Here is a 144179-nt window from a genome sequence, read left to right as displayed (position 1 = left end):
AAGGCAGCAGCTACTCTTCCTGGGGTTTGTTATGGATCCCCGTTAGTTCCTGCCAAGGCAGCAGCTACTCTTCCTGGGGTTTATTATGGACCACCATTAGTTCCTGCCAAGGCAGCAGCTACTCTTCCTGGGGTTTATTATGGATCCCCATTAGTTCCTGCCAAGGCAGCAGCTACTCTTCCTGGGGTTTATTATGGATCCCCATTAGTTCCTGCCAAGGCAGCAGCTACTCTTCCTGGGGTTTATTATGGATCCCCATTAGTTCCTGCCAAGGCAGCAGCTACTCTTCCTGGGGTTTATTATGGATCCCCGTTAGTTCCTGCCAAGGCAGCAATTACTCTTCCTGGGGTTTATTATGGATCCTCGTTAGTTCCTGCCAAGGCAGCGGCTACTCTTCCTGGGGTTTATCATGGATCCCCATTAGTTCCTGCCAAGGCAGCAGCTACTCTTCCTGGGGTTTATTATGGATCCCCATTAGTTCCTGCCAAGGCAGCAGCTACTCTTCCTGAGGTTTATTATGGATCCCCATTAGTTCCTGCCGAGGCAGCAGCTACTCTTCCTGGGGTTTATTATGGATCCCCATTAGTTCCTGTCAAGGCAGCAGCTACTCTTCCTGGGGTTTATTATGGATCCCCATTAGTTCTTGCCAAGGCAGCAGCTACTCTTCCTGGGGTTTATTATGGATCCCCATTAGTTCCTGTCAAGGCAGTAGCTACTCTTCCTGGGGTTTATTATGGATCCCCGTTAGTTCCTGCCAAGGCAGCAGCTACTCTTCCTGGGGTTTATTATGGATCCCCATTAGTTCCTGCCAAGGCAGCAGCTACTCTTCCTGGGGTTTATTATGGATCCCCATTAGTTCCTGTCAAGGCAGTAGCTACTCTTCCTGGGGTTTATTATGCATCCTCATTAGTTCCTGCCAAGGCAGCAGCTCTTCTTCCTGGGGTTTACATGGGTGTCTGAGCTGTGTGCCAGTAGTTTAGACAGACAGCTCGGTGCATTCAGCTTGTCAATACTTCTTACAAATACAAGTAGTGATGAAGTCAATCTCTCCTCTACTTTGAGCCATGAGAGATATGTACACTGCTCAAAAAAATAAAGGGAACACTTAAACAACACAATGTAACACCAAGTCAATCACACTTCTGTGAAATCAAACTCTCCACTTAGGAAGCAACACTGATTGACAATAAATTTCACATGCTGTTGTGCAAATGGAATAGACAAAAGGTGGAAATGATAGGCAATTAGCAAGACACCCCCAATAAAGGAGTGATTCTGCAGGTGTTGACCACAGACCACTTCTCAGTTCCTATGCTTCCTGGCTGATGTTTTGGTCACTTTTGAATGCTGGCGGTGCTTTCACTCTAGTGGTAGCATGAGACGGAGTCTACAACCCACACAAGTGGCTCAGGTAGTGCAGCTCATCCAGGATGGCACATCAATGCGAGCTGTGGCAAGAAGGTTTGCTGTGTCTGTCAGCGTAGTGTCCAGAGCATGGAGGCGCTACCAGGAGACAGGCCAGTACATCAGGAGACGTGGAGGAGGCCGTAGGAGGGCAACAACCCAGCAGCAGGACCGCTACCTCCGCCTTTGTGCAAGGAGGAGCACTACCAGAGCCCTGCAAAATGACCTCCAGCAGGCCACAAATGTGCATGTGTCTGCTCAAACGGTCAGAAACAGACTCCATGAGGGTGGTATGAGGGCCCGACATCCACAGGTGGGGGTTGTGCTTACAGCCCAACACCGTGCAGGACGTTTGGCATTTGCCAGAGAACACCAAGATTGGCAAATTCGCCACTGGCGCCCTGTGCTCTTCACAGATGACAGCAGGTTCACACTGAGCACATGAGCACATTGATGTGCCATCCTGGATGAGCTGCACTACCTGAGCCACTTGTGTGGGTTGTAGACTCCATCTCATGCTACCACTAGAGTGAGAGCACCGCCAGCATTCAAAAGTGACCAAAACATCAGCCAGGAAGCATAGGAACTGAGAAGTGGTCTGTGGTCACCACCTGCAGAATCACTCCTTTATTGGGGGTGTCTTGCTAATTGCCTATCATTTCCACCTTTTGTCTATTCCATTTGCACAACAGCATGTGAAATTTATTGTCAATCAGTGTTGCTTCCTAAGTGGACAGTTTGATTTCACAGAAGTGTGATTGACTTGGAGTTACATTGTGTTGTTTAAGTGTTCCCTTTATTTTTTTGAGCAGTGTATATTGTAAATGTCCTAAGTCCTTCTTGTGGCACCTGACCACACGACTGAACAGTAGTCCAGGTGCGACAAAACTAGGGTCTGTAGGACCTGCCTTGTTGATAGTGTTGTTGAGAAGGTAGAAACTAGGGCCTGTAGGACCTGCCTTGTTGATAGTGCTGTTAAGGTAGAAACTAGGGCCTGTAGGACCTGCCTTGTTGATAGTGTTGTTAAGAAGGTAGAAACTAGGGCCTGTAGGACCTGCCTTGTTGATAGTGTTGTTAAGAAGGTAGAAACTAGGGCCTGTAGGACCTGCCTTGTTGATAGTGTTGTTAAGAAGGTAGAAACTAGGGCCTGTATGACCTGCCTTGTTGATAGTGTTGTTAAGAAGGTAGAAACTAGGGCTTGTAGGACCTGCCTTGTTGATAGTGTTGTTAAGAAGGTAGAAACTAGGGCCTGTAGGACCTGCCTTGTTGATAGTGTTGTTAAGAAGGTAGAAACTAGGGCCTGTAGGACCTGCCTTGTTGATAGTGTTGTTAAGAAGGTAGAAACTAGGGCCTGTAGGACCTGCCTTGTTGATAGTGTTGTTAAGGTAGAAACCTGTAGGGCCTGCCTTGTTGATAGTGCTGTTAAGGTAGAAACTAGGGCCTGTAGGACCTGCCTTGTTGATAGTGTTGTTAAGAAGGTTGATAGTGTTGTTAAGAAGGTAGAAACTAGGGCCTGTAGGACCTGCCTTGTTGATAGTGTTGTTAAGAAGGTAGAAACTAGGGCCTGTATGACCTGCCTTGTTGATAGTGTTGTTAAGAAGGTAGAAACTAGGGCTTGTAGGACCTGCCTTGTTGATAGTGTTGTTAAGAAGGTAGAAACTAGGGCCTGTAGGACCTGCCTTGTTGATAGTGTTGTTAAGAAGGTAGAAACTAGGGCCTGTAGGACCTGCCTTGTTGATAGTGTTGTTAAGAAGGTAGAAACTAGGGCCTGTAGGACCTGCCTTGTTGATAGTGTTGTTAAGAAGGTAGAAACCTGTAGGGCCTGCCTTGTTGATAGTGCTGTTAAGGTAGAAACTAGGGCCTGTAGGACCTGCCTTGTTGATAGTGTTGTTAAGAAGGTAGAAACTAGGGCCTGTAGGACCTGCCTTGTTGATAGTGTTGTTAAGAAGGTAGAAACTAGGGCCTGTAGGACCTGCCTTGTTGATAGTGTTGTTAAGAAGGTAGAAACTAGGGCCTGTAGGACCTGCCTTGTTGATAGTGTTGTTAAGAAGGTAGAAACTAGGGCTTGTAGGACCTGCCTTGTTGATAGTGTTGTTAAGAAGGTAGAAACTAGGGCTTGTAGGACCTGCCTTGTTGATAGTGTTGTTAAGAAGGTAGAAACTAGGGCCTGTAGGACCTGCCTTGTTGATAGTGTTGTTAAGAAGGTAGAAACTAGGGCCTGTAGGACCTGCCTTGTTGATAGTGTTGTTAAGAAGGTAGAAACTAGGGCCTGTAGGACCTGCCTTGTTGATAGTGTTGTTAAGAAGGTAGAAACTAGGGCCTGTATGACCTGCCTTGTTGATAGTGTTGTTAAGAAGGTAGAAACTAGGGCTTGTAGGACCTGCCTTGTTGATAGTGTTGTTAAGAAGGTAGAAACTAGGGCCTGTAGGACCTGCCTTGTTGATAGTGTTGTTAAGAAGGTAGAAACTAGGGTCTGTAGGACCTGCCTTGTTGATAGTGTTGTTAAGAAGGTAGAAACTAGGGCCTGTAGGACCTGCCTTGTTGATAGTGTTGTTAAGAAGGTAGAAACTAGGGCCTGTAGGACCTGCCTTGTTGATAGTGTTGTTAAGAAGGTAGAAACTAGGGCCTGTAGGACCTGCCTTGTTGATAGTGTTGTTAAGAAGGTAGAAACTAGGGCCTGTATGACCTGCCTTGTTGATAGTGTTGTTAAGAAGGTAGAAACTAGGGCTTGTAGGACCTGCCTTGTTGATAGTGTTGTTAAGAAGGTAGAAACTAGGGCCTGTAGGACCTGCCTTGTTGATAGTGTTGTTAAGAAGGTAGAAACTAGGGCCTGTAGGACCTGCCTTGTTGATAGTGTTGTTAAGAAGGTAGAAACTAGGGCCTGTAGGACCTGCCTTGTTGATAGTGTTGTTAAGGTAGAAACCTGTAGGGCCTGCCTTGTTGATAGTGCTGTTAAGGTAGAAACTAGGGCCTGTAGGACCTGCCTTGTTGATAGTGTTGTTAAGAAGGTAGAAACTAGGGCCTGTAGGACCTGCCTTGTTGATAGTGTTGTTAAGAAGGTAGAAACTAGGGCCTGTAGGACCTGCCTTGTTGATAGTGTTGTTAAGAAGGTAGAAACTAGGGCCTGTATGACCTGCCTTGTTGATAGTGTTGTTAAGAAGGTAGAAACTAGGGCTTGTAGGACCTGCCTTGTTGATAGTGTTGTTAAGAAGGTAGAAACTAGGGCCTGTAGGACCTGCCTTGTTGATAGTGTTGTTAAGAAGGTAGAAACTAGGGCCTGTAGGACCTGCCTTGTTGATAGTGTTGTTAAGAAGGTAGAAACTAGGGCCTGTAGGACCTGCCTTGTTGATAGTGTTGTTAAGAAGGTAGAAACCTGTAGGGCCTGCCTTGTTGATAGTGCTGTTAAGGTAGAAACTAGGGCCTGTAGGACCTGCCTTGTTGATAGTGTTGTTAAGAAGGTAGAAACTAGGGCCTGTAGGACCTGCCTTGTTGATAGTGTTGTTAAGAAGGTAGAAACTAGGGCCTGTAGGACCTGCCTTGTTGATAGTGTTGTTAAGAAGGTAGAAACTAGGGCCTGTAGGACCTGCCTTGTTGATAGTGTTGTTAAGAAGGTAGAAACTAGGGCTTGTAGGACCTGCCTTGTTGATAGTGTTGTTAAGAAGGTAGAAACTAGGGCTTGTAGGACCTGCCTTGTTGATAGTGTTGTTAAGAAGGTAGAAACTAGGGCCTGTAGGACCTGCCTTGTTGATAGTGTTGTTAAGAAGGTAGAAACTAGGGCCTGTAGGACCTGCCTTGTTGATAGTGTTGTTAAGAAGGTAGAAACTAGGGCCTGTAGGACCTGCCTTGTTGATAGTGTTGTTAAGAAGGTAGAAACTAGGGCCTGTATGACCTGCCTTGTTGATAGTGTTGTTAAGAAGGTAGAAACTAGGGCTTGTAGGACCTGCCTTGTTGATAGTGTTGTTAAGAAGGTAGAAACTAGGGCCTGTAGGACCTGCCTTGTTGATAGTGTTGTTAAGAAGGTAGAAACTAGGGTCTGTAGGACCTGCCTTGTTGATAGTGTTGTTAAGAAGGTAGAAACTAGGGCCTGTAGGACCTGCCTTGTTGATAGTGTTGTTAAGAAGGTAGAAACCTGTAGGGCCTGCCTTGTTGATAGTGCTGTTAAGAAGGTAGAAACTAGGGCCTGTAGGACCTGCCTTGTTGATAGTGTTGTTAAGAAGGTAGAATCTAGGGCCTGTAGGACCTGCCTTGTTGATAGTGCTGTTAAGAAGGTAGAAACTAGGGCCTGTAGGACCTGCCTTGTTGATAGTGTTGTTAAGAAGGCAGAGCAGCACTTTATTATGGACAGACCTCTCCACCATCTTAGTTACTGTTGTACCAAGGATGATCATTACAAAATGACGTTCCGTTCAAAAGGGCAACTAATATATAGAATCAATCAAAACATTTGTTTTGTCATCAGAGTTCTAAATTCACATTCTGAGACCAAATAATCAAGTTTTAGAAAGACCTGTATGTCATTCCAGGATTGCCCTCATTCCTGAGGCTGCAGACCCTAACATCTTATAAACTGTCAGGATAATACTAGCAAGTAAACACGTGTGTGGACTACAGTGAGAGAATGAGATGTGTACCTGTTCTTGTGCCAGAGGTCTGACACCAGCTTCTGGTAGCTCTTACTCAGAGCAGGCTTCTTGTCTGTCCTCACCAGGCCTCCACACTCCACAAAGAACTGGGTCAGCGGAGGACTGGAGAGAAGAGAAGAACTGGGTTAGAGGAGGACTGGAGAGAGAGAGGAGAACTGGGTTAGAGGAGGACTGGAGAGAGAGAGGAGAACTGGGTTAGAGGAGGACTGGAGAGAGAGAGGAGAACTGGGTTAGAGGAGGACTGGAGAGAGAGAGGAGAACTGGGTTAGAGGAGGACTGGAGAGAGAGAGGAGAACTGGGTTAGAGGAGGACTGGAGAGAGAGAGGAGAACTGGGTTAGAGGAGGACTGGAGAGAGAGAGGAGAACTGGGTTAGAGGAGGACTGGAGAGAGAGAGGAGAACTGGGTTAGAGGAGGACTGGAGAGAGAGAGGAGAACTGGGTTAGAGGAGGACTGGAGAGAGAAGAGGAGAACTGGGTTAGAGGAGGACTGGAGAGAGAGAGGAGAACTGGGTTAGAGGAGGACTGGAGAGAGAGAGGAGAACTGGGTTAGAGGAGGACTGGAGAGAGAGAGGAGAACTGGGTTAGAGGAGGACTGGAGAGAGAGAGGAGAACTGGGTTAGAGGAGGACTGGAGAGAGAGAGGAGAACTGGGTTAGAGGAGGACTGGAGAGAGAGAGGAGAACTGGGTTAGAGGAGGACTGGAGAGAGAGAGGAGAACTGGGTTAGAGGAGGACTGGAGAGAGAGAGGAGAACTGGGTTAGAGGAGGACTGGAGAGAGAGAGGAGAACTGGGTTAGAGGAGGACTGGAGAGAGAGAGGAGAACTGGGTTAGAGGAGGACTGGAGAGAGAGAGGAGAACTGGGTTAGAGGAGGACTGGAGAGAGAGAGGAGAACTGGGTTAGAGGAGGACTGGAGAGAGAGAGGAGAACTGGGTTAGAGGAGGACTGGAGAGAGAGAGGAGAACTGGGTTAGAGGAGGACTGGAGAGAGAGAGGAGAACTGGGTTAGAGGAGGACTGGAGAGAGAGAGGAGAACTGGGGTAGAGGAGGACTGGAGAGAGAGAGGAGAACTGGGGTAGAGGAGGACTGTAGAGAGAGAGGAGAACTGGGTTAGAGGAGGACTGTAGAGAGAGAGGAGAACTGGGTTAGAGGAGGACTGTAGAGAGAAGAGAAGAACTGGGTTAGAGGAGGACTGTAGAGAGAGGAGAACTGGGTTAGAGGGGGACTGGAGAGAGAGGAGGAGAACTGGGTAAGAGGAGGACTGGAGAGAGAGAGGAGAACTGGGTTAGAGGAGGACTGGAGAGAGAGAGGAGAACTGGGTTAGAGGAGGACTGGAGAGAGAGAGGAGAACTGGGTTAGAGGAGGACTGGAGAGAGAGGAGAACTGGGTTAGAGGAGGACTGGAGAGAGAGAGGAGAACTGGGTTAGAGGAGGACTGGAGAGAGAGAGGAGAACTGGGTTAGAGGAGGACTGGAGAGAGAGAGGAGAACTGGGTTAGAGGAGGACTGGAGAGAGAGAGGAGAACTGGGTTAGAGGAGGACTGGAGAGAGAGAGGAGAACTGGGTTAGAGGAGGACTGTAGAGAGAGAGGAGAACTGGGTTAGAGGAGGACTGTAGAGAGAGAGGAGAACTGGGTTAGAGGAGGACTGTAGAGAGAAGAGAAGAACTGGGTTAGAGGAGGACTGGAGAGAGAGAGGAGAACTGGGTTAGAGGAGGACTGGAGAGAGAGGAGAACTGGGTTAGAGGAGGACTGGAGAGAGAGAGGAGAACTGGGTTAGAGGAGGACTGTAGAGAGAGAGGAGAACTGGGTTAGAGGAGGACTGTAGAGAGAGAGGAGAACTGGGTTAGAGGAGGACTGTAGAGAGAAGAGAAGAACTGGGTTAGAGGAGGACTGGAGAGAGAGGAGAACTGGGTTAGAGGGGGACTGGAGAGAGAGGAGGAGAACTGGGTAAGAGGAGGACTGGAGAGAGAGAGGAGAACTGGGTTAGAGGAGGACTGGAGAGAGAGAGGAGAACTGGGTTAGAGGAGGACTGGAGAGAGAGAGGAGAACTGGGTTAGAGGAGGACTGGAGAGAGAGGAGAACTGGGTTAGAGGAGGACTGTAGAGAGAGAGGAGAACTGGGTTAGAGGAGGACTGGAGAGAGAGAGAGAGAGGAGAACTGGGTTAGAGGAGGACTGGAGAGAGAGAGAGAGAGAGGAGAACTGGGTTAGAGGAGGACTGGAGAGAGAGAGGAGAACTGGGTTAGAGGAGGACTGGAGAGAGAGAGGAGAACTGGGTTAGAGGAGGACTGGAGAGAGAGAGGAGAACTGGGTTAGAGGAGGACTGGAGAGAGAGGAGAACTGGGTTAGAGGAGGACTGTAGAGAGAGAGGAGAACTGGGTTAGAGGAGGACTGGAGAGAGAGAGAGAGAGGAGAACTGGGTTAGAGGAGGACTGGAGAGAGAGAGAGAGAGAGGAGAACTGGGTTAGAGGAGGACTGGAGAGAGAGAGGAGAACTGGGTTAGAGGAGGACTGGAGAGAGAGAGGAGAACTGGGTAGAGGAGGATTGTAGAGAGAAGAGAAGAACTGGGTTAGAGGGGGACTGGAGAGAGAAGAGGAGAACTGGGTTAGAGGAGGACTGGAGAGAGAGAGAGAGAGGAGAACTGGGTTAGAGGAGGACTGGAGAGAGAGGAGAACTGGGTTAGAGGAGGACTGGAGAGAGAGGAGAACTGGGTTAGAGGAGGACTGGAGAGAGAGGAGAACTGGGTTAGAGGAGGACTGGAGAGAGAGGAGAACTGGGTTAGAGGAGGACTGGAGAGAGAGGAGAACTGGGTTAGAGGAGGACTGGAGAGAGAGGAGAACTGGGTTAGAGGAGGACTGGAGAGAGAGGAGAACTGGGTTAGAGGAGGACTGGAGAGAGAGAGGAGAATTGGGTTAGAGGAGGACTGGAGAGAGAGAGGAGAACTGGGTTAGAGGAGGACTGGAGAGAGAGAGGAGAACTGGGTTAGAGGAGGACTGGAGAGAGAGAGGAGAACTGGGTTAGAGGAGGACTGGAGAGAGAGAGGAGAACTGGGTTAGAGGAGGACTGGAGAGAGAGAGGAGAACTGGGTTAGAGGAGGACTGGAGAGAGAAGAGGAGAACTGGGTTAGAGGGGGACTGGAGAGAGAGAGGAGAACTGGGTTAGAGGGGGACTGGAGAGAGAGAGGAGAACTGGGTTAGAGGAGGACTGGAGAGAGAGAGGAGAACTGGGTTAGAGGAGGACTGGAGAGAGAGAGGAGAACTGGGTTAGAGGAGGACTGGAGAGAGAGGAGAACTGGGTTAGAGGAGGACTGGAGAGAGAGAGAACTGGGTTAGAGGAGGACTGGAAAGAGAGAGGAGAACTGGGTTAGAGGAGGACTGGAGAGAGAGGAGAACTGGGTTAGAGGAGGACTGGAGAGAGAGAGGAGAACTGGGTTAGAGGAGGACTGGAAAGAGAGAGGAGAACTGGGTTAGAGGAGGACTGGAGAGAGAGAGGAGAACTGGGTTAGAGGAGGACTGGAGAGAGAGAGGAGTGGCTTCTTCCTTGCTGAGCGGCCTTTCAGGTGGTCGATATAGAACTCGTTTTACTGTGGATATAGATACTTTTGTACCTGTTTCCTCCAGCTACTTCCCAAGGTCCTTTGCTGTTCTTCTGGGATTGATTTGCACTTTTCGCACCAAAGTACATTAATCTCTAGGAGACAGAACGTGTCTCCTTCCTGAGCGGTATGACGGCTGCGTGGTCCCATGGTTTTTATACTTGCGTACTATTGTTTGTACAGATGAACGTGGTACCTTCAGGCGTTTGGAATTTGCTCCCAAGGATGAACCAGACTTGTGAAGGTCTACAATTTTTTCTGGGGTCTTGGCTGATTTCTGATTTTCCCATGATGTCAAGCAAAGAGGCACTGAGTTTGAAGATAGGCCTTGAAATACATCCACAGGTACACCTCCAATTGACTCAAATTATGTCATTTAGCCTATCAGAAGCTTCTAAAGCCATGACATAATTTTCTGGAATTTTCCAAGCTGTTTAAAGGCACAGTCAACTTAGTGGATGTAAACTTCTGACCCACTGGAATTGTGACAGTGAATTATAAGTGAAATAATCTGTTTACAATTGTTGGAAAAATGACTTGTGTCATGCACAAAGTAGATGTCCTAACTGACTTGCCAAAACTATAGTTTGTTAACAAGAAATTTGTGGAGTGGTTGAAAAATGTGTTTTCATGACTCCAACCTAAGTGTATGTAAACCTCTGACTTCAACTGTACCTCTAATAGCACCATACGGACATGTTGTGACGTTGTAGGCCCTCAGTCAAGAGATCCCCTCGCCAGTCGAGACTCTTTCTAGAACAAAACCATTCGTATTAATGAATTTTGGGTCGGGACCTAAAGTTCATCCAGGTAGAGGAGGTAACTATGACAACAAACGACTCCAAAGAGAAGTAGATATATAGATTACATTCTGTATCTCCACACGGTTTAAACTAAGAATTAGAATTTCACCTCCTTCCTATAAGCCGCATTTAGTCTGTTACACAAGAACACTGTCCATATCAGTTTTGTATATCGTTTATGAGTCGACCCAACTTATTTATGAAAGGCTGTGCCTGATGGCCTTTGTGGTAGGCCATCTCATGAATTGACGTGATGTATTTATGTGAGCGGACACCTGGGGACGATTGATTTGTGAGTTGCCCTTCGTGCCCGGTCCCATCCCCTATAATCCTGTATCTCTTTGAGACTAATTTATATACAAAGTAGAACCAGAGGGGCCACGTCCCTGATTGGCAGATGAGTGGTAACCCTGATTAGAACCACCTGCTGCTCATCTGTTGTTATGGTAACCCTGATTAGAAGCACCTGCTGCTCATCTGTTATGGTAACCCTGATTAGAAGCACCTGCTGCTCATCTGTTGTTATGGTAACCCTGATTAGAAGCACCTGCTGCTCATCTGTTGTTATGGTAACCCTGATTAGAAGCACCTGCTGCTCATCTGTTATGGTAACCCTGATTAGAAGCACCTGCTGCTCATCTGTTGTTATGGTAACCCTGATTAGAAGCACCTGCTGCTCATCTGTTGTTATGGTAACCCTGATTAGAAGCACCTGCTGCTCATCTGTAGTTCTTTATAAATGCTATTTTGAATTAAAGTAAGTTGTACCTAGACACTGAAGGCTGGTAAAGACGAAACGTCTGTGGCCACGATCCCTGACGCAGTAAAACATTGAATAATGAAGCTTTATGCAACATTCCATGAGTGTGAACCCATTCCACCTCTTTCTTTGTGTGTCTCTCCCTCTCCATCTTAATAGGCTGGAGGGCAAGAGGTTAGGAAGATGGTTGACATCAACCAGGTTCTCACCAGTTAGAGAGGGCCTGCAGGGCTGGGGTCAGGGTGAAAGGTTAGATAGGGGTTTGGTAGAGGTTCTCACCAGTTAGAGAGGGCTGGGGTCAGGGTGACAGGTTAGATAGGGGTTTGGTAGAGGTTCTCACCAGTTAGAGAGGGCTGGGGTCAGGGTGAAAGGTTAGATAGGGGTTTGGTAGAGGTTCTCACCAGTTAGAGAGGGCTGGGGTCAGGGTGAAAGGTTAGATAGGGGTTTGGTAGAGGTTCTCACCAGTTAGAGAGGGCTGGGGTCAGGGTGAAAGGTTAGATAGGGGTTTGGTAGAGGTTCTCACCAGTTAGAGAGGGCTGGGGTCAGGGTGAAAGGTTAGATAGGGGTTTGGCAAAGGTTCTCACCAGTTAGAGAGGGCTGGGGTCAGGGTGAAAGGTTAGATAGGGGTTTGGTAGAGGTTCTCACCAGTTAGAGAGGGCTGGGGTCAGGGTGAAAGGTTAGATAGGGGTTTGGTAGAGGTTCTCACCAGTTAGAGGGCTGGGGTCAGGGTGAAAGGTTAGATAGGGGTTTGGTAGAGGTTCTCACCAGTTAGAGAGGGCCTGCGGGGCTGGGGTCAGGGTGAAAGGTTAGATAGGGGTTTGGTAGAGGTTCTCACCAGTTAGAGAGGGCTGGGGTCAGGGTGAAAGGTCAGATAGGGGTTTGGTAGAGGTTATCACCAGTTAGAGGGGGCCTGCAGGGCTGGGGTCAGGGTGAAAGGTTAGATAGGGGTTTGGTAGAGGTTCTCACCAGTTAGAGAGGGCTGGGGTCAGGGTGAAAGGTCAGATAGGGGTTTGGTAGAGGTTCTCACCAGTTAGAGAGGGCCTGCAGGGCTGGGGTCAGGGTGAAAGGTTAGATAGGGGTTTGGTAGAGGTTCTCACCAGTTAGAGAGGGCTGGGGTCAGGGTGAAAGGTTAGATAAGGGTTTGGTAGAGGTTCTCACCAGATAGAGAGGGCTGGGGTCAGGGTGAAAGGTTAGATAGGGGTTTGGTAGAGGTTCTCACCAGTTAGAGGGCTGGGGTCAGGGTGAAAGGTTAGATAAGGGTTTGGTAGAGGTTCTCACCAGTTAGAGAGGGCTGGGGTCAGGGTGAAAGGTTAGATAGGGGTTTGGTAGAGGTTCTTACCAGTTAGAGAGGGCTGGGGTCAGGGTGAAAGGTTAGATAGGGGTTTGGTAGAGGTTCTCACCAGTTAGAGAGGGTTGGGGTCAGGGTGAAAGGTTAGATAGGGGTTTGGTAGAGGTTCTCACCAGTTAGAGAGGGCTGGGGTCAGGGTGAAAGGTTAGATAGGGGTTTGGTAGAGGTTCTCACCAGTTAGAGGGCTGGGGTCAGGGTGAAAGGTTAGATAAGGGTTTGGTAGAGGTTCTCACCAGTTAGAGAGGGCTGGGGTCAGGGTGAAAGGTTAGATAGGGGTTTGGTAGAGGTTCTCACCAGTTAGAGAGGGCCTGCAGGGCTGCGTTCATAAAGCAGGTGTTTCCTATGTTCTTCAGTCCCGTCAGACCTAGTGGAGAGACACACACATCAATCCTGAGATACACACTAACCATGCACACATCTATCCTGAGATACACACACACATCTATCCTGAATGCCACCCAGCTACTAGCCCCGATTCATTAGTCAATGTTTAACTACTAGGAGTTTGATTTGGCACTAGGTCGAAGAGATCAGCTGAGAGACTTGAGAACTATGGTCCAGGAGGAGGAGATCAGCTGAGAGACTTGGGAACTATGGTCCAGGAGGAGGAGATCAGCTGAGAGACTTGGGAACTATGGTCAAGGAGGAGGAGATCAGCTGAGAGACTTGGGAACTATGGTCCAGAGGAAGAGATCAGCTGAGAGACTTGGGAACTATGGTCCAGAGGAAGAGATCAGCTGAGAGACTTGGGAATTATGGTCCAGAGGAAGAGATCAGCTGAGAGACTTGGGAACTATGGTCCAGAGGAAGAGATCAGCTGAGAGACTTGGGAACTATGGTCCAGAGGAAGAGATCAGCTGAGAGACTTGGGAAATATGGTCCAGGAGGAAGAGATCAGCTGAGAGACTTGGGAACTATGGTCCAGAGGAAGAGATCAGCTGAGAGACTTGGGAACTATGGTCCAGAGGAAGAGATCAGCTGAGAGATTTGGGAACTATGGTCCAGAGGAAGAGATCAGCTGAGAGACTTGGGAACTATGGTCCAGAGGAAGAGATCAGCTGAGAGACTTGGGAACTATGGTCCAGAGGTAGAGATCAGCTGAGAGACTTGGGAACTATGGTCCAGAGGAGATGATCAGCTGAGAGACTTGGGAACTATGGTCCAGAGGAAGAGATCAGCTGAGAGACTTGGGAACTATGGTCCAGAGGAAGAGATCAGCTGAGAGACTTGGGAACTATGGTCCAGAGGAAGAGATCAGCTGAGAGACTTGGGAACTATGGTCCAGAGGAAGAGATCAGCTGAGAGACTTGGGAACTATGGTCCAGAGGAAGAGATCAGCTGAGAGACTTGGGAACTATGGTCCAGAGGTAGAGATCAGCTGAGAGACTTGGGAACTATGGTCCAGAGGTAGAGATCAGCTGAGAGACTTGGGAACTATGGTCCAGAGGAGGAGATCAGCTGAGAGACTTGGGAACTATGGTCCAGAGGAAGAGATCAGCTGAGAGACTTGGGAACTATGGTCCAGAGGAGGAGATCAGCTGAGAGACTTGGGAACTATGGTCCAGAGGAAGAGATCAGCTGAGAGACTTGGGAACTATGGTCCAGGAGGAGGAGATCAGCTGAGAGACTTGGGAACTATGGTCCAGAGGTAGAGATCAGCTGAGAGACTTGGGAACTATGGTCCAGAGGAAGAGATCAGCTGAGAGACTTGGGAACTATGGTCCAGAGGAGGAGATCAGCTGAGAGACTTGGGAACTATGGTCCAGAGGAAGAGATCAGCTGAGAGACTTGGGAACTATGGTCCAGGAGGAGGAGATCAGCTGAGAGACTTGGGAACTATGGTCAAGGAGGAGGAGATCAGCTGAGAGACTTGGGAACTATGGTCCAGAGGAAGAGATCAGCTGAGAGACTTGGGAACTATGGTCCAGAGGAAGAGATCAGCTGAGAGACTTGGGAATTATGGTCCAGAGGAAGAGATCAGCTGAGAGACTTGGGAACTATGGTCCAGAGGAAGAGATCAGCTGAGAGACTTGGGAACTATGGTCCAGAGGAAGAGATCAGCTGAGAGACTTGGGAAATATGGTCCAGGAGGAAGAGATCAGCTGAGAGACTTGGGAACTATGGTCCAGAGGAAGAGATCAGCTGAGAGACTTGGGAACTATGGTCCAGAGGAAGAGATCAGCTGAGAGATTTGGGAACTATGGTCCAGAGGAAGAGATCAGCTGAGAGACTTGGGAACTATGGTCCAGAGGAAGAGATCAGCTGAGAGACTTGGGAACTATGGTCCAGAGGTAGAGATCAGCTGAGAGACTTGGGAACTATGGTCCAGAGGAGATGATCAGCTGAGAGACTTGGGAACTATGGTCCAGAGGAAGAGATCAGCTGAGAGACTTGGGAACTATGGTCCAGAGGAAGAGATCAGCTGAGAGACTTGGGAACTATGGTCCAGAGGAAGAGATCAGCTGAGAGACTTGGGAACTATGGTCCAGAGGAAGAGATCAGCTGAGAGACTTGGGAACTATGGTCCAGAGGAAGAGATCAGCTGAGAGACTTGGGAACTATGGTCCAGAGGTAGAGATCAGCTGAGAGACTTGGGAACTATGGTCCAGAGGTAGAGATCAGCTGAGAGACTTGGGAACTATGGTCCAGAGGAGGAGATCAGCTGAGAGACTTGGGAACTATGGTCCAGAGGAAGAGATCAGCTGAGAGACTTGGGAACTATGGTCCAGAGGAGGAGATCAGCTGAGAGACTTGGGAACTATGGTCCAGAGGAAGAGATCAGCTGAGAGACTTGGGAACTATGGTCCAGGAGGAGGAGATCAGCTGAGAGACTTGGGAACTATGGTCCAGAGGTAGAGATCAGCTGAGAGACTTGGGAACTATGGTCCAGAGGAAGAGATCAGCTGAGAGACTTGGGAACTATGGTCCAGAGGAGGAGATCAGCTGAGAGACTTGGGAACTATGGTCCAGAGGAAGAGATCAGCTGAGAGACTTGGGAACTATGGTCCAGGAGGAGGAGATCAGCTGAGAGACTTGGGAATTATGGTCCAGAGGAATTCAGTCAGTTTAACATTATCAACATATTAGTCATATCATGTGATCCTGTATTTTAAGCCCTGGTCAGAAATGTGCTTCTACACCTGCATTGCTTGCTGTTTGGGGTTTTAGGCTGGGTTTCTGTACAGCACTTTGAGATATCAACTGATGTAAGAAGGGCTTAATAAATACGATTGATTGATTGATTGATTGATTGATTGATTGAAATTAAGATGATGTTGTACAGTTTAATAAAAACGTTTTAAAGCTGCACTATGCTGACATCGCGCCGCCATTTCCTGGTTGTTAAAATTCTAATAGTTCGCCTAATTTCAGTTTATGTGACAACAACAAGCAAGTCTAGTGTAGATAATCATTGTACCATCTAAACCGTTGAGAAATACATTTTCCAGAACCAAAAGTATTGTATTTTCAGCTGTTTGAAGCTGGTGTAAAAAAGATAAAGATAAAAGACTCGTAAATGAAACTTAAGAACGGGAAGCATAGAAATAGCACACATAGAACAGATCTACCGCTTCTTAGACAGGCTTTAATTGCGAATGACAGATCTATAACACACACTTCTATGTGAATTTGGTCAGGGTCACCCAAAAATTGACATATTGCAGCTTTAAATAAAAAAAGGTAAAAATCCAGGCATGTCACATTGCGTAAACACATGATGCTCTACGGAATATGCTACTACCTCTGGGGCGGAGCTCCTCCTCCTCCTCAGTCTCCATGCCCAGGTCTTCACAGCCACCAGTAGGGGGCAGTCTCAGAGAGGTGGAGCGGCCCAGCACCCTGCTACCCTCCTGGGGGACAGAAGAGCCAATTAGAAACATAAAAAACACAGTGACCTATCAGCAGCGCGAGGAGACAACAGTGGAACAGCATTTTACGTAAAGACAGAAAACAACGTTACATAACTGATAACTGAAAGATTATGGACTTTAAACGTGGTCTCAAAGGATGTGAAATAATCATTAACAATATGATTGAATCTGTACAGTGTTCATGGTATAGGTTGATTTGGTCGGGGTTGAGGCTTTAGCTATAGACAACAGTTTTAATAATGAGGGAACATAATGATTTGAGATTCAGTCGTTAATTAGTCAATCAACCAACCAATCAAGGTATCAGTCAATCAACCAATCAAGGTATCAGTCAATCAACCAATCAAGGTATCAGTCAATCTATCAATTCAGGTATCAATCAATTAGTTATCAACCTAGGTATAAATCAATCTAGGCATCAATTCAGGTATTAATCAATTCAGGTATCAATCACTCAATCGCAATGAATTCAGGGATCAATCTATCAATTACTCAATGAATGTATGAATCAATCAACCGACCAATAAATAAAATCGACCAACCAATCAGCATGTCAATCAACCAACCAAGCAATGTTGGTTTCAGAGCGTAACATCACCTGTGTGTTGTTGGTGAGCGTTGATGTGAGGGTCTTGGAGCTGGGCACAGGGCAGTGAGGGCCCGGGTTACGCTCCAGGAACACCTCTTTCCCACAGGCATAACACCACACCCTCAGAGTGGTCAGGTTCACTGTCAGGTTGTGCCCCGTCTCCTGTTATAGAGGGGTTATAAACACGTTACGAAGGGGGTTATAAACACCTTATAAACATGTTCATGTTTCTAGGGTTATTCTCACTGGTTATTTGGACCTATCAGGATTGGGAGAAGGCGGTGCTTAAACTTCTTCGCCAGGAGTGCCTAACGTGTGTCTGTGACCACACGGATCGGGGAGGGACTTCTGCGAGGGTAGAGACTAGACCGGAAAATCCTTCTGCGAGGGTAGAGACTAGACCGGAAAATCCTTCTGCGAGGGTAGAGACTAGACCGGAAAATCCTTCTGCGAGGGTAGAGACTAGACCGGAAAATCCTTCTGCGAGGGTAGAGACTAGACCGGAAAATCCTTATGCGAGGGTAGAGACCGGAAAATCCTCCTTCTGCGACTAGACAGGAAATCCTCATTTCTAACACGTCTGTTGAGCGTGAAAAACCCAGCAGTGTTGCAGTTCTTGACACAAACCGGTGCAACTGTCACGTACTACCATATCCCCTTCAAAAGGTTCTAAAATATTTTGTCTTGCCCTCAATGAAACACATACACAATCCATGTCTCAATTATAAAAAATCCTAATGTTATTCATGTTTTGTACACTCATGTGATGCAATTGGAACTGGGACTCTCGTCTCCGCCAACATCCCTTTCACCTCTCTAGGAACTGGGACTCTCGTCTCCTCCAACATCCCTTTCACCTCTCTAGGAACTGGGACTCTCGTCTCCTCCAACATCCCTTTCACCTCTCTAGGAACTGGGACTCTCGTCTCCTCCAACATCCCTTTCACCTCTCTAGGAACTGGGACTCTCGTCTCCTCCAACATCCCTTTCACCTCTCTAGGAACTGGGACTCTGGTCTCCTCCAACATCCCTTTCACCTCTCTAGGAACTGGGACTCTGGTCTCCTCCAACATCCCTTTCACCTCTCTAGGAACTGGGACTCTCGTCTCCTCCAACATCCCTTTCACCTCTCTAGGAACTGGGACTCTCGTCTCCAACATCCCTTTCACCTCTCTAGGAACTGGGACTCTCGTCTCCTCCAACATCCCTTTCACCTCTCTAGGAACTGGGACTCTCGTCTCCAACATCCCTTTCACCTCTCTAGGAACTGGGACTCTCGTCTCCTCCAACATCCCTTTCACCTCTCTAGGAACTGGGACTCTCGTCTCCGCCAACATCCCTTTCACCTCTCTAGGAACTGGGACTCTCGTCTCCGCCAACATCCCTTTCACCTCTCTAGGAACTGAGACTCTCGTCTCCGCCAACATCCCTTTCACCTCTCTAGGAACTGGGACTCTCGTCTCCTCCAACATCCCTTTCACCTCTCTAGGAACTGAGACTCTCGTCTCCGCCAACATCCCTTTCACCTCTCTAGGAACTGGGACTCTCGTCTCCTCCAACATCCTTTTCACCTCTCCAGGAACTGGGACTCTCGTCTCCTCCAACATCCCTTTCACCTCTCTAGGAACTGAGACTCTCGTCTCCTCCAACATCCCTTTCACCTCTCTAGGAACTGGGACTCACGTCTCCTCCAACATCCCTTTCACCTCTCCAGGAACTGGGACTCTCGTCTCCTCCAACATCCCTTTCACCTCTCTAGGAACTGGGACTCTCGTCTCCTCCAACATCCCTTTCACCTCTCTAGGAACTGGGACTCTCGTCTCCTCCAACATCCCTTTCACCTCTCTAGGAACTGGGACTCTCGTCTCCTCCAACATCCCTTTCACCTCTCCAGGAACTGAGACTCTCGTCTCCAACATCCCTTTCACCTCTCTAGGAACTGGGACTCTCGTCTCCGCCAACATCCCTTTCACCTCTCTAGGAACTGAGACTCTCGTCTCCAACATCCCTTTCACCTCTCTAGGAACAGGGACTCGTCTCCGCCAACATCCCTTTCACCTCTCTAGGAACTGGGACTCTCGTCTCTGCCAACATCCCTTTCACCTCTCTAGGAACTGGGACTCTCGTCTCCAACATCCCTTTCACCTCTCTAGGAACTGGGACTCTCGTCTCCTCCAACATCCCTTTCACCTCTCTAGGAACTGGGACTCTCGTCTCCAACATCCCTTTCACCTCTCTAGGAACTGGGACTCTCGTCTCCTCCAACATCCCTTTCACCTCTCTAGGAACTGGGACTCGTCTCCGCCAACATCCCTTTCACCTCTCTAGGAACTGAGACTCTCGTCTCCTCCAACATCCCTTTCACCCCTCTAGGAACTGAGACTCTCGTCTCCTCCAACATCCCTTTCACCTCTCTAGGAACTGGGACTCTCGTCTCCAACATCCCTTTCACCTCTCCAGGAACTGGGACTCTCGTCTCCTCCAACATCCCTTTCACCTCTCTAGGAACTGGGACTCTCGTCTCCTCCAACATCCCTTTCACCTCTCTAGGAACTGGGACTCGTCTCCTCCAACATCCCTTTCACCTCTCTAGGAACTGAGACTCTCGTCTCCGCCAACATCCCTTTCACCTCTCTAGGAACTGGGACTCTCGTCTCCTCCAACATCCCTTTCACCTCTCTAGGAACTGGGACTCTCGTCTCCGCCAACATCCCTTTCACCTCTCTAGGAACTGGGACTCTCGTCTCCGCCAACATCCCTTTCACCTCTCTAGGAACTGAGACTCTCGTCTCCGCCAACATCCCTTTCACCTCTCTAGGAACTGGGACTCTCGTCTCCGCCAACATCCCTTTCACCTCTCTAGGAACTGGGACTCTCGTCTCTGCCAACATCCCTTTCACCTCTCTAGGAACTGGGACTCTCGTCTCCAACATCCCTTTCACCTCTCTAGGAACTGGGACTCTCGTCTCCTCCAACATCCCTTTCACCTCTCTAGGAACTGGGACTCTCGTCTCTTCCAACATCCCTTTCACCTCTCTAGGAACTGGGACTCTCGTCTCCTCCAACATCCCTTTCACCTCTCTAGGAACTGGGACTCTCGTCTCCAACATCCCTTTCACCTCTCTAGGAACTGGAACTCTCGTCTCCGCCAACATCCCTTTCACCTCTCATCGTTTCTTCCCTAATCACTCTCTCTCTCCAACACTTCCCACTTTTGCCGCTTCACACTTCATTCTTTCTCCCTCCATCACACATCTTTACTCATTATCTCCTGAACCATCCTGAATATTGATCTAGTCCTGTAGGCGTCTCCTGAACCATCCTGAATATTGATCTAGTCCTGTAGGTGTCTCCTGAACCATCCTGAATATTGATCTAGTCCTGTAGGTGTCTCCTGAACCATCCTGAATATTGATCTAGTCCTGTAGGTGTGTGTGGGAGGTGTAGAGGTCAAGGGTCACTCACCTGTGAGTGGATGGTGCTGTGGTCAGTGTGAGATTCTCCACAGCCCACATACACACAGCCATTCTACAAACACAGAAAACAATGGATTTATACAACAGTCAATTTGCATGAGGCCAAATGGTAACCACACAACTTTCTAAATAAAGGTCACAATGAGTTACAAAACATTACAAATAAGTCTTAAAATTGTGACAACTTTTCCCAAACTCAGACTTTTCACTCACCTCCAGACACGCCCACAGATTTGGTCCTCCAACTTTGCAGTCTTGGCACTGGCCCTTGAAACACACACCAACACAACCAACTAGCTCCAGTGACCAGACCATTGAGACGACATAATAATCCCAGACAGACAGCAGCTACAAAACGGTAACATGATAGAGCAAGGCCTTCTCCAATGACAACATCCTCATTTCTTGTAAAACATTCAGGCCTTGGCCATTTAATTATTGTTTCTATTCCAGCTAAGGACTACGGGGGGGGGGGGGGGGGGGGGGACTTAGCAGCACAGGACTACGGGGGGGGACTTAGTAGCACAGGACTACGGGGGGGGGGGACTTAGTAGCACAGGACTACGGGGGGGGGACTTAGTAGCACAGGACTACGGGGGGGGGACTTAGTAGCACAGGACTACGGGGGGGGGGGGGGACTTAGCAGCACAGGACTACGGATAGGACTCACATGTGACTTGTGGATGAGTTCTTCCTTGGTGATCTCTCCTACACACTGTAGATGGGGACAGTCACTGCTGGAACACACAGGCATCACTCACCTGAACCTGTACCTCACCTGTCTGAGGGGGGAGAAAGAGGGGGGAGAAAGAGAGAGGGAGGGGGGCAGAAAGAGAGAGAGGGAGATGGGGGGGGAAGAGAGCGAGGGAGAGAAAGAGGGAGGGGGGCAGAAAGAGAGAGAGGTAAAAACACAGTCATGGGCATTCAAGTGACCACAGAGAGTCAGGACACCCATTTAACATCCTAGCCAAAAGACAGCACCCTACACAGGGCAATGTCCCCAATCACTGCCCTGGGGCATTTTTTAGACCAGAGGAAAGAGTGCCTCCTACTGGCCCTCCAACACCATCTGGTCTTCCATCCAGGACCAACCCTGCTTAGCTTCAGCAGCAAGCCAGTAGTGGTATGCAGGGTGGTATGCTGCTGCCTAACACAGTGGTATGCAGGGTGGTAGGCTGCTGTCAACAATAAAAGGAAGTTAAGAAACTATTTGGCACTATGTTAAGTTTTAGGCAACTCAGTCTGCCAACATTTGTTAAACACTTAAAATTCATATAAAAATACCTTTCAGAAAACAATGAACAATTATGTCCAAGTCTTTATCCACAATAGACAGCATAGATAAAACATTAATGGAATATGGTACAAAATAATCAGTATCTCTCTTACAATAAACATATTGTACAGATGAACAGTCAAATGCACAAATGGCCATCTGTAAAAATCACACAGAACTTGTTCCTACACCAGCTGGTACCACAACAGGGACAGTCTGTCTGAGCCGGGTCAGAGAGAGTTGTAATACTGTCTGTCTGCCTGTCAAACACCAAGCTGTCTGTCTGGGCCGGGTCAGAGAGAGTTGTAATACTGTCTGTCTGCCTGTCAAACACCAAGCTGTCTGTCTGGGCCGGGTCAGAGAGAGTTGTAATACTGTCTGTCTGCCTGTCAAACACCAAGCTGTCTGTCTGGGCCGGGTCAGGGAGAGTTGTAATACTGTCTGTCTGCCTGTCAAACACCAAGCTGTCTGTCTGGGCCGGGTCAGGGAGAGTTGTAATACTGTCTGTCTGCCTGTCAAACACCAAGCTGTCTGTCTGCCTGCCTGTCAAACACCAAGCTGTCTGTCTGCCTGCCTGTCAAACACCAAGCTGTCTGTGCCTGCCTGTCAAACACCAAGCTGTCTGTCTGCCTGCCTGTCAAACACCAAGCTGTCTGTGCCTGCCTGTCAAACACCAAGCTGTCTGTCTGCCTGCCTGTCAAACACCAAGCTGTCTGTCTGCCTGCCTGTCAAACACCAAGCTGTCTGTCTGCCTGCCTGTCAAACACCAAGCTGTCTGTCTGCCTGCCTGTCAAACACCAAGCTGTCTGTCTGCCTGCCTGTCAAACACCAAGCTGTCTGTCTGCCTGCTTGTCACCGTTGGAACCGGAGGCTCCAGACAGCAGAACTGGTTTTTCCAGGTCTGCTCTGTGTACGTCCTACCGTATAGTAATCAACCCAAAACAACTTTCTCTTCTCATCTCTGAGAGAGAGATATTATCCATGGCCCGATGATCTCCCATCAGTACTAATGGGGCGAGAGGCCTGACAACCTTCATCTCTGACTAGTTGTGAGGACGAAAGAGGCAGACCAAAATACACACATCAACATGAGCAAATTAGTTTTGATCAATCATGGAAATTTAAAAAAAGTGCAGAAAACATTTTGGCTCAACAGTTAAAAAGAACCTTGAAGCCAAGGTATAGAAGCAGCTGAATCGATGTGCACCTACGGTATAACATATCCTTAGACTAGGGGGTGACTGTCATACGGGGTGCTGCTCCTCTCTCTCTCTCTGCAGGCGTTCATACTGCACTTGCCTTCTCACAGACAGAACCTAACAAAGCAAACACAACTAATTCCTTACTGGTTCAGATCTTGCATGGAGCCCCAGACCGAGGGGGATTGACCGTCATCTTGAACTTCTTCCATTTACTAATAATTGCGCCAACAGTTGTTGCCTTCTCACCAAGCTGCTTGCCTATTGTCCTGTAGCCCATCCCAGTCTTGTGCAGGTCTACAATTTTATCCCTGATGTCCTTACACAGCTCTCTGGTATTGTGCCATTGTGGAGAGGTTGGAGTCTGTTTGATTGAATGTGTGGACAGGTGTCTTTTATACAGGTAACAAGTTCAAACAGGTGCAGTTAATACAGGTAATGAGTGGAGAACAGGAGGGCTTCTTAAAGAAAAACTAACAGGTCTGTGAGAGCCGGAATTCTTACTGGTTGGTAGGTGATCAAATACTTATGTCATGCAATAAAATGCAAATTAATTACTTAAAAATCATACAATGTGATTTTCTGGATTTTTGTTTTAGATTCCGTCTCTCACAGTTGAAGTGTACCTATGATAAAAATGACAGACCTCTACATACTTTGTAAGTAGGAAAACCTGCAAAATCGGCAGTGTATCAAATACTTGTTCTCCCCACTGTAGAGGAGATGGACCCACTGGTTGCCCTCTAGGTTACAGAGAGCTGGTAGTCCCATCCACCACACTACCAGATGGGTGGTATAGAGGAGACGGACCCACTGGTTGTCCTCTAGGTTACAGAGAGCTGGTAGTCCCATCCACCACACTACCAGATGGGTGGTATAGAGGAGATGGACCCACTGGTTGCCCTCTAGGTTACAGAGAGCTGGTAGTCCCATCCACCACACTACCAGGTGGGTGGTATAGAGGAGATGGACCCACTGGTTGCCCTCTAGGTTACAGAGAGCTGGTAGTCCCATCCACCAAACTACCAGGTGGGTGGTGTAGAGGAGACGGACCCACTGGTTGCCCTCTAGATTACAGAGAGCTGGTAGTCCCATCCACCACACTACCAGGTGGGTGGTATAGAGGAGATGGACCCACTGGTTGCCCTCTAGGTTACAGAGAGCTGGTAGTCCCATCCACCACACTACCAGGTGGGTGGTATAGAGGAGACGGACCCACTGGTTGTCCTCTAGGTTACAGAGAGCTGGTAGTCCCATCCACCACACTACCAGGTGGGTGGTATAGAGGAGACGGACCCACTGGTTGCCCTCTAGGTTACAGAGAGCTGGTAGTCCCATCCACCACACTACCAGGTGGGTGGTATAGAGGAGACGGACCCACTGGTTGTCCTCTAGGTTACAGAGAGCTGGTAGTCCCATCCACCACACTACCAGGTGGGTGGTATAGAGGAGACGGACCCACTGGTTGCCCTCTAGGTTACAGAGAGCTGGTAGTCCCATCCACCACACTACCAGGTGGGTGGTATAGAGGAGATGGACCCACTGGTTGCCCTCTAGGTTACAGAGAGCTGGTAGTCCCATCCACCACACTACCAGGTGGGTGGTATAGAGGAGATGGACCCACTGGTTGCCCTCTAGGTTACAGAGAGCTGGTAGTCCCATCCACCAAACTACCAGGTGGGTGGTATAGAGGAGACGGACCCACTGGTTGCCCTCTAGATTACAGAGAGCTGGTAGTCCCATCCACCACACTACCAGGTGGGTGGTATAGAGGAGATGGACCCACTGGTTGCCCTCTAGGTTACAGAGAGCTGGTAGTCCCATCCACCACACTACCAGGTGGGTGGTATAGAGGAGACGGACCCACTGGTTGACCTCTAGGTTACAGAGAGCTGGTAGTCCCATCCACCACACTACCAGGTGGGTGGTATAGAGGAGACGGACCCACTGGTTGTCCTCTAGGTTACAGAGAGCTGGTAGTCCCATCCACCACACTACCAGGTGGGTGGTATAGAGGAGATGGACCCACTGGTTGCCCTCTAGGTTACAGAGAGCTGGTAGTCCCATCCACCACACTACCAGGTGGGTGGTATAGAGTAGACGGACCCACTGGTTGCCCTCTAGGTTACAGAGAGCTGGTAGTCCCATCCACCACACTACCAGGTGGGTGGTATAGAGGAGACGGACCCACTGGTTGTCCTCTAGGTTACAGAGAGCTGGTAGTCCCATCCACCACACTACCAGGTGGGTGGTATAGAGGAGATGGACCCACTGGTTGCCCTCTAGGTTACAGAGAGCTGGTAGTCCCATCCACCACACTACCAGGTGGGTGGTATAGAGTAGACGGACCCACTGGTTGCCCTCTAGGTTACAGAGAGCTGGTAGTCCCATCCACCACACTACCAGGTGGGTGGTATAGAGGAGACGGACCCACTTGTTGCCCTCTAGGTTACAGAGAGCTGGTAGTCCCATCCACCACACTACCAGGTGGGTGGTATAGAGGAGACGGACCCACTGGTTGCCCTCTAGGTTACAGAGAGCTGGTAGTCCCATCCACCACACTACCAGGTGGGTGGTATAGAGGAGATTTACATTTACATTTACATTTAAGTCATTTAGCAGACGCTCTTATCCAGAGCGACTTACAAATTGGAAAGTTCATACATATTCATCCTGGTCCCCCCGTGGGAATTGAACCCTGGTCCCCCCGTGGGAATTGAACCCACAACCCTGGCGTTGCAAGCGCCATGCTCTACCAACTGAGCCACACGGGACCACGTGAGCCAGATGGACCCACTGGTTGCCCTCAAGGTTACAGATACAGTTAAAGTCAGAAGTTTACATACACTTAGGTTGGAGTCATTAAAACTCGTTTTTCAACCACTCCACACATTTATTGTTAACAAACTATAGTTTTGGCAAGTCAGTTAAGACATCTACTTAGTGCATGACACAAGTCATTTTTCCAACAATTGTTTACAGACAGATTATTTCACTGTATCACAATTCCAGTGGGTCAGAAGTTTACATCCACTAAGTTGACTGTGCCTTTAAACAGCTTGGAAAATTCCAGAAAATGAAGATTCTGATAGGCTAATTGATATCATTTGAGTCAATTGGAGGTGTACCTGAGATGTATTTCTGAGATTTCTGAGATGGAATCTGCAGACGTGTTGCTGTGCGTTTTGCTGCCAACTTTACTTTACTTTGCTAGCTGACAACTTTACGTTTTTTGTTTTGTTTCTGTTTTTAATTACCGTTTATATTTTTAGTTTTTCCATCGCAACTTTTTTCCCTCATTCAACTTTTTCACTCCGGACGCTTTATCTGGACATGGTTCGTCAACACCTTCAACAGCCGAAGCTAAGTAGTAACATTAACATGATGTCTTCTAATTGCAGTCGCTGTACTCATAATATACAGGAGAACGATCGCCTTACGGCGAAAATAGCTGTGCTGCAAGCCCAGCTTCAGACGCAATCGTTAGGCAAGGGTAATTTCAGTGTAGGAAAGGAAGAAACAGCGTCTGTGCCACCAGTAAGTACAGATAGTAACGTTAGTATAAATCCCCCCGCACAGTCCCCGCAGCCGGACAACTTTCTCATGGCTTCTGGAGGGAAATGCTGTTGGAATGCTCAACCGGTGTCGCTCATTCAGCCGACAGAAACTTTCAACCGGTTTTCCCCATTATGTAGCGAGTCGGAGTCTGAGTCTGAGTCTTCTCTTGTCTCTACTCCCGTTACGGGGTCTGAGACGCCGAAGGCTCCCACCGTTAGCTCTGACAAATTGAAAACCCTAGTCATTGGCGACTCCATTACCCGCAGTATTAGACTTAAAACGAATCACCCAGCGATCATACACTGTTTACCAGGGGGCAGGGCTACCGACGTTAAGGCTAATCTTAAGATGGTGCTGGCTAAAGCTAAATCTGGCGAGTGTAGAGAGTATAGAGATATTGTTATCCACGTCGGCACCAACGATGTTAGGATGAAACAGTCAGAGGTCACCAAGTGCAACATAGCTTCAGCGTGTAAATCAGCTAGAAAGATGTGTCGGCATCGAGTAATTGTCTCTGGCCCCCTCCCAGTTAGGGGGAGTGATGAGCTCTACAGCAGAGTCTCTGGCCCCCTCCCAGTTAGGGGGAGTGATGAGCTCTACAGCAGAGTCTCTGGCCCCTCCCAGTTAGGGGGAGTGATGAGCTCTACAGCAGAGTCTCTGGCCCCCTCCCAGTTAGGGGGAGTGACGAGCTCTACAGCAGAGTCTCTGGCCCCTCCCAGTTAGGGGGAGTGATGAGCTCTACAGCAGAGTCTCTGGCCCCTCCCAGTTAGGGGGAGTGATGAGCTCTACAGCAGAGTCTCTGGCCCCTCCCAGTTAGGGGGAGTGACGAGCTCTACAGCAGAGTCTCTGGCCCCTCCCAGTTAGGGGGAGTGATGAGCTCTACAGCAGAGTCTCTGGCCCCTCCCAGTTAGGGGGAGTGATGAGCTCTACAGCAGAGTCTCTGGCCCCTCCCAGTTAGGGGGAGTGATGAGCTCTACAGCAGAGTCTCTGGCCCCTCCCAGTTAGGGGGAGTGATGAGCTCTACAGCAGAGTCTCTGGCCCCTCCCAGTTAGGGGGAGTGATGAGCTCTACAGCAGAGTCTCTGGCCCCTCCCAGTTAGGGGGAGTGATGAGCTCTACAGCAGAGTCTCTGGCCCCCTCCCAGTTAGGGGGAGTGACGAGCTCTACAGCAGAGTCTCTGGCCCCTCCCAGTTAGGGGGAGTGACGAGCTCTACAGCAGAGTCTCTGGCCCCCTCCCAGTTAGGGGGAGTGACGAGCTCTACAGCAGAGTCTCTGGCCTCCTCCCAGTTAGGGGGAGTGATGAGCTCTACAGCAGAGTCTCAGCACTCAATCGCTGGTTGAAAACTGTTTTCTGCCCCTCCCAAAAGATAGAATTTGTAGATAATATGCCCTCTTTCTGGGACTCACCCACAAACAGGACCAAGCCTGACCTGCTAAGGAGTGACGGACTCCATCCTACCTGGAGGGGTGCTCTCATCTTATCTACAAACATAGACAGGGCTCTAACTCCTCTAGCCCCACAATGAAATAGGGTGCAGGCCAGGCAGCAGGCTGTTAGCCAACCTGCCAGCTTAGTGGAGTCTGCCAATAGCACAGTCAGTGTAGTCAGCTCAGCCATACCCATTGAGACTGTGTCTGTGCCTCGACCTAGGTTGGGCAAAACTAAACATGGCGGTGTTCGCCTTAGCAATCTCACTAGGATAAAGACCTCCTCCATTCCTGCCATTATTGAAAGAGATCGTGATACCTCACATCTCAAAATAGGGTTACTTAATGTTAGATCCCTCACTTCAAAGGCAGTCATAGTCAATGAACTAATCACTGATCATAATCTTGATGTGATTGGCCTGACTGAAACATGGCTTAAGCCTGATGAATTTACTGTGTTAAATGAGGCCTCACCTCCTGGTTACACTAGTGACCATATCCCCCGTGCATCCCGCAAAGGCGGAGGTGTTGCTAACATCTACGATAGCAAATTTCAATTTACAAAAAAAAAAATGGCGTTTTCGTCTTTTGAGCTTCTAGTCATGAAATCTATGCAGCCTACTCAATCACTTTTTATAGCTACTGTTTACAGGCTTCCTGGGCCATATACAGCGTTCCTCTCTGAGTTTCCTGAATTCCTATCAGACCTTGTAGTCATAGCAGATCATATTCTAATTTTTGGTGATTTTAATATTCACATGGAGAAGTCCACAGACCCACAAAGTCTTTCGGAGCCATCATCGACTCAGTGGGTTTTGTCCAACATGTCTCTGGACCTACTCACTGCCACAGTCATACTCTGGACCTAGTTTTGTCCCATGGAATAAATGTTGTAGATCTTAATGTTTTTCCACATAATCCTGGACTATCGGACCACCATTTTATTACGTTTGCAATCGCAACAAATAATCTGCTCAGACCCCAACCAAGGAGCATCAAAAGTCGTGCTATAAATTCTCAGACAACACAAAAATTCCTTGATGCCCTTCCAGACTCCTTCTGCCTACCCAAGGACGTCAGAGGACAAAAATCAGTTAACCACTTAACTGAGGAACTCAATTTAACCTTGCGCAATACCCTAGATGCAGTTGCACCCCTAAAAACGAAAAACATTTGTCATAAGAAACTAGCTCCCTGGTATACAGAAAATACCCGAGCTTTGAAGCAAGCTTCCAGGAAATTGGAACGGAAATGGCGCCACACAAAACTGGAAGTCTTCCGACTAGCTTGGAAAGACAGTACCGTGCAGTACCGAAGAGCCCTCACTGCTGCTCGATCATCCTACTTTTCCAACTTAATCGAGGAAAATAAGAACAATCCAAAATTTCTTTTTGATACTGTTGCAAAGCTAACTAAAAAGCAGCATTCCCAAAGAGAGGATGGCTTTCACTTCAGCAGTAATAAATTCATGAACTTCTTTGAGGAAAAGATCATGACCATTAGAAAGCAAATTACGGACTCCTCTTTGAATCTGCGTATTCCTCCAGGGCTTAGCTGTCCTGGATCTGCACAGCTCTGCGAGGGCCTGGGATCGGGAGAGACACTTAAGTGTTTTAGTACTATATCTCTTGACACAATGATGAAAATAATCATGGCCTCTAAACCTTCAAGCTGCATACTGGATCCTATTCCTACTAAACTGCTGAAGGAGCTGCTTCCTGTGCTTGGCCCTCCTATGTTGAACATAATAAACAGCTCTCTATCCACCGGATGTGTACCAAACTCACTAAAAGTGGCAGTGATAAAGCCTCTCTTGAAAAAGCCAAACCTTGACCCGGAAAATATAAAAAACTATCGGCCTATATCAAATCTTCCATTCCTCTCAAAAATTTTAGAAAAAGCTGCTGCGCAGCAACTCACTGCCTTTCTGAAGACAAACAATGTATACGAAATGCTTCAGTCTGGTTTTAGACCCCATCATAGCACTGAGACTGCACTTGTGAAGGTGGTAAATGACCTTTTAATGGCGTCAGACCGAGGCTCTGCATCTGTCCTCGTGCTACTAGACCTTAGTGCTGCCTTTGACACCATCGATCACCACATTCTTTTGGAGAGACTGGAAACCCAAATTGGTCTACACGGACAAGTTCTGGCCTGGTTTAGATCTTACCTGTCGGAAAGATATCAGTTTGTCTCTGTGAATGGTCTGTCCTCTGACAAATCAACTGTACATTTCGGTGTTCCTCAAGGTTCCGTTTTAGGACCACTATTGTTTTCACTATATATTTTACCTCTTGGGGATGTTATTCGAAAACATAATGTTAACTTTCACTGCTATGCAGATGACACACAGCTGTACATTTCAATGAAACATGGTGAAGCCCCAAAATTGCCCTCGCTAGAAGCCTGTGTTTCAGACATAAGGAAGTGGATGGCTAAAAACTTTCTACTTTTAAGCTCGGAAAAACCAGAGATGCTTGTTCCAGGTCCCAAGAAACAGAGATCTTCTGTTAAATCTGACAATTCATCTTGATGGTTGTAAAGTCGTCTCAAATAAAACTGTGAAGGACCTCGGCGTTACTCTTGACCCTGATCTCTCTTTTGACGAACATATCAAGACTGTTTCAAGGACAGCTTTTTTCCATCTACGTAACATTGCAAAAAATCAGACATTTTCTGTCCAAAAATGATGCAGAAAAATTAATCCATGCATTTGTCACTTCTAGGTTAGACTACTGCAATGCTCTACTTTCCAGCTACCCGGATAAAGCACTAAATAAACTTCAGTTAGTGCTAAATACGGCTGCTAGAATCCTGACTAGAACCAAGAAATTTGATCATATTACTCCAGTGCTAGCTTCCCTACACTGGCTTCCCGTTAAGGCAAGGGCTGATTTCAAGGTTTTACTGTTAACCTATAAAGCGTTACATGGGCTTGCTCCTACCTATCTTTCCGAGTTGGTCCTGCCGTACATACCTACACGTACGCTACGGTCACAAGACGCAGGCCTCCTAATTGTCCCTAAAATTTCTAAGCAAACAGCTGGAGGCAGGGCTTTCTCCTATAGATCTCCATTTTTATGGAACAGTCTGCCTACCCATGTGAGAGACGCAGACTCGGTCTCAACCTTTAAGTCTTTACTGAAGACTTATCTCTTCAGTAGGTCATATGATTGAGTGTAGTCTGGCCCAGGAGTGTGAAGGTGAACGGAAAGGCTCTGGAGCAACGAACCGCCCTTGCTGTCTCTCCAGGGCCGGTTCCCCTCTCTCCACTGGGATTCTCTGCCTCTAACCCTGTTACTGGGGCTGAGTCACTGGCTTGCTGGTGCTCTTTCATGCCGTCCCTAGGAGGGGTGCGTCACTTGAGTGGGTTGAGTTACTGACGTGAACTTCCTGTCTGGGTTGGCGCCCCCCTTTGGTTGTGCTGTGGTGGAGACCTTTGTGGGCTATACTCGGCCTTGTCTCAGGATTGTAAGTTGGTGGTTGAGGATATCCCTCTAGTGGTGTGGGGGCTGTGCTTTGGCAGAGTGGGTGGGGTTATATCCTTCCTGTTTGGCCCTGTCCGGGGGTTTCTTCGGATGGGGCCACAGTGTCTCCTGACCGCTCCTGTCTCAGCCTCCAGTATTTATGCTGCAGTAGTTTATGTGTCGGGGGGCTAGGGTCAGTTGGTTATACCTGGAGTACTTCTCCTGTCTTATCCAGTGTCCTGTGTGAATTTAAGTATGCTCTCTCTAATTCTCTCGTTCTCTCTTTCTCTCGGAGGACCTGAGCCCTAGGACCATACGTCGGGACTACCGGCCGTGGTGACTCCTTGCTGCCCTCAGTCCGCCTGGCCTTGCTGCTATTCCAGTTTCAACTCTTCTGCCTGCGGTTATGGAACCCCTACCTGTCCCAGACCTGCTGTTTTCAACTCTTAATGATCGGCTATGAAAAGCCAACTGAGATTTATTCCTGATTATTATTTGACCACGCTTGTCATTTATGAACAGTTTGAAAATCTTGGCTCTCTCTAATTTTCTCCTTCTCTCTTTCTTTCTCTCGGAGGACCTGGGCCCTAGGACCATGCGTCGGGACTGCCGCCCGTGGTGACTCCTTGCTGTCCCCAGTCCGCCTGGCCTTGCTGCTATTCCAGTTTCAGCTGTTCTGCCTGCGGTTATGGAACCGCCACCTGTCCCAGACCTGTTGTTTTTCAACTCTTAATGATCAGCTATGAAAAGCCAACTGAAAATTATTCATGATTATTATTTGACCATGCTTGTCACTTATGAACATTTTTGAGCATCTTGGCATAGTTCTGTTATAATCTCCACCCGGCACAGCCAGAAGAGTACTGGCCACCCCTCATAGCCTGGTTCCTCTCTAGGTTTCTTCCTAGGTTTTGGCCTTTCTAGGGAGTTTTTCCTAGCCACCATGCTTCTACACCTGCATTCTAGCTGTTTGGGGTTTTAGGCTGGGTTTCTGTACAGCACTTCGAGATATTATCTGATGTACGAAGGGCTATATAAAATAAAATTTATTGATTGATTGATATTTCAAGGCCTACCTTCAAACTCAGTGCCTCTTTGCTTGACATTATGGGAAAATCAAAAGAAATCAGCCCAGACCTCAGAAAAAAAATTGGAGACCTCCACAAGACTGGTTCACCCTTGGGAGCAATTTCCAAACGCCTGAAGGTACCACGTTCATCTGTACAAATAATAATACGCAAGTATAAACACCATGGGACCAGGCAGCCGTCATACCGCTCAGGAAGGAGACACGTTCTGTCTCCTAGAGATTAATGTACTTTGGTCTGAGAAGTGCAAATCAATCCCAGAACAACAGCAAAGGACCTTGTGAAGATGCTGGAGGAAACAGGTACAAAAGTATCTATATCGACATAACCTGAAAGGTCTCTCAGCAAGGAAGAAGCCCCTACTCCAAAACCGCCATAAAAAAGACAGACTACGATTTGCAACTGCACATGGGGACAAAGATCGTACTTTTTGGAGAAATGTCCTCTGGTCTGATGAAACAAAAATAGAACTGTTTGGCCATAATGACCATCGTTATGTTTGGAGGAAAAAGGGGGAGGCTTGCAAGCTGAAGAACACCATCCCAACCGTGAAGCACGGGGGTGGCAGCATCATGTTGTGGGGGTGCTTTGCTACAGGAGGGACTGGTGCACTTCCCAAAATAGATGGCATCATGAGGACGGAAAATGATGTGGATATATTGAAGCAGCATCTCAAGACATCAGTCAGGAAGTTAAAGCTTGTTCGCAAATGGGTCTTCCAATGGACAAAGACCCCAAGCATACTTCCAAAGTTGTGGCAAAATGGCTTAAGGACAACAAAGTCAAGGTATTGGAGTGGCCATCACAAAGCCCTGACCTCAATCCTATAGAAAATGTGTGGGCAGAACTGAATAAGCGTGTGCGAGCAAGGAGGCCTACAGACCTGACTCAGTTACACCAGCTCTGTCAGGAGGATTGAGCCAAAATTCAACCAACTTATTGTGGGAAGCTTGTGGAAGGCTACCAGAAATGTTTGACCCAAGTTAAACAATTTAAAGGCAATGCTACCAAATACTAATTGAGTGTATGTACATTTCTGACCCCCTGGGAATGTGATGAAAGAAATAAAAGCTGAAATAAATCACTCTACTATTATTCTGACATTTCACATTCTTAAAATAAAGTGGTGACCCTAACTGACCTAAGACAATTATTTTTTACACTGATTAAATGTCAGGAATTGTGAAAAACTGAGTTTAAATGTATTTGGCTAAGGTATATGTAAACTTCAGACTTCAACTGTAGCTGGTAGTCCCATCCAGCTGGTAGTCCCATCCAGCTGGTAGTCCCATCCAGCTGGTAGTCCCATCCAGCTGGTAGTCCCATCCACCTGGTAGTCCCATCCACCTGGTAGTCCCATCCACCTGGTAGTCCCATCCACCTGGTAGTCCCATCCACCTGGTAGTCCCATCCACCTGGTAGTCCCATCCACCTGGTAGTCCCATCCACCTGGTAGTCCCATCCACCTGGTAGTCCCATCCAGCTGGTAGTCCCATCCACCTGGTAGTCCCATCCACCTGGTAGTCCCATCCACCTGGTAGTCCCATCCACCTGGTAGTCCCATCCACCTGGTAGTCCCATCCAGCTGGTAGTCCCATCCAGCTGGTAGTCCCATCCAGCTGGTAGTCCCATCCAGCTGGTAGTCCCATCCACCTGGTAGTCCCATCCAGCTGGTAGTCCCATCCAGCTGGTAGTCCCATCCACCAAACTACCAGGTGTGAAACAGAGCAGACAAACACCCCTGTCACTGACGATCCAACAGGTGAAGAAGCTGGATGTGGAGGTCCTGGGCTGGTGTGGTTACACGTGGTCTGCGGTCTAAAACGATGTAGGCAGGCGGCTTATGGTAGAGAAATGAACATTAACTTGTCTGGAAACAGCTCTGGGACCAACGCTTTACATGCCTTTACATTTGTGTTCAATGCAACTGTCTAGAAATTAAGAAGGAAATTATCTCAACAGAGAAAAATGTCCTCCTGTGTGCTACCTATATCCCCCCACTAGATTTGCCATACTTTAATGAAGACAGCTTCTCCATCCTAGAGGGGAGATCAATCATTTCCAGGCCCAGGTACATGTACTAGTCTGTGGCGACCTAAATGCTAGAAATGGACAAGAACCTGACACTCTCAGCACACAGGGGGACAAACACCTACCTGGAGGGTACAGCATTCCCTACCAAATATCCCCCCTAGACACAACTATGACAACATAACCAACAAAAGTGGGTCAGCTCTGCAGCTCTGTCGCACGCTGGGTCTATACATAGTCAATAGTAGGCTTTGAGGAGACTCCTATGGTAGGTACACCTACAGCTCATCTCTTGGCAGTAGCACTGTAGACTACTTTATCACGGACCTCAACCCAGAGTCTCTCAGAGCGTTCACAGTCAGTCCACTGACACCCCTATCAGATCACAGCAAAATCTGTCAACTTGAACAGAGATATACTCAATCATGAGGCAAAGCCAAAAGAAACTGCATAGCATTAAAAAAAAACGCTATAGATGGAAGGAAAGTAGTGCGGAAACCAACCAAAAAACAATAAGGCAACAACAAATTCACCCCTTCTAGACAACATCCTGGACAAAACATTCCACTGCAATAGTGTAAACTTGGCAGTAGAAAGCCTAAACAGTATATTTCAGCTTCCTTATAAAATCCCCAAAATTTCAAGCAGACAAACTAAGAAAATTAACAACAAAATTATGAATTGTTTGATAAAGAATGCAAAAACAGTACTTCAGAAACCAGCTCATTGTAATAGAAGAACCCATAGACTTTAACCACTTCTGGGGGGAAATAAACAACAACACGAAGAGTTATCTAAACAAAATGGAGCTCCATAGTGCGCCTTCAGAAAGTATTCCTTAACTTGATCTACCTTTTGTTGCACTACAAGGTGGGATTTAAATTTGATGTTATTATTCGTATCCCAGAGCCGTTTGCTTGGCTAGTTAGAACCTAATGTTAGCTCGCAAACATTGAACCTGGTTGGTTAGCTAGCTAACATTGAACCTGGTTGGTTAGCTAGCTAACATTGAACCTGGTTGGTTAGCTAGCTAACATTGAACCTGGTTGGTTAGCTAGTTAACATTGAACCTGGTTGGTTTAGCTAGTTAACATTGAACCTGGTTGGTTTAGCTAGTTAACATTGAACCTGGTTGGTTTAGCTAGTTAACATTGAACCTGGTTGGTTTAGCTAGTTAACATTGAACCTGGTTGGTTAGCTAGTTAACATTGAACCTGGTTGGTTAGCTAGCAAACATTGAACCTGGTTGGTTAGCTAGCAAACATTGAACCTGGTTGGTTTAGCTAGCTAACATTGAACCTGGTTGGTTTAGCTAGCAAACATTGAACCTGGTTGGTTAGCTAGCTAACATTGAACCTGGTTGGTTAGCTAGCAAACATTGAACCTGGTTGGTTAGCTAGCAAACATTGAACCTGGTTGGTTAGCTAGCAAACATTGAACCTGGTTGGTTAGCTAGCTAACATTGAACCTGGTTGGTTAGCTAGCTAACATTGAACCTGGTTGGTTAGCTAGCAAACATTGAACCTGGTTGGTTAGCTAGCTAACATTGAACCTGGTTGGTTAGCTAGCTAACATTGAACCTGGTTGGTTAGCTAGCAAACATTGAACCTGGTTGGTTAGCTAGCTAACATTGAACCTGGTTGGTTAGCTAGTTAACATTGAACCTGGTTGGTTAGCTAGCTAACATTGAACCTGGTTGGTTAGCTAGCTAACATTGAACCTGGTTAGTTAGCTAGCTAACATTGAACCTGGTTGGTTAGCTAGCTAACATTGAACCTGGTTGGTTTAGCTAGCTAACATTGAACCTGGTTGGTTAGCTAGCTAACATTGAACCTGGTTGGTTAGCTAGCTAACATTGAACCTGGTTGGTTAGCTAGCTAACATTGAACCTGGTTGGTTAGCTCCCAGCAGATTCATGCCGGGTAGTAACGACATGATTTGGCACTATGTTCATTGTTGTTTAACTAGATAATGTTAGCTGGCTGGCTCGTTAGCTAACATTACGTGACGTGTATGATCTTACATGTTGTTTACCTAGCTAGGTTCATTGTTTAGCTAGCTAGCTACGTGTCTTAACAAAAGGCAAGTAACCATTTCGGGTGTGTTGGTAAATTCAGTCTGAGTATGCCAAAGTGCAGAATAACTGATGAATTTACGAACGGTGTCCCTACCTAGACAAGTTCTGCAGCCACGCCACGGAGCGCAGCGAGCCACTGCGACAGCTAACACAAGGACTCACTGTGGGAGTGGTCAGAGAGACATGAGCTGCCTGTCAATAAAATCAGGGATACCATTACACAGACCTCTGTGCTGAAATACTACAACCCAACAGAGCAGCTTGTACTACAGTGTGATGCTTCAGAGAGTGGGTTAGGAGCAGCCTTGATGCAGGGAGGACAACCAATAGCATACGCCAGCAGAGCCCTGTCAGAGACTGAAAAAGGGTACGCACAGATAGAGAAGGAGCTGCCAGCAGAGCCCTGACAGAGACTGAAAAAGGGTATGCACAGATAGAGAAGGAGCTGCCAGCAGAGCCCTGACAGAGACTGAAAAAGGGTATGCACAGATAGAGAAGGAGCTGCTTGCAGAGCCCTGACAGACTGAAAAAGGGTACGCACAGATAGAGAAGGAGCTGCTTGCAGAGCCCTGACAGACTGAAAAAGGGTATGCACAGATAGAGAAGGAGCTGCTTGCAGAGCCTTGACAGACTGAAAAAGGGTATGCACAGATAGAGAAGGAGCTGCTTGCAGAGCCCTGACAGACTGAAAAAGGGTATGCACAGATAGAGAAGGAGCTGCTTGCAGAGCCCTGACAGACTGAAAAAGGGTATGCACAGATAGAGAAGGAGCTGCTTGCAGAGCCCTGACAGACTGAAAAAGGGTATGCACAGATAGAGAAGGAGCTGCTTGCAGAGCCCTGACAGACTGAAAAAGGGTATGCACAGATAGAGAAGGAGCTGCTTGCAGAGCCCTGACAGACTGAAAAAGGGTATGCACAGATAGAGAAGGAGCTGCTTGCAGAGCCCTGACAGACTGAAAAAGGGTATGCACAGATAGAGAAGGAGCTGCTTGCAGAGCCCTGACAGACTGAAAAAGGGTATGCACAGATAGAGAAACAAAGCCTCTCCTCAGGGCACCAAAAAGACTACAACACAAGCCTCATGAGACTCCAAAACTACGAGGTCAGTCTCCGATACGTTCTGGGAAAACATGTGGTGCTGGCCGACACCCTGAGCAGGGCAAACCTCACAGAACAAGACAACAGAGGCTCTGTAGAGGTCGAAGTTGAATCAATCATTATGATACACTACCTCCCTGTGTCAAGCGAGAGACTAAAGCACATCGAGAGAGCCGCTGAGCTGGACCGGGGAGCTCCAGACACTGGAAAAATGTGATCCTGCTGGGATGGCCTGAAGAGTAATGACATGTAGCCTTGGAAGTAGCCATGTGTTTTCACAACAGAGATGAGCTGAGTCATTGTGCCTGCCGCCCTCAGGTCAGAGATAAGAGAATCTATTTCTCACACATAGGAACAGAGGGATGTCTGAGAAGAGCTGGTGAGTGTCTACTGGCCTGGAGTGAATGCACAGCTGAGAACATACATGGCACAATGTGGCGCCTGCACTGCATGCGGGTGTGAAACAGACGAGACACTGAGGCCACACGAAGCACCAACAGGGACTCATCTATCAGGCCCATCTCTATATGTCTACCTACTGAAGACCTCATCTCTCAGGCCCATCTCTATATCGCTACCTACTGAAGACCTCATCTCTCAGCCCCATCTCTACCTACTGAAGACCTCATCTCTCAGGCCCATCTCTATATCTCTACCTACTGAAGACCTCATCTATCAGGCCCATCTCTATATCGCTACCTACTGAAGACCTCATCTCTCAGGCCCATCTCTATATCTCTACCTACTGAAGACCTCATCTCTCAGGCCCATCTCTATATCGCTACCTACTGAAGACCTCATCTCTCAGGCCCATCTCTATATCGCTACCTACTGAAGACCTCATCTCTCAGGCCCATCTCTATATCGCTACCTACTGAAGACCTCATCTCTCAGGCCCATCTCTATATCGCTACCTACTGAAGACCTCATCTCTCAGGCCCATCTCTATATCGCTACCTACTGAAGACCTCATCTCTCAGGCCCATCTCTATATCGCTACCTACTGAATACCTCATCTATCAGGCCCATCTCTATATCGCTACCTACTGAAGACCTCATCTCTCAGACCCATCTCTATATCACTACCTACTGAAGACCTCATCTCTCAGACCCATCTCTATATCGCTACCTACTGAAGACCTCATCTCTCAGACCCATCTCTATATCACTACCTACTGAAGACCTCATCTCTCAGACCCATCTCTATATCGCTACCTACTGAAGACCTCATCTCTCAGACCCATCTCTATATCTCTACCTACTGAAGACGTCATCTATCAGGCCCATCTCTATATCGCTACAACACAAAGTATATTGAAACAATATCTGTTTGGGCTCGTTGAGGTCTACAAAATGATTTGTAATAATGTTCTGTTAGACACCCACACATCTAACCACAGTCCCAAGACAACTCACGTTCAGTCATGTCCGCTAGCATTTCTTAATGAGCATTGATGAAAAACGAGGCCACGTCAGGTAATTATCCTCCAACAAAACCCCCGCAATTAGACACCTTCATCAACAGGCGCTAAGAACAGAGTTTCTAAACCTCCCGTACTGTCTTCCGGTGATAGTTTATCTTCTATAAATGGACTAGCTACCAACAACACAGCTACTAAACCTCCCGTACTGTCTTCCGGTGATAGTTTATCTTCTATAAATGGGCTAGCTACCAACAACACAGCTACTAAACCTCCCGTACTGTCTTCCGGTGATAGTTTATCTTCTATAAATGGACTAGCTACCAACAACACAGCTACTAAACCTCCCGTACTGTCTTCCGGTGATAGTTTATCTTCTATAAATGGGCTAGCTACCAACAACACAGCTACTAAACCTCCCGTACTGTCTTCCGGTGATAGTTTATCTTCTATAAATGGACTAGCTACCAACAACACAGCTACTAAACCTCCCGTACTGTCTTCCGGTGATAGTTTATCTTCTATAAATGGACTAGCTACCAACAACACAGCTACTAAACCTCCCGTACTGTCTTCTGGTGATAGTTTATCTTCTATAAATGGACTAGCTACCAACAACACAGCTACTAAACCTCCCGTACTGTCTTCCGGTGATAGTTTATCTTCTATAAATGGACTAGCTACCAACAACACAGCTACTAAACCTCCCGTACTGTCTTCCGGTGATAGTTTATCTTCTATAAATGGACTAGCTACCAACAACACAGCTACTAAACCTCCCGTACTGTCTTCCGGTGATAGTTTATCTTCTATAAATGGGCTAGCTACCAACAACACAGCTACTAAACCTCCCGTACTGTCTTCCGGTGATAGTTTATCTTCTATAAATGGACTAGCTACCAACAACACAGCTACTAAACCTCCCGTACTGTCTTCCGGTGATAGTTTATCTTCTATAAATGGACTAGCTACCAACAACACAGCTACTAAACCTCCCGTACTGTCTTCCGGTGATAGTTTATCTTCTATAAATGGACTAGCTACCAACAACACAGCTACTAAACCTCCCGTACTGTCTTCCGGTGATAGTTTATCTTCTATAAATGGGCTAGCTACCAACAACACAGCTACTAAACCTCCCGTACTGTCTTCCGGTGATAGTTTATCTTCTATAAATGGGCTAGCTACCAACAACACAGCTACTAAACCTCCCGTACTGTCTTCCGGTGATAGTTTATGTAATATAAATGGGCTAGCTACCAACAACCCAGCATGTCAACACAGCTACTAAACCTCCCGTACTGTCTTCCGGTGATAGTTTATGTAATATAAATGGGCTAGCTACCAACAACCCAGCATGTCAACACAGTTACTAAACCTCCCGTACTGTCTTCCGGTGATAGTTTATGTAATATAAATGGACTAGCTACCAACAACCCAGCATGTCAACACAGTTACTAAACCTCCCGTACTGTCTTCCGGTGATAGTTTATGTAATATAAATGGACTAGCTACCAACAACCCAGCATGTCAACACAGCTACTAAACCTCCCGTACTGTCTTCCGGTGATAGTTTATGTAATATAAATGGACTAGCTACCAACAACCCAGCATGTCAACACAGTTACTAAACCTCCCGTACTGTCTTCTGGTGATAGTTTATCTTCTATAAATGGGCTAGCTACCAACAACCCAGCATTTCAACACAGTTACTAACAATGTGGATGTAATGTATTTAGTTAGGTAGCTACTATTCAAGCATCAAAAAGACACACGGGGCGGACATCACATGCAGTTCAGTCGGTGCGACACTCACTGACAAGAGGCTAACTAACGTCAGCTAACGGGCAGATGGTCCCGTGATCTTAGCTAGCTAGCCAAGACGCTAACCGGTTGATATGAAATATGTTTTCGGTCCAATTCAATCCCGACATGAATCAAAAAAAGTTTTCAGATCAAATCGTGCTAGCTAACAATAGTTTTATTGATGGGAACATAACAGATTGACACATGGATTGAGCTGTCATGCTAACATTAGCTAGCTAGTCACTCTCATAAAACGTCAACACTGCTGCTTCTTATCTTCTGCAGCATGAAACAAACCGAAAATAACCTCTTGGCTCTTACCTACACTTTATGAAGTTACATTCGAGAAGAACCGATCCTGTTATCTTGAAAGCTAAACCCGGCAGTTAAATATGTATCTGTGACATTATTTCAAACGGTAAACCTTGAAAATGTCACAGCTGAATGAGAACCCGTTCGATCGTAACGCAAAACTTCCAGGTTGTGGATCCGCCTTCTGACCAACAACGGCCGTTTTCCGGTTGTGTGTGTGAACGGGTGTCGCTGCGCCACCTGGCGGTCAACAGTGGAATAACCTAAATCTGATTCTGCACAATCCCAGCCCAGGCGCCCCCTACTGACCAATAAACACAATTACTTGGATTTCAAATTAACATCCAGACATTTTTATTTTTTATCTGTCACAATCATGTTTCGATTTATTTTTTAGGCCAAAAACAACAAATAAGAAAAGGTGGATTTTATTTTCACCTTGTATTTCAGAACCAGATTGCTAAACTTTCCACCTGGCTTTTATTTTGAAAGCAACCCCATTGCAACACTGGAGCTGCATGATCTTACTGATTGAAGATTTACTGGTATAGACTCCAGCAGCAGACATCTCTCAGGCCCATCTCTATATCTCTACCTACTGAAGACCTCATCTCTCAGACCCATCTCTATATCGCTACCTACTGAAGACCTCATCTCTCAGGCCCATCTCTATTTCGCTACCTACTGAAGACCTCATCTCTCAGACCCATCTCTATATCTCTACCTACTGAAGACCTCATCTCTCAGGCCCATCTCTATATCGCTACCTACTGAAGACCTCATCTATCAGGCCCATCTCTATATCGCTACCTACTGAAGACCTCATCTCTCAGACCCATCTCTATATCGCTACCTACTGAAGACCTCATCTCTCAGACCCATCTCTATATCGCTACCTACTGAAGACCTCATCTCTCAGACCCATCTCTATATCACTACCTACTGAAGACCTCATCTCTCAGGCCCATCTCTATATCACTACCTACTGAAGACCTCATCCATCAGGCCCATCTCTATATCTCTACCTACTGAAGACCTCATCTCTCAGGCCCCTAACCAACAGTAACTCAAACCGTTCAACTTAGAGACACCAAACCAAATTTCACATGTTCAGGACAGTGTTGTCGTCGACTCACTAAACCTTGAGTCCGAGTCAAGTCCCATGTCCCCTGTGTTGGAGTCCGAGTCATGTCCCATGTCCCCTGTGTTGGAGTCCGAGTCAAGTCCCATGTCCCCTGTGTTGGAGTCCGAGTCAAGTCCCATGTCCCCTGTGTTGGAGTCCGAGTCAAGTCCCATGTCCCCTGTGTTGGAGTCCGAGTCAAGTCCCATGTCCCCTGTGTTGGAGTCCGAGTCAAGTCCCATGTCCCCTGTGTTGGAGTCCGAGTCAAGTCCCATGTCCCCTGTGTTGGAGTCCGAGTCAAGTCCCATGTCCCCTGTGTTGGAGTCCGAGTCAAGTCCCATGTCCCCTGTGTTGGAGTCCGAGTCAAGTCCCATGTCCCCTGTGTTGGAGTCCGAGTCAAGTCCCATGTCCCCTGTGTTGGAGTCCGAGTCAAGTCCCATGTCCCCTGTGTTGGAGTCCGAGTCAAGTCCCATGTCCCCTATGTTGGAGTCCGAGTCAAGTCCCATGTCCCCTGTGTTGGAGTCCGAGTCAAGTCCCATGTCCCCTGTGTTGGAGTCCGAGTCAAGTCCCCTGTCCCCTGTGTTGGAGTCCGAGTCGAGTCACGAATCCCTATGGTTAAATCCGAGTCGAGTCCCAAGTCACCAATGGTCGAGTCACTATGTCTGAAGTGATTTCTAATACCAGTGCTTGACTTGGACGGAAGCTGTCTGGAACTTCTATTTTTTGGGGGGGAATTGCTTACCAGCTCCTCTATAAAAACAAAGTTGCCTATTGCTGGTCCAGATTCACACACTGCGGCAAAAAAAATGTTGATCAAAACAGAATGAAGACAGGGGCATTCATTTCCTGATTCTGATTTGTTCAGATTATTTTTGTCGCTAGTCTGTGAATCTGTGAGTGACAGAGTAGGCTGTTCCAGATGGCTCAGATTGAAAATGTGCCATCCTGAAGCATGACGTGTTGTTTGTGGTTTTAGGCTGGGTTTCTGTACAAGCACTTTGTGACATCGACTGATGTATAAAGGGATTTTATAAATACATTTGATTTGTTCAAAGTTGTCAAATGAGGGTTTGTAAAGGTCATGATAAAATCATGGAAATTAGTTTCATAATTGTTGTTAATGTAATTCATGAAAGCACACAAATTTGATCAATACATTTTTTTTTAAAGACATATTAGCCATTACCGGCATGACCCTTCAGTCTGTGGTGCTGCGTGTGTCTCTGTACGAGGGGCCGTTGGAGGAGAGAGAGCACGACATTTCACCAGCAGGTATAAAATAATGACAGACTAATTAGATCCCCAATTCAAAGCATAACTTGTTGCAGTTTTAGCTAGTTAAATATAGCTAACTAAACATTAATTTCCCACCGGCACTGTAGAGCCTAAATACATCTTCACCGTTGGAAAGCTGTGATTCCCTTTAATTAAACAGTAGCCATGCAATTGTGAACATTGTGACATTAAAAATGTTCAATCCCAATTGAAAAATACCCCTCCCCTGAAACATCAATATTTTAGCCTTATATACAGTGGGGCAAAAAAGTATTTAGTCAGCCACCAATTGTGCAAGTTCTCCCACTTAAAAAGATGAGAGAGGCCTGTAATTTTCATCATAGGTACACTTCAACTATGACAGACAAAAGGAGGGGAAAAAATCCAGAAAATCACATTGTAGGATTTTTAATGAATTTATTTGCAAAATATGGTGGAAAATAAGTATTTGGTCAATAACAAAAGTTTATCTCAATACTTTGTTATATACCCTTTGTTGGCAATGACAGAGGTCAAACGTTTTCTGTAAGTCTTCACAAGGTTTTCACACACTGTTGCTGGTATTTTGGCCCATTCCTCCATGCAGATCTCCTCTAGAGCAGTGATGTTTTGGGTCTGTTGCTGGGCAACACTGTTTGCCCCACTGTATATAAACAAATGTAGTTAGATACCTTGCTTTGAAGAAGCCTGTCTACCTTATCCATATGATCCCTGATTTATTGAACGAGAGAATACTTTTATAAAGACAAAAGTATTTGGTTGTAAATGTTGAAAAATCCAAGCCTGCACGCCCAGCAGCTGTCTAGATGGAGGGTTGACCACATGTTGACCACATGTGACTAACAGTCAAGTTCTATGTGGGCTTAGAGCCTTGATCAAGGGCACAATGGCAGGTGAGTGTAGGTCTACATGGGATCAGACAGCAGCTTTCCAGTGTCAATAATGCCCACCTTTTCATGTAAGCTATAATATTAGTCATGGAAAATGTGTATTAACTATTAACAGTGAATAATCATGTCTCTATAGCATAATGGCATTTGTGAATTTCGGTGAACAGTCTAATGGACCGACTTCTTACATTTTGATTTATGATTTAACCTTTATTCCTGGGGCGGCAGGTAGTCTAGTGGTTAGAGTGTAGGGGCGGCAGCTAGCCTAGTGGTTAGAGTGTAGGGGCGGCAGGTAGTCTAGTGGTTAGAGTGTAGGGGCGGCAGGTAGCCTAGTGGTTAGAGTGTAGGGGCGGCAGGTAGCCTAGTGGTTAGAGTGTAGAGGCGGCAGGTAGCCTAGTGGTTAGAGTGTAGGGGTGGCAGGGAGCCTAGTGGTTAGAGTGTAGAGGCGGCAGGTAGCCTAGTGGTTAGAGTGTAGGGGCGGTAGGTAGCCTAGTGGTTAGAGTGTAGAGGCGGCAGGTAGCCTAGTGGTTAGAGTGTAGAGGCGGCAGGTAGCCTAGTGGTTAGAGTGTAGGGGCGGTAGGTAGTCTAGTGGTTAGAGTGTAGGGGCGGCAGGTAGCCTAGTGGTTAGAGTGTAGAGGCGGCAGGTAGCCTAGTGGTTAGAGTGTAGAGGCGGCAGGTAGCCTAGTGGTTAGAGTGTAGGGGTGGCAGGGAGCCTAGTGGTTAGAGTGTAGAGGCGGCAGGTAGCCTAGTGGTTAGAGTGTAGGGGCGGTAGGTAGCCTAGTGGTTAGAGTGTAGGGGCGGCAGGTAGCCTAGTGGTTAGAGTGTAGGGGGGGCAGGTAGCCTAGTGGTTAGAGTGTAGGTGCGGCAGGTAGCCTAGTGGTTAGAGTGTAGGGGCGGCAGGTAGCCTAGTGGTTAGAGTGTAGGGGCGGCAGGTAGCCTAGTGGTTAGAGTGTAGGGGCGGCAGGTAGCCTAGTGGTTAGAGTGTAGGGGCGGCAGGTAGCCTAGTGGTTAGAGTGTAGGGGGGGCAGGTAGCCTAGTGGTTAGAGTGTAGGGACGGCAGGTAACCTAGTGGTTAGAGTGTAGGGGCGGCAGGTAGCCTAGTGGTTAGAGTGTAGGGGCGGAAGGTAGCCTAGTGGTTAGAGTGTAGGGGCGGCAGGTAGCCTAGTGGTTAGAGTGTAGGGGCGGCAGGTAGCCTAGTGGTTAGAGTGTAGGGGTGGCAGGTAGTCTAGTGGTTAGAGTGTAGAGAGGGCAGGTAGCCTAGTGGTTAGAGTGTAGGGGCGGCAGGTAGCCTAGTGGTTAGAGTGTAGGGGCGGCAGGTAGCCTACTGGTTAGAGTGTAGAGGCGGCAGGTAGTCTAGTGGTTAGAGTGTAGGGGCGGCAGGTAGCCTAGTGGTTAGAGTGTAGGGGCGGCAGGTAGCCTAGTGGTTAGAGTGTAGGGGCGGCAGGTAGCCTAGTGGTTAGAGTGTAGGGACGGCAGGTAGCCTAGTGGTTAGAGTGTAGGGGCGGCAGGTAGCCTAGTGGTTAGAGTGTAGGGGCGGCAGGTAGCCTAGTGGTTAGAGTGTAGGGACGGCAGGTAGCCTAGTGGTTAGAGTGTGGAGGCGGCAGGTAGCCTAGTGGTTAGAGTGTAGGGGCGGCAGGTAGCCTAGTGGTTAGAGTGTAGGGGCGGCAGGAAGCCTAGTGGTTAGAGTGTAGGGGCGGCAGGCAGCCTAGTGGTTAGAGTGTAGGGGCGGCAGGTAGTCTAGTGGTTAGAGTGTAGGGGCGGCAGGTAGCCTAGTGGTTAGAGTGTAGGGGCGGCAGGTAGCCTAGTGGTTAGAGTGTAGAGGCGGCAGGTAGCCTAGTGGTTAGAGTGTAGGGGTGGCAGGGAGCCTAGTGGTTAGAGTGTAGAGGCGGCAGGTAGCCTAGTGGTTAGAGTGTAGGGGCGGTAGGTAGCCTAGTGGTTAGAGTGTAGAGGCGGCAGGTAGCCTAGTGGTTAGAGTGTAGAGGCGGCAGGTAGCCTAGTGGTTAGAGTGTAGGGGCGGTAGGTAGTCTAGTGGTTAGAGTGTAGGGGCGGCAGGTAGCCTAGTGGTTAGAGTGTAGAGGCGGCAGGTAGCCTAGTGGTTAGAGTGTAGAGGCGGCAGGTAGCCTAGTGGTTAGAGTGTAGGGGTGGCAGGGAGCCTAGTGGTTAGAGTGTAGAGGCGGCAGGTAGCCTAGTGGTTAGAGTGTAGGGGCGGTAGGTAGCCTAGTGGTTAGAGTGTAGGGGCGGCAGGTAGCCTAGTGGTTAGAGTGTAGGGGGGGCAGGTAGCCTAGTGGTTAGAGTGTAGGGGCGGCAGGTAGCCTAGTGGTTAGAGTGTAGGGGCGGCAGGTAGCCTAGTGGTTAGAGTGTAGGGGCGGCAGGTAGCCTAGTGGTTAGAGTGTAGGGGCGGCAGGTAGCCTAGTGGTTAGAGTGTAGGGGCGGCAGGTAGCCTAGTGGTTAGAGTGTAGGGGGGGCAGGTAGCCTAGTGGTTAGAGTGTAGGGACGGCAGGTAACCTAGTGGTTAGAGTGTAGGGGCGGCAGGTAGCCTAGTGGTTAGAGTGTAGGGGCGGAAGGTAGCCTAGTGGTTAGAGTGTAGGGGCGGCAGGTAGCCTAGTGGTTAGAGTGTAGGGGCGGCAGGTAGCCTAGTGGTTAGAGTGTAGGGGTGGCAGGTAGTCTAGTGGTTAGAGTGTAGAGAGGGCAGGTAGCCTAGTGGTTAGAGTGTAGGTGTGGCAGGTAGCCTAGTGGTTAGAGTGTAGGGGCGGCAGGTAGCCTAGTGGTTAGAGTGTAGGGGCGGCAGGTAGCCTAGTGGTTAGAGTGTAGAGGCGGCAGGTAGTCTAGTGGTTAGAGTGTAGGGCGGCAGGTAGCCTAGTGGTTAGAGTGTAGGGGCGGCAGGTAGCCTAGTGGTTAGAGTGTAGGGGCGGCAGGTAGCCTACTGGTTAGAGTGTAGAGGCGGCAGGTAGTCTAGTGGTTAGAGTGTAGGGGCGGCAGGTAGCCTGGTGGTTAGAGTGTAGGGGCGGCAGGTAGCCTAGTGGTTAGAGTGTAGGGGCGGCAGGTAGCCTAGTGGTTAGAGTGTAGGGACGGCAGGTAGCCTAGTGGTTAGAGTGTAGGGGCGGCAGGTAGCCTAGTGGTTAGAGTGTAGGGGCGGCAGGTAGCCTAGTGGTTAGAGTGTAGGGACGGCAGGTAGCCTAGTGGTTAGAGTGTGGAGGCGGCAGGTAGCCTAGTGGTTAGAGTGTAGGGGCGGCAGGTAGCCTAGTGGTTAGAGTGTAGGGGCGGCAGGAAGCCTAGTGGTTAGAGTGTAGGGGCGGCAGGCAGCCTAGTGGTTAGAGTGTAGGGGCGGCAGGTAGTCTAGTGGTTAGAGTGTTGGACAAGTAACTGAAAGGCTGCTAAATTGAATCCCCGAGCTGACATGGTAAAAATCCGTCGTTCTGCCCCTGAACAAGGTAGTTAACCCACTGTTCCTTGGCCTTCAATGTAAAAAAAAATAAAAAATTGTTCCTAACTGACCTGACTTGTCAGCAACCTTTCGGTCACTGGCCCAACGCTCTAACCACTAGACTACCTGCTGGTTACTGGTCCAACGCTCTAACCACTAGGCTACCTGCTGGTTACTGGCCCAACGCTCTAACCACTAGGATACCTGCTGGTCACTTGCCCAATGCTCTAACCTCCAGGCTACCTGCTGGTTACTGGCCCAACACTCTAACCACTAGGATACCTATTGGTTACCTGCTGGTCACTGGCCCAACGCTCTAACCACTAGACTACCTGCTGGTTACTGGCCCAACACTCTAACCACTAGGCAACCTGCTGGTTACTAGTCCAACGCTCTGACCACTAGGCTACCTGCTGGTTACTAGTCCAACACTCTAACCACTAGGCTACCTGCTGGTTACTAGTCCAACACTCTAACCACTAGGCTACCTGCTGGTTACTAGTCCAACACTCTAACCACTAGGCTACCTGCTGGTTACTAGTCCAACACTCTAACCACTAGAATACCTGCTGGTTACTAGTCCAACACTCTAACCACTAGGCTACCTGCTGGTTACTAGTCCAACACTCTAACCACTAGGCTACCTGCTGGTTACTAGTCCAACACTCTAACCACTAGACGACCTGCTGGTTACTAGCCCAACACTCTAACCACTAGACGACCTGCTGGTTACTCACCCAACACTCTAACCACTAGACGACCTGCTGGTTACTAGTCCAACGCTCTAACCACTAGGCTACCTGCTGGTTACTAGTCCAACACTCTAACCACTAGACTACCTGCTGGTTACTAGTCCAACACTCTAACCACTAGACGACCTGCTGGTTACTAGTCCAACACTCTAACCACTAGGCTACCTGCTGGTTACTAGTCCAATGCTCTAACCTCTAGACTACCTGCTGGTTACTCGCCCAACACTCTAACCACTAGGCGACCTGCTGGTTACTAGTCCAATGCTCTAACCTCTAGACTACCTGCTGGTTACTAGTCCAACACTCTAACCACTAGGCTACCTGCTGGTTACTAGTCCAACACTCTAACCACTAGACGACCTGCTGGTTACTAGTCCAACACTCTAACCACTAGGATACCTGCTGGTTACTAGTCCAACACTCTAACCACTAGGCTACCTGCTGGTTACTAGTCCAACACTCTAACCACTAGACGACCTGCTGGTTACTAGTCCAACACTCTAACCACTAGGATACCTGCTGGTTACTAGTCCAACACTCTAACCACTAGGCTACCTGCTGGTTACTAGTCCAACACTCTAGCCACTAGGCTACCTGCTGGTTACTAGTCCAACACTCTAACCACTAGGCTACCTGCTGGTTACTAGTCCAACACTCTAACCACTAGACGACCTGCTGGTTACTAGTCCAACACTCTAACCACTAGGCTACCTGCTGGTTACTAGTCCAACACTCTAACCACTAGGCTACCTGCTGGTTACTGGCCCAACACTCTAACCACTAGACGACCTGCTGGTTACTAGTCCAACACTCTAACCACTAGGCTACCTGCTGGTTACTAGTCCAACACTCTAACCACTAGACGACCTGCTGGTTACTCGCCCAACGCTCTAACCACTAGACTACCTGCTGGTTACTAGTCCAACACTCTAACCACTAGACGACCTGCTGGTTACTAGTCCAACACTCTAACCACTAGGCTACCTGCTGGTTACTAGTCCAATGCTCTAACCTCTAGACTACCTGCTGGTTACTCGCCCAACACTCTAACCACTAGGCTACCTGCTGGTTACTAGTCCAATGCTCTAACCTCTAGACTACCTGCTGGTTACTAGTCCAACACTCTAACCACTAGGCTACCTGCTGGTTACTAGTCCAACACTCTAACCACTAGACGACCTGCTGGTTACTAGTCCAACACTCTAACCACTAGACGACCTGCTGGTTACTCGCCCAACGCTCTAACCACTAGACGACCTGCTGGTTACTCGCCCAACGCTCTAACCTCTAAAAAGACAGCTGCTGCACTCTTTCCATCCCAAGTGAAGCCGTTTAATAAATCATGTTTACTTTGCAGTCAGTTGGTTCCATATTTATCCCTTTGACTCTTTGCACCATCTGCTGAAAAACGCTGGAGAGGAAAAGGACCGATTTGGAATTTGTGTTACTGCAGCTACTCTTCCTGGGTTTTATTATGGATCCCCATTAGTTCCTGTCAAGGCAGCAGTTAGTCTTCCTGGGGTTTATTATGGATGCCCATTAGTTCCTGCCAAGGCAGCAGCTACTCTTCCTGAGGCTTATTATGGATCCCCCATTAGTTCCTGCCAAGGCAGCAGCTACTCTTCCTGGGGTTTATTATGGATCCCCATTAGTTCCTGTCAAGGCAGCAGCTACACTTCCTGGAGTTTATTATGGATCCCCATTAGTTCCTGCCAAGGCAGCAGCTACTCTTCCTGGGGTTTATTATAGATCCCCATTAGTTCCTGCCAAGGCAGCAGCTACTCTTCCTGGGGTTTATTATGGATCCCCATTAGTTCCTGTCAAGGCAGCAGCTACTCTTCCCGGGGTTTATTATGGATCCCCATTAGTTCCTGCCAAGGCAGCAGCTACTCTTCCTGGGGCTTATTATGGATCCCCCATTAGTTCCTGCCAAGGCAGCAGCTACTCTTCCTGGGGTTTATTATGGATCCCCATTAGTTCCTGCCAAGGCAGCAGCTACTCTTCCTGGGGTTTATTATGGATCCCCCATTAGTTCCTGCCAAGGCAGCAGCTACTCTTCCTGGGGTTTATTATGGATCCCCATTAGTTCCTGTCAAGGCAGCAGCTACTCTTCCTGGGGTTTATTATGGATCCCCATTAGTTCCTGCCAAGGCAGCAGCTACTCTTCCTGGGGTTTATTATGGATCCCCATTAGTTCCTGCCAAGGCAGCAGCTACTCTTCCTGGGTTTTATTAAGGATCCCCATTAGTTCCTGCCAAGGCAGCAGCTACTCTTCCTGGGGTTTATTATGGATCCCCATTAGTTCCTGCCAAGGCAGCAGCTATTCTTCCTGGGGTTTATTATGGATCCCCATTAGTTCCTGCCAAGGCAGCAGCTACTCTTCCTGGGGTTTATTATGGATCCCCATTAGTTCCTGCCAAGGCAGCAGCTACTCTTCCTGGGGTTTATTATGGATCCCCCATTAGTTCCTGCCAAGGCAGCAGCTACTCTTCCTGGGGTTTATTATGGATCCCCCATTAGTTCCTGCCAAGGCAGCAGCTACTCTTCCTGGGGTTTATTATGGATCCCCATTAGTTCCTGCCAAGGCAGCAGCTACTCTTCCTGGGGTTTATTATGGATCCCCATTAGTTCCTGCCAAGGCAGCAGCTACTCTTCCTGGGGTTTATTATGGATCCCCATTAGTTCCTGCCAAGGCAGCAGCTACTCTTCCTGGGGTTTATTATGGATCCCCATTAGTTCCTGCCACGGCAGCAGCTACTCTTCCTGGGGTTTATTATGGATCCCCATTAGTTCCTGTCAAGGCAGCAGCTACTCTTCCTGGGGTTTATTATGGATCCCCATTAGTTCCTGCCAAGGCAGCAGCTACTCTTCCTGGGGTTTATTATGGATCCCCATTAGTTCCTGCCAAGGCAGCAGCTACTCTTCCTGGGGTTTATTATGGATCCCCATTAGTTCCTGCCACGGCAGCAGCTACTCTTCCTGGGGTTTATTATGGATCCCCATTAGTTCCTGTCAAGGCAGCAGCTACTCTTCCTGGGGTTTATTATGGATCCCCATTAGTTCCTGCCAAGGCAGCAGCTACTCTTCCTGGGGTTTATTATGGATCCCCATTAGTTCCTGCCACGGCAGCAGCTACTCTTCCTGGGGTTTATTATGGATCCCCATTAGTTCCTGTCAAGGCAGCAGCTACTCTTCCTGGGGTTTATTATGGATCCCCATTAGTTCCTGCCAAGGCAGCAGCTACTCTTCCTGGGGTTTATTATGGATCCCCATTAGTTCCTGCCAAGGCAGCAGCTACTCTTCCTGGGGTTTATTATGGATCCCCATTAGTTCCTGCCAAGGCAGCAGCTACTCTTCCTGGTGTTTATTATGGATCCTCATTAGTTCCTGCCAAGGCAGCAGCTACTCTTCCTGGGGTTTATTATGGATCCCCATTAGTTCCTGCCAAGGCAGCAGCTACTCTTCCTGGGGTTTATTATGGATCCCCATTAGTTCCTGCCAAGGCAGCAGCTACTCTTCCTGGGGTTTATTATGGATCCCCCATTAGTTCCTGCCAAGGCAGCAGCTACTCTTCCTGGGGTTTATTATGGATCCCCATTAGTTCCTGTCAAGGCAGCAGCTACTCTTCCTGGGGTTTATTATGGATCACAATTAGTTCCTGCCAAGGCAGCAGCTACTCTTCCTGGGATTTATTATGGATCCCTATTAGTTCCTGCCAAGGCAGCAGCTACTCTTCCTGGGGTTTATTATGGATCCCCATTAGTTCCTGCCAAGGCAGCAGCTACTCTTCCTGGGGTTTATTATGGATCCCCCATTAGTTCCTGCCAAGGCAGCAGCTACTCTTCCTGGGGTTTATTATGGATCCCCATTAGTTCCTGTCAAGGCAGCAGCTACTCTTCCTGGGGTTTATTATGGATCCCCATTAGTTCCTGCCAAGGCAGCAGCTACTCTTCCTTGGGTTTATTATGGATGCCCATTAGTTCCTGCCAAGGCAGCAGCTACTCTTCCTGGGGTTTATTATGGATCCCCATTAGTTCCTGCCAAGGCAGCAGCTACTCTTCCTGGGGTTTATTATGGATCCCCATTAGTTCCTGCCAAGGCAGCAGCTACTCTTCCTGGGATTTATTATGGATCCCTATTAGTTCCTGCCAAGGCAGCAGCTACTCTTCCTGGGGTTTATTATGGATCCCCATTAGTTCCTGCCAAGGCAGCAGCTACTCTTCCTGAGGGCCAGCAAAAATTAAGGCAGTAATATACATTATATTTTTAAACATTAAAATACATTTTCCAAAAGATTTTACAATACGTGAAGTGTGTGACCTCAGGCCACTATTCACTATTGTACATGTGTGTTTATACCTGTGTGTGTCTCTTATCCGTGTTTTAAATCTGATTCTACTGCTGCATCAGTTACCTGATGTGGAATAGAGTTCCATGTAGTCATGACTCTATGTAGTACTGTGCGCCTCCCATAGTCTGTTCTGGACTTGGGGACTGTGAAGAGACCTCTGGTGGCATGTGTTGTGGGGTATGTATGAGTGTCTGAGCTGTGTGCTCGTAGTTTAAACAGACCTCTGGTGGCATGTCTTGTGGGGTATGTATGGGTGTCTGAGCTGTGTGCTCGTAGTTTAAACAGACCTCTGGTGTCTTGTGGGGTATGTATGGGTATCTGAGCTGTGTGCTCGTAGTTTAAACAGACCTCTGGTGTCTTGTGGGGTATGTATGGGTATCTGAGCTGTGTGTTAGTAGTTTAAACAGACCTCTGGTGTCTTGTGGGGTATGTATGGATGTCTGAGCTGTGTGTTAGTAGTTTAAACAGACCTCTGGTGGCATGTCTTGTGGGGTATGTATGAGTGTCTGAGCTGTATTCTAATAGTTTAAACAGACCTCTGGTGGCATGTCTTGTGGGGTATGTATAAGTGTCTGAGCTGTGTGTTAGTAGTTTAAACAGACCTCTGGTGGCATGTCTTGTGGGGTATGTATGAGTGTCTGAGCTGTATTCTAATAGTTTAAACAGACCTCTGGTGGCATGTCTTGTTGGGTATGTATAAGTGTCTGAGCTGTATTCTAATAGTTTTAACAGACCTCTGGTGGCATGTCTTGTGGGGTATGTATAAGTGTCTGAGCTGTATTCTAATAGTTTAAACAGACCTCTGGTGGCATGTCTTGTGGGGTATGTATGAGTGTCTGAGCTGTATTCTAATAGTTTAGACAGACAGCTCAGTACATTCAACATGTCAACACTTCTCACAAATACAAGTAGTGATGAAGTCAGTCTCTCTACTTTGAGAGATTGCCAGGAGAGATTGACATGCATATTAATGTTGGCTCTCTGAGTACATTTAAGGGCCAGCCGTGCTGCCCTGTTCTGGGCCAGCTGTAATTTCCCCAAGTCCCTCTTTGTAGTACCTGACCACACAACTAGGCAGTAGTACAGGTGCAACAAAACTAGGGCCTGTAGGTCCTGCCTTGTTGATGTTAAGGAGGCAGAGCATCGCTTTATTATAGACAGACTTCTCCCCATTTTAGCTACTGTTGTATCAATATATTTTGACCATGACAGTTTACAATCCAGGGTTACTCCAAGCAGTTTAGTCACCTCAACTTGCTCAATTTCCACATTATTCATTACAAGATTTAGTTGAGGTTTAGTGAGAGACTATTCCCAAGTACCATAATTTTTGTTTTTTTAAATATTCAGGACTAATTTATTGTCCCCCATTCTGAAACTGACTGCAGCTCTTTGAGTGTTGCAGTCATTTAAAAAGGAGGAATTGACTTTGGGGGTGACCAGCTGCAGCGTGTGGGTGTTGCTATGGTGACCAGTGAGCTGAGATAAGGCGTCCCATCCGCCTGACAGCTGTGGCATATCAAGAAGCTGATTAAACAGCATGATCATTACACAGGTGCATCTTGTACTGGGGGACAATAAAATTCCACTAAAATGTGCAGTTGTCACAAACCACAGATGTCTCAAGGTGTTTGGCTGATTGCAGGAATGTTGCCGGAAATTAGCATCCGATTACCATTAAGCCGTCTCCAAAATCGTTTTAGAGACCTTGGCAGTACATCCAACCGCAGACCACGTGTAACCATGCCAGCCCAGGACCTCCACATCCGGCTTCTTCACCTGCGGGATTGTCTTACACCAGACCCTCAGACGGCTGATTAAACTGGGGGGGTATGGGCAGGCATAAGCTACAGACAACGAACACAATTGCTTTTTATTGATGGCAATTTGAATGCACAGAGATACTGTGAAGAAATCCCGTGGCCCGTTGTCGTGCCGTTCATCGACCTCCATCACCTCATGTTTCAACATAATGCACGGCCCCGTGCCATAACGATCTATACACAATTCCTGGAAGCTGGAAATGTCCCAGGTCTTTCGTAGCCTCCATACTCACCAGATATAATGTCACCCATTGAGCATGTTTGGGATGCTCTAACATCAAGGCGGTGACCCGTTCCTGTAAGTTCATGCTCTACAACATTCGCAGAGTACGACACTGCCTCACACAAGAAGCTGGGCCAGGTCCTAATCCAGGCACTTGTCATCTCGTCTGGATTACTGCAACTCGCTGTTGGCTGGGCTCCCTGCCTGTGCCATTAAACCCCTACAACTCATCCAGAACTCCGCAGCCCGTCTGGTGTTCAACCTTCCCAAGTTCTCTCACGTCACCCCGCTCCTCCGCTCTCTCCACTGGCTTCCAGTTGAAGCTCACATCCGCTACAAGACCATGGTGCTTGCCTACGGAGCTGTGAGGGGAACGGCACCTCCGTACCTTCAGGCTCTGATCAGGCCCTACACCCAAACAAGGGCACTGCGTTCATCCACCTCTGGCCTGCTCGCCTCCCTACCTCTGAAGAAGTACAGTTCCCGCTCAGCCCAGTCAAAACTGTTCGCTGCTCTGGCACCCCAATGGTGGAACAAACTCCCTCACGACGCCAGGGCAGCGGAGTCAATCACCACCTTCCGGAGACACCTGAAACCCCACCTCTTTAAGGAATACCTAGGATAGGATAAAGTAATCCTTCTAACCCCCCCCCCCTTAAAAGAGTTAGATGCACTATTGTAAAGTGGTTGTTCCACTGGATATCATAAGGTGAATGCACCAATTTGTAAGTCGCTCTGGATAAGAGCGTCTGCTAAATGACTTAAATGTAAAGCTCTGGAATCGACAGCATGTTCCAGTTCCTGAAAACATTCAGCAAATCCACCTGAACAACTGTATTCAAAAGGTGCTGCATGAGGCAAATGGTGGTCACACCAGATAAGACCGTTTTTAATCCAGGCCCCTACCTTAGTGACCAACAGATGCATCACTATTCTGAGTCGTTTAATCCATACACTAGGCCCCAATACATTTTTCAATTGACTGATAACCTTACACTACTTATAACTAAAAAACGTTGCATTTATATTTTGGTTCAGTTTAAAACCATCTGCTCACAACACAGTCATACAGATTTGCAAATGCTGCCAAATGTTTTTATTAATTTACAAGGTCCCACATATCACCCTGTTGTCACGCATTTGGGCATTTTAAAATGTTCTCACCCTACATCAGAGTATTCTCAATTGAATTATTTACGAATATGTCAAATTAGTTTAGATTTAAAATGTGCCGATTTTCAAATGGCCAGGTAAGAGAGATAACTTAGTCCGTATGCACTCCAATAGCGAATGGAGGCCACTTACCTGCGCCGGTTCGTCTTTCATTCATGCAGGGTAGGTTAGTTATTTCACTCCACAGGCCTCCTGCTGCGCGACAGGTGATATTACGTAGTGTAGCGACCCGCACAGACAGCTGTGTGTTATGTGTTAGGCTAGTAGGTGGTTGTGTTCGCGGGGTCCGACATGTCAATCAACCTGCTATCTGCCAATCACGGGAATGCCTGGAATGTTCTGATGCCGGGCATCCTGGTGGTTGGCGGAGTGGCGTGGAGGGGGGTTGGGCAGGGGGATGGAGCATTGGAAGTTAAGACCAGGTTCAGCCTTTGTTCTCTCTCTTATGTCTGGGCTTCACAAGAGAAGGTCACGATTGGCTTGTGGGTTATCTTTCATTTATTTGGCGTGGGCTACGGCCAAACAGTAGCCTGTGTAAAGTTGGTTTAATAAACCGTCAATTCGCAAACTCAATCCTCTGTCTGGACAGTCGTTCTTTTATGATCTAGTCAGGTCATTACAGTAGTATGCCATGGGCTCTCCAACGTTGTTCTTGCTTTTCTTACATTTGGTAAAACAAAGTGAAATATGTTCGGGAACATCGAGAGAAACATGTTTCTACATTTAAACATATTTAACTGTTGACCGCCCCTCTCTGCGCACTCGTGAAAGGAATTAAGGAGGGGAGGAGTGAAACGCAGTGGTGGGAGATGCTGTAGCTAAAAAGCCTATCCATCAGGAAAATATATATTTAAAAAAATAAATCCTATCACGAGACTATACAAAATCAAATAATTTGACTAATTATAAGCCATCTGAATTCCTTTAAATTTTTGAGTATAGGTGAATGATGTACCAAAGACAACAAATACGTTTTATTGTTTCATGTTTTTCTGCGTGAGTAATAAACCATAGCTGTATTAAAGCACAATCATTTTAAAAATCAGGCTATTTTCGGTTTGAGCTTATATATATATATATATATATATACACACACAGTTTTAGTCGGAAATGTACATATACTTAGGTTGGAGTCATTTAAACTGGTTTTTCAAACCACTCCACAAATTTTGTTTAACTAGTTTTGGCAAGTCGGTTAGGACATCTACTTTGTGCATGAGAAGTAATTTTTCCAACAATTGTTTACAGACAGATTATATCACTTATAATTCACTGTATCACAATTCCAGTGGGTCAGAAGTTTACATCCACTAAGTTGACTGTGCCTTTAAACAGCTTGGAAAATTCCAGAAAATTATGTCATGGCTTTAGAAGCTTCTGATTGACTCAAATGACGTCAATTAGCCTATTGGAGGTGTACCTGTGGATGTATTTCAAGGCCTACCTTCAAACTCAGTGCCTCTTTGCTTGACATCATGGGAAAATCAAAAGAAATCAGCCAAGACCTCAGGACAAAATTGTAGATCTCCACAAGTCTGGAAGAACCTTGGGAGCAATTTCCAAATGCCTTAAGGTACCACGTTCATCTGTACAAACAATAGTACGCAAGTATAAACACCATGGGTCCACGCAGCCGTCATACCGCTCAGGAAGGAGACGCGTTCTGTCTCCTAGAGATTAACGTACTTTGGTGTCAAAGTGCAAATCAATCCCAGAACAACAGCAAAGGACCTTGTGAAGATGCTGGAGGAAACAGGTACAAAAGTATCTATATCCACAGTAAAACGAGTCCTATATCCACATAACCTGAAAGGCCGCTCAACAAGGATGAAGCCACTGCTCCAAAACCGCCAAAAAAAAAAAAAGCCAGACTACAGTTTGCAACTGCACATGGGGACAAAGATCGTACTTTTTGGAGAAATGTCCTCTGGTCTGATGAAACAAAAATAGAACTGTTTGGCCATAATGACCATCGTTATGTTTGGAGGAAAAAGGGGGAGGCTTGCAAGCCGAAGAACACCATCCCAACCGTGAAGCACGGGGGTGGCAGCATCATGTTGTGGGGGTGCTTTGCTGCAGGAGGGACTGGTGCACTTCACAAAATAGATGGCATCATGAGGACGGAAATATATTGAAGCAACATCTCAAGACATCAGTCAGGAAGTTAAAGCTTGGTTGCAAATGGGTCTTCCAAATGGACAATAACCCCAAGCATACTTCCAAAGTTGTGGCAAAATGGCTTAAGGACAACAAAGTCAAGGTATTGGAGTGGGCATCACAAAGCCCCGACTTCAATCCTATAGAAAATTTGTGGGCAGAACTGAAAAAGCGTGTGCGAGCAAGGAGGCCTACAAACCTGACTCAGTTACACCAGCTCTGTCAGGAGGAATGGGCAAAAATTCACCCAACTTACTGTGGAAAACTACCCGAAACGTTTGACCCAAGTTTAAATTGTTTAAGGCAATGCTACCAAATACTAATTGAGTGTATGTAAACTTCTGACGCACTGGGAATGTGATGAAAGAAATCACTACTATTATTCTGACATTTCACATTCTTAAAATAAAGTGGTGATCCTAACTGACCTAAGACAGGGAATTTTACACTAGGATTAAAATGTCAGGAATTGTGAAAAACTGAGTTTAAATGCATTTGGCTAAGGTGTATGTAAACTTCCGACTTCAACATAATCCACACATAAAACGGTCAACCGAATCGTTTCTAGTCATCTCTCCTCCTTCCAGGCTTTTTCTTCTTTGGACTTTATATGGCGACAAACTTTCATTATAAGGTGAATTACCACTACCCGACCTCAGTTCATCTTTCAGTCATCCACGTGGGTATAACCAATGAGGAGATGGCATGTGGGTTTATGCTTTCTAAAAGCCAATGAGGAAATGCGGCATCTCTCATCTCATCTTTTTTATGGAATATCTACATAGGCCCATTATCAGCAACCATCACTCCTGTGTTCCAATGGTACGTTGTGTTAGCTTATCCAAGTTTATAATTTTAAAAAGGCTAATTGAGCATTAGAAAACCCTTTTGCAATTATGTTAGCACAGCTGAAAACTGTTCTGCCGATTAAATTAACATTAAAACTGGACTAGTTTAGTATCTGGAGCATCAGCATTTGTGGGTTCGATTCCAGGTTCAAAATGGCCAGAAACAAAGACCTTTCTTCTGAAACTCGTCAGTCTATTCTTGTTCTGAGAAATGAAGGCTATTCCATGTGAGAAATTGCCAAGAAACTGAAGATCTCGTACAACGCTGTGTACTACTCCCTTCACAGAAAAGTGCAAACTGGCTCTAACCAGAATAGAAAGAGGAGTGGGAGGCCCCGGTGCACAACTGAGCAAGAGGACAAGTACATTAGAGTGTCTAGTTTGAGAAACAGATGCCTCACAAGTCCTCAACTGGCAGCTTCATTAAATAGTACCCGCAAAACACCAGTCTCAACATCAACAGTGAAGAGGCGACTCGGGATGCTGGCCTTCTAGGCAGAGTTGCAAAGAAAAAGCCATCTCAGACTGACCAATAAAAAGTAAAGATTAAGATGGGCAACAAAAAAAAACAGACACTGGACGATTGGGGGGAAAGAAAGCGTTATGACCAGAGGTTACCTTGACTAAACGGTCACATTGTATTTTACTGTGGTCATGACAACAGACTTACCCATAGCTACGCTGCCGCCCCACATGCCTAAGGTCAGTAGGGACTGGGGCAGGTACAGCCAACTAGCCGAGAGCTTCCCACAACTACATGGATAGAACGAGAGATTTACACAAGCGCCCAGGCACCTCTCTCGTCAACGGTTGTCACATTGGATAGTGGATGCTATTATACTATCTTCTAATACCAAGGGGTTACAGCCTCTGAGGGGCACGAGGTCTCATTCCACCAAAGATATGGCTACTTCTTGGACACTGCTCAAAGGCATCTCCTACCAGGAAATGTGTAATACAGAAACAAAACAACCCCTCATACTTTCATGAGGTGACTGGACGTCACAGCACCTTCCCCGGGCTCATACTGTTCTGTCGGGCCCTCTGAGGTGTAGTCTGGAGACTATTGGTTGGAGTGTGCCTGCGATACGGGAGTTTCATATGTGAATCGTTGAAACGAGTAATTGAAAGTCAACATAAACCTGGCTCTCTGATATTTGGTGAGCCGACTCACATCAAATCCCCTCCTCGCAAGAGGAAACATGAGTAAATATTAACTCCAGACGTTTGTGATTTAATTCTTAAGAGTTTACAGGATGTTCCCGTATCACTCATAAAATGAGATAACTGGGGTTATGTAAATAGATAAGTCGACTGTCGATAAGGAGTTAGTCTAACGGAGGTGTGTGATTGCCTAATATTTTTTTTGCTGGAGGTGAGTTATAAGTCGACTGAGCCCAAAGAGGTTTGAGGAGATTAGTCTTCCTGGTACACTGGGGGGTACAGAGTTGGAGCTGACCACGGGGGGAATGAGAAACCAACATCTCACTTCCAACGTGGTTGTGCCAAGGACCTCACCACCTGACTGCTATACATTCCTCCCTCTAACCAGGTGAATCTCCTCACACCCCCCCCCCCCCCAACCTAAGCAATCAAAACATTAGACAGTCAATGAGTATCTGGTTATAGAGTTGTTAACTAGAGGTATATTGTAGAGAAAGACCTTCTCAGATCTAGACAGTGAGGTATTGGAAGAAACTCAAAAGGAACAGATTAAACGCCACGGCTAAATTGTGTTCCACCTTTATTACTAGACAGGGCAACAAAGATCCAGAACAGCCAGAAGAAAAACAAGAAGAAAAAAAAAAGTTTCATTCGATCATCATCACATTAAACCTTTCATTTGTTTACCTTATAAAAGGCATGCTTCATATTTCTCCCTTCTGAGTCTTCTACACCACCCAACCTGCCCTCTGACCTCAAACTTTATACCAGTGAGATGTTCCCTCTGAGCAGAGAATTAAATTACACAGCAACTTAGAGGAGAATATGCTAGGAGCAAAATGACTAGCAATGAGGACATAAGAGTTCTAATGAATGAAGAGGACAAACAGACCTAGAAGGAAACCGTGCTTCTTCACCTGCATTGCTTGCTGTTTGGGGTTTTAGGCTGGGTTTCTGTACAGCACTTCGAGATATTATCTGATGTACGAAGGGCTATATAAAATAAAATTGATTGAAACTCTCCATTTTACTGCCGAAAAGGTTTGAACGAGCCTGACATTTCAAAGTCAAAAACACAACGGCACTTCCTGGTTATTTCTCATCCAACTCTCTAAAGCGTTGGCGGTTCAGCACAACTAAGCAACACGTCTCTAGCGTATGACAATGGCAGCATCCTGAAAGGCACCCCTTACTCCCTATATAAAATGCACTATCGACCAGGGCAGAAGTAACACACATAGGGAATAGGGTGCCGTTTGGGATGCAGTAAGGAAGTGGCAGAGAATCATCATGAGAAAATGTGAAAAACACGTCACCTGGTCCAGTCAATAGAAAAGTAGCAGAAATGCCATGACATGTCTTTTTCTTTTTTTAAACATACGTTTTAGAAAAAAAGAGATGACTGTACAAAGAAAATAATATCCCTAATAAACAGTATCATGGTCAATTTATCAAATCACAGAATCCCCCCCCCCCCCCCCCCCCCCCATTTCATTGCATTGCTTTTTACTGTAGTTTACCTTATCTGGAGCTCGCTCTCAAATGGTCACCTACACCTCGATCATCAGACAGACTCAAAAAAAGGTGTGACGCCTCTCTCAGTAGTCTCCTCTACAGGACAACTAGCCCAGCCTGGCTGAGGCCTGTTCCTGCATCTAGAACATACTAGACGAAGAACCAGATCTAGAATGTGGAACCTCAGTCTTCCAACAGCATCTGAGTGAGAGGTGGGGAGGGAGGCAGGCAAGGCAGCAGGGGGTTTATAAAATTGTTTTTTTTTTTTTTTAACAACACTGCATCATTGCATCGTGGGGCATTATATTATAGATAACGAAAGCTTTTGCATCACACCAATGATCAGTCAAGTTTAACAGCATCATAAGATTACAGCATCATGTACTTTTATAACTTGTAAACATGTATGCACATTAAAGCCTGGCTCTCTGACAACAGTAGCACAACATGCAGTCTGTTACATTACAAGTCGTGTTCAAAGTTGCCCGTTTTGTGCCAACATTCTACCCCTTGCCACCCCTAGGTCATAGCAAGGAGTGGCAACGAGTGGAACGACAGCTAAAACAGACTAGTACTCAGGCTAAATGTTAAAGTAGACCTGAGAGCTATGCCTCAGTCAAACTGCAGGACTTACCGGGACAGTAATGCATAACAGTAGGGCTTACCGCGGGGCAGGGCTTACCGCGGGGCAGGGCTTACCGCGGGGCAGGGCTTACCGCGGGGCAGGGCTTACCGCGGGGCAGGGCTTACCGCGGGGCAGGGCTTACCGCGGGGCAGGGCTTACCGCGGGGCAGGGCTTACCGCGGGGCAGGGCTTACCGCGGGGCAGGGCTTACCGCGGGGCAGGGCTTACCGCGGGGCAGGGCTTACCGCGGGGCAGGGCTTACCGCGGGGCAGGGCTTACCGCGGGGCAGGGCTTACCGCGGGGCAGGGCTTACCGCGGGGCAGGGCTTACCGCGGGGCAGGGCTTACCGCGGGGCAGGGCTTACCGCGGGGCAGGGCTTACCGCGGGGAGACTACGCTACGCAACAAACCTTCAACAAAACAACTCATTTTTAAAATAAATCTGAGAAATACTTGAACTAAAAATCGACATCTAGGAAGAAATTGGAAATTGTACTAAAGTCAGGTGGGTAAAAGCCATCATAAAGCACATTGCGTTGGGCTTAAGAGGAGAGGGGGGGGGAATGTTGCTGCTCCTAAAACAACCCACTCAACATGTTCCATGCAGGTCATTCATAACCATCACATCTTTTATATAATGAACAAACGACTATTGATAATCACTACAAATCCTACCGAGCTAATTAAGATCCTCAGCATAGCTAGATTGAACATGGTATGCTGAGGCAGTTGAAGACTTTATCAAGTACTTTCACAGTTGAGCAAAAAAAAAAAAATGAATAAAAATGGATCGTATCTGGGTGTATAGAAAATGTATATATATATGACAGGGTCGGGCGTTTTTCCTCTTACCTGTGTGACTCACTGCCAGCAGCAAAACCTAAGGGTCAAGGTCTGGGGTGACAGTGACACTGCAACGATCACACAGATGATAGTGTACGTACTCAGTTCAAAAACAGCCTTAGGTCAAGGTAGGCGACAGTTAAATATCAAATAGCATGTCACATCTGAGATATAAATCAAAAAAAAATCACTGGAATATCTGTGTCACTTTTACAACCCGAAGCTCCTGTAGAACATTCTACTGAACCAATAACCCACATGCTGATGATAGGAGACATCAATAAACAGCATTGAAACAACTTTGACATGCTACTAAAAAAAATGGGGAAACGAGAACAATTCAGAGAAATTATGCATTTCTAATAGCAAATGACATTTTTTGGGGGGACTATTAAATTGCTCTTTTTTTTTTTTCCTTCTTCAAATAATGCATCAATAATTAACCATCTCTATATTCTGACTAAGCAAAACTTCTGATATAACCCAAGAAATTATAACATTCCTACATGATGAAGAGCTGCACAAAGCAGTCTGTCAATAGTACATGTACTAAAGCTGACAGGAAACGATGCTCACACTTCCATTCAGAGCTCTGACAGGAAACGATGCTCACACTTCCGCTCAGAGCTCTGACAGGAAACGATGCTCACACTTCCGCTCAGAGCTCTGACAGGAAACGATGCTCACACTTCCGCTCAGAGCTCTGACAGGAAACGATGCTCACACTTCCGCTCAGAGCTCTGACAGGAAACGATGCTCACACTTCCATTCAGAGCTCTGACAGGAAACGATGCTCACACTTCCGCTCAGAGCTGACAGGAAACGATGCTCACACTTCCATTCAGAGCTCTGACAGGAAACGATGCTCACACTTCCGCTCAGAGCTCTGACAGGAAACGATGCTCACACTTCCATTCAGAGCTCTGACAGGAAACGATGCTCACACTTCCATTCAGAGCGATGCTCACACTTCCGCTCAGAGCTCTGACAGGAAACGATGCTCACACTTCCGCTCAGAGCTCTGACAGGAAACGATGCTCACACTTCCGCTCAGAGCTCTGACAGGAAACGATGCTCACACTTCCATTCAGAGCTCTGACAGGAAACGATGCTCACACTTCCATTCAGAGCTCTGACAGGAAACGATGCTCACACTTCCATTCAGAGCTCTGACAGGAAACGATGCTCACACTTCCGCTCAGAGCTCTGACAGGAAACGATGCTCACACTTCCGCTCAGAGCTGACAGGAAACGATGCTCACACTTCCATTCAGAGCTCTGACAGAACAGTCCGACTGCTATTACGATAAAACACGTTCCTACGTAGAGTCCAGAGGGAACACAAGCTACAATTCAATATACTCTAAAACGCAGTCATGGATTTATTGCATCGGGAAACAATACAGTCAAAAATAGTCAACAAAATATTGCAAGTTTAGTTCAGGAAGGACCATATTCCAAAAGTACTGTACTTTCTCTACCAGAACTTGATACTTACCCAGTATTTAAGGAAAAACATTTGCAATTTCACAGAAACACTACAGTTTTGTAATCAGTCATATAAATACATCGACAGCAAGACAATAACTGGAGTTTGTTATATAGTCACAGCAGTAGTGCTCAGTCACTGGGGTTTGTTACATAGTCACAGTAGTAGTGCTCAGTCACTGGGGTTTGTTACATAGTCACAGTAGTAGTGCTCAGTCACTGTTATAGTCACAGTAGTAGTGCTCAGTCACTGTTATAGTCACAGCAGTAGTGCTCAGTCACTGTTATAGTCACCGCAGTAGTGCTCAGTCACTGGGGTTTGTTACATAGTCACAGTAGTAGTGCTCAGTCACTGTTATAGTCACAGTAGTAGTGCTCAGTCACTGGGGTTTGTTACATAGTCACAGCAGTAGTGCTCAGTCACTGGGGTTTGTTACATAGTCACAGTAGTAGTGCTCAGTCACTGTTATAGTCACAGCAGTAGTGCTCAGTCACTGTTATATAGTCACAGCAGTAGTGCTCAGTCACTGTTATATAGTCACAGCAGTAGTGCTCAGTCACTGTTATATAGTCACAGTAGTAGTGCTCAGTCACTGTTATATAGTCACAGCAGTAGTGCTCAGTCACTGTTATAGTCACAGTAGTAGTGCTCAGTCACTGTTATAGTCACAGCAGTAGTGCTCAGTCACTGTTATATAGTCACAGTAGTAGTGCTCAGTCACTGGGGTTTGTTACATAGTCACAGTAGTAGTGCTCAGTCACTGTTATAGTCACAGTAGTAGTGCTCAGTCACTGTTATAGTCACCGCAGTAGTGCTCAGTCACTGTTATAGTCACCGCAGTAGTGCTCAGTCACTGTTATATAGTCACAGCACTGGTGCTCAGTCACTGTTATATAGTCACAGTAGTAGTGCTCAGTCACTGTTATATAGTCACGGCAGTAGTGCTCAGTCACAGGGGTTTGTTATATAGTCACAGCAGTAGTGCTCAGTCACTGTTATGTAGTCACAGCAGTAGTGCTCAGTCACTGTTATGTAGTCACAGCAGTAGTGCTCAGTCACTGTTATGTAGTCACAGCAGTAGTGCTCAGTCACAGGGGTTTGTTATATAGTCACAGTAGTAGTGCTCAGTCACTGTTATGTAGTCACAGTAGTAGTGCTCAGTCACAGGGGTTTGTTATATAGTCACAGTAGTAGTGCTCAGTCACTGTTATATAGTCACAGCAGTAGTGCTCAGTCACTGTTATAGTCACAGTAGTAGTGCTCAGTCACTGTTATAGTCACAGTAGTAGTGCTCAGTCACTGTTATATAGTCACAGCAGTAGTGCTCAGTCACTGTTATATAGTCACAGTAGTAGTGCTCAGTCACTGGGTTTGTTATAGTCACGGCAGTAGTGCTCAGTCACTGGGTTTGTTAGTCACGGCAGTAGTGCTCAGTCACTGTTATAGTCACAGTAGTAGTGCTCAGTCACTGTTATAGTCACGGCAGTAGTGCTCAGTCACTGTTATATAGTCACAGCAGTAGTGCTCAGTCACTGCGTTTGTTATATAGTCACAGTAGTAGTGCTCAGTCACTGGGGTTTGTTATAGTCACGGCAATAGTGCTCAGTCACTGGGGTTTGTTAGTCACCGCAGTAGTGCTCAGTCACTGTTATAGTCACCGCAGTAGTGCTCAGTCACTGTTATATAGTCACAGCACTGGTGCTCAGTCACTGTTATATAGTCACAGTAGTAGTGCTCAGTCACTGTTATATAGTCACGGCAGTAGTGCTCAGTCACAGGGGTTTGTTATATAGTCACAGCAGTAGTGCTCAGTCACTGTTATGTAGTCACAGCAGTAGTGCTCAGTCACTGTTATGTAGTCACAGCAGTAGTGCTCAGTCACTGTTATGTAGTCACAGCAGTAGTGCTCAGTCACAGGGGTTTGTTATATAGTCACAGTAGTAGTGCTCAGTCACTGTTATGTAGTCACAGTAGTAGTGCTCAGTCACAGGGGTTTGTTATATAGTCACAGTAGTAGTGCTCAGTCACTGTTATATAGTCACAGCAGTAGTGCTCAGTCACTGTTATAGTCACAGTAGTAGTGCTCAGTCACTGTTATATAGTCACAGCAGTAGTGCTCAGTCACTGTTATATAGTCACAGTAGTAGTGCTCAGTCACTGGGTTTGTTATAGTCACGGCAGTAGTGCTCAGTCACTGGGTTTGTTAGTCACGGCAGTAGTGCTCAGTCACTGTTATAGTCACAGTAGTAGTGCTCAGTCACTGTTATAGTCACGGCAGTAGTGCTCAGTCACTGTTATATAGTCACAGCAGTAGTGCTCAGTCACTGCGTTTGTTATATAGTCACAGTAGTAGTGCTCAGTCACTGGGGTTTGTTATAGTCACGGCAATAGTGCTCAGTCACTGGGGTTTGTTAGTCACGGCAGCAGTGCTCAGTCACTGTTATATAGTCACGGCAGTAGTGCTCAGTCACTGCGTTTGTTAGTCACAGTACTGCTCAGTCACTGGGGTTTGTTATATAGTCACAGCAGTAGTGCTCAGTCACTGTTATATAGTCACAGCAGTAGTGCTCAGTCACAGGGGTTTGTTATATAGTCACAGCAGTAGTGCTCAGTCACTGTTATATAGTCACAGCAGTAGTGCTCAGTCACTGTTATATAGTCACAGCAGTAGTGCTCAGTCACTGTTATATAGTCACAGTAGTAGTGCTCAGTCACAGGGGTTTGTTATATAGTCACAGTAGTAGTGCTCAGTCACTGTTATATAGTCACAGTAGTAGTGCTCAGTCACTGTTATAGTCACGGCAGTAGTGCTCAGTCACTGTTATATAGTCACGGCAGTAGTGCTCAGTCACTGCGTTTGTTATATAGTCACAGTAGTAGTGCTCAGTCACTGGGGTTTGTTATAGTCACGGCAATAGTGCTCAGTCACTGGGGTTTGTTAGTCACGGCAGCAGTGCTCAGTCACTGTTATATAGTCACGGCAGTAGTGCTCAGTCACTGCGTTTGTTAGTCACAGTACTGCTCAGTCACTGGGGTTTGTTATATAGTCACAGCAGTAGTGCTCAGTCACTGTTATATAGTCACAGCAGTAGTGCTCAGTCACAGGGGTTTGTTATATAGTCACAGTAGTAGTGCTCAGTCACTGTTATATAGTCACAGCAGTAGTGCTCAGTCACTGTTATATAGTCACAGCAGTAGTGCTCAGTCACTGTTATATAGTCACAGTAGTAGTGCTCAGTCACAGGGGTTTGTTATATAGTCACAGTAGTAGTGCTCAGTCACTGTTATATAGTCACAGTAGTAGTGCTCAGTCACTGTTATATAGTCACAGTAGTAGTGCTCAGTCACTGTTATATAGTCACAGTAGTAGTGCTCAGTCACTGTTATATAGTCACAGTAGTAGTGCTCAGTCACTGTTATATAGTCACAGTAGTAGTGCTCAGTCACTGTTATATAGTCACAGCAGTAGTGCTCAGTCACTGTTATATAGTCACAGTAGTAGTGCTCAGTCACTGTTATATAGTCACAGTAGTAGTGCTCAGTCACTGTTATATAGTCACAGTAGTAGTGCTCAGTCACTGTTATATAGTCACAGTAGTACTGCTCAGTCACTGGGGTTTGTTATAGTCACTGTTATATTGTCACAGTAGTAGTGCTCAGTCACTGGGGTTTGTTATAGTCACTGTTATATAGTCACAGCAGTAGTGCTCAGTCACTGTTATATAGTCACAGTAGTAGTGCTCAGTCACTGGGGTTTGTTATAGTCACTGTTATATAGTCACAGTAGTAGTGCTCAGTCACTGGGGTTTGTTATATAGTCACAGTATTGTACTTACAGAGTCAGAGGTCAACTGTTGGCACCGCTCAGACCAGCCAAACCCTCGGCCCTACAAACAACCTAAGTTCTTACGTTGACTAAACAACAGAACAATGCATGGACAGAGCAAATTTATATGTATGTCTTTTGCATTTTTTTTTTATAGTATCAAAAAGAGTTTAGAAAATGCCAGCAAATGTACACATTTTAGGGAGGGGAGGGGGTGTGGGAGAGAACAAATGTTTGAAGGCAGGGCATGTCTCATTACAGCATAACAGACCAGTTACCTGTCCTGAAGACAGAGAGAGCAGAACAAAAAAATACACGAAAGCAAATTTTTTTTGCAGTGAGACATTTTTTTTCTGGAGGGAAGTAACTCTCGTTATATAAACAGTAAAAGGCACACGACCGCTGTGTTTACACAGGAAGCCCAAATCCAATATTTTGTCCACTAAATTAGTCTTTGGACCAAACACAGATCTTTTTTCAGTGCCGATTCTAAAAAAAAAAAAATTGGTCAAAAAGACCAGTTAGTGAGAAGAAACGATAATCTTTAATTTGGGCTGCATGTGTAAAAACGCAGCCTTAGTTACCTTAGTTCAGGCTGCGTCCCCCCACAAAATGGGACCCTCTTCCCGAAATAGTGCACTACTTTAGACCAGATCCACAGCGAGCCCGGGTACACTATAACTGGAATAGGGTAACAGTTAGGACGCAGACAGTCAGATTACATCAGTGGAGTTTGACAGAGATGTTTAGATCAGAACGTTCAACCAACTCTACCAGTACTACATTACAGTATAAAGGAGACATCTGCCTAGTCATAGAGAAGAACCAGCGCAGTGGAGGTAGAAAAACAAGAGACTAACAATATAAAACAAGAGTCAAGACTGGGTAATAATTCAAAAATTGGTCCTAGAACAGAACCTTGGGGAACACCGAAACTGGAGCCCCAGTCAAAAGGCAGGCAGAACAATGAACTCACATCTAAATAAACCACCGTACTGTTACCAGGAGATGTGTAGACCGTTGGAGAGAGAGAGAGTCAGGACAACAACTTTCAGGCAGTCAGAAAAATCATTTTGACAGTCAAAGGAGAGCGAGAGTAGAGAGAGAAGTGAGGGCCCTGCATTTAGTTATTTTTTTTTTCTTTTCAATTTTCCAGTGTGCCATTACGGTCAAAACAAAGAAAAATAGGTACATGCTTTTTTTAAGTTGAGTTCATATTTAGTCACATATCTATTACCGACCCAACTTACCAACACAGTAGGTTTCACTTTAGTTTATTGCAAAACACAGGCATATTATTTAAAAATGGAGCCGATATCACATGGTAGACGATTTGAGATAATAACAGGAGCTCTTACCACATAGCATGACACAAGAATAGAATTACCATATTACCTCACTAAAAAAAAAAAAAAAAGAACTGTTCATTTACAAGAAAAATCAACAAACAAAAAGGAGATAAATATCATGGTGGTGTTTGTGTCGTGTCTCCGGAGTGACTTCGTCATCGTCACATCTATTGTGAAACACTTTTAAAAACCCAACAGAAATAAGATCTTCACGACGTCATCTGTACCATCCAACACATTTAACAAAAAAAAAAAGGGGCCTTTTTGTTTGTTTTTCCCCCACAATGTAGCATTTACTTTATGTCCACTTCACATTACTGGCCCTGTGCAGAATACATAGAACATACAGGCCACGTTAACAGCAGAACATACGGACGGAGCTTCTCTCTCCAGATACCTATCTATATATACACACACATATATTCGTATAGACAGTACCAGTCAGTTTGGACACACCTACTCATTCAAGGGTTATTCTTTATTTTTTTACATTTTAGAATAATAGTGAAGACATCAAAACTATGAAATAACACATGGAATCATGTAGTAACCAAAATAAAAGTGTTAAATCAAAATATATTTTATATTTGAGATTCTTCAAAGTAGCCACCCTTTGCCTTGACAGCGTTGCACACTCTTGGCATTCTCTCAACCAGCTTCATGAGGTAGTCACCTGGAATGCATTTCAATTAACAGGTGTGCCTTGTTAAAAGTTAATTTGTGGATTGTCTTTATGCGTTTGAGCCAATCAGTCATGTTGTGACAAATTAGGGGTGGTATACAGAAGATGGTCTTTTACCAAATAAGACCAAGTCCATATCATGGCAAGAACAGCTCTCATGAGGACCGCCACAGGAAAGGAAAACCCAGAGTTACCTCTGCTGCAGAGGATAAGTTCATTAGAGGTACCAGCCTCAGAAATTGCAGCCCAAATAAATGCTTCAGAGTTCAAGTAACAGACACATCTCAACACATCAACTGTTCAGAGGAGACTGCAGCAGTTCGACAATCAAGGCCTGATTCACAAAAAGAAACCACTAAAGGACACCAAGAAGAAGAGACTTGCGTGGGCCAAGAAACACGAGCAATGGACATTAGACCGGTGGAAATCTGTCCTTTGGTCTGATGAGTCCAAATTTGAGATGTTTGGTTCCAACCGCCGTGAACGGATGATCTCCACATGTGTGGTTCCCACCATGAAGCATGGAGGTGGTGGTGTGATGGTGCTTTGCTGGTGACACTGTCAGTGATTTATTTAGAATTCAAGGCACACTTAACCAGCATGTCTACCACAGCATTCTGCAGCGATACACCATCCCATCTGGTTTCGCTTAGTTGGACTATCATTTGTTTTTCAACAGGACAATGACCCAACACACCTCCAGGCTGTGTAAGGGCTATTTGACCAAGAAGGAGAGTGATGGAGTGCTGCATCAGATGACCAGTTGATGACCAATTGAGATGGTTTGGGATGAGTTGGACCGCAGAGTGAAGGAAAAGCAGCCAACAAGTGCTCAGCATGTGTGGGAACTTCTTCAAGATTGTTGGAAAAGCATTCCAGGTGAAGCTGGTTGAGAGAATGCCAAGAATGTGCAAAGCTGTCATCGAGGCTAAGGGTGGCTACTTTGAAGAATCTCACAAATATTATTTGGTTACTACATGATTCCATGTGTGTTATTTCATAGTTAAAGTCTTCAATAAATTCTACAATGTACAAAATGGTAAAAAAAATTCAATTAAAAATTAAGAAGCCTTGAATGACTAAGTGTGTCATTACATTTGACTGGACTGTATATGTATATGTATATATAATATTAACCCTGTTTAAAAGGAGGTAAGAGTATCGTTAGTTTCTTCTGGGCCGAAGACTCCCCTAAAACACCTAGAGGAAGGAAGTGGATTAGGGCCACAGATACACTTTATAAAAACACAGCAGGGGAAATTAGGGTTAAAAAAGTCACAAAAAATAGCTCTGACAAATGAAAGGACAATACAGTAAACAGAAATCGATAGTCGAGACGTCGAACAAGGGGGGGGTGAGTGGAGAGGGAACCAGGGTGGGGGGGTACAGGTGGGGGGTATAAGTCCTATTGGTGGTGTACCTGAGGTGCTTGTGGCTGGGCTCCCATGGCCTGTGGGCTTCCCTGTCCGTAGTACGCAGCCTGCTGGCGGTAGTACTCTGCCCAGGCAGCACTGTAGTCTGGTTGACCACCTGGTTGAACACCTGGCTGACCACCTGGCTGACCTGCTGCTGCCTGGGGGGCCGCTTGACCTGGGGGAGGCGGTGACAGCATTAATAATTTCAATATGATTTAAGGGGACGAATGACAAGGTTAAATGTTGCCTAAGCATAGTCAATAATGACTAAAACAGCAACAATACGAAGTGAACAATAGTCGATGTCAAGCTTTGGGATTATAATCTGTACCCAAGGCAACCAAATTGGACCAGAGGAGATCATTTAATGAATAGTTGAGCTGATCATGCAGCTGAAACACTTCTGGAGGAAAACGGAGGTGAAACACTGAACAAAATAATATAAAAATGCAACATGTAGTGTTGGTTTAATGAGCTTAAATCAAAACACCTACATTATTCATAAGCCTCCCCACAAAAAAGTTAATTTCTCTCAAATTTGTTTATATCCCCGTTAGTGAACATTTCTCCTTTGCCAAGATAATCCATCCACCTGACGGATGTGGCATAATCAACGAGCTGATTAAACAGTATAATCAGTACACAGGTGTACCTTGTCTTGGGGACAATAAAATGTGCAGTTGACACAACGGCACAGGTGTCTCAAGTTGAGGGAGCGAGGAATTGGCATGCTGACTGTAGGAATGTCCAATAGAGCTGTCGCCAGAGAATTTAATGTTCATTTCTCTACCATAAGCCGCCTCCCAACGTCATTTTAGAGAACGTGGCAGTACGTTCAACCGGCCTCATAACCGCAGACCAAGTGTACGGCGTCGTTTGGGTGAGCGGTTTGCTGACGTCAACGTTGTGAACAGAGCGCCCCATGGTGGCGGTTAATGGTATCGGCAGGCATAAGTTACGGACAACACACACAATTTAATTTCATCCATAGCGATTTGAATGCACAGAGATACCGTGACGAGATCCTGAGGTCCATTTATCCACATCCTCATGTTGTTTCACGGCACCATGTCGCAAGGATCTGTAGACTTCAACTTCCTGGAAGCTGAAAATGCCCCAGTTCTTCCACGGCCTGCATAATCACCAGACATGTCACCCATTGAGCATGTTTGGGATGCTCTGGATCGACATTGTGTTCCAGTTCACACAAATATCCAGCAAACTTCACACAGCCCATCGTCAAGGAGTGGGACAGCATTCCACAGGCCACAATCGACAGCCTGATCAACTCTATGCGAGGGAGACGTGTCGAGCTGTGTGAGGCAAATGGTGGTCACACCAGATACTGACTGGTTTTCTGATCAAACGCCCCTACTTTTGTTTAAGGCATCTGGGACCAACAATCTGAACTCCGTCATGTGAAATCCATAGATGAGTGAATAATCTATATATTTTAAATTGAATGCTTTCCTTACATGAACTGTAACTGTAAATCATTTTTTGAAATTGTTGCGTTTATATTTTCTTGCGAGTGTGAGACGGGGAACGAACCCACCACGGGTTCTTTGGGTGGCGGGACAGAAACCCTCTGCTTTGCTCTGGGCCAGCTGTGGTGACAGGACCCTCTACTACAGAGAGAGCTGGGAGGAGTGGGGGCACAGCTGCCCACAACATGACCAATGACAGCTGGCCTTACTCAACTGATAATTTTGTAGTTTCTCACCTTGTTTCTTGTAGTACTCCTCCCAGGCCTTGGTGTAGTCCTGTGGTTGCTGACCTGAAATCACAACAAATCACTGGTTCAGCTCACTGACCCACAGAAAACGGTATGGGCCCTAAACAAATCCGTACGTCCGGTTCTGTGTCTCTTCTTTGTTGCCTGGTCCTGTCTGTGGAAATGCAAGACTGACGGGTAGACAAACAGCAGTCTAAAACAGCTATAAAACGTAACAGTTAGTGGACCGCAACCATAGCTGCTCGCCACGGGCCTGCTAATCCCGCCACATTCACCAGACAACGCAACGAATGGAAAAACGGACCTTAGACTTTCAAAGCACCGTGGCTGTGTACACTGATCTCTGGTTAGTCCTGCTAAACAGATCCAACTCAAGCTGCTTACTTTAGCAAAACATTTATGTTAATACTAGGGGTGACAAATGGCAAAACACTTAGCGTTTAAGCAGTCACCGGTTTTCTGTTAAAGCGACAAAAAAAAAACATATAACTCCGCAATGCAGATGGACTACTACATCGTGCTTCCCGAGGAGAAAGAGAGAAACGTTATCATTTATGCTACTGCCGGTCTTGCGTTACACAAGAGTGGTAACGTGGAGCCTCGTTCCCGGTGTCATCAAACCAACACGAGGCTACAGTTATAGAGTCTCTCCGTGTGGCCAAGTTATTAGGAGATATCTATCAAACGGAAGACGGCATTTAAAAATCACAGAACTAAAAAGTTAAACGAGAAGGACCATCAAGAGGTAGTCTCGATTAGCCTGGCTGACTAGCTCTCTCGGTTTGATGCAGTCAAGATGGATGCTACGTAATCAGATGAGAACTAACTCCCACCCCCCCCCCCAAAATTTGATCATCAGAATACGGGACAAGCTTTTCTGCTGGGGGGGTGTTCACAAAGGAACCAAACGGGACCTACCTCCAATTGTTGATATGTGTTGCTTACTGAATCTCTTTCTACTCAACAGTACGTTCTAAAAAGTATGTAGTATGATTAGCACACAGTATATAGTTTAAGTAAGTAGTAGGCCAGACAGATTTGAGACACGGACACTACGCGAGGTTCAAAAGGACAGATGGAGGCAGGTCTCTGCACATTTGGTTCATGATGAACACACCCCCCCCCCCAGCAGTAAAACACTGGCGGTGGTAGAGATTGGAGGAGGTGGTAGCTACCTTGCCCATTGGGTTCCTAGTGAACACCCCCCCCCAGCAGTAAAACACTGGCGGTGGTAGAGATTGGAGGAGGTGGTAGCTACCTTGCCCATTGGGTTCCTAGTGAACACACGCCCCCAGCAGTAAAACACTGGCGGTGGTAGAGATTGGAGGAGGTGGTAGCTACCTTGCCCATTGGGTTCCTAGTGAACACCCCCCCCCCAGCAGTAAAACACTGGCGGTGGTAGAGATTGGAGGAGGTGGTAGCTACCTTGCCCATTGGCCTGTGTGTTGCCGGGGGCTCCGCCGGCGGGCGTCATGGGGGCCTGGGGTTGCTGCTGGTACTGGGAGTAATACGCTGCCCAGGCCGCCGCGTTGGCGTCAGCTGCGGCTTTACCTACAAACCAATACACACTTTAGATATATCCCGGGTTGCATTACCTACACACAGGTTAAACTTTATCTTATGGTCTTGTAACACAGAAATTGGTGCAAATCAACAAGCAGGAGATTAGGCCTAAAACACACTAGCAAATGTATTTCCTAGGAAATACACCATTTGTTTAACGTCTATTTTGACCAGTACATGTATTCGCACAGCAGATCTGTACAAAAACCCTAATGGGTACAAAGTGCTCAAACCAGTACCATCATAACAGATGGAGGCTATAAAATCTTACCAGGATCCGGCTGTCCCTGCTGCCAGTGGGGGAATCCGTTGCCCCAACCCTGCGGCTGGTAGGGAGCGGGAGGACCACTGAGAGAAGAAGAAGAGAACCATTACAACACCATTACAAGCCTGTGTCGGACTGTTTAACTCACTCATTTAGATTTAAAGAAAATATTGCTTTCCCTCCAATTTCCCTACGATTTTATCGTTAATGAATCATGTGCAAATTATCTTATTAACTTAAGATCAACCGAGATATGTAAGTAGAAAAGTAGAAGGGCAAGCCGCCGGGAGACGGGGCAAGCCGCCGGGAGACGGGGCAAGCCGCCGGGAGACGGGGCAAGCCGCCGGGAGACGGGGCAAGCCGCCGGGAGACGGGGCAAGCCGCCGGGAGACGGGCTCTTACTGTGGTCCTGGGGGTCCCTGGTTGTAAGGGCCGGGGTTGTAGGGGCCCATCTGAGCAGGAGGTCCAGGTGGGCCGGGGGGCCCGTGGGGAGAGGGACCTCCGTGGGGGCCTGGTGGGCCGTGAGGACCACCCATTGGACTGACTGGACCCTGGAGAGGCGGACAGGGGTGTCAACGTACTAGACCGATACCCGTTAGTAGAACGTACTAGACCAGGGGTGTCAAACTCATTCCACGGAGGGCCTAGTGTCTGCAGGTTTTTGGTTTTTCCTTTCAATAAAGCCCTAGACAACCAGGTGTGGGGAGTTCCTAACTAGTTAGTGATGTTAATTCATCAATCAAGTACAAGGGAGGAGCGAAAACCCGCAGACACTAGGCCCTCCGTGGAATGAGTTTGACACCTGTGAACTAGACCGATACCAGTTAGAACCTCTAGAACTAGACAGCTGATTAGAGGCTTAGTGCTCACTGCTCACCGACCAGCCACTACTACTACTAGTTAAACTAGGCTTAGTGCTCACTGCTCACCGACCAGCCACTACTACTACTAGTTAAACTAGGCTTAGTGCTCACTGCTCACCGACCAGCCACTACTACTACTAGTTAAACTAGGCTTAGTGCTCACTGCTCACCGACCAGCCACTACTACTACTAGTTAAACTAGGCTTAGTGCTCACTGCTCACCGACCAGCCACTACTACTAGTTAAACTAAACCTCTCCACCAGCGTCCAGTGACTGAGCTTCACATTGATATGTAGGATATCTACTAGACACACGGACACTGAAAAACCACTCACCCCGATCTTCTCCTCGACCAGCTGCCGTGCGTAATCTATCTGTTGGTGTGATCCTCGGACGGTGAACATTTTAATGTTGGGGTCGGAGTTGGGCGGAGGGTTTCTCTGGAGCTCGATACGCGCCCCAGACTGCTGGCTGATGCCCTTGATGGTCTCTCCTCCTACAGAGAACGGAAGAGGTTAGGACTCTACTCAACTATAACCACTGTCCTCCTACAGAGAAATGATCAGGACAACATGAAAACGTAAAAAAACCTGCTTTCTAGGGGGACGTAGCTTCAGTTATTATTTATAAGAACGGAGGATTCAATTAAAATCAGGAAAAAAACTCCCATTCCAGAAGGAGAACAAGACATGGGATGGGTGTGAGAAGGGGAACGAACCCACCACGGGTTCTTTGGGTGGCGGGACAGAAACCCTCTGCTTTGCTCTGGGGCAGCTGTGGTAGCAGGACCCTCTACTAAAGAGAGAGCTGGGAGGAGTGGGGGCACAGCTGCCCACAATTAACAACTATACTAGTCACAATATTGTCACTGAAGCAGGCATGAGGAAGAAAAACTAGCAAACCATCTTTCCTCTTAAGTTGGTCAAATCTAGTGTGAAACGTGTATCGCCGGTCCTCACAAGCTTCATATGGACTAGGCTGCATCAGCTTTTGGCAGTGTTGTAGTACTCCAGTTAAGGACTACGTTTAGTGACTACAACCCTGGTTCGAGGCCTGTGCAGTATAATGTTTTAGCTGTGTGTGTGTGTGTGTGTGTGCGTGCGTGCGTGCGTGTGTGTGTTCTACCTTCTGCATGAATGTATCAGATATGTTTTGTTAAGTCTTCCAACCTTCAAAAACGGGAAGGTACAGCGGGAAGGTACAGCAGGAAGGTACAGCGGGACGGTACAGCGGGAAGGTACAGCGGGAAGGTACAGCGGGACGGTACAGCGGGAAGGTACAGCGGGAAGGTACAGCGGGAAGGTACAGCGGGAAGGTACAGCGGGAAGGTACAGCGGGAAGGTACAGCGGGAAGGTACAGCGGGAAGGTACAGCGGGACGGTACAGCGGGACGGTACAGCGGGACGGTACAGCGGGACGGTACAGCGGGACGGTACAGCGGGACGGTACAGCGGGACGGTACAGCGGGACGGTACAGCGGGACGGTACAGCGGGAAGGTACAGCGGGAAGGTACAGCGGGAAGGTACAGCGGGAAGGTACAGCGGGAAGGTACAGCGGGAAGGTACAGCAGGAAGGTACAGCAGGAAGGTACAGCAGGAAGGTACAGCAGGAAGGTACAGCAGGAAGGTACAGCAGGAAGGTACAGCAGGAAGGTACAGCAGGAAGGTACAGCAGGAAGGTACAGCAGGACGGTACAGCAGGAAGGTACAGCAGGAAGGTACAGCAGGAAGGTACAACAGGACGGTACAACAGGAAGGTACAGCAGGACGGTACAACAGGACGGTACAACAGGAAGGTACAGCAGGACGGTACAGCAGGACGGTACAGCAGGACGGTACAGCAGGAAGGTACAGCAGGAAGGTACAGCAGGAAGGTACAGCAGGAAGGTACAGCAGGAAGGTACAGCAGGAAGGTACAGCAGGAAGGTACAACAGGAAGGTACAACAGGAAGGTACAACAGGAAGGTACAACAGGAAGGTACAACAGGAAGGTATAGCGGGAAGGTACAGCAGGAAGGTACAGCAGGAAGGTACAACAGGAAGGTATAGCGGGAAGGTACAGCAGGAAGGTACAACAGGAAGGTATAGCAGGAAGGTATAGCGGGAAGGTACAACAGGAAGGTACAGCGGGGTCCTATAAAGCCCATAGGTGTCTCGAGCTCAATCTAAGTTCATCTACCTTTGCCGATGATGAGTCCAGTCTTCATGGTCGGGACGGTGAAGGTGAACTCCTGCAGTCCACCAGGAGGACCCATGTTCCAGTTACCCCCCCCGTTACCCCCCCTGCCTCTCCCCCTGCCCCCTCCGTTAGGACCGCCCGGCCCCCCCTGCTGGACACTCCTCAGAAGGTCAGTGATGATCTCTGCTGCATGCTGGGACTGTTCTGGAGGACCTATGATCTGGGCTATCCTCTCCGGGGTAGTGCCGTCATCTGGAGAAGGGGAGGAAGTGAGAGAAAAGGACCTTAAAACCTGTTTGGGATTGGGAACCGCATTTTCACTTTTGCATGAAATGCGTGCCCAGAGTAAACTGCCTGCTACTCTGTCCCAGATGCTAATATATGCATATTATTAGTAGTATTGGATAGAAAACACTCTGAAGTTTCTAAAACTGTTTGAATGATGTCTGTGAGTATAACAGAACTCCTATGGCAGGCGAAAACCTAAGAAAAATCCAACCAGGAAGTGGGAAATCTGAGGTTTGTAGTTTTTCAAAGCTTGGCCTAATGAATACATTGTGTCTATGGGGTTAAGTTGCACTTCCTAAGGCTTCCACTAGATGTCACCTGTCTTTAGAAACTTGTTTCAGGCTTCTGCTATAAAGGAGGGGGGAATGGGAGCTGAATGAGTCATGGGTCTGGCAGAGTGTCTCAGGCTCGTGACGAGCGCTCCCGACAGAGTTAGCTCTCGTTCCAGTGCTTTGCTAAAGACAATGGAATTCTCCGGGTTGGAACATTAGTGATGATTTATGTTAAAAACATCCTAAAGATTGATTCTATACTTCGTTTGATATGTTTCCATGACCTGTAACGGAACTTTGAGTTTTTGTCTGGACGTAGTGCTCATGAAGATGGATTACTGGGCTGAACACGCTTACAACTAGTGGCTATTTGCACATAAATGGACTTTATGGAACAAAATCAGTCATTTATTGTTGAACTGGGATTCCTAGGAGTGCATTGATGAAGATCAAAGGTAAGTGAATATTTCTCATGCTATTTCTAACTTCTGTTGACTCCAACATGGCAGATATTTCTCTGACTGGTTTGGGCTCTGAGCGCCGTACTCAGATTATGCTTTTTCCGTAAAGTTAATTTTTTTTTTTAATCTGACACAGCGTTTGCATTAAGGAGAAGTCTATCTTTAATTCCTACCCTAATCTAGCACACCTGATTCTAATAACTAGCAGGTTGATAAACAATCAGATCAGTTACAACTGGGATTAGAGCTAAAAACCTACAGGACGGTACCGATCCAGGAACAGGGATGGACTGAACCTACTGGACGGTACCGATCCAGGAACAGGGTTGGACTGAACGGTAGCGATCCAGGAACAGGGTTGACTGAACGGTAGCGATCCAGGAACAGGGTTGACTGAACATACAGGACGGTAGCGATCCAGGAACAGGGTTGGACTGGACGGTAGCGATCCAGGAACAGGGTTGGACACAACATACTGGACGGTACCGATCCAGGAACAGGGTTGGACTGGACCTACTGAACGGTAGCGATCCAGGAACAGGGTTGGACTGAACGGTACCGATCCAGGAACAGGGTTGGACACAACATATTGGACGGTACCGATCCAGGAACTGGGTTGGACTGAACGGTACCGATCCAGGAACAGGGTTGGACTGGACCTACTGGACGGTAGCGATCCAGGAACAGGGTTGGACTGGACCTACTGAACGGTAGCGATCCAGGAACAGGGTTGGACTCAACATACTGGACGGTAGCGATCCAGGAACAGGGTTGGACTCAACATACTGGACGGTACCGATCCAGGAACAGGGTTGGACTGAACGGTAGCGATCCAGGAACAGGGTTGGACTCAACATACTGGACGGTAGCGATCCAGGAACAGGGTTGGACTCAACATACTGGACGGTACCGATCCAGGAACAGGGTTGGACTGAACGGTAGCGATCCAGGAACAGGGTTAGACTGAACATACAGGACGGTACCGATCCAGGAACAGGGTTGGACTGAACATACTGGACGGTACCGATCCAGGAACAGGGATGAGACCTGCGACTGAACCAACTTTCATGTTACTGTCAGTGACGCCTCACCTGGTTTGAACTGGATCCTGACTCCTGTGTCGCTCTGGATCTTCTTGATCATCTCTCCGTTTCTCCCGATCACAATTCCTACCGCAAACCTGGGGACAGGAACCTGAGGGAGGACACAGGCCAGGTTAGTAGTCAACTCAAACCTGGGGACAGGAACCTGAGGGAGGACACAGGCCAGGTTAGTAGTCAACTCAAACCTGGGGACAGGAACCTGAGGGAGGACACAGGCCAGGTTAGTAGTCAACTCAAACCTGGGGACAGGAACCTGAAGGTGGTAGACCAGGCAAGGCCCAGTTTCCCCAAAAGCATCTCAAGGCTAAGTTAATCGTTTCAAACTTTGTAGGAGCATCATTAAAATCTCCCAAGCAGTTGACCAAAACCGTGGTTAACGTCGCCCTTAAAAACACAATCTAACTCCGGCATCAGACCAGTCCAGAACAGCTAAGTGATTCGTTAGATGCTTTTTGCAGCTCGTGTGTCACTTTATACATAAAAGATGGCCGATAAACCCGGCTGAACCGTGGGATTCTGTCGGTGACCCGCGATAACGGCAGAACAAAGTAGCCGATGCCTTAGCAATTGATACAAACAAGCGACATTTAAAAAAAAAAAACGTGCTTCAAATAAAATATACGAGACTGCAATAAGACAAACAGTAAGCTATATATTCCCCTTTTCAATCATATCGAGATAAATCTCATGTTCATTCAATTGAGTTCTACTTTGTTACTTGTAGGCTACCGTCTGTAATTAGTCTCAGTATATCTCATGATGTGTATCCTAACATGAACACAATGATGTGCCAAATCAAGGCCTTAGAGCATTTTAATTGGGTAAGCATTAGAATACGCCGCCTAGATATTTGCAGCCATAGCTGGTAATCTATCTCTAGGAGCTGATCCATTGTCAGTTGTGTGAAATAATTCTCAGGTTAAAGGTCAGATATGAATGTAGAAAACTGATCCATAGTCAGTTGTGTGAAATAATTCTCAGGTTAAAGGTCAGATATGAATGTAGAAAACTGATCCATAGTCAGTTGTGTGAAATAATTCTCAGGTTAAAGGTCAGATATGAATGTAGAAAACTGATCCATAGTCAGTTGTGTGAAATAATTCTCAGGTTAAAGGTCAGATATGAATGTAGAAAACTGATCTGAGAGCAGCGCTCCCTTTCTTTCCATCCGGTCAGTATCAACAGTACGCCTCAACGACACACTTAGTGAACCTTCTCTCAGTGGGGTGTTCTGGGAAAAAAACAGGATACATCTTCGGCCGTTGTAGGAAAGAGGCATCGCTTAAAAAAAAACACTCGTAAGTCTAATTTTCATCGCTGTCGGGGAAACCGGGGCCCACGGCAGAGGTCCAATCTTTCCAAACTGACGTTCATACTGAAAACCGGCGAGACGCTGCATGCCTAATATCTGCAGTGCTGCTGGTTGAGTCAGAGTCTACTGAATCCATTAGGTGGCGGTGAAGACAGTGTAGTGTGAGTGTAGACTTACATCCAAGCCCTCTCCTCCTCCTCCTCCTCCTCCGCCGCCACCTCCTCCTCCTCCACCTCCCATCCTGGAGCCGTACTCTCCTCTCTGCTCCCTGAAGCCCTGTTCTCTGATCAGCTCCATCACCATGTCTTTGGCTTGCTGAAGGACCAGAGACGAGACCAGTCAACATGACAGTTTACAGGTACCTTGTTCAGGTGACGGCACCAGTCAGGTATCATTGGCAGACCAACACACGTTTTCCTAATGAGTGGCAAAAGATTCGAATTGAGCTGCCTGTGTAAAAGCAGCCATACAGCCACACGCCAGGCTCCTAACAAACTGGTCCTCTCTGCACCACTAACATACCAGCTGTAACACCAGTCCTCTCTGCACCACTAACATACCAGCTGTAACACCAGTCCTCTCTGCACCACTAACATACCAGCTGTAGATAACACCAGTCCTCTCTGCACCACTAACATACCAGCTGTAACACCAGTCCTCTCTGCACCACTAACATACCAGCTGTAACACCAGTCCTCTCTGCACCACTAACATACCAGCTGTAACACCAGTCCTCTCTGCACCACTAACATACCAGCTGTAACACCAGTCCTCTCTGCACCACTAACATACCAGCTGTAACACCAGTCCTCTCTGCACCACTAACATACCAGCTGTAACACCAGTCCTCTCTGCACCACTAACATACCAGCTGTAGGAAACACCAGTCCTCTCTACACCACTAACATACCAGCTGTAGATAACACCAGTCCTCTCTGCACCACTAACATACCAGCTGTAACACCAGTCCTCTCTGCACCACTAACATACCAGCTGTAGATAACACCAGTCCTCTCTGCACCACTAACATACCAGCTGTAGGTAACACCAGTCCTCTCTGCACCACTAACATACCAGCTGTAGATAACACCAGTCCTCTCTGCACCACTAACATACCAGCTGTAGGTAACACCAGTCCTCTCTGCACCACTAACATACCAGCTGTAGATAACACCAGTCCTCTCTGCACCACTAACATACCAGCTGTAGGTAACACCAGTCCTCTCTGCACCACTAACATACCAGCTGTAGGAAACACCAGTCCTCTCTGCACCACTAACATACCAGCTGTAGGTAACACCAGTCCTCTCTGCACCACTAACATACCAGCTGTAACACCAGTCCTCTCTGCACCACTAACATACCAGCTGTAGATAACACCAGTCCTCTCTGCACCACTAGCATACCAGCTGTAACACCAGTCCTCTCTGCACCACTAACATACCAGCTGTAGATAACACCAGTCCTCTCTGCACCACTAACATACCAGCTGTAACACCAGTCCTCTCTGCACCACTAACATACCAGCTGTAGGTAACACCAGTCCTCTCTGCACCACTAACATACCAGCTGTAACACCAGTCCTCTCTGCACCACTAACATACCAGCTGTAACACCAGTCCTCTCTGCACCACTAACATACCAGCTGTAACACCAGTCCTCTCTGCACCATTAACATACCATCTGTAGGAAACACCAGTCCTCTCTGCACCACTAACATACCAGCTGTAGATAACACCAGTCCTCTCTGCACCACTAACATACCATCTGTAGGAAACACCAGTCCTCTCTGCACCACTAACATACCAGCTGTAGATAACACCAGTCCTCTCTGCACCACTAACATACCAGCTGTAGATAACACCAGTCCTCTCTGCACCACTAACATACCAGCTGTAACACCAGTCCTCTCTGCACCACTAACATACCAGCTGTAACACCAGTCCTCTCTGCACCACTAACATACCAGCTGTAGATAACACCAGTCCTCTCTGCACCACTAACATACCAGCTGTAGGAAACACCAGTCCTCTCTGCACCACTAACATACCAGCTGTAGGTAACACCAGTCCTCTCTGCACCACTAACATACCAGCTGTAACACCAGTCCTCTCTGCACCACTAACATACCAGCTGTAGATAACACCAGTCCTCTCTGCACCACTAACATACCAGCTGTAGATAACACCAGTCCTCTCTGCACCACTAACATACCAGCTGTAGGTAACACCAGTCCTCTCTGCACCACTAACATACCAGCTGTAGGAAACACCAGTCCTCTCTGCACCACTAACATACCAACTGTAACACCAGTCCTCTCTGCACCACTAACATACCAGCTGTAGATAACACCAGTCCTCTCTGCACCACTAACATACCAGCTGTAGATAACACCAGTCCTCTCTGCACCACTAACATACCAGCTGTAGATAACACCAGTCCTCTCTGCACCACTAACATACCAGCTGTAGATAACACCAGTCCTCTCTGCACCACTAACATACCAGCTGTAGATAACACCAGTCCTCTCTGCACCACTAACATACCAGCTGTAGGAAACACCAGTCCTCTCTGCACCACTAACATACCAGCTGTAGATAACACCAGTCCTCTCTGCACAACTAACATTCCAGCTGTAGGAAACACCAGTCCTCTCTGCACCACTAACATACCAGCTGTAGGAAACACCAGTCCTCTCTGCACCACTAACATACCAGCTGTAGATAACACCAGTCCTCTCTGCACCACTAACATACCAGCTGTAGATAACACCAGTCCTCTCTGCACCACTAACATACCAGCTGTAGATAACACCAGTCCTCTCTGCACCACTAACATACCAGCTGTAGGTAACACCAGTCCTCTCTGCACCACTAACATACCAGCTGTAACACCAGTCCTCTCTGCACCACTAACATACCAGCTGTAACACCAGTCCTCTCTGCACCACTAACATACCAGCTGTAACACCAGTCCTCTCTGCACCACTAACATACCAGCTGTAGATAACACCAGTCCTCTCTGCACCACTAACATACCAGCTGTAGATAACACCAGTCCTCTCTGCACCACTAACATACCAGCTGTAGATAACACCAGTCCTCTCTGCACCACTAACATACCAGCTGTAGATAACACCAGTCCTCTCTGCACCACTAACATACCAGCTGTAGATAACACCAGTCCTCTCTGCACCACTAACATTCCAGCTGTAGATAACACCAGTCCTCTCTGCACCACTAACATACCATCTGTAGGAAACACCAGTCCTCTCTGCACCACTAACATACCAGCTGTAGATAACACCAGTCCTCTCTGCACCACTAACATACCAGCTGTAGGAAACACCAGTCCTCTCTGCACCACTAACATACCAGCTGTAGGTAACACCAGTCCTCTCTGCACCACTAACATACCAGCTGTAGATAACACCAGTCCTCTCTGCACCACTAACATACCAACTGTAACACCAGTCCTCTCTGCACCACTAACATACCAGCTGTAGGTAACACCAGTCCTCTCTGCACCACTAACATACCAGCTGTAGATAACACCAGTCCTCTCTGCACCACTAACATACCAGCTGTAGATAACACCAGTCCTCTCTGCACCACTAACATACCAACTGTAACACCAGTCCTCTCTGCACCACTAACATACCAGCTGTAGGTAACACCAGTCCTCTCTGCACCACTAACATACCAGCTGTAGATAACACCAGTCCTCTCTGCACCACTAACATACCAGCTGTAGATAACACCAGTCCTCTCTACACCACTAACATACCAGCTGTAGATAACACCAGTCCTCTCTACACCACTAACATACCAACTGTAGATAACACCAGTCCTCTCTGCACCACTAACATACCAGCTGTAACACCAGTCCTCTCTGCACCACTAACATACCAGCTGTAGATAACACCAGTCCTCTCTGCACCACTAACATACCAGCTGTAGGAAACACCAGTCCTCTCTGCACCACTAACATACCAGCTGTAGGTAACACCAGTCCTCTCTACACCACTAACATACCAGCTGTAGGTAACACCAGTCCTCTCTGCACCACTAACATACCAGCTGTAGATAACACCAGTCCTCTCTGCACAACTAACATTCCAGCTGTAGGAAACACCAGTCCTCTCTGCACCACTAACATACCAGCTGTAGATAACACCAGTCCTCTCTGCACCACTAACATACCAGCTGTAGGTAACACCAGTCCTCTCTGCACCACTAACATACCAGCTGTAACACCAGTCCTCTCTGCACCACTAACATACCAGCTGTAACACCAGTCCTCTCTGCACCACTAACATACCAGCTGTAACACCAGTCCTCTCTGCACCACTAACATACCAGCTGTAGATAACACCAGTCCTCTCTGCACCACTAACATACCAGCTGTAGATAACACCAGTCCTCTCTGCACCACTAACATACCAGCTGTAGATAACACCAGTCCTCTCTGCACCACTAACATACCAGCTGTAGATAACACCAGTCCTCTCTGCACCACTAACATACCAGCTGTAGATAACACCAGTCCTCTCTGCACCACTAACATTCCAGCTGTAGATAACACCAGTCCTCTCTGCACCACTAACATACCATCTGTAGGAAACACCAGTCCTCTCTGCACCACTAACATACCAGCTGTAGATAACACCAGTCCTCTCTGCACCACTAACATACCAGCTGTAGGAAACACCAGTCCTCTCTGCACCACTAACATACCAGCTGTAGGTAACACCAGTCCTCTCTGCACCACTAACATACCAGCTGTAGATAACACCAGTCCTCTCTGCACCACTAACATACCAACTGTAACACCAGTCCTCTCTGCACCACTAACATACCAGCTGTAGGTAACACCAGTCCTCTCTGCACCACTAACATACCAGCTGTAGATAACGCCAGTCCTCTCTGCACCACTAACATTCCAGCTGTAGATAACACCAGTCCTCTCTGCACCACTAACATACCAGCTGTAACACCAGTCCTCTCTGCACCACTAACATACCAGCTGTAGATAACACCAGTCCTCTCTGCACCACTAACATACCAGCTGTAGGAAACACCAGTCCTCTCTGCACCACTAACATACCAGCTGTAGATAACACCAGTCCTCTCTGCACCACTAACATACCAGCTGTAGGTAACACCAGTCCTCTCTACACCACTAACATACCAGCTGTAGATAACACCAGTCCTCTCTGCACCACTAACATACCAGCTGTAACACCAGTCCTCTCTGCACCACTAACATACCAGCTGTAGATAACACCAGTCCTCTCTGCACCACTAACATACCAGCTGTAGATAACACCAGTCCTCTCTGCACCACTAACATACCAGCTGTAGATAACACCAGTCCTCTCTGCACCACTAACATACCAGCTGTAGATAACACCAGTCCTCTCTGCACCACTAACATACCAGCTGTAGATAACACCAGTCCTCTCTACACCACTAACATACCAGCTGTAACACCAGTCCTCTCTGCACCACTAACATACCAGCTGTAGGAAACACCAGTCCTCTCTGCACCACTAACATACCAGCTGTAGGTAACACCAGTCCTCTCTACACCACTAACATACCAGCTGTAGATAACACCAGTCCTCTCTGCACCACTAACATACCAGCTGTAGATAACACCAGTCCTCTCTGCACCACTAACATACCAGCTGTAGATAACACCAGTCCTCTCTACACCACTAACATACCAGCTGTAACACCAGTCCTCTCTGCACCACTAACATACCAGCTGTAGGAAACACCAGTCCTCTCTGCACCACTAACATACCAGCTGTAGGTAACACCAGTCCTCTCTACACCACTAACATACCAGCTGTAGGTAACACCAGTCCTCTCTGCACAACTAACATTCCAGCTGTAGGAAACACCAGTCCTCTCTGCACCACTAACATACCAGCTGTAGATAACACCAGTCCTCTCTGCACCACTAACATACCAGCTGTAGGTAACACCAGTCCTCTCTGCACCACAAACATACCAGCTGTAGATAACACCAGTCCTCTCTGCACCACTAACATACCAGCTGTAACACCAGTCCTCTCTGCACCACTAACATACCAGCTGTAGATAACACCAGTCCTCTCTGCACCACTAACATACCAGCTGTAGATAACACCAGTCCTCTCTGCACAACTAACATTCCAGCTGTAGGAAACACCAGTCCTCTCTGCACCACTAACATACCAGCTGTAGATAACACCAGTCCTCTCTGCACCACTAACATACCAGCTGTAGATAACACCAGTCCTCTCTGCACCACTAACATTCCAGCTGTAGATAACACCAGTCCTCTCTGCACCACTAACATACCAGCTGTAGATAACACCAGTCCTCTCTGCACCACTAACATACCAGCTGTAGATAACACCAGTCCTCTCTACACCACTAACATACCAGCTGTAACACCAGTCCTCTCTGCACCACTAACATACCAGCTGTAGATAACACCAGTCCTCTCTGCACCACTAACATAGCAGCTGTAGATAACACCAGTCCTCTCTGCACCACTAACATACCAGCTGTAGGAAACACCAGTCCTCTCTGCACCACTAACATACCAGCTGTAGATAACACCAGTCCTCTCTGCACCACTTACATACCAGCTGTAGGTAACACCAGTCCTCTCTGCACCACTAACATTCCAGCTGTAGATAACACCAGTCCTCTCTGCACCACTAACATACCAGCTGTAGGAAACACCAGTCCTCTCTGCACCACTAACATTCCAGCTGTAGATAACACCAGTCCTCTCTGCACCACTAACATACCAGCTGTAGATAACACCAGTCCTCTCTGCACCACTAACATACCAGCTGTAACACCAGTCCTCTCTGCACCACTAACATTCCAGCTGTAGATAACACCAGTCCTCTCTGCACCACTAACATACCAGCTGTAGATAACACCAGTCCTCTCTGCACCACTAACATACCAGCTGTAGATAACACCAGTCCTCTCTACACCACTAACATACCAGCTGTAGGTAACACCAGTCCTCTCTGCACCACTAACATACCAGCTGTAGATAACACCAGTCCTCTCTGCACCACTAACATACCAGCTGTAGATAACACCAGTCCTCTCTGCACCACTAACATACCAACTGTAACACCAGTCCTCTCTGCACCACTAACATTCCAGCTGTAGATAACACCAGTCCTCTCTGCACCACTAACATACCAGCTGTAGGAAACACCAGTCCTCTCTGCACCACTAACATTCCAGCTGTAGATAACACCAGTCCTCTCTGCACCACTAACATACCAGCTGTAGATAACACCAGTCCTCTCTGCACCACTAACATACCAGCTGTAACACCAGTCCTCTCTGCACCACTAACATTCCAGCTGTAGATAACACCAGTCCTCTCTGCACCACTAACATACCAGCTGTAGATAACACCAGTCCTCTCTGCACCACTAACATACCAGCTGTAGATAACACCAGTCCTCTCTACACCACTAACATACCAGCTGTAGGTAACACCAGTCCTCTCTGCACCACTAACATACCAGCTGTAGATAACACCAGTCCTCTCTGCACCACTAACATACCAGCTGTAGATAACACCAGTCCTCTCTGCACCACTAACATACCAGCTGTAGATAACACCAGTCCTCTCTGCACCACTAACATACCAACTGTAACACCAGTCCTCTCTGCACCACTAACATACCAGCTGTAGGTAACACCAGTCCTCTCTGCACCACTAACATACCAGCTGTAGATAACACCAGTCCTCTCTGCACCACTAACATACCAGCTGTAGATAACATCAGTCCTCTCTACACCACTAACATACCAGCTGTAGATAACACCAGTCCTCTCTACACCACTAACATACCAACTGTAGATAACACCAGTCCTCTCTGCACCACTAACATACCAGCTGTAACACCAGTCCTCTCTGCACCACTAACATACCAGCTGTAGATAACACCAGTCCTCTCTGCACCACTAACATACCAGCTGTAACACCAGTCCTCTCTGCACCACTAACATACCAGCTGTAGATAACACCAGTCCTCTCTGCACCACTAACATACCAGCTGTAGATAACACCAGTCCTCTCTACACCACTAACATACCAACTGTAGATAACACCAGTCCTCTCTGCACCACTAACATACCAGCTGTAACACCAGTCCTCTCTGCACCACTAACATACCAGCTGTAGATAACACCAGTCCTCTCTGCACCACTAACATACCAGCTGTAGATAACACCAGTCCTCTCTGCACCACTAACATACCAGCTGTAGGAAACACCAGTCCTCTCTGCACCACTAACATACCAGCTGTAGGTAACACCAGTCCTCTCTACACCACTAACATACCAGCTGTAGGTAACACCAGTCCTCTCTGCACCACTAACATACCAGCTGTAGATAACACCAGTCCTCTCTGCACAACTAACATTCCAGCTGTAGGAAACACCAGTCCTCTCTGCACCACTAACATACCAGCTGTAGATAACACCAGTCTTCTCTGCACCACTAACATACCAGCTGTAGGTAACACCAGTCCTCTCTGCACCACTAACATACCAGCTGTAACACCAGTCCTCTCTGCACCACTAACATACCAGCTGTAACACCAGTCCTCTCTGCACCACTAACATACCAGCTGTAACACCAGTCCTCTCTGCACCACTAACATACCAGCTGTAGATAACACCAGTCCTCTCTGCACCACTAACATACCAGCTGTAGATAACACCAGTCCTCTCTGCACCACTAACATACCAGCTGTAGATAACACCAGTCCTCTCTGCACCACTAACATACCAGCTGTAGATAACACCAGTCCTCTCTGCACCACTAACATACCAGCTGTAGATAACACCAGTCCTCTCTGCACCACTAACATTCCAGCTGTAGATAACACCAGTCCTCTCTGCACCACTAACATACCAACTGTAACACCAGTCCTCTCTGCACCACTAACATACCAGCTGTAACACCAGTCCTCTCTGCACCACTAACATACCAGCTGTAGATAACACCAGTCCTCTCTGCACCACTAACATACCAGCTGTAGGTAACACCAGTCCTCTCTACACCACTAACATACCAGCTGTAACACCAGTCCTCTCTGCACCACTAACATACCAGCTGTAGGTAACACCAGTCCTCTCTACACCACTAACATACCAGCTGTAACACCAGTCCTCTCTACACCACTAACATACCAGCTGTAACACCAGTCCTCTCTGCACCACTAACATACCATCTGTAGGAAACACCAGTCCTCTCTGCACCACTAACATACCAGCTGTAGATAACACCAGTCCTCTCTGCACCACTAACATACCAGCTGTAGGAAACACCAGTCCTCTCTGCACCACTAACATACCAGCTGTAGGTAACACCAGTCCTCTCTGCACCACTAACATACCAGCTGTAGATAACACCAGTCCTCTCTGCACCACTAACATACCAACTGTAACACCAGTCCTCTCTGCACCACTAACATACCAGCTGTAGGTAACACCAGTCCTCTCTGCACCACTAACATACCAGCTGTAGATAACACCAGTCCTCTCTGCACCACTAACATACCAGCTGTAGATAACACCAGTCCTCTCTGCACCACTAACATACCAGCTGTAGATAACACCAGTCCTCTCTGCACCACTAACATACCAGCTGTAACACCAGTCCTCTCTGCACCACTAACATACCAGCTGTAGATAACACCAGTCCTCTCTGCACCACTAACATACCAGCTGTAGGAAACACCAGTCCTCTCTGCACCACTAACATACCAGCTGTAGATAACACCAGTCCTCTCTGCACCACTAACATACCAGCTGTAGGTAACACCAGTCCTCTCTACACCACTAACATACCAGCTGTAGATAACACCAGTCCTCTCTGCACCACTAACATACCAGCTGTAACACCAGTCCTCTCTGCACCACTAACATACCAGCTGTAGATAACACCAGTCCTCTCTGCACCACTAACATACCAGCTGTAGATAACACCAGTCCTCTCTGCACCACTAACATACCAGCTGTAGATAACACCAGTCCTCTCTGCACCACTAACATACCAGCTGTAGATAACACCAGTCCTCTCTGCACCACTAACATACCAGCTGTAGATAACACCAGTCCTCTCTACACCACTAACATACCAGCTGTAGATAACACCAGTCCTCTCTACACCACTAACATACCAACTGTAGATAACACCAGTCCTCTCTGCACCACTAACATACCAGCTGTAACACCAGTCCTCTCTGCACCACTAACATACCAGCTGTAGATAACACCAGTCCTCTCTGCACCACTAACATACCAGCTGTAGGAAACACCAGTCCTCTCTGCACCACTAACATACCAGCTGTAGGTAACACCAGTCCTCTCTACACCACTAACATACCAGCTGTAGGTAACACCAGTCCTCTCTGCACAACTAACATTCCAGCTGTAGGAAACACCAGTCCTCTCTGCACCACTAACATACCAGCTGTAACACCAGTCCTCTCTGCACCACTAACATACCAGCTGTAACACCAGTCCTCTCTGCACCACTAACATACCAGCTGTAGATAACACCAGTCCTCTCTGCACCACTAACATACCAGCTGTAGGTAACACCAGTCCTCTCTGCACCACTAACATACCAGCTGTAGATAACACCAGTCCTCTCTGCACCACTAACATACCAGCTGTAACACCAGTCCTCTCTGCACCACTAACATACCAGCTGTAGATAACACCAGTCCTCTCTGCACCACTAACATACCAGCTGTAGATAACACCAGTCCTCTCTGCACCACTAACATAGCAGCTGTAGATAACACCAGTCCTCTCTGCACCACTAACATACCAGCTGTAGATAACACCAGTCCTCTCTGCACCACTAACATACCAGCTGTAGATAACACCAGTCCTCTCTGCACCACTAACATACCAGCTGTAGATAACACCAGTCCTCTCTGCACCACTAACATACCAGCTGTAGATAACACCAGTCCTCTCTGCACCACTAACATACCAGCTGTAGATAACACCAGTCCTCTCTACACCACTAACATACCAGCTGTAGGTAACACCAGTCCTCTCTGCACCACTAACATACCAGCTGTAGATAACACCAGTCCTCTCTGCACTACTAACATTCCAGCTGTAGGAAACACCAGTCCTCTCTGCACCACTAACATACCAGCTGTAGATAACACCAGTCCTCTCTGCACCACTAACATACCAGCTGTAGATAACACCAGTCCTCTCTGCACCACTAACATTCCAGCTGTAGATAACACCAGTCCTCTCTGCACCACTAACATACCAGCTGTAACACCAGTCCTCTCTGCACCACTAACATACCAGCTGTAGATAACACCAGTCCTCTCTGCACCACTAACATAGCAGCTGTAGATAACACCAGTCCTCTCTGCACCACTAACATACCAGCTGTAGGAAACACCAGTCCTCTCTGCACCACTAACATACCAGCTGTAGATAACACCAGTCCTCTCTGCACCACTAACATACCAGCTGTAGGTAACACCAGTCCTCTCTGCACCACTAACATTCCAGCTGTAGATAACACCAGTCCTCTCTGCACCACTAACATACCAGCTGTAGGAAACACCAGTCCTCTCTGCACCACTAACATTCCAGCTGTAGATAACACCAGTCCTCTCTGCACCACTAACATACCAACTGTAGATAACACCAGTCCTCTCTGCACCACTAACATACCAGCTGTAGATAACACCAGTCCTCTCTACACCACTAACATACCAACTGTAGATAACACCAGTCCTCTCTGCACCACTAACATACCAGCTGTAACACCAGTCCTCTCTGCACCACTAACATACCAGCTGTAGATAACACCAGTCCTCTCTGCACCACTAACATACCAGCTGTAGGAAACACCAGTCCTCTCTGCACCACTAACATACCAGCTGTAGGTAACACCAGTCCTCTCTACACCACTAACATACCAGCTGTAGGTAACACCAGTCCTCTCTGCACCACTAACATACCAGCTGTAGATAACACCAGTCCTCTCTGCACAACTAACATTCCAGCTGTAGGAAACACCAGTCCTCTCTGCACCACTAACATACCAGCTGTAGATAACACCAGTCCTCTCTGCACCACTAACATACCAGCTGTAGATAACACCAGTCCTCTCTGCACCACTAACATTCCAGCTGTAGATAACACCAGTCCTCTCTGCACCACTAACATACCAGCTGTAACACCAGTCCTCTCTGCACCACTAACATACCAGCTGTAGATAACACCAGTCCTCTCTGCACCACTAACATAGCAGCTGTAGATAACACCAGTCCTCTCTGCACCACTAACATACCAGCTGTAGATAACACCAGTCCTCTCTGCACCACTAACATACCAGCTGTAGATAACACCAGTCCTCTCTGCACCACTAACATACCAGCTGTAGGAAACACCAGTCCTCTCTGCACCACTAACATACCAGCTGTAGGTAACACCAGTCCTCTCTACACCACTAACATACCAGCTGTAGATAACACCAGTCCTCTCTGCACCACTAACATACCAGCTGTAGGAAACACCAGTCCTCTCTGCACCACTAACATACCAGCTGTAGGTAACACCAGTCCTCTCTACACCACTAACATACCAGCTGTAGGTAACACCAGTCCTCTCTGCACCACTAACATACCAGCTGTAGATAACACCAGTCCTCTCTGCACAACTAACATTCCAGCTGTAGGAAACACCAGTCCTCTCTGCACCACTAACATACCAGCTGTAGATAACACCAGTCCTCTCTGCACCACTAACATACCAGCTGTAGATAACACCAGTCCTCTCTACACCACTAACATACCAGCTGTAGGTAACACCAGTCCTCTCTGCACCACTAACATACCAGCTGTAGATAACACCAGTCCTCTCTGCACCACTAACATACCAGCTGTAGATAACACCAGTCCTCTCTGCACCACTAACATACCAACTGTAACACCAGTCCTCTCTGCACCACTAACATTCCAGCTGTAGATAACACCAGTCCTCTCTGCACCACTAACATACCAGCTGTAGGAAACACCAGTCCTCTCTGCACCACTAACATTCCAGCTGTAGATAACACCAGTCCTCTCTGCACCACTAACATACCAGCTGTAGATAACACCAGTCCTCTCTGCACCACTAACATACCAGCTGTAACACCAGTCCTCTCTGCACCACTAACATTCCAGCTGTAGATAACACCAGTCCTCTCTGCACCACTAACATACCAGCTGTAGATAACACCAGTCCTCTCTGCACCACTAACATACCAGCTGTAGATAACACCAGTCCTCTCTACACCACTAACATACCAGCTGTAGGTAACACCAGTCCTCTCTGCACCACTAACATACCAGCTGTAGATAACACCAGTCCTCTCTGCACCACTAACATACCAGCTGTAGATAACACCAGTCCTCTCTGCACCACTAACATACCAGCTGTAGATAACACCAGTCCTCTCTGCACCACTAACATACCAACTGTAACACCAGTCCTCTCTGCACCACTAACATACCAGCTGTAGGTAACACCAGTCCTCTCTGCACCACTAACATACCAGCTGTAGATAACACCAGTCCTCTCTGCACCACTAACATACCAGCTGTAGATAACACCAGTCCTCTCTACACCACTAACATACCAGCTGTAGATAACACCAGTCCTCTCTACACCACTAACATACCAACTGTAGATAACACCAGTCCTCTCTGCACCACTAACATACCAGCTGTAACACCAGTCCTCTCTGCACCACTAACATACCAGCTGTAGATAACACCAGTCCTCTCTGCACCACTAACATACCAGCTGTAGGAAACACCAGTCCTCTCTGCACCACTAACATACCAGCTGTAGATAACACCAGTCCTCTCTGCACAACTAACATTCCAGCTGTAGGAAACACCAGTCCTCTCTGCACCACTAACATACCAGCTGTAGATAACACCAGTCTTCTCTGCACCACTAACATACCAGCTGTAGGTAACACCAGTCCTCTCTGCACCACTAACATACCAGCTGTAACACCAGTCCTCTCTGCACCACTAACATACCAGCTGTAACACCAGTCCTCTCTGCACCACTAACATACCATCTGTAGGAAACACCAGTCCTCTCTGCACCACTAACATACCAGCTGTAGATAACACCAGTCCTCTCTGCACCACTAACATACCAGCTGTAGGAAACACCAGTCCTCTCTGCACCACTAACATACCAGCTGTAGGTAACACCAGTCCTCTCTGCACCACTAACATACCAGCTGTAGATAACACCAGTCCTCTCTGCACCACTAACATACCAACTGTAACACCAGTCCTCTCTGCACCACTAACATACCAGCTGTAGGTAACACCAGTCCTCTCTGCACCACTAACATACCAGCTGTAGATAACACCAGTCCTCTCTGCACCACTAACATACCAGCTGTAGATAACACCAGTCCTCTCTGCACCACTAACATACCAGCTGTAGATAACACCAGTCCTCTCTGCACCACTAACATACCAGCTGTAACACCAGTCCTCTCTGCACCACTAACATACCAGCTGTAGATAACACCAGTCCTCTCTGCACCACTAACATACCAGCTGTAGGAAACACCAGTCCTCTCTGCACCACTAACATACCAGCTGTAGATAACACCAGTCCTCTCTGCACCACTAACATACCAGCTGTAGGTAACACCAGTCCTCTCTACACCACTAACATACCAGCTGTAGATAACACCAGTCCTCTCTGCACCACTAACATACCAGCTGTAACACCAGTCCTCTCTGCACCACTAACATACCAGCTGTAGGTAACACCAGTCCTCTCTGCACCACTAACATACCAGCTGTAGATAACACCAGTCCTCTCTGCACCACTAACATACCAGCTGTAGATAACACCAGTCCTCTCTGCACCACTAACATACCAGCTGTAGATAACACCAGTCCTCTCTACACCACTAACATACCAACTGTAGATAACACCAGTCCTCTCTGCACCACTAACATACCAGCTGTAACACCAGTCCTCTCTGCACCACTAACATACCAGCTGTAGATAACACCAGTCCTCTCTGCACCACTAACATACCAGCTGTAGGAAACACCAGTCCTCTCTGCACCACTAACATACCAGCTGTAGGTAACACCAGTCCTCTCTACACCACTAACATACCAGCTGTAGGTAACACCAGTCCTCTCTGCACAACTAACATTCCAGCTGTAGGAAACACCAGTCCTCTCTGCACCACTAACATACCAGCTGTAGATAACACCAGTCCTCTCTGCACCACTAACATACCAGCTGTAGGTAACACCAGTCCTCTCTGCACCACTAACATACCAGCTGTAGATAACACCAGTCCTCTCTGCACCACTAACATACCAGCTGTAACACCAGTCCTCTCTGCACCACTAACATACCAGCTGTAGATAACACCAGTCCTCTCTGCACCACTAACATACCAGCTGTAGATAACACCAGTCCTCTCTGCACCACTAACATAGCAGCTGTAGATAACACCAGTCCTCTCTGCACCACTAACATACCAGCTGTAGATAACACCAGTCCTCTCTGCACCACTAACATACCAGCTGTAGATAACACCAGTCCTCTCTGCACCACTAACATACCAGCTGTAGGAAACACCAGTCCTCTCTGCACCACTAACATACCAGCTGTAGATAACACCAGTCCTCTCTGCACCACTAACATACCAGCTGTAGATAACACCAGTCCTCTCTGCACCACTAACATACCAGCTGTAACACCAGTCCTCTCTGCACCACTAACATAGCAGCTGTAGATAACACCAGTCCTCTCTGCACCACTAACATACCAGCTGTAGATAACACCAGTCCTCTCTGCACCACTAACATACCAGCTGTAGATAACACCAGTCCTCTCTGCACCACTAACATTCCAGCTGTAGATAACACCAGTCCTCTCTGCACCACTAACATACCAGCTGTAACACCAGTCCTCTCTGCACCACTAACATACCAGCTGTAGATAACACCAGTCCTCTCTGCACCACTAACATAGCAGCTGTAGATAACACCAGTCCTCTCTGCACCACTAACATACCAGCTGTAGGAAACACCAGTCCTCTCTGCACCACTAACATACCAGCTGTAGATAACACCAGTCCTCTCTGCACCACTAACATACCAGCTGTAGGTAACACCAGTCCTCTCTGCACCACTAACATTCCAGCTGTAGATAACACCAGTCCTCTCTGCACCACTAACATACCAGCTGTAGGAAACACCAGTCCTCTCTGCACCACTAACATTCCAGCTGTAGATAACACCAGTCCTCTCTGCACCACTAACATACCAACTGTAGATAACACCAGTCCTCTCTGCACCACTAACATACCAGCTGTAGATAACACCAGTCCTCTCTACACCACTAACATACCAACTGTAGATAACACCAGTCCTCTCTGCACCACTAACATACCAGCTGTAACACCAGTCCTCTCTGCACCACTAACATACCAGCTGTAGATAACACCAGTCCTCTCTGCACCACTAACATACCAGCTGTAGGAAACACCAGTCCTCTCTGCACCACTAACATACCAGCTGTAGGTAACACCAGTCCTCTCTACACCACTAACATACCAGCTGTAGGTAACACCAGTCCTCTCTGCACCACTAACATACCAGCTGTAGATAACACCAGTCCTCTCTGCACAACTAACATTCCAGCTGTAGGAAACACCAGTCCTCTCTGCACCACTAACATACCAGCTGTAGATAACACCAGTCCTCTCTGCACCACTAACATACCAGCTGTAGATAACACCAGTCCTCTCTGCACCACTAACATTCCAGCTGTAGATAACACCAGTCCTCTCTGCACCACTAACATACCAGCTGTAACACCAGTCCTCTCTGCACCACTAACATACCAGCTGTAGATAACACCAGTCCTCTCTGCACCACTAACATAGCAGCTGTAGATAACACCAGTCCTCTCTGCACCACTAACATACCAGCTGTAGATAACACCAGTCCTCTCTGCACCACTAACATACCAGCTGTAGATAACACCAGTCCTCTCTGCACCACTAACATACCAGCTGTAGGAAACACCAGTCCTCTCTGCACCACTAACATACCAGCTGTAGGTAACACCAGTCCTCTCTACACCACTAACATACCAGCTGTAGATAACACCAGTCCTCTCTGCACCACTAACATACCAGCTGTAGGAAACACCAGTCCTCTCTGCACCACTAACATACCAGCTGTAGGTAACACCAGTCCTCTCTACACCACTAACATACCAGCTGTAGGTAACACCAGTCCTCTCTGCACCACTAACATACCAGCTGTAGATAACACCAGTCCTCTCTGCACAACTAACATTCCAGCTGTAGGAAACACCAGTCCTCTCTGCACCACTAACATACCAGCTGTAGATAACACCAGTCCTCTCTGCACCACTAACATACCAGCTGTAGATAACACCAGTCCTCTCTACACCACTAACATACCAGCTGTAGGTAACACCAGTCCTCTCTGCACCACTAACATACCAGCTGTAGATAACACCAGTCCTCTCTGCACCACTAACATACCAGCTGTAGATAACACCAGTCCTCTCTGCACCACTAACATACCAACTGTAACACCAGTCCTCTCTGCACCACTAACATTCCAGCTGTAGATAACACCAGTCCTCTCTGCACCACTAACATACCAGCTGTAGGAAACACCAGTCCTCTCTGCACCACTAACATTCCAGCTGTAGATAACACCAGTCCTCTCTGCACCACTAACATACCAGCTGTAGATAACACCAGTCCTCTCTGCACCACTAACATACCAGCTGTAACACCAGTCCTCTCTGCACCACTAACATTCCAGCTGTAGATAACACCAGTCCTCTCTGCACCACTAACATACCAGCTGTAGATAACACCAGTCCTCTCTGCACCACTAACATACCAGCTGTAGATAACACCAGTCCTCTCTACACCACTAACATACCAGCTGTAGGTAACACCAGTCCTCTCTGCACCACTAACATACCAGCTGTAGATAACACCAGTCCTCTCTGCACCACTAACATACCAGCTGTAGATAACACCAGTCCTCTCTGCACCACTAACATACCAGCTGTAGATAACACCAGTCCTCTCTGCACCACTAACATACCAACTGTAACACCAGTCCTCTCTGCACCACTAACATACCAGCTGTAGGTAACACCAGTCCTCTCTGCACCACTAACATACCAGCTGTAGATAACACCAGTCCTCTCTGCACCACTAACATACCAGCTGTAGATAACACCAGTCCTCTCTACACCACTAACATACCAGCTGTAGATAACACCAGTCCTCTCTACACCACTAACATACCAACTGTAGATAACACCAGTCCTCTCTGCACCACTAACATACCAGCTGTAACACCAGTCCTCTCTGCACCACTAACATACCAGCTGTAGATAACACCAGTCCTCTCTGCACCACTAACATACCAGCTGTAGGAAACACCAGTCCTCTCTGCACCACTAACATACCAGCTGTAGATAACACCAGTCCTCTCTGCACAACTAACATTCCAGCTGTAGGAAACACCAGTCCTCTCTGCACCACTAACATACCAGCTGTAGATAACACCAGTCTTCTCTGCACCACTAACATACCAGCTGTAGGTAACACCAGTCCTCTCTGCACCACTAACATACCAGCTGTAACACCAGTCCTCTCTGCACCACTAACATACCAGCTGTAACACCAGTCCTCTCTGCACCACTAACATACCATCTGTAGGAAACACCAGTCCTCTCTGCACCACTAACATACCAGCTGTAGATAACACCAGTCCTCTCTGCACCACTAACATACCAGCTGTAGGAAACACCAGTCCTCTCTGCACCACTAACATACCAGCTGTAGGTAACACCAGTCCTCTCTGCACCACTAACATACCAGCTGTAGATAACACCAGTCCTCTCTGCACCACTAACATACCAACTGTAACACCAGTCCTCTCTGCACCACTAACATACCAGCTGTAGGTAACACCAGTCCTCTCTGCACCACTAACATACCAGCTGTAGATAACACCAGTCCTCTCTGCACCACTAACATACCAGCTGTAGATAACACCAGTCCTCTCTGCACCACTAACATACCAGCTGTAGATAACACCAGTCCTCTCTGCACCACTAACATACCAGCTGTAACACCAGTCCTCTCTGCACCACTAACATACCAGCTGTAGATAACACCAGTCCTCTCTGCACCACTAACATACCAGCTGTAGGAAACACCAGTCCTCTCTGCACCACTAACATACCAGCTGTAGATAACACCAGTCCTCTCTGCACCACTAACATACCAGCTGTAGGTAACACCAGTCCTCTCTACACCACTAACATACCAGCTGTAGATAACACCAGTCCTCTCTGCACCACTAACATACCAGCTGTAACACCAGTCCTCTCTGCACCACTAACATACCAGCTGTAGGTAACACCAGTCCTCTCTGCACCACTAACATACCAGCTGTAGATAACACCAGTCCTCTCTGCACCACTAACATACCAGCTGTAGATAACACCAGTCCTCTCTGCACCACTAACATACCAGCTGTAGATAACACCAGTCCTCTCTACACCACTAACATACCAACTGTAGATAACACCAGTCCTCTCTGCACCACTAACATACCAGCTGTAACACCAGTCCTCTCTGCACCACTAACATACCAGCTGTAGATAACACCAGTCCTCTCTGCACCACTAACATACCAGCTGTAGGAAACACCAGTCCTCTCTGCACCACTAACATACCAGCTGTAGGTAACACCAGTCCTCTCTACACCACTAACATACCAGCTGTAGGTAACACCAGTCCTCTCTGCACAACTAACATTCCAGCTGTAGGAAACACCAGTCCTCTCTGCACCACTAACATACCAGCTGTAGATAACACCAGTCCTCTCTGCACCACTAACATACCAGCTGTAGGTAACACCAGTCCTCTCTGCACCACTAACATACCAGCTGTAGATAACACCAGTCCTCTCTGCACCACTAACATACCAGCTGTAACACCAGTCCTCTCTGCACCACTAACATACCAGCTGTAGATAACACCAGTCCTCTCTGCACCACTAACATACCAGCTGTAGATAACACCAGTCCTCTCTGCACCACTAACATAGCAGCTGTAGATAACACCAGTCCTCTCTGCACCACTAACATACCAGCTGTAGATAACACCAGTCCTCTCTGCACCACTAACATACCAGCTGTAGATAACACCAGTCCTCTCTGCACCACTAACATACCAGCTGTAGGAAACACCAGTCCTCTCTGCACCACTAACATACCAGCTGTAGATAACACCAGTCCTCTCTGCACCACTAACATACCAGCTGTAGATAACACCAGTCCTCTCTGCACCACTAACATACCAGCTGTAACACCAGTCCTCTCTGCACCACTAACATAGCAGCTGTAGATAACACCAGTCCTCTCTGCACCACTAACATACCAGCTGTAGATAACACCAGTCCTCTCTGCACCACTAACATACCAGCTGTAGATAACACCAGTCCTCTCTGCACCACTAACATTCCAGCTGTAGATAACACCAGTCCTCTCTGCACCACTAACATACCAGCTGTAACACCAGTCCTCTCTGCACCACTAACATACCAGCTGTAGATAACACCAGTCCTCTCTGCACCACTAACATAGCAGCTGTAGATAACACCAGTCCTCTCTGCACCACTAACATACCAGCTGTAGGAAACACCAGTCCTCTCTGCACCACTAACATACCAGCTGTAGATAACACCAGTCCTCTCTGCACCACTAACATACCAGCTGTAGGTAACACCAGTCCTCTCTGCACCACTAACATTCCAGCTGTAGATAACACCAGTCCTCTCTGCACCACTAACATACCAGCTGTAGGAAACACCAGTCCTCTCTGCACCACTAACATTCCAGCTGTAGATAACACCAGTCCTCTCTGCACCACTAACATACCAACTGTAGATAACACCAGTCCTCTCTGCACCACTAACATACCAGCTGTAGATAACACCAGTCCTCTCTACACCACTAACATACCAACTGTAGATAACACCAGTCCTCTCTGCACCACTAACATACCAGCTGTAACACCAGTCCTCTCTGCACCACTAACATACCAGCTGTAGATAACACCAGTCCTCTCTGCACCACTAACATACCAGCTGTAGGAAACACCAGTCCTCTCTGCACCACTAACATACCAGCTGTAGGTAACACCAGTCCTCTCTACACCACTAACATACCAGCTGTAGGTAACACCAGTCCTCTCTGCACCACTAACATACCAGCTGTAGATAACACCAGTCCTCTCTGCACAACTAACATTCCAGCTGTAGGAAACACCAGTCCTCTCTGCACCACTAACATACCAGCTGTAGATAACACCAGTCCTCTCTGCACCACTAACATACCAGCTGTAGATAACACCAGTCCTCTCTGCACCACTAACATTCCAGCTGTAGATAACACCAGTCCTCTCTGCACCACTAACATACCAGCTGTAACACCAGTCCTCTCTGCACCACTAACATACCAGCTGTAGATAACACCAGTCCTCTCTGCACCACTAACATAGCAGCTGTAGATAACACCAGTCCTCTCTGCACCACTAACATACCAGCTGTAGATAACACCAGTCCTCTCTGCACCACTAACATACCAGCTGTAGATAACACCAGTCCTCTCTGCACCACTAACATACCAGCTGTAGGAAACACCAGTCCTCTCTGCACCACTAACATACCAGCTGTAGGTAACACCAGTCCTCTCTACACCACTAACATACCAGCTGTAGGTAACACCAGTCCTCTCTACACCACTAACATACCAGCTGTAGGTAACACCAGTCCTCTCTGCACCACTAACATACCAGCTGTAGATAACACCAGTCCTCTCTGCACAACTAACATTCCAGCTGTAGGAAACACCAGTCCTCTCTGCACCACTAACATACCAGCTGTAGATAACACCAGTCCTCTCTGCACCACTAACATACCAGCTGTAGGTAACACCAGTCCTCTCTGCACCACTAACATACCAGCTGTAACACCAGTCCTCTCTGCACCACTAACATACCAGCTGTAACACCAGTCCTCTCTGCACCACTAACATACCAGCTGTAGATAACACCAGTCCTCTCTGCACCACTAACATACCAGCTGTAGATAACACCAGTCCTCTCTGCACCACTAACATACCAGCTGTAGATAACACCAGTCCTCTCTGCACCACTAACATACCAGCTGTAGATAACACCAGTCCTCTCTGCACCACTAACATACCAGCTGTAGATAACACCAGTCCTCTCTGCACCACTAACATACCAGCTGTAGATAACACCAGTCCTCTCTGCACCACTAACATACCAGCTGTAGGTAACACCAGTCCTCTCTGCACCACTAACATACCAGCTGTAACACCAGTCCTCTCTGCACCACTAACATACCAGCTGTAACACCAGTCCTCTCTGCACCACTAACATACCAGCTGTAGATAACACCAGTCCTCTCTGCACCACTAACATACCAGCTGTAGATAACACCAGTCCTCTCTGCACCACTAACATACCAGCTGTAGATAACACCAGTCCTCTCTGCACCACTAACATACCAGCTGTAGATAACACCAGTCCTCTCTGCACCACTAACATACCAGCTGTAGATAACACCAGTCCTCTCTGCACCACTAACATACCAGCTGTAGATAACACCAGTCCTCTCTGCACCACTAACATTCCAGCTGTAGATAACACCAGTCCTCTCTGCACCACTAACATACCATCTGTAGGAAACACCAGTCCTCTCTGCACCACTAACATACCAGCTGTAGATAACACCAGTCCTCTCTGCACCACTAACATACCAGCTGTAGGAAACACCAGTCCTCTCTGCACCACTAACATACCAGCTGTAGGTAACACCAGTCCTCTCTGCACCACTAACATACCAGCTGTAGATAACACCAGTCCTCTCTGCACCACTAACATACCAACTGTAACACCAGTCCTCTCTGCACCACTAACATACCAGCTGTAGGTAACACCAGTCCTCTCTGCACCACTAACATACCAGCTGTAGATAACACCAGTCCTCTCTGCACCACTAACATACCAGCTGTAGATAACACCAGTCCTCTCTGCACCACTAACATACCAGCTGTAACACCAGTCCTCTCTGCACCACTAACATACCAGCTGTAGATAACACCAGTCCTCTCTGCACCACTAACATACCAGCTGTAGGAAACACCAGTCCTCTCTGCACCACTAACATACCAGCTGTAGGTAACACCAGTCCTCTCTACACCACTAACATACCAGCTGTAACACCAGTCCTCTCTGCACCACTAACATACCAGCTGTAGATAACACCAGTCCTCTCTGCACCACTAACATACCAGCTGTAGATAACACCAGTCCTCTCTGCACCACTAACATACCAGCTGTAGATAACACCAGTCCTCTCTGCACCACTAACATACCAGCTGTAGATAACACCAGTCCTCTCTGCACCACTAACATACCAGCTGTAGATAACACCAGTCCTCTCTGCACCACTAACATACCAGCTGTAGATAACACCAGTCCTCTCTGCACCACTAACATACCAGCTGTAGATAACACCAGTCCTCTCTACACCACTAACATACCAGCTGTAGATAACACCAGTCCTCTCTACACCACTAACATACCAGCTGTAGATAACACCAGTCCTCTCTGCACCACTAACATACCAGCTGTAGGTAACACCAGTCCTCTCTGCACCACTAACATACCAGCTGTAACACCAGTCCTCTCTGCACCACTAACATACCAGCTGTAGGTAACACCAGTCCTCTCTGCACCACTAACATACCAGCTGTAGATAACACCAGTCCTCTCTGCACCACTAACATACCAGCTGTAGATAACACCAGTCCTCTCTGCACCACTAACATACCAGCTGTAGATAACACCAGTCCTCTCTGCACCACTAACATACCAGCTGTAGATAACACCAGTCCTCTCTGCACCACTAACATACCAGCTGTAGGTAACACCAGTCCTCTCTGCACCACTAACATACCAGCTGTAGATAACACCAGTCCTCTCTGCACCACTAACATACCAGCTGTAGATAACACCAGTCCTCTCTACACCACTAACATACCAGCTGTAACACCAGTCCTCTCTGCACCACTAACATACCAGCTGTAGGAAACACCAGTCCTCTCTGCACCACTAACATACCAGCTGTAGGTAACACCAGTCCTCTCTACACCACTAACATACCAGCTGTAGGTAACACCAGTCCTCTCTGCACAACTAACATTCCAGCTGTAGGAAACACCAGTCCTCTCTGCACCACTAACATACCAGCTGTAGATAACACCAGTCCTCTCTGCACCACTAACATACCAGCTGTAGGTAACACCAGTCCTCTCTGCACCACTAACATACCAGCTGTAGATAACACCAGTCCTCTCTGCACCACTAACATACCAGCTGTAACACCAGTCCTCTCTGCACCACTAACATACCAGCTGTAGATAACACCAGTCCTCTCTGCACCACTAACATACCAGCTGTAGATAACACCAGTCCTCTCTGCACAACTAACATTCCAGCTGTAGGAAACACCAGTCCTCTCTGCACCACTAACATACCAGCTGTAGATAACACCAGTCCTCTCTGCACCACTAACATACCAGCTGTAGATAACACCAGTCCTCTCTGCACCACTAACATACCAGCTGTAGATAACACCAGTCCTCTCTACACCACTAACATACCAGCTGTAACACCAGTCCTCTCTGCACCACTAACATACCAGCTGTAGATAACACCAGTCCTCTCTGCACCACTAACATAGCAGCTGTAGATAACACCAGTCCTCTCTGCACCACTAACATACCAGCTGTAGGAAACACCAGTCCTCTCTGCACCACTAACATACCAGCTGTAGATAACACCAGTCCTCTCTGCACCACTAACATACCAGCTGTAGGTAACACCAGTCCTCTCTGCACCACTAACATACCAGCTGTAACACCAGTCCTCTCTGCACCACTAACATACCAGCTGTAGATAACACCAGTCCTCTCTGCACCACTAACATACCAGCTGTAGATAACACCAGTCCTCTCTGCACCACTAACATACCAGCTGTAGATAACACCAGTCCTCTCTGCACCACTAACATACCAGCTGTAGATAACACCAGTCCTCTCTGCACCACTAACATACCAGCTGTAGATAACACCAGTCCTCTCTACACCACTAACATACCAGCTGTAGATAACACCAGTCCTCTCTACACCACTAACATACCAGCTGTAGATAACACCAGTCCTCTCTGCACCACTAACATACCAGCTGTAGGTAACACCAGTCCTCTCTGCACCACTAACATACCAGCTGTAACACCAGTCCTCTCTGCACCACTAACATACCAGCTGTAGGTAACACCAGTCCTCTCTGCACCACTAACATACCAGCTGTAGATAACACCAGTCCTCTCTGCACCACTAACATACCAGCTGTAGATAACACCAGTCCTCTCTGCACCACTAACATACCAGCTGTAGATAACACCAGTCCTCTCTGCACCACTAACATACCAGCTGTAGATAACACCAGTCCTCTCTGCACCACTAACATACCAGCTGTAGGTAACACCAGTCCTCTCTGCACCACTAACATACCAGCTGTAGATAACACCAGTCCTCTCTGCACCACTAACATACCAGCTGTAGATAACACCAGTCCTCTCTACACCACTAACATACCAGCTGTAACACCAGTCCTCTCTGCACCACTAACATACCAGCTGTAGGAAACACCAGTCCTCTCTGCACCACTAACATACCAGCTGTAGGTAACACCAGTCCTCTCTACACCACTAACATACCAGCTGTAGGTAACACCAGTCCTCTCTGCACAACTAACATTCCAGCTGTAGGAAACACCAGTCCTCTCTGCACCACTAACATACCAGCTGTAGATAACACCAGTCCTCTCTGCACCACTAACATACCAGCTGTAGGTAACACCAGTCCTCTCTGCACCACTAACATACCAGCTGTAGATAACACCAGTCCTCTCTGCACCACTAACATACCAGCTGTAACACCAGTCCTCTCTGCACCACTAACATACCAGCTGTAGATAACACCAGTCCTCTCTGCACCACTAACATACCAGCTGTAGATAACACCAGTCCTCTCTGCACAACTAACATTCCAGCTGTAGGAAACACCAGTCCTCTCTGCACCACTAACATACCAGCTGTAGATAACACCAGTCCTCTCTGCACCACTAACATACCAGCTGTAGATAACACCAGTCCTCTCTGCACCACTAACATACCAGCTGTAGATAACACCAGTCCTCTCTACACCACTAACATACCAGCTGTAACACCAGTCCTCTCTGCACCACTAACATACCAGCTGTAGATAACACCAGTCCTCTCTGCACCACTAACATAGCAGCTGTAGATAACACCAGTCCTCTCTGCACCACTAACATACCAGCTGTAGGAAACACCAGTCCTCTCTGCACCACTAACATACCAGCTGTAGATAACACCAGTCCTCTCTGCACCACTAACATACCAGCTGTAGGTAACACCAGTCCTCTCTGCACCACTAACATTCCAGCTGTAGATAACACCAGTCCTCTCTGCACCACTAACATACCAGCTGTAGGAAACACCAGTCCTCTCTGCACCACTAACATTCCAGCTGTAGATAACACCAGTCCTCTCTGCACCACTAACATACCAGCTGTAGATAACACCAGTCCTCTCTGCACCACTAACATACCAGCTGTAACACCAGTCCTCTCTGCACCACTAACATTCCAGCTGTAGATAACACCAGTCCTCTCTGCACCACTAACATACCAGCTGTAGATAACACCAGTCCTCTCTGCACCACTAACATACCAGCTGTAGATAACACCAGTCCTCTCTACACCACTAACATACCAGCTGTAGGTAACACCAGTCCTCTCTGCACCACTAACATACCAGCTGTAGATAACACCAGTCCTCTCTGCACCACTAACATACCAGCTGTAGATAACACCAGTCCTCTCTGCACCACTAACATACCAACTGTAACACCAGTCCTCTCTGCACCACTAACATTCCAGCTGTAGATAACACCAGTCCTCTCTGCACCACTAACATACCAGCTGTAGGAAACACCAGTCCTCTCTGCACCACTAACATTCCAGCTGTAGATAACACCAGTCCTCTCTGCACCACTAACATACCAGCTGTAGATAACACCAGTCCTCTCTGCACCACTAACATACCAGCTGTAACACCAGTCCTCTCTGCACCACTAACATTCCAGCTGTAGATAACACCAGTCCTCTCTGCACCACTAACATACCAGCTGTAGATAACACCAGTCCTCTCTGCACCACTAACATACCAGCTGTAGATAACACCAGTCCTCTCTACACCACTAACATACCAGCTGTAGGTAACACCAGTCCTCTCTGCACCACTAACATACCAGCTGTAGATAACACCAGTCCTCTCTACACCACTAACATACCAGCTGTAGATAACACCAGTCCTCTCTACACCACTAACATACCAACTGTAGATAACACCAGTCCTCTCTGCACCACTAACATACCAGCTGTAACACCAGTCCTCTCTGCACCACTAACATACCAGCTGTAGATAACACCAGTCCTCTCTGCACCACTAACATACCAGCTGTAGGAAACACCAGTCCTCTCTGCACCACTAACATACCAGCTGTAGGTAACACCAGTCCTCTCTACACCACTAACATACCAGCTGTAGGTAACACCAGTCCTCTCTGCACCACTAACATACCAGCTGTAGATAACACCAGTCCTCTCTGCACAACTAACATTCCAGCTGTAGGAAACACCAGTCCTCTCTGCACCACTAACATACCAGCTGTAGATAACACCAGTCTTCTCTGCACCACTAACATACCAGCTGTAGGTAACACCAGTCCTCTCTGCACCACTAACATACCAGCTGTAACACCAGTCCTCTCTGCACCACTAACATACCAGCTGTAACACCAGTCCTCTCTGCACCACTAACATACCAGCTGTAACACCAGTCCTCTCTGCACCACTAACATACCAGCTGTAGATAACACCAGTCCTCTCTGCACCACTAACATACCAGCTGTAGATAACACCAGTCCTCTCTGCACCACTAACATACCAGCTGTAGATAACACCAGTCCTCTCTGCACCACTAACATACCAGCTGTAGATAACACCAGTCCTCTCTGCACCACTAACATACCAGCTGTAGATAACACCAGTCCTCTCTGCACCACTAACATTCCAGCTGTAGATAACACCAGTCCTCTCTGCACCACTAACATACCAGCTGTAGATAACACCAGTCCTCTCTGCACCACTAACATACCAGCTGTAGGTAACACCAGTCCTCTCTACACCACTAACATACCAGCTGTAACACCAGTCCTCTCTGCACCACTAACATACCAGCTGTAGGTAACACCAGTCCTCTCTACACCACTAACATACCAGCTGTAACACCAGTCCTCTCTACACCACTAACATACCAGCTGTAACACCAGTCCTCTCTGCACCACTAACATACCAGCTGTAGATAACACCAGTCCTCTCTGCACCACTAACATACCAGCTGTAGGAAACACCAGTCCTCTCTGCACCACTAACATACCAGCTGTAGGTAACACCAGTCCTCTCTGCACCACTAACATACCAGCTGTAGATAACACCAGTCCTCTCTGCACCACTAACATACCAACTGTAACACCAGTCCTCTCTGCACCACTAACATACCAGCTGTAGGTAACACCAGTCCTCTCTGCACCACTAACATACCAGCTGTAGATAACACCAGTCCTCTCTGCACCACTAACATACCAGCTGTAGATAACACCAGTCCTCTCTGCACCACTAACATACCAGCTGTAGATAACACCAGTCCTCTCTGCACCACTAACATACCAGCTGTAACACCAGTCCTCTCTGCACCACTAACATACCAGCTGTAGATAACACCAGTCCTCTCTGCACCACTAACATACCAGCTGTAGGAAACACCAGTCCTCTCTGCACCACTAACATACCAGCTGTAGATAACACCAGTCCTCTCTGCACCACTAACATACCAGCTGTAGGTAACACCAGTCCTCTCTACACCACTAACATACCAGCTGTAGATAACACCAGTCCTCTCTGCACTACTAACATACCAGCTGTAACACCAGTCCTCTCTGCACCACTAACATACCAGCTGTAGATAACACCAGTCCTCTCTGCACCACTAACATACCAGCTGTAGATAACACCAGTCCTCTCTGCACCACTAACATACCAGCTGTAGATAACACCAGTCCTCTCTGCACCACTAACATACCAGCTGTAGATAACACCAGTCCTCTCTGCACCACTAACATACCAGCTGTAGATAACACCAGTCCTCTCTACACCACTAACATACCAGCTGTAGATAACACCAGTCCTCTCTACACCACTAACATACCAACTGTAGATAACACCAGTCCTCTCTGCACCACTAACATACCAGCTGTAACACCAGTCCTCTCTGCACCACTAACATACCAGCTGTAGATAACACCAGTCCTCTCTGCACCACTAACATACCAGCTGTAGGAAACACCAGTCCTCTCTGCACCACTAACATACCAGCTGTAGGTAACACCAGTCCTCTCTACACCACTAACATACCAGCTGTAGGTAACACCAGTCCTCTCTGCACAACTAACATTCCAGCTGTAGGAAACACCAGTCCTCTCTGCACCACTAACATACCAGCTGTAGATAACACCAGTCCTCTCTGCACCACTAACATACCAGCTGTAGGTAACACCAGTCCTCTCTGCACCACTAACATACCAGCTGTAGATAACACCAGTCCTCTCTGCACCACTAACATACCAGCTGTAACACCAGTCCTCTCTGCACCACTAACATACCAGCTGTAGATAACACCAGTCCTCTCTGCACCACTAACATACCAGCTGTAGATAACACCAGTCCTCTCTGCACCACTAACATACCAGCTGTAGATAACACCAGTCCTCTCTGCACCACTAACATACCAGCTGTAGATAACACCAGTCCTCTCTGCACCACTAACATACCAGCTGTAGATAACACCAGTCCTCTCTGCACCACTAACATACCAGCTGTAGATAACACCAGTCCTCTCTGCACCACTAACATACCAGCTGTAGATAACACCAGTCCTCTCTGCACCACTAACATACCAGCTGTAGATAACACCAGTCCTCTCTACACCACTAACATACCAGCTGTAGGTAACACCAGTCCTCTCTGCACCACTAACATACCAGCTGTAGATAACACCAGTCCTCTCTGCACCACTAACATACCAGCTGTAACACCAGTCCTCTCTGCACCACTAACATACCAGCTGTAGATAACACCAGTCCTCTCTACACCACTAACATACCAGCTGTAGGTAACACCAGTCCTCTCTGCACCACTAACATACCAGCTGTAGATAACACCAGTCCTCTCTGCACCACTAACATAGCAGCTGTAGATAACACCAGTCCTCTCTGCACCACTAACATACCAGCTGTAGGAAACACCAGTCCTCTCTGCACCACTAACATACCAGCTGTAGATAACACCAGTCCTCTCTGCACCACTAACATACCAGCTGTAGGTAACACCAGTCCTCTCTGCACCACTAACATTCCAGCTGTAGATAACACCAGTCCTCTCTGCACCACTAACATACCAGCTGTAGGAAACACCAGTCCTCTCTGCACCACTAACATACCAGCTGTAGATAACACCAGTCCTCTCTGCACCACTAACATTCCAGCTGTAGATAACACCAGTCCTCTCTGCACCACTAACATACCAGCTGTAACACCAGTCCTCTCTGCACCACTAACATACCAGCTGTAGATAACACCAGTCCTCTCTGCACCACTAACATAGCAGCTGTAGATAACACCAGTCCTCTCTGCACCACTAACATACCAGCTGTAACACCAGTCCTCTCTGCACCACTAACATACCAGCTGTAACACCAGTCCTCTCTGCACCACTAACATACCAGCTGTAGATAACACCAGTCCTCTCTGCACCACTAACATACCAGCTGTAGGTAACACCAGTCCTCTCTACACCACTAACATACCAGCTGTAGATAACACCAGTCCTCTCTGCACCACTAACATTCCAGCTGTAGATAACACCAGTCCTCTCTGCACCACTAACATACCAGCTGTAGGTAACACCAGTCCTCTCTGCACCACTAACATACCAGCTGTAACACCAGTCCTCTCTGCACCACTAACATACCAGCTGTAGATAACACCAGTCCTCTCTGCACCACTAACATAGCAGCTGTAGATAACACCAGTCCTCTCTGCACCACTAACATACCAGCTGTAGGTAACACCAGTCCTCTCTGCACCACTAACATACCAGCTGTAGGTAACACCAGTCCTCTCTGCACCACTAACATAGCAGCTGTAGATAACACCAGTCCTCTCTGCACCACTAACATACCAGCTGTAACACCAGTCCTCTCTGCACCACTAACATACCAGCTGTAACACCAGTCCTCTCTGCACCACTAACATACCAGCTGTAGATAACACCAGTCCTCTCTGCACCACTAACATACCAGCTGTAGGTAACACCAGTCCTCTCTGCACCACTAACATACCAGCTGTAACACCAGTCCTCTCTGCTGAGAAAATCCATTTCACCTGGACTTTAAAAGGTTCCCCAGAGATGCGTAGAGGTTTGTCTGCTCCCGTGTTCTGAGGCCCTTCCTGGATCATCACCATCTTGACCCCGGCTCTCTCCTGCAGCTGTTTGATGGTCTCTCCTCCCTTCCCGATGACCAGGCCAGCCTTGGAGGCAGGGACCAGCATCTCCTGAACAGACATACCGGGGCCGCCGGCGTCGTTGTGGTGGAAGGCTGGAGCAGGACGACCCTTATCAACGATCTCCGACAGCAGCCTCTTGGCAGCTCTATGTTGGGGACAGAAACATCTGTATGGACACTGGGACTATGGGCCCTACTACAGCCGGGTAACGCACATCAGGGGCTAAGACAGTCAGCTACGGTGTCTGACGAGGGACACAACTATGGCAGTGGAACTATCAACTAATGTAATGTCACCACAGAGAACAGAGAGGCAGAGGAGGGAGAACAGAGAGGCAGAGGAGGGAGAACAGAGAGGCAGAGGAGGGAGAACAGAGAGGCAGAGGAGGGAGAACAGAGAGGCAGAGGAGGGAGAACAGAGAGGCAGAGGAGGGAGAACAGAGAGGCAGAGGAGGGAGAACAGAGGGGCAGAGGAGGGAGAACAGAGGGGCAGAGGAGTGAGAACAGAGAGGCAGAGGAGTGAGAACAGAGAGGCAGAGGAGGGAGAACAGAGAGGCAGAGGAGGGAGAACAGAGGGGCAGAGGAGGGAGAACAGAGGGGCAGAGGAGTGAGAACAGAGGGGCGAGACGACAGGAGAACTATACATACTGTATGGAGTCTGGGGACCCAGTCAGTGTCACCGACCTATCAGGCATACCTCCGCTGTCTACAACACAGAGACGTTAAGAGGACAGTTAAATGAGGGGGTCACGAGTCTCATGACCTGGAAACACCCTGAGCCTTAGTTACAGGTCTGTGCAACAAACAATACAAGGTTATATGGATTAAAGTGGCTGGTAAATGGTATACATTATTATAGGACATAAGATCAGTGTGTCTGGGGTACAGCAAACGTTACCGGGGGCGATCTGGATTTTACAGCTGGACTCCTGTTGCATTCGGGATATCTGTTCTCCTCCTCTTCCAATAACTGGGATTAGAGAAGATTTGTCAATGAACCCCCAACGTCCATCTGCACGGTGTGTGTGTGTGTGTGTGTGTGTGTGTGTGTGTGTGTAAGCTCTGCTATCCGACAGGCGTCTGAAGTTAAATTACATTGGGTTAAGAGGCAGGTAGGTCAAACATGAGACCGGAGATCATTTTACAGAAAACAACAAAAAAACGTTCCTTCGAGTTGTCTTGAGTTCTGAATGAGGAAAAGTAGTTCAGAGCCAACCGGAACCGTTGCTATGGATACTCAGACCCAGAGACGAACTGGGAGCAACAGACAGAGAGGAGAACAGCTAATAGATTTACTAACGGAAGGAAATTCTAGTATTTCAGGTTTCGGGCCTTAACATTTTGGCAGAAGCCAATCAGGCCATGGTAGGGCCTAAACATATTGAGCATGGGTAGGCTTTTGGGCATTAAAAACTCATGCAAGAGACGGTAGTTTGTACTTACTGAATCCAACCATTCCGTCAGGAACCTTGAACTCCTCCGACAACGATCGTGCTCCACCACCTCCCATTCCTCCACCTCCCATTCCTCCACCTCCCATTCCTCCACCTCCCATTGCTGCTGAGAACGCTGCAACGAGGAAACCAAAAGACACACAAAAAAAAAAAATTATCAGATCGAGGACCACTGATGAAAAGACACCCCGGAGTTACTGGTAAAAAATAACCATAACTGATTGGAAGGAGAACAGAAAGCTAAGCTGAAAATACGACCTCGTCCAGATGTACCAATAAGAACCCTATTCACTATGTAGTAGGGCTGGCAATGGCCAGGGACCTCACAACTAGATATTAGCGTGACATTTAGGTGCCGATACGATATGTATTGCGGTTCTACTCTTTGATTTTATTGCAGTTTGATGTCCCCAACTTATTGCATTTGGACCCCCTTGTCTTAACACAGTTTGTTACGTCCTTATTCTAAAAATTTGATAAAACTAAATCCTCAATTTACACACAATACCCCATAATGACAAAGCAAAAAGAGGTTTAGAAATGTTTTGCTAATTTATAATTAAAAAAAACAGAAATACCTTATTTACATAAGTATTCAGACCCCTTTGCTATGAGACTTGAAGTTGAGCTCAGGTGCATCCTGTTTCCATTGATCATCCTTGAGATGTTTCTACAACTTGATTGGAGTCCACCTGTGTTAAATTCAATTGATTGGACATGATTTGGAAAGGCACACACCTGTCTATATAAGGTCCCACAGTTGACAGCAAGAAACCAAGCCATGAGGTCGAAGGAATTGTCTGTAGAGCTCCGAGACAGGATTGTGTCGATGCACAGATCTGGGGAAGGGTACCAAAACATTTCTGCAGCATTGAAGGTCCCCAAGAACACAGTGGCCTCCGTCATTCTTAAATGGAAGAAGTTTGGAACCACCAAGCTGGCCGTCCGGCCAAACTGAGCAATCGGGGAAGAAGGGCCTTGGTCAGCGAGGTGACCAAGAACCCCAGTTCCTCTGTGGAGATGGGAGAACCTTCCAGAAGGACAACCATCTCTGCAGCACTCCACCAATCAGGACTTTATGGTAGAGTGGCCAGATGGAAGCCACTCCTCAGTAAAAAGGCACATGACAGCCCGCTCCGAGTTTGTCATAAGACACCTAAAGGACTCTGACCACGAGAAACAAGATTCTCTGGTCTGATGAAACCAAGATTTTACACTGCTGCTACTCTGTTTATCAACTATACATAGTCACTTTAACTATACCTACATGTACATATTACCTCAATTAGCCCGACTAAAAGATGCCCCCGCACATTGACTCTGTACCGGTAATCTCCTGTATATAGCCTTGCTACTGTTATTTTACTGTTAATTATTTATCTATTGTTTACTCAATACCTATTTTTTATACAAAAAATGCACTGTCTTGTAAGTAAGTATTTCACTGTAAGGTCTACAGCTGTTGTATTCTGCGGACATGATCAAAAAAACTTTGATTTGACTTTGGCTTTAATGCCAAGTGTCACGTCTAGAGGAAACCTGGCACCATCCCTACAGTGAAGCATGGTGGTGGCAGCATCATGCTATGGGGATGTTTTTCAGCGGCAGGGACTGGGAGACGAGTCAGGATCGAGGGAAAGATGAATGGAGCAAAGTACAGAGATTCTTGATGAAAACCTGCTCCAGAGCGCTCAGGACCTCAGACTGGGGTGAAGGTTCACCTTCCAACATGACAACGACCCTAAGCATACAGCCAAGACACCGCAGGAGTGGCTTCGGGACAAGTCTCTGAATGTCCTAGAATGTCCCAGCCAGAGCCCGGACTTGAACCCAACGAACATCTCTGGAGAGACCTGAAAATAGCTGAGCTGTGACGCTCCCCATCCAACCTGACAGAGCTTGAGAGGATCTGCAGAGAAGAATGGGAGAAACTCCTCAAATACAGATGTACCAAGCTTGTAGAGTAATACCCAAGAAGACTGGAGGCTGTAATCGCTGCCAAAGGTGCTTCAACAAAGTACTGAGTAAAGGGTCTGAATACTTATGTAAATGTCATATTTCCAGGGGGATAAACATTTCTAAAAACCTGTTTTTGCTTTGTCAGCGTGAGGTATTGTGGGTAGATGGATAAAAAATAAATATAATATCAATTGTAGAATAAGGCTGTGACGTAACAAAATGTGGAGAAAGTCAAGGTTTCCCGCATGCACTCTGTCTGCTGCAGAAGGACAAGAGAATGAGAACATTTGTTTTGATCAGTCATGGAATTAAGTGCTACCCAGTTTAAAAAAAAAATAGTTAACAAGCCATGGGATGAAAAATGCAGGCCTTTTGGCGCAGGCACAGCCGACTAGCACGAGCTAACGCTAGCTAACAATGTTTTTTTCTAATATGATACTTTGAGTCAAAGAACCAATATAATATTGTCACAAAATAATATTGCGATATTTAAATATCATTTTTTCCCCCCCACATCACTACTTTAGACTAAAGCCTTTGACCTTACGGCCCAAAGTGCCAGAAGTTGCTAAGTTACAAGGTACTCTCTTCTCTGAAAGACCCAAGACCCACCCAACGTTAATTGCTGCCACGCAACACATTTTGGGGACTTCCGGAATATTCTATTCAAGTGAGAGAATGTCATTTCTGCAAACAATCATCTATATTCAATATCAATTATTGCAATAATGAAACCGTCGAGAGATCCTACCCTTCACAGACCACGCTGTTCCTTAATATACCCGATACCAACATGTCTCAGTCATAGCTGATTCAACCCCCTCCTCATATAGATTAGGGGGCACCATAAGCCACGTTGAGGGTTCATCCTCAGGTCATCTGCCTCTGGTGCCGTCTCCTAACTGCTAGGATAATCAGGAATACCGAGGTCTTTGTTGTGTTGCTCCTAGCTCTGGCGCCCGGTGACACCCACCACATCTGATCTATGGAACGCCAGCTGTAGGTTTTTAAAATTACTAATCATCCCTTAAAAATCAGTCACTAGCCCAAGCTCCATAAAAAAAGACCCCTCCGCTAACTCAGAGAGAGGGGGAGTCCTAGGAACCTTACTCTATTAAATAAAACAATCATTTGGTGCATAAATATAACACAATCTTGTAATCCTGCTGCCACGGACTGAATCACTAAGAAGACTTAAATGGTTGGTCTAGACAGGACACCCTACACCTGTCCTTAATGGTTGGTCTAGACAGGACACCCTACACCTGTCCTTAACGGTTGGTCTAGACAGGACAACCGACACCTGTCCTTAACGGTTGGTCTAGACAGGACAACCGACACCTGTCCTTAATGGTTGGTCTAGACAGGACACCCCACACCTGTCCTTAACGGTTGGTCTAGACAGGACACCCTACACCTTTACTTATTCCTTTACCCATGCATCGGTCCTTAATGGTTGGTCTAGACAGGACACCCTACACCTGTCCTTAATGGTTAGTCTAGACAGGACACCTGACACCTGTCCTTAATGGTTAGTCTAGACAGGACACCTGACACCTGTCCTTAATGGTTAGTCTAGACAGGACACCTAACACCTGTCCTTATTCCTTTACCCATGCATCGGTCCTTAATGGTTAGTCTAGACAGGACACCCTACACCTATCCTTAATGGTTAGTCTAGACAGGACACCTGACACCTGTCCTTAATGGTTGGTCTAGACAGGACACCCTACACCTGTCCTTAATGGTTGGTCTAGACAGGACACCCCACACCTGTCCTTAATGGTTGGTCTAGACAGGACACCCTACACCTGTCCTTAACGGTTGGTCTAGACAGGACACCTGACACCTGTCCTTAATGGTTAGTCTAGACAGGACACCCTACACCTGTCCTTAATGGTTAGTCTAGACAGGACACCTAACACCTGTCCTTATTCCTTTACCCATGCATCGGTCCTTAATGGTTAGTCTAGACAGGACACCCTACACCTGTCCTTAATGGTTGGTCTAGACAGGACACCCTACACCTGTCCTTAACGGTTGGTCTAGACAGGACACCCTACACCTGTCCTTAATGGTTGGTCTAGACAGGACACCCCACACCTGTCCTTAATGGTTGGTCTAGACAGGACACCCTAAACCTGTCCTTAATGGTTGGTCTAGACAGGACACCCTACACCTGTCCTTAACGGTTGGTCTAGACAGGACACCCTACACCTGTCCTTAATGGTTAGTCTAGACAGGACACCTAACACCTGTCCTTATTCCTTTACCCATGCATCGGTCCTTAATGGTTAGTCTAGACAGGACACCCTACACCTGTCCTTAACGGTTGGTCTAGACAGGACACCCTACACCTGTCCTTAATGGTTGGTCTAGACAGGACACCCTAAACCTGTCCTTAATGGTTGGTCTAGACAGGACACCCTACACCTGTCCTATAACAGCGAGCTAGAGATGAGGGACAACAATCGATGGTCACTTAACAGAATATTATTTTTGACACTATTCTATCCTTGACAATATCATTTTGTCGCTAGTTTGCTGCACCAGAAATCTAGTCTTTTTCCTTGTTATATATATATATAATATAAAGCCAAAATTTCAGTTCAATGACTGGTCATAGGTTGTTACTCCTGTTGTCTCTCCCTTTGTCCCTCTGCAGCAGACACATGGTGAACAAGATGTCTGGAACATCGAATCGCAATGCATATATAGAACTGTGAGAGAATCTGAATAAGTGTCGTATCGCGGCACCTAAAGTACGCGGATAGTATTGTACTGCGAGGTCCCTGGCTTTACAGATACTCACAGTCATTAGGTGTCACCTTCTTGGTCTCTGGTTGGTCTGTAAGCAGAAGAGGAGACTGTGGTTATAGAGATGAGAGAGAGAGAGTTAAAGCCCTGTCAACGGTCCACAGAGTTGGGCTCATACTTCTGGAAAGGGAGAAAAAAAAAAAATGGCCTTTTGACATCACTTCCTGTACAACATGGTATAGACATAGCATTTTCTAGAAACACAACTTTGTAACTACTGTATATAAAAAAAATACAGGACAAAAGCAAGGGTTCCCAGTGTATGACATAGGCGACAATCCCCCTGCTAAATGCAAAACTTTCAAGCCATAGAATTAAAACAGATCATTGCTGTGGAAAAACCGGGGCACATCTGAATACACAACAAGGGATTTTATCCTGCCGAAAAAGGAATATACAACTAAACCAAGTCAGGCATTTTGTGGCAAGTCTGTTAACATCACTGAATAACAAAGTTTATCAGGAAATCCTTTCTAACCGGACTACATCACCATGTTGATCACCACTAAGTGGACTATATCACCCTGTTGATCATCACTAAGTGGACTATATCACCACTAAGTGGACTACATCACCCTGTTGATCACCACTAAGTGGACTACATCACCACTAAGTGGACTACATCACCACTAAGTGGACTACGTCACCCTGTTGACTATATCACCCTGTTGATCGCCACTAACCGGACTATATCACCACTAAGTGGACTACATCACCCCGTTGATCGTCACTAAGTGGACTATATCACCACTAAGTGGACTACATCACCCTGTTGACTACATCACCCCGTTGATCACCACTAAGTGGACTATATCACCCTGTTGATCACCACTAAGTGGACTATATCACCCTGTTGATCGTCACTAAGTGGACTACATCACCACTAAGTGGACTATATCACCCTGTTGATCACCACTAAGTGGACTACATCCCCACTAAGTGGACTATATCACCCTGTTGATGGTCACTAAGTGGACTATATCACCCTGTTGATCACCACTAAGAGGACTATATCACCCTGTTGATCATCACTAAGTGGACTATATCACCCTGTTGATCGTCACTAAGTGGACTATATCACCCTGTTGATCACCACTAAGTGGACTACATCACCATGTTGATCGTCACTAAGTGGACTATATCACCCTGTTGATCACCACTAAGTGGACTATATCATCACTAAGTGGACTACATCACCATGTTGATCATCACTAAGTGGACTACATCACCACTAAGTGGACTATATCACCACTAAGTGGACTACATCACCCTGTTGATCACCACTAAGTGGACTATATCACCACTAAGTGGACTACATCACCCTGTCGATCACCACTAACCGGACTACATCACCCCGTTGATCGTCACTAACCGGACTACGTCACCCCGTTGATCGTCACTAACCGGACTACGTCACCCCGTTGATCGTCACTAACCGGACTACGTCACCCCGTTGATCGTCACTAACCGGACTACGTCACCCCGTTGATCGTCACTAACCGGACTACGTCACCCCGTTGATCGTCACTAACCGGACTACGTCACCCCGTTGATCGTCACTAACCGGACTACGTCACCCCGTTGATCGTCACTAACCGGACTACGTCACCCCATTGATCGTCACTAACCGGACTACGTCACCCCGTTGATCGTCACTAACCGGACTACGTCACCCCGTTGATCGTCACTAACCGGACTACGTCACCCCGTTGATCGTCACTAACCGGACTACGTCACCCTGTTGATCACCACTTAGTGGACTATATTACCCGGTTGATCATCACTAAGTGGACTACATCACCCCGTTGATCGCCACTAAGTGGACTATATCACCACTAAGTGGACTACGTCACCCTGTTGACTATATCACCCTGTTGATCGCCACTAACCGGACTATATCACCACTTAGTGGACTACATCACCCTGTTGATCGTCACTAACCGGACTATATCACCCGGTTGATCATCACTAAGTGGACTACATCACCCCGTTGATCGCCACTAAGTGGACTATATCACCACTAAGTGGACTACGTCACCCTGTTGACTATATCACCCTGTTGATCGCCACTAACCGGACTATATCACCACTAAGTGGACTACATCACCCCGTTGATCGTCACTAAGTGGACTATATCACCCTGTTGATCACCACTAAGTGGACTATATCACCCTGTTGATGGTCACTAAGTGGACTATATCACCCTGTTGATCACCACTAAGAGGACTATATCACCCTGTTGATCATCACTAAGTGGACTATATCACCCTGTTGATCGTCACTAAGTGGACTATATCACCCTGTTGATCACCACTAAGTGGACTATATCATCACTAAGTGGACTACATCACCCTGTTGATCACCACTAAGTGGACTATATCACCACTAAGTGGACTACATCACCCTGTTGATCACCACTAAGTGGACTACATCACCCTGTTGATCGTCACTAACCGGACTACGTCACCCTGTTGATCGTCACTAACCGGACTACGTCACCCTGTTGATCACCACTTAGTGGACTACATCACCCTGTTGATCGACACTAACCGGACTACATCACCCCGTTGATCGTCACTAACCGGACTACGTCACCCCGTTGATCACCACTAACCGGACTATATCACCCGGTTGATCATCACTAAGTGGACTACATCACCCCGTTGATCGCCACTAAGTGGACTACGTCACCCTGTTGACTATATCACCCTGTTGATCGCCACTAACCGGACTATATCACCCTGTTGATCACCACTTAGTGGACTACATCACCCTGTTGATCGTCACTAACCGGACTATATCACCCGGTTGATCATCACTAAGTGGACTACATCACCCCGTTGATCGCCACTAAGTGGACTACGTCACCCTGTTGACTATATCACCCTGTTGATCGCCACTAACCGGACTATATCACCCTGTTGATCACCACTTAGTGGACTACATCACCCTGTTGATCGTCACTAAGTGGACTATATCACCCTGTTGATCACCACTTAGTGGACTACATCACCCTGTTGATCGTCACTAACCGGACTATATCACCCGGTTGATCATCACTAAGTGGACTATCACCCTGTTGACCGTCACTAAGTAGACTACATCACCCTGTTGATCACCACTAAGTGGACTACATCACCACTAAGTGGACTATATCACCCTGTTGATCACCACTAAGTGGACTACATCACCACTAACCGGACTATATCACCCTGTTGATCACCACTAAGTGGACTACATCACCACTAAGTGGACTACATCACCCTGTTGATCACCACTAAGTGGACTACATCACCACTAAGTGGACTATATCACCACTAAGTGGACTATATCACCCTGTTGATCACCACTAAGTTGACTACATCACCACTAACCGGACTATATCACCCTGTTGATGGTCACTAAGTGGACTACATCACCACTAAGTGGACTATATCACCCTGTTGATCACCACTAACCGGACTACGTCACCCCGTTGATCATCACTAACCGGACTATATCACCCTGTTGATGGTCACTAAGTGGACTACATCACCCCGTTGATCATCACTAAGGGGACTACATCACCACTAAGTGGACTACATCACCACTAAGTGGACTATATCACCCTGTTGATCGCCACTAAGTGGACTATATCACCCTGTTGATCATCACTAAGTGGACTATATCACCCTGTTGATCATCAGTATATATCCCACGTCCTACTATACACAATGCTTATTCTATATTAATACAGTACCATGAGGTTTAAACAACTCAGTTGGCTTAAGTGCCTGAGGAAGCAGAGTTCATCCCTTCCCTTAGCCGACTATCACAACAGCAGAGATGGGCAAACTCCACTGAACTAGTTTCAATGTATGGAATCACTTCGAAGTCTCTGGATTTCGGGTAAGATGACAGCCATGGCAGCTCTGCTTCTAGCTCCTAAACAACTTTGCATAATTTGTCTTTTTGGGTGATATTTCTAACATTATTAGCCCAGAAAGTTTGTGTTATTACATACATCCGGAAATAACACCAGAGAGGCGGTAACGCACTAGCATTACAACTGTCCGTTATTGGATCCTTTGTTCGTACCTCCCGGGGCAAGTGAACTTATCCCCGAGGCCGCTCCAAGACGCCGCCGGTGGAGAAGACGTATTCGGAGTGGACTTCTAGTCCGACTCAGGAGGCGTGCACACCATCCACCGCTTCTGAATATACTAATGTTCATTCTCGGGATAATAAAGTAGACGAGCTCAGGGCGAGGATCTCCTTCCAGAGAGACATCAGGGACTGTCACATACTCGGTTTCACGGAAACATGGCTCTTGGGATACATGGTCCCCGTCCATACAACCAGCTGGGTTCTCAGTACATCGCACAGAACTCTCCGGGAAGAAGGCGGGGTGTATGCTTCATGATTAACTACTATTCAACGCTGGCCAGACCAATCAGAATCCATGCTTCCAGATTGTTTTGATCACGCGGACTGGGATGTGTTCCGGGTAGCCTCTGAGAATAACATTGACGCTGACATGGACACGGTGACTGAGTTCATCAGGAAGTGTTTAGGGCATGTCGTTTCCATGGTAATCATTTTTTTTAAATACCCAAAACAGAACCCGCCCGCTTTGAGGATAACACAGTGCCACCAACACGGCCTACTACCAAGGACTGTGGGCTCTCGTTCTCAACGCAAGTAAGACATTTAAGCGTGTTAACCCTCGCAAGGCTGCTGGCCCAGCCTGCAATCCTATCCGCGTCCTCAGAGCATGCGCAGACCAGCTAGCTGGTATATTTACGGACATATTCAATCAATCCCGATCCCAGTCTGCTGTGCCCACATGCTTCAAGACGTCTACCATTGTTCCTGTTCCCAAGAAAGCAAAAAGTAACTGAACTAAATGACTATCGCCCCGTAGCACTCACTTCCGTCATCATGAAGTGCTTGAGAGACTAGTTAAGGATCATATAACCTCTACCTTACCTGACACCCTGGAGTCACTTCAGTTTGCATACCACCCCAATAGATCCATAGACGATGCAATCACCATCACACTGCACACTGCCCTATCCCATTTGGACAAGAGGAATACCTATGTAAGAATGCTGTTCATTGACTATAGCTCAGCCTTCAACACCATAGTACCCTCCAAACTCATTAAGCTTGAGGCCCTTGGTCTCGACCCCGCCCAACTGGGTCCTGGACTTCCTGACGGGCCGTCCCCAGGTGGTCAAGGTAGAAACATCTCCACGTCGTTGATCCTCAACACTGGGGGCCCACAAGGGTGCGTGCTCAGCCCCCTCCCTTCCTGTTTACCCATGACTGCGTGATCACGCACGCCTCCAACTCAATCAAGTTTGCAGACGACACAACAGTAGTAGGGCTGATGACCAACAATGACGAGAGCCCACAGGAAGGTGGTGAGGGCCCTGGTGGAGTAGTGCCAGGAAAATAACCTCTTCCTGAACAAAACGAAGCTGATCGTTGACTTCAGGAGGCTGAAGAAATTTGGCTTGTCACCTAAAACCCTGACAAACTTCGAAAGATGCACAACAGAGTGTCCTGTCGGGCTGTATCACCGCCTTAAACAACAATTGCACCACCCGCAACCGCAGGGCTCTCCAGAGGGCGGTGCGGTCTGGCCAACACTTCACCAGGGGCAAACTATCTGCCCTCCCGGACACCGGCGGCACCCGATGTCACAGGAAGGCCAAAAAGATCAAGGACAACAACCACCCGAGCCACAGCCTGTTCACCCCGCTATCGTACAGAAGTTGAGGTTAGTACAGGTGCATAAAAGCTGGGAGAGAGTGAAAAACAGCTTCTATCTCAAGGCCATCAGACTGTTAAATAGCCACCACCCAGTTACTCAACCCTGCACCTTAGAGGCTGCTGCCCTCTATAAACAGACATGGAATCACTGACCACTTTAATAATGGAACACTAGTCAATGTTTACATACATCATGTTTACATATGTAAACACGATTCTACTCTATTTAGTCAATGGCACTCATACATTTCTCATCCTTATATTTATTCATTACATTCTTTTACATTTGTGTATTGGTGTGGATTGTTTGATATTACTGCACAGTTTGAGCTAGGAACACAAGCATTTCGCTACACCCACAATAACGTCTGCTATATATGTGAATGTGACCAATAGAATGATTTGATTTCTCCTTTAAAGATTAACTATGCATATTTGTGTGACAATCCTTGTCTATCAGTATATTAGTGGTTTTGTTACTTGTCACGTTTCATGATCCTGCCATGTTCGCAGTGACCCTTGTGCATGTGTTTAGACATTCCTACATTGTGTATGTCTTTCAGTAATAGTGTTCTCATCAAGCATTATATGACTCATATATGGAAAAAGGAATAACTAACAATACTGTGTATTTTCTTAAACAAAAGGTCCCCTCTGTAGCAAAAGACCACAAAACAGCAATAGGTACTGAACCATGTGTTTGGTTTACTTTTACACACGTACGGTCTTGACAATAGAGTCGGCAAAAGCACAATCACACAGGCTTTGATGGATCAATGAAGATATGAAATGGGGGGTAGCCTACCGTACTCACCGGCATCTTCAAGGGGTCGCTTCTGGCCTCCATAGCCAAACTCACTGCCTGAGGGCGCCGCGGACGGTACGCCGTCCCCCCCAATCTTTGCCGCAATCTGAAACACAAAAACACTCAGTTCCAGCGGAATCTTAACGTTGAGCTAGGCTCCTCGACATTATCACAACTTCTGTAGTTAACTATTTTCAAAGGGTTTTCAATTTGGTTAACTAAAACTTGCATATACTGCATAAGCTAACTAGTTAACTCCGCGAAACTTGCCTAACTACGCAGAGTTAAGAGGGCATCGGGTGCGTTATGTGATTCATTTTACACAATTCAATTCAAGGGGCTTTATTGGCATGGGAAACATGTGTTAACATTGCCAAAGCAAGTGAGGTAGATAATATACAAAAGTCAAATAAACAATAAAAATCACACTCCACATAGTTCAACAGCATTTTCTGACCAATACAATGGGGACTTTGAAAAGTGAATATGATTATCGTAGCTAGCTAACTTGGTTTAGAGTTTTGTTAGATTACAACCCCCTTGTAAAACATGCTATCAACATATACAGTAGGTAGTTGATAAATTCACAGACGAACGAAATCACATTGAACCAGACAGCTAAATTAGCTAGCAATGCCTGGTTAATTAGCTAACTAAATAGAGTTAGCTACATTTCTTTGGCTTTGTTCGACACCCTACTTCCGTAGGCCGCAAATCAGGTCGTTGGCAAGTTCCCGAGCTGGAGGTTTGGGCTAGAGTTGATTGCTTGACGACTTTCAATTTCGACGCCTTCAGCTAGCGATATTCAATTATTTATCTTACCTGTCTAGCTCGCTGAAGTGCGTCTTTAAAAGCGTCGTTCATTCCTGCGCCATTTCCCGACGGCGGAGCCACGTTTGAATAGTCAGCCATATCTGTTGCAAATTGTCAAATCCGGAGAGAGAAAATGGCGGTTCTCATTGAAAATGATCCTGACGCCACATACAGAACAAGGACACAGACTTTTCTACCGGATGTATAGATGTGAAGCATCCGCTTGGCGTTTCCACTCCCAAATATGGTAGTGAGAGGAAGCTCACTGGCCGGCAGTGGCAGAAGATGGAACGAGATTGATTTTGGCCGATATTCTGCACATTTTCTCATCGATGAAACATTTGATCTCAATACAGCTTTCTGTTCCCAAAACTAGAATATGTTATGAACAGAATGTATTAAGTTTTGTGGACTTTACCCATTGCAAAGGTTTTAAAAAATCTCGTTGTTTAGAAGGAGTGCAAAGCCGAATTGAGTTAATGCACATGCGCACTGCACAGAGGAGGTGTTCCCTAACGGAAATATGCAGATCAATGCTAGAACGCGCCAATAGGATCTCGCTAACATGTGCTTGGCTCTGCCCACCACCTTGCGTGTTCTGCCCACTATGACTAATTTGTTCCCGTTGGAAACGACTGTGGCTGTGGTCTTGGTTGAGTTATATTTGCTGTCGCTGTGCGTGCTGCGACACAGCAGAAAAGGCCACACAAATCTCGCGAAATGGCTCTGTCATGCGTCCAGCAAAGAAGAAGGCGGAATTAATTCTACATGCTGCTACTATGATATCACAGTAGAACATCTTTGATGATATCATGGCGGTCCGCAAACAAACGTCTAAAGTGCATGCCGCCACCTACTGTGCTGGAATGTACGATTAATCATCATCTACACATTTAAATACTACAATATGAATAAAATAAATCCCTACTAATTTATACCACACCCTATCCCCCAAAAAACACTACCCCCAATATCTCTTTTGTGGTTTCCACAATAACCTTCAACCTGACATTTCTGCTTTTCACAACCCGAGTCATATTGATAACCTTACCAATAAAAAGCTATGAAGTCAACTTATCAACGTCATTATCAAAGTTTCCTTTGACACTTCACGTTCTTGAGCTAGAAGATTTCTGAACGGGTCTCGAAAAACAATAGCATGACCAGCAGAAGCACCAGTCCGACAGTAGGTCCACTTAGTACAGGAACATCCCATGTAAGCTCCTGTAACGGATGTGAAATGGCTAGCTAGTTAGCGGGTACGCGCTAGTAGCGTTTCAATAAGTTACGTCACTTGCTCTGAAACCTAGATGTAGTGTTGCCCCTTTGCTCTGCAAGAGCCGCGGCCTTTGTGGAGCGATGGGTAGCGATGCTTCGTGGGCGACCGTTGTTGATGTGTGCAGAGGGTCCCTGGTTCGCGCCCATGTCGGGGCGAGGGGACGGTTTAAAGTTATACTGTAACACTCCCATCGTTCCACACTTGTAGCTCCAACAATCTGTCTTAACCGCCTCTGCATGTGATACATCGTGACTGATTTCATATCTGTGAACCTCTCCGAGCCTCTCTCTGCACCTGGCATCCACCAAAATGCTGCGCTGTGTTCTCCCCCACAATTACAGCACTTAACCTTCACATTGCTCCCACATTCACTGTAATCATGTTCCCCTCCACGTTTGGCACATCTTTTCTTTCCACAATGTGCCTTCGAGGGTGCCTCCCATTCTGTAACAGATGCTATAATCAAATCAAATCAAATCCCATTTTATTTGTCACATACACGTGTTTAGCAGATGTTATTGTGGGTGTGGCGAAATGCTTGTGTTTCTAGCGCCAATAGTGCAGTAATATCTAACAAGAAATATCTAACAATACACACAATCTAAAGTAAAAAAATGGAATTAAGTATATATAAATATATGGACGAGCAATGTCAGAGAGGCATAGACTAAGATACAGTAGAATAAGATAGAATACAGTATATACACTACCGTTCAAAAGTTTGGGGTCACTTAGAAATGTCCTTGTTTTTTAAAGAAAAAGCTACTTTTTTGTCCATTAAAATAACATCAAATTGATCAGAAATACAGTGTAGACATTGTTAATGTTGTAAAGTACTATTGTAGCTGGAAATGGCAGATTTTTAATGGAATATCTACATAGGCGTACAGAGGCCCATTATCAGCAACCATCACTCCTGTGTTCCAATGGCAAGTTGTGTTAGCTAATCCAAGTTGATCATTTTAAGGACAGTCAGTGGGTCAGTGTGAGTTAGGGTTTAGGGTTAGTGGGCCAATGGGCCAGAGGTTAGTGTCTGTCTCGGGAGGTACAGGTCAGAGATTAGTGTCTGTCTCAGTAGGTACAGGTCAGAGGCCAGTGTCTGTCTCAGTAGGTACAGGTCAGAGGTTAGTGTCTGTCTCGGGAGGTATGGGTCAGAGGTTAGGGTCTGTCTCAGTAGGTACAGGTCAGAGGTTAGTGTCTGTCTCGGGAGGTATGGGTCAGAGGTTAGTGTCTGTCTCGGGAGGTATGGGTCAGAGGTTAGGGTCTGTCTCGGGAGGTATGGGTCAGAGGTTAGGGTCTGTCTCAGTTGGTACAGGTCAGAGGTTAGTGTCTGTTTCGGGAGGTATGGGTCAGAGGTTAGTGTCTGTCTCGGGAGGTATGGGTCAGAGGTTAGGGTCTGTCTCAGTTGGTACAGGTCAGAGGTTAGGGTCTGTTTCGGGAGGTATGGGTCAGAGGTTAGTGTCTGTCTCGGGAGGTACAGGTCAGAGGTTAGTGTCTGTCTCAGGAGGTACAGGTCAGAGGTTAGTGTCTGTCTCAGGAGGTATGGGTCAGAGGTCAGTGTCTGTCTCAGTAGGTACAGGTCAGAGGTTAGTGTCTGTCTCAGTAGGTACAGGTCTGAGGTTAGTGTCTGTCTCAGTAGGTACGGGTCAGAGGTTAGTGTCTGTCTCATTAGGCACAGGTCAGAGGTTAGGGTCTGTCTCGGAGGTATGGGTCAGAGGTTAGGGTCTGTCTCGGGAGGTATGGGTCAGAGGTTAGTGTCTGTCTCGGAGGTATGGGTCAGAGGTTAGTGTCTGTCTCGGGAGGTATGGGTCAGAGGTTAGTGTCTGTCTCGGGAGGTATGGGTCAGAGGTTAGTGTCTGTCTCGGGAGGTATGGGTCAGAGGTTAGTGTCTGTCTCGGGAGGTATGGGTCAGAGGTTAGGGTCTGTCTCAAGTGTTGTCTATAAGCCTGGACAGGAGGCCTACGGGTCAGAGGTTAGGGTCTGTCTCGGAGGTATGGGTCAGAGGTTAGTGTCTGTCTCGGGAGGTATGGGTCAGAGGTTAGTGTCTGTCTCAGTAGGTACAGGTCTGAGGTTAGTGTCTGTCTCGGAGGTATGGGTCAGAGGTCAGTGTCTGTCTCAGTAGGTACAGGTCAGAGGTTAGTGTCTGTCTCAGTAGGTACAGGTCAGAGGTTAGTGTCTGTCTCAGTAGGTACAGGTCAGAGGCCAGTGTCTGTCTCAGTAGGTACAGGTCAGAGGTTAGTGTCTGTCTCAGTAGGTACAGGTCAGAGGTTAGTGTCTGTCTCAGTAGGTACAGGTCAGAGGTTAGTGTCTGTCTCAGGAGGTATGGGTCAGAGGTTAGGGTCTGTCTCAGTAGGTACAGGTCAGAGGTTAGTGTCTGTCTCAGTAGGTACAGGTCAGAGGTTAGTGTCTGTCTCAGGAGGTATGGGTCAGAGGTTAGGGTCTGTCTCAGTAGGTACAGGTCAGAGGTTAGTGTCTGTCTCGGGAGGTATGGGTCAGAGGTTAGTGTCTGTCTCGGGAGGTATGGGTCAGAGGTTAGGGTCTGTCTCAGTAGGTACAGGTCAGAGGTTAGTGTCTGTCTCAGTAGGTACAGGTCAGAGGTTAGTGTCTGTCTCGGGAGTTATGGGTCAGAGGTTAGTGTCTGTCTCGGGAGGTATGGGTCAGAGGTTAGTGTCTGTCTCAGTAGGTTCAGGTCAGAGGTTAGGGTCTGTCTCAGGAGGTATGGGTCAGAGGTTAGTGTCTGTCTCGGGAGGTATGGGTCAGAGGTTAGTGTCTGTCTCAGTAGGTACAGGTCAGAGGTTAGGGTCTGTCTCAGGAGGTACGGGTCAGAGGTCTATAAGCCTTGACAGGAGGCCTATCCTCTGGTTATGGACCCCTCCTCGCCGTATCTGATCATTTGAACAGGAAGGCACCAAATTTAGGCTATTTCTCAATTCAAATTGACCTCCTCTAACCAAACCACAGCCCTTTATTACAGGACCTATAATAACCTGTCACGGCTGTTACAGTGTAATTATTGTTTTATGTAGGCTACCATGTTATTTTCACTCAAGTTGAGATGTCAATTCCATGTGGATGGGTGTTTAAACAGAAATTTAAAAATAAAAAAACGGAATCTTTGCCGAATATGGGAAATGACGTGCTTCAGCAGCCTTTAGGTTCTATGAAGAGCCGCTGGATTACAGCGAGCAACGCGACGGTGGGCCGAACGCAGGAGAGGGAGCTACGGCTATTTAAAGGGAGTCTAACGGGGGAGGGTGGTGGATAAATAACCCAGGATCCACAGCGCTGAGTAACGACTCTAAACATCGCTACATCACATCCCTTTCTCTAGCTTCTCACGATTCAACCTCCTCTGTCTCCGTGTCTATCTACTAGCTGTTGTCGTTTAGAGTGGCAGAGAGAAGCGGTTAGGTTTGTTTCTTTTCTTCGCTTCCTCAGAGGTGTTTTTCTCTGGTCTCTCCTCTCCTGGATATATATTCCCCATCAAACCAACAGACAGCTTCCGTAGAGCATCTGCAGCTTCTCTTTAGCTACTGCGAGGAGCCGCTTCGGGGGGAACTATGGGGAAAGATTATTATAAAATCCTGGGGATAGTGAAAGGAGCGGCTGACGAGGACATTAAAAAGGCGTACAGAAAGCAGGCTCTGAAATGGCACCCGGACAAAAACAAGGCGTCCAACGCCGAGGAGAAATTCAAGGAGATCGCGGAGGCTTATGAAGTCCTCAGTGATCCGAAGAAAAGAGAGATATATGATCAGTATGGAGAAGAAGGTAGAGGATAATATGACACATTCGGATGTTTATTAACGCCTGGGGTTTCTTCTCATTTCATCCACTCCATTCATTTAGCGAAACAACAGAACATGTTGTAATAGAATTGGCCATTAAACAAGTCATACAGACCGATATTTTAACCACACTGGTTAGAAGAGACCACAGCATTTCACTCATTATTATTTATTCATACAATTTCTGATAATTAGAAGCCAATAAGCAGACATTTCCCTGTTGCCAGGGTGACATAGCGGTCTGCGCATAATATGTAGACATGGCTGTTGGTTGGTCAGAAATACAGTAAATGTCAGATTGTATTATTTTTTAGGCTACTGTCTGTTACATGAATTAATATTGAACATGTCATTATGGATAATGTTACTAGCTGAAGGCATCATAACCCGTTCAAATAACAGATGGGGAAAGAGCAGATTTGCCATGGTAGGACGAATCCGCTGACTTGCCCCATATGACAGATGTCTTGACATGAGGGCTATTGGACTCGTGAATTTACTGTTTGACTAGAGCAGTATCAATGTAGGATTGAAACCCTTTCCCTGTATGGTACAGAGTCTGCATGGTTATTCTATGTCTGTACAGATCACATACACAATACTTTCAGAGCACTTGATTTAGGAGGTTGTGCTTTTGGGAGTTTTTCCAATTGATTTTATTATACCGGGAAAACTCAAGTACAGCTCAAGGATTTCAAGGATATTTGACCCATGTCTGGTGCAGTACATAGTAGGTTGTCATCTATATTATCTGAACTGTTGATGACTTCAGTGTCCTTGTTCCCCCTTTTGTCGCTCAGGTCTCAAAGGAGGTGGCGTCCCCGGCAACGGTCCAGATGGACAGGGCAGCAACTTCACATCTTACACGTTCCACGGCGACCCCCACGCCACCTTCGCCACCTTCTTCGGCGGCGCCAACCCCTTCGAGATGTTCTTCGGCCGTAAGGCCAACGGACGCGGTCCCGGCGGCGGGGACGACGAGGACATGGAGGTGGACGGCAACGACCCGTTCGGCTCCTTCACCTCGTTTAATCTCAACGGGTTCCCTCGGGACCGCCACGTGGGGCTGGGCGGGCAGCAGAGGAGGAAGCAGGACCCGGCCGTTCATCACGAGCTGCGGGTATCGCTGGAGGAAGTGTTTCACGGTTGCACCAAGAGGATGAAGATCAGCAGGAAGAGGATGAACCCTGACGGACGCACCATGAGGACGGAGGATAAGATTCTCACCATAGAGATTAAGAGAGGGTGGAAGGAGGGAACCAAGATTACGTTCCCCAGAGAAGGAGACGAGTCGCCCAATACGATCCCTGCTGATATTGTGTTCGTCATTAAGGACAAGCCACATGCACATTTTAGGAGGGAGGGGTCGGACATCGTGTACCCGGTGAAAGTTAGTCTACGACAGGTGAGATGTGTTTTGCTTGTCGCATCTTGGTGGCCCGCCTCAAAATAAGAGTAGGGGAAACACTTCCAGTAGAAAGTGGTTCAGTGTGGAATAAGCTAGCTTGGTCTGGCTGGTGTTCAGTTGGCACAGCGTAGCAAAACATTTTGCAACAGACTATGTACATCTGTGATCTGGTTGGTCAAGTTCAAGTATTACCTACCTGTTTTCACTGTATTTCACAATCTTTTGTCCTGTTTTGGGGGGTTTCTACTGAACACAAGCCTGGTCATTTTTCAGCAGACGGGAGGGAGAACAGGGTTTAGACCAGTGCAGGTAGAGAACATGATGATATAAGAAGTATGTTATGTAATTCCCACTGTGAAGGAGAGAAACATGAGAGGAGGCAGTAGCACTTCAGGAGTGTGAAGAGACAGCAGGCTGGTAGCCCACGCATCCTGACTGGGTTAGGACTACTAATATGGTCTGCTCTCTCTCTCTCTCTCTCTCTCTTTCCTCTTCTCTGTCTCTCTCTCTCCTCTTGCCCTCTCCTCCTCTTCTCTCTCTCTCTCTCTCTCTCTCTCTCCTCTTGCCCTCTCCTCCTCTTCTCTCTCTCTCTCTCTCTCTACTTGCCCTCTCCTCCTCTTCTCTCTCTCTCTCTCTCTCTCTCTCTCTTCTCTCTCTCTCTCTCTCTCTCTCACTCTCTCTCTCTCTCTCTCTCTCTCTCTCTCTCTCTCTCTCTCTCTCTCTCTCCTCTCTCTCTCTCTCTCTCTCTCTCTCTCTCTCTCTCTCTCTCTCTCTCTCTCTCTCTCTCTCTCTCTCTCTCTCTCTCATCGTGACTTTGAGCTCAGTCGTGTTTTGATGAAAACAACAAAGTGCCTGTAATGCTGTATGATGTCATGGTGTTTGCATCCCAAACTACACCCTATTCACTATGTAGTGCACTACTTTAGACCAGGGCCCTATGGCACCCTATTCCCTATGTAGTGCACTACTTTTGACCAGGGCCCTATGGCACCCTATTCCCTATGTAGTGCACTACTTTTGACCAGGGCCCTATGGCACCCTATTCCCTATGTAGTGCACTACTTTTGACCAGGGCCCTATGGCACCCTATTCCCTATGTAGTGCACTACTTTTGGTCAGGGCCCTATGACACCCTATTCCCTATGTAGTGCACTACTTTTGACCAGGGCCCTATGGCACCCTATTCCCTATGTAGTGCACTACTTTTGACCAGGGCCCTATGGCACCCTATTCCCTATGTAGTGCACTACTTTAGACCAGAGCCCTATGGCACCCTATTCCCTATGTAGTGCACTACTTTTGACCAGGGCCTTATGACACCCCATTCCCAATGTAGTGCACTACTTTTGACCAGAGCCCTATGGAACCCTATTCCCTATGTAGTGCACTACTTTTGACCAGGACTCTATGGCACCCTATTCCCTATGTAGTGCACTACTTTTGACCAGGGCCCTATGGCACCCTATTCCCTATGTAGTGCACTACTTTAGACCAGGGCCCTATGGCACCCTATTCCCTATGTAGTGCACTACTTTTGACCAGGGCCCTATGGCACCCTATTCCCTATGTAGTGCACTACTTTAGACCAGAGCCCTATGGCACCCTATTCCCTATGTAGTGCACTACTTTTGACCAGGGCCCTATGGCACCCTATTCCCTATGTAGTGCACTACTTTAGACCAGGGCCCTATGGCACCCTATTCCCTATGTAGTGCACTACTTTAGACCAGGGCCCAATACGGAGCAGGGTGCCACATGTGAATGTTCTGGAAATGTTGTCGGAATTCATACAATGAAAACAGCTTTACTTTAAATCACTGCCGGAGCCTTGCTTATCAGTAATGGAGCATATGTTCTGCTTAGAGCAAAGTCCTGTTTTAGCAAACCACCAAAACAGAAGAAAACATGTTCAATCTGTTAAAGAAACCTAAGCACAAACCTAGAGGCCATTCTGTTAATGACTAGCAGGTTACTGTGTGTGATGTATGTGTGTCTGTGTCCTGTGTTTTACACACTGTGTGACTCTCTCCTCCCTCTCTCTCTCTCTGCTCTCTCCCCTCCCTCTCTCCTCTCTCTCTTCTCTCTCCTCCCTCTCTCTACTCTCTCCTCTCTCTCCTCCCTCTCTCTCTACTCTCTCCTATCTCTCTAATCTCTCCTATCTCTCTCTTCTCTCTCTCCCCTCCCCTTCTCTCTCTCTCCTCTCTCTCTCCTCTCTCTCTACTCTCTCTCTCCTCTCTCTCTCTCTGCTCTCTCCCCTCCCTCTCTCCTCTCTCTCTTCTCTCTCCTCCCTCTCTCTACTCTCTCCTCTCTCTCCTCCCTCTCTCTCTAATCTCTCCTATCTCTCTCTTCTCTCTCTCCCCTCCCCTTCTCTCTCTCTCCTCTCTCTCTTCTCTCTCTCCTCTCTCTCTTCTCTCTCTCCTCTCGCTCTACTCTCTCTACTCTCTCTCTCCTCTCTCTCTCCTCTCTCTCTCTCTCCTCCTCTCTCTCCTCCTCTCTCTCCTCCTCTCTCTCTTCTCTCTCCTCTCCTCTCTCCTCTCTCTCTCTTCTCTCTCTCTCCTCTCTTCTCTCTCTCTTCCCTCTACTCTCTCTCCTCTCTCTCTTCTCTCTCTCCTCTCTCCTCTCTCCTCTCTCTATCTCCTCTCTCTTCTTCCTCTCTCTCCTCTCTTCTCTCCCCTCCCTCTCTCTCCTCTCTCCTCTCTCTCTACTCTCTCCTCTCTCTCTCTTCTCTCTCTCTCCTCTCTCTACTCTCTCTCCTCTCTTTCTCTCCTCTTCCAGTCGTTGTGTGGTTGCTCTGTGACGGTGTCTACGATAGATGGGAAGACGTGTAACATGAAGATCACGGATGTGATAAAGCCAGGCATGAAACAGACTGTAGCAGGACAGGGCCTTCCCTTCCCCAAGAACCCCGAGCAGAGAGGTGACCTGGTGGTGGAGTTTGACGTGAACTTTCCAGAGAACCTCCCCAGTAACGCCAAGGATGTCCTGAAGAGGCATTTACCTGTATCCTAGAAGAACAGGCATGGATACGGACACAGACACACGGACACACCTGGACAACAGAAAGAAAGGAGTGACATCAGCATGCCAGCTCTCACACTCTCCTCTCTCTCATCCTTCTCTCTCCTCTCTCCTCTCTCTCTCCTCTATCTCTCACACTCTCCTCTCTCTCATCCTTCTCTCCCCTCTCTCTCTTATTCTCACACTCTCCTCTCTCTCATCCGTCTCTCTCCTCTCTATCTCTCTCTCATCCTCCTCTCTCCTCTCTCCTCTCTCTCATCCTCCTCTCTCTCTCTCTCTCTCTCATCCTCCTCTCTCCTCTCTCCTCTCTCTCATCCTCCTCCTCTCTCTCTCTCTCATCCTCCTCTCTCTCTTTCATCCTCCTCTCTCCTCTCTCTCTCATCCTCCTCTCTCCCCTCTCTCATCCTCTCTCTCCTCTCTCTCTCATCCTCCTCTCTCTCTCTCTCTCTCATCCTCCTCTCTCTCCTCTCTCTCATCCTCCTCTCTCCCCTCTCTCATCCTCTCTCTCCTCTCTCTCTCATCTTCTCTCTCCTCTCTCTCATCCTCCTCTCATCCTCCTCTCTCCTCTCTCTCTCATCCTCCTCTCTCCTCTCCTCTCTCTCATCCTCCTCTCATCCTCCTCTCTCCTCTCTCTCATCCTCCTCTCTCTCTCATCCTCCTCTCTCCTCTCTCTCATCCTCCTCTCTTCTCTCATCCTCCTCTCTTCTCTCATCCTCCTCTCTCCTCTCTCTCTCATCCTCCTCTCTCTCTCTCATCCTCCTCTCTCCCCTCCTCTCTCTCCTCTCTCTCTCATCTTCTCTCTCCTCTCTCTCATCCTCCTCTCATCCTCCTCTCTCCTCTCTCTCTCTCATCCTCCTCTCTCCTCTCCTCTCTCTCATCCTCCTCTCATCCTCCTCTCTCCTCTCTCTCTCTCATCCTCCTCTCTCTCTCTCTCATCCTCCTCTCTCTCTCTCATCCTCCTCTCTCTCTCTCATCCTCCTCTCTCCTCTCTCTCATCCTCCTCTCTCCTCTCATCCTCCTCTCTCCTCTAATCCTCCTCTCTCTCTCTCTCATCCTCCTCTCTCTCTCTCATCCTCCTCTCTCTCTCTCATCCCCCTCTCTCTCTCTCATCCTCCTCTCTCCTCTCTCTCATCCTCTCTCCTCTCATCCTCCTCTCTCCTCTCTCTCATCCTCTCTCCTCTCTCTCCTCTCATCCTCCTCTCTCCTCTCTCTCATCCTCCTCTCTCCTCTCTCCCCCCTCTCTCCCCTCTCTCTCCTCTCTCTCTCATCCTCCTCTCTCCTCTCATCCTCCTCTCTCCTCTCTCTCTCTCTCATCCTCCTCTCTCCTCTCTCTCATCCTCCTCTCTCCTCTCTCTCATCCTCCTCTCTCCTCTCTCCCCTCTCTCTCCCCTCTCTCTCCTCTCTCTCTCATCCTCCTCTCTCCTCTCATCCTCCTCTCTCCTCTCTCTCATCCTCCTCTCATCCTCCTCTCTCCTCTCTCCTCTCTCTCTCATCCTCCTCTCTCCTCTCATCCTCCTCTCTCCTCTCATCCTCCTCTCTCCTCTCTCTCTCTCATCCTCCTCTCTCTCTCTCATCCTCCTCTTTCTCTCTCATCCTCCTCTCTCTCTCTCACTCTCCTCTCTCTCATCCTCCTCTCTCCTCTCTCCTCTCATCCTCCTCTCTCCTCTCTCCTCTCATCCTCCTCTCTCCTCTTATCCTCCTCTCTCCTCTCTCCTCTCATCCTCCTCTCTCCTCTCATCCTCCTCTCTCCTCTCTCCTCTCATCCTCCTCTCTCCTCTTATCCTCCTCTCTCCTCTCTCTCACCCTCCTCTCTCATCCTCCTCTCTCCTCTCATCCTCCTCTCTCCTCTCATCCTCCTCTCTCCTCTCTCTCTCATCCTCCTCTCTCCTCTCATCCTCCTCTCTCCTCTCTCTCTCATCCTCCTCTCTCCTCTCATCCTCCTCTCTCCTCACACATAAGGACAATGATGAATGTTCACAGATGAAACCCCTTTCTAAATGAATGTTTGTATTATTGATATATGTTTATGATTGTTCTCTATGCCGTGCATGCAGTCCGAATGAATGTGTTGATATCTGAACATGACTTAACTGATCCTTTCCACATTCACCTGTCTTATGTTTTCTATCATATGGTGAAAACCTATGGTCTCAAATGGCACCCTATTCCCTATTTAGTCTCAAATGGCACCCTATTCCCTATTTAGTCTCAAATGGCACCCTATTCCCTATTTAGTCTCAAATGGCACCCTATTCCCTATTTAGTCTCAAATGGCACCCTATTTACTATTTAGTCTCAAATGGCACCCTATTCCCTATTTAGCCTCAAATGGCACCCTATTCCCTATTTAGTCTCAAATGGCACCCTATTCCCTATTTAGTCTCAAATGGCACCCTATTCCCTATTTAGTCTCAAATGGCACCCTATTTACTATTTAGTCTCAAATGGCACCCTATTCCCTATTTAGTCTCAAATGTCACCCTATTCCCTATTTAGCCTCAAATGGCACCCTATTACCTATTTAGTCTCAAATGGCACCATATTCCCTATTTAGTCTCAAATGGCACCCTATTCCCTATTTAGTCTCAAATGGCACCCTATTCCCTATTTACTCTCAAATGGCACCCTATTCCCTTTATAGTGTGCTACTTATGACCAGGGCCTATAGGGCGGAATAGGGGGCCATTTGTTTTGGGATTTGTTTTGCCCCTTTTCAAACCTGCACATTTCTGTCCTTTTAATGTATATAATGTATAATGTCATTTATAATGGCCGTCATTGTTCTGGGTAACATTCACATTACATTTCCTGACCCATTAAGTCAGCTAGCTACAACGTGGAAACAAAGTACTGTACATATTTTCATAATAAACATTTGAGGGCAAACGTACTAGACAACGGGGGGGGGGAAGAGATTTGTTGTTTACACCATGGAAAAAGGCCCAACCGTTTCAACACAATCGGCCCAGTGTAGAGGTGATGAGTGAGTAAATATAGCCTGTGTGTCTGTGTGTGTGGTGTGGTGTGGTGTGTGGTGGTGTGTGTGGTGTGGTGTGGTGTGTGTGTGTGTGTGTGTGTGGTGGTGTGTGGTGGGAAAAGCACCCAATTGTTATACTTCAGTAAAAGTAAAGACCCCTTCTTATGTAAAGAACCAACTTCTTATGTAAAGAACCAACTTCTTATGTAAAGAGCCAACTTCTTATGTAAAGAGCCAACTTCTTATGTAAAGAACCAACTTCTTATGTAAAGAGCCAACTTCTTATGTAAAGAGCCAACTTCTTATGTAAAGAGCCAACTTCTTATGTAAAGAGCCAACTTCTTATGTAAAGAGCCAACTTCTTATGTAAAGAACCAACTTCTTATGTAAAGAGCCAACTTCTTATGTAAAGAGCCAACTTCTTATGTAAAGAACCAACTTCTTATGTAAAGAACCAACTTCTTATGTAAAGAACCAACTTCTTATGTAAAGAGCCAACTTCTTATGTAAAGAACCAACTTCTTATGTAAAGAACCAACTTCTTATGTAAAGAGCCAACTTCTTATGGCTGCAATCCCGTTAACGGGATGATATGACAACAGCCAGTGAAAGTGCAGGGCGCCAAATTCAAACAACAGAAATCTCATTATTAAAATTCATCAAAAATACAAGTATCTTATACCATTTTAAAGGTAATCTTGTTGTTAATCCCACCAAAGTGTCCGATTTCAAAAAGGCTTTACAGCGAAAGCCCCACAAACGATTATGTTAGGTCACCGCAAAATCACAGAAAAACACAGCTATTTTTCCAGCCAAAGACAGGAGTCACAAAAAGCAGAAATAGAGATAAAATGAATCACTAACCTTTGATCTTCATCAGATGACACTCATAGGACTTCATGTTACACAATACATATATGTTTTGTTCGATTAAGTTCATATTTATATCCAAAAACCTCAGTTTACATTGGCGCCATGTTCAGAAATGCCTCCAAAATATCCGGAGAAATTGCAGAGAGCCACGTCAAATAACAGAAATACTCATCATAAACTTTGATGAAAGATACATGTTTTACATAGAATTAAATATACACTTGTTCTTAATGCAACCGCTGTGTCAGATTTCAAAAATCTTTCTATCCAATACTATCCAATCTTTCTATCCAATACTAATAATAATATGCATTATTAGCAACTATGACTGAGGAGCAGGCCGTTTACAATGGGCACCTTTCATCCAAGCTACTCAATACTGCCCCTGCAGCCGTAAGAAGTTAATAGAAAATGACTCAAGTAAAAGTGAAAGTCACCCTGTAAAATACTACATGAGTAAAAGTCTAGAAGTATCTGTTTTTAAAAATACTTAAGTTTCAAAAGTAAAAGTAAACACTTTAAATCCTTTCAAATTAACCCTCTACAGTCTAGGGAGAGGGGTTTCGAATAAGCTATAATAAGGTCATACCCATTCGGAAGCTACAGACATTTTCATGAGAATACCGATTTGGGCTACACACGCGCACAATTTTAAAAAAAACAATGCAAATATATATTTTGTAGACAATAAAGAAAATCAATTACGGGTCATCTAAATATTGCTCCCATCTTTGATCAGAAGTTCAGAATGCTTCTATTCTTCTAATCGCGCTAGCCTCCTTGTGAACGAGTGGAATCGAGAACAGTGATCTGTTCATTATGTTCAACATCCCCCTGATTTGCCTTTTAAGCAGCACATTCACCAATCTCTCAAAACGGCTAACTCCGCCCCTCTTGTGGCACACGTGAAACAAAGTAGCCCAGCTAGGAGTCGGCCAATTAGAGAGAGACTAGAGACGCTCCTGACAGAGTGTTGGTGAGATGCCGGACAATATTAAAACCTGCCGTCTTTACACCCCCCCCCCCCCCCCCCCCCAAAAAAAATCGAGATTGTCTGAGAATGACTGCACAACTGGTAGGAAATAGTCAGATGGCTAGCTGCTGGCAGAGACTTCTATTGCAGTAAAGTTGAAGGGCTCTGGCTAGTTATAGCCAGCTAGAAGGATGCGGGGAACCCTTCTGTACTAATCTTATCAAAGGGAACTTTACAAAAAGAAGATATGTTTCATTTTCATCTCCACAGGACCTATCTTCCCTACAGACCTACATTATAATACAACCACTGTGTGTATCAATATGAACATCTCCACAGGACCTATCCTCCCTACAGACCTACATTAATATACAGCCACTGTGTTTCAATATGAACATCTCCACAGGACCTATCCTCCCTACAGACCTACATTATAATACAACCACTGTTTTAATATGAACATCTGCACAGGACCTATCCTCCCTACAGACCTACATTAATATACAACCACTGTGTGTTTCAATATGAATATCTCCACAGGACCTATCCTCCCTACAGACCTACATTATAATACAACCACTGTGTGTTTCAATATGAATATCTCCACAGGACCTATCCTCCCTACAGACCTACATTATAATACAACCACTGTGTGTTTCAATATGAATATCTCCACAGGACCTATCCTCCCTACAGACCTACATTATAATACAACCACTGTGTGTTTCAATATGAATATCTCCACAGGACCTATCCTCCCTACAGACCTACATTAATATACAGCCACTGTGTTTCAATATGAACATCTCCACAGGACCTATCCTCCCTACAGACCTACATTATAATACAACCACTGTTTTAATATGAACATCTGCACAGGACCTATCCTCCCTACAGACCTACATTATAATACAACCACTGTGTGTTTCAATATGAATATCTCCACAGGACCTATCCTCCCTACAGACCTACATTATAATACAACCACTGTGTGTTTCAATATGAATATCTCCACAGGACCTATCCTCCCTACAGACCTACATTATAATACAACCACTGTGTGTTTCAATATGAATATCTCCACAGGACCTATCCTCCCTACAGACCTACATTATAATACAACCACTGTGTGTTTCAATATGAATATCTCCACAGGACCTATCCTCCCTACAGACCTACATTATAATACAGCCACTGTGTTTCAATATGAACATCTCCACAGGACCTATCCTCCCTACAGACCTACATTAATATACCATCAGAATGCAAATAATATAGTTCTAAAAATGAAATACAAACGAGTTTGTAGATGGACTGAGGTGAAGGAACCTGCAGCAGCCGAGGTGATAATGTCTGGGGTCATTTTTGCTTGTTGTTGCTGTTTTCTAAACAGCATTTTAAAGTTTTTAATTGTATAGAAATTAGGTAAATGAGTTCCACTTTCAAAAAATGTCCTCCCTGATCTAAAACTCCTTGGTTACGGCCCTGGCTAGGGGCACGCTCTAACACTCACACCTAAAACTCCCTGGTTACGGCCCTGGCTAGGGGCACGCTCCAACACTCACGCCTAAAACTCCCTGGTTACGGCCCTGGCTAGGGGCACGCTCCAACACTCAGACCTAAAACTCCCTGGCTACGGCCCTGGCTAGGGGCACGCTCCAACACTCAGACCTAAAACTCCCTGGGTTACGGCCCTGGCTCGGGGCACGCTCCAACACTCACACCTAAAACTCCCTGGTTACGGCCCTAGCTAGGGGCACGCTCCAACACTCACACCTAAAACTCCCTCGTTACGGCCCTGGCTAGGGGCACGCTCCAACACTCACACCTAAAACTCCCTGGTTACGGCCCTGGCTAGGGGCACGCTCCAACACTCACACCTAAAACTCCCTGGTTACGGCCCTGGCTAGGGGCACGCTCCAACACTCACACCTAAAACTCCCTGGTTACGGCCCTGGCTAGGGGCACGCTCCAACACTCACACCTAAAACACCTTGGTTACGGCCCTGGCTAGGGGC

The 144179-nt window shown here is 47.1% G+C and overlaps 3 protein-coding genes across 4 annotated transcripts in view; 1 reads left to right on the top strand and 2 right to left on the bottom strand.

Moving 5' to 3' along the window:
• LOC129823577 (ubiquitin carboxyl-terminal hydrolase 33-like) overlaps positions 1-41426 on the bottom strand; it is a 110015-nt gene extending 68589 nt beyond the window's left edge. The window contains exons 1-8 of the mRNA XM_055882417.1: positions 41255-41426; positions 21154-21265; positions 20697-20750; positions 20473-20535; positions 17017-17169; positions 16289-16397; positions 12841-12910; positions 6036-6149 (exon numbers count right to left, since the gene is read on the bottom strand). Coding sequence (XP_055738392.1) covers positions 6036-6149; positions 12841-12910; positions 16289-16397; positions 17017-17169; positions 20473-20535; positions 20697-20750; positions 21154-21237 — 647 coding nt within the window. The 5' untranslated portion in view covers positions 21238-21265; positions 41255-41426. The remainder of the gene's footprint in view (positions 1-6035; positions 6150-12840; positions 12911-16288; positions 16398-17016; positions 17170-20472; positions 20536-20696; positions 20751-21153; positions 21266-41254) is intronic.
• Positions 41427-69999: 28573 nt separating this feature from the next.
• On the bottom strand, positions 70000-128024 carry LOC129823574 (far upstream element-binding protein 1-like). 2 transcript variants are annotated; one of them, XM_055882412.1, is made up of 17 exons: positions 127855-128024; positions 127033-127138; positions 120466-120501; positions 115684-115809; positions 115139-115210; positions 114889-114946; positions 114119-114386; positions 82407-82544; positions 80906-81008; positions 78794-79045; positions 76950-77110; positions 76153-76301; positions 75757-75833; positions 75348-75473; positions 73911-73964; positions 72193-72362; positions 70000-70413 (listed from the first exon to the last, which is right to left on the bottom strand). In XM_055882412.1, exons 1-17 carry the CDS (start codon positions 127942-127944, stop codon positions 70405-70407), a joined length of 1995 nt encoding a protein of 664 aa, XP_055738387.1. In that variant the 5' UTR covers positions 127945-128024; the 3' UTR covers positions 70000-70404. The 2 variants fall into 2 exon arrangements, with proteins under 2 accessions (XP_055738387.1, XP_055738389.1); XM_055882414.1 differs by having other exon boundaries at positions 127042-127138.
• A 4235-nt stretch (positions 128025-132259) lies between these two features.
• On the top strand, positions 132260-137429 carry LOC129823573 (dnaJ homolog subfamily B member 4-like). The gene is made up of 3 exons (XM_055882411.1): positions 132260-132895; positions 133713-134317; positions 137096-137429. The coding sequence occupies exons 1-3, from the start codon at positions 132685-132687 to the stop codon at positions 137327-137329; spliced, it is 1050 nt and encodes a 349-aa protein (XP_055738386.1). The 5' UTR covers positions 132260-132684; the 3' UTR covers positions 137330-137429.
• The last annotated feature ends 6750 nt before the right edge of the window (positions 137430-144179 follow it).

This window comes from Salvelinus fontinalis, chromosome 26, assembly GCF_029448725.1.
Source record: "Salvelinus fontinalis isolate EN_2023a chromosome 26, ASM2944872v1, whole genome shotgun sequence".
Taxonomy (NCBI): Eukaryota; Metazoa; Chordata; class Actinopteri; order Salmoniformes; family Salmonidae; genus Salvelinus; species Salvelinus fontinalis.
This window is presented reverse-complemented; position numbering and strand designations above follow the sequence as displayed.

Coding starts and splice junctions, on each gene's coding strand:
- LOC129823574 (XM_055882412.1), bottom strand. CDS start 127,944: ATGGCTGACTATTCAAACGTGGCTCCGCCGTCGGGAAATGGCGCAGGA. Junction 120,502..127,032: donor TGAAGATGCCGGTGAGTACG/GTAGGCTACCCC, acceptor TTCTGCTTACAG/ACCAACCAGAGACCAAGAAG. Junction 114,387..114,888: donor GGGTCCCCAGACTCCATACA/GTATGTATAGTT, acceptor TCCCCAACATAG/AGCTGCCAAGAGGCTGCTGT.
- LOC129823573 (XM_055882411.1), top strand. CDS start 132,685: ATGGGGAAAGATTATTATAAAATCCTGGGGATAGTGAAAGGAGCGGCT. Junction 132,896..133,712: donor TGATCAGTATGGAGAAGAAG/GTAGAGGATAAT, acceptor TTTGTCGCTCAG/GTCTCAAAGGAGGTGGCGTC. Junction 134,318..137,095: donor TGAAAGTTAGTCTACGACAG/GTGAGATGTGTT, acceptor CTCCTCTTCCAG/TCGTTGTGTGGTTGCTCTGT.